Below are 123542 nucleotides of genomic sequence, written 5' to 3'. Positions count from 1 at the left end.
TGCTCAGAGCTACAAGCTGAAGAGGAGTCAGGTAGAATGAGAATTATGAAAAAGCCATTGGATTTAGCAGCCAGTAACCTCTAAAAGAGCCTTTTCAGTCAGTGGTAGGGTTGTAATCCAGTTTACAAAAGATTCCTGGGGGCAGCAGAGGGAGGGTTCTAACCTGGGCTCTGAAAGGAAATTCTCTGGGGGATTATCTTCACTGTACCTGGAGGTTAGATAGCAGGAAGGACTTTTTTCTTCTCTGTGCCTTAAGAGACAGGTATTAGCTTTACCTTGCCTACATGGCCCTGAAGTAGGCCAAGGAAGTAATTGAAACAACTTGCTTCCTAGGCAGCCTCCTTATCAAGTTGCCACGGAGTCCCTTGGTCAACCCTTTTCACCATGGGTACTCGTATGAGGGCTCTACCCAACTTCTGTAATGGAGGGAACAGAAGGTTGTCGTGGTTGCCATGGTGACACAGGGTTGTTATATGACTGAGGAGGCCTAGATGTGAGGAGTGTGTTATCCAACTCTGGGGGGAGAGAGGCAACCTACATAGGCCTGGGAGGAGGAGTGGGTCAATCAATAAGCATTTGTTAAGCACTTAGTCTGTCTTAGGAAGAAAGAAAAGACCAAGGGACCATAGTGATTCATGCAAACAATGAAATACTGATATGGAGATGAAGACCCAGATTTGTGGTCACAGAGACAGAAACATGGAGAGGTAGAGAGATAGGGACAGTGTGATATACATACAAAATCAGTAATTCTCATTAATGATAATGATCGAAGAGGAAGTGTGGTGTGGTGGAAAGAGCACATTTCTGAATCTCAGTTTTCTCATCTATAACCTGGAGATGGTAATATTTGTACTACCTCCCTCACAGAAGTATTGTGGGTAAAATGCTTTATGCCATGGTAGGCACTTAATAAAAGGCTTATGGAATTTAATTAAATCTTTCAAAGATATAGAGATATATTATATCATTTATCATAATAATGACTCATGTTTACTTAGACAAAAAATAGTCACATAGAGTAAAGTAGGAGTACTGGACCTGGAGTCAAAGGAAATGGCTTACAGTCCTGCTTCTGGTGCTCACTACCTGTATGACCTTGGAGAAAGAAATGGCAAACCACTTCAGTATCTTTGCCAAGAAAACCCCAAATGAAGCCATAAAGAGTCAGATGTGACTGGAAAATGACTGCACAATAATCTATATGACCTTAGACCAGTCACTTAACATCCTTGATCTTTAGTTTTATCACCTGTAAAACTATGGGGTTGGAGTGGATGGCCTTTGAGGTCACTTCCAGCTAGGACCCTAGGATCCAATATAGAGCAGACATAGAGTCATAGATAGCTTTAGAGAGCCTTAAGCTTCTGTAGAAAATGGTTTGGCTTAATATGGTTTGGCAGCGAGGTTGGGCCTTGGAGGAGAAGGCCGGTTTGAGACCAGGCCAGGTCCCCCATTGTCCTATTCTCTGGGAGGCAGCATGGGACCTGAGGGGTTAAAAAGTAGCTTTGGGTTTCACACTTAAGCCTATTTTAGGGGTTTGTTCCCACACATTCCTAGTTAGTGGCTGTGGCTCCTGTAATAGTTCTGGCCTCACTCTACTGCTGCTGCTACTGCTGCTGCTGCTAATGCTGCAGGGGGAAGATGTTTTGGGGTTGCTAGGCAACAACCAGCTTGAGTACCAGCGGGGAGTGGGGGAAGAATCCTGAGTTTGGGCTAGAGGGCCTGAAACAGTCAGTAGAGGAAGGGATAAGGTTTCAGGTCGCTCTTTCTTACCTAATCCTTTGGGATCAGATAGTGGTGGTTAAGGGAAATATGAGAGAACTACTCAGATATGTTACTAGGTATAATACCGTGTGATCGTGTTGTGTACACATGATGTTATATGTTATGGTATATCACTAAGATTTGGCAGAATAAGAGGCATTATTGGAATACATCAATGGTAGTACATACTTTGTTCAACAGAAACAAATTTAATAAAGAGTTAGGGGCAGGGGTGGTTGTGGAATAGTTTAGTATGTCTGAAGTGAAATTCATGAACCTGGGAAGACAGTGGCAACATTTGATGAAAAACTTCTGAATAAAGAGAAACAAAAGTCATATTTTTGTGAGAGGCTACTACAGACCACCCAGGCAGACAGAGGATGTGTAAGCTAGTATGCTAATTCAGATCATAGAACTGGCACTGAAGCAAAATAAAGAAGGGGGAAAAATTCCAAGTAGGTATTTATCTGCCAGAAGTCTCATTCAACTAAAAGCAGAGGATCTGAACTTTTGCCTTACCTTGCTTATATCACACATGACCCAGTGTGCCCAAGCTCTGAATTTACATGGATCAAGTCTAGTCTTGGAGGAAGCATCTCGAATCACTAATTCTTTGACTTTTTTGTCTCCCCAGAGTTTATTCTGGTAAAATCTCTGAATATAGCTTGTGTTTAGATTTCCTCAGTTGTAGGTAAAAATATTCCCCCCCACCAAGATCCCACACAAAGTCTCCACAGATGTAAATAAAAGGTCTCTTCAAGATCCAATAACAACATCATGAACAACTCAGGGTTACAATTAACTTATTAGGTATAGGACAGCATGTATTTTACCATAAAGAAAATACTAAGAATGCAAAGAACTCCCAAGAGCCCATATACAAATACAGAAAACACACAAAGAATTCATAATAACCCATAAACAATCAACAAACTCTTCTCTTTTCAGTGAGTTCCACTTTTGACAGTGTCCTAAAGTGCTCAAGATGTATAGCATTTCACTGTCCTTTGGGCTATTCTGGAAGGAAGGAAGGAACGAACGAACGAACGAACGAACAAAGGAAGGACTACATGAATGAAAAAGCATTTATTATGTGACAAGCACTATGCTAAGAGAGAGGAATACAAATAGAAAAGCAAGACAGCCCCTGCTCTAAAGGAACTTCTCATTCTAATGGAGGACACAGCATCCATAGAAGCGGTCAGCTGCAGGACACATGGACCGGCCTGGTAGTCTGGAGGTTGCAGCAGCAAGTCACATTGTAAGGCCCAGTTTAGGGCATAGTGACAGGGCAGTGAAGAAGGGAAGAGGAGGGAATAAGCATTTATTAAGCATCCACTATGTGCCAAACACTTTACAAATATTAGAAGGGAAACCACGGTGGTCCAGAAACCTCAGCAACAAGGTGGATGATAAGGCTGCAAGTTCATCCCTTTGCCCATAAGGCAGTGTCCATTGTTCAATATATTATTATTGAAGAGGATAGCAAAGTGTTGCTTCACAGTAGGTTTTGTTTTCTCACAGTGTAGGAGCAGCCCCCAGTGCAGCTGTTACCCATTTTCCCCCCACTTCATCCCCCGTCCTCACTGTCCATAGTCCTAGGAAAGGATGGGGTCAAAGATATTCCATCTTCAGCTTCTCCTATGCCTCCTCCTGCTGGGGAAGAGGAAGAAGCATGATGGAAATTGATGAAGTGGTTGCCATGTTCCCTGGAGCTGAGCCCACAGACACCATAGTTCAATGGCAGCAGGCCTGGGCAGAGCCCACTGCTGTAGATTTTGCTGTAGTTATTCCCTACCCTACCTCCCATCTCAACAATGACGTGTCAATAATACCCAGGTAATATCTATCTTCCTAGATTGAAGGGACAGGCACTTGGTACCCCTAGACAGACAACACCCAACATTTTAATGAGTCCTACTTTCATCCTACAGAGACTCTATTACAGCTTGTATTCTGCTAGAAGGGAAACATATTTGGTGCTAATAGACAAGGAATCCCCATTCAATGAGGACCTACATCATCTGAATACTTAACAGTAATAAGGGGGTACAAAGTCCAGGCCCCTGTTCTCCCATATTGTGGTTTTAGTCCCTTGCTGATCTTCCTCTCAACACCATGAATAACATGGGCAATCATCTTCTCACAACAAGAGCCATGCTATTTATGAAATTCCCCTTTTCCATAGAAGACTGGATGTCTAAACTTTCAAACTTAAGACTACCTATGGGACAACCCCCAAGTCTAGTACTGCCTTGTAAATCTCACTTCTCTTGCTAAAAGACCAGATACTAGAACTCAGATTTGGGGCTACTAAAGAGCCAGTCCTGAGGAATTCTCACTTCTTGGCTATGTGGTTCCCTTCTTCATGGCTGCCATGTGGTTGAGAAGTTATGATGTTGACTTTCCAACACTGGGAGTTCACATTGTCAGGACATTTTCCTCTTAGCCTGTATGAGCCGGTACAGGACATCCCTGCTATGAGCCTATACTCTTAAGACAGCCGTTAATGTTTGCTAGGGAGAGAACCTCCCAGGACCTGTGCTCTCAAGATCTCTTAAAAGAAAAAAGGTAAAAGGTGAAGAGAGTCCAATAACTATATTGTAGATCTATAGACTCCCTTTTATAAGTCAGCACAAAGGTGTGGGTCCTCTCCAAACAATCTATCCCTTAACAGTGGGAGTCAACCAGTTCATCTTGGAAGCAGCCTTCATCAGCGATACCTATTTCCCAGGAGTTGCAAAGGGCATGTCAGTACTCTCCATAGGAAGATACACTCAAAGTCCTGTATAGAATCGCCACCCTGTAAACTCATCAAACTGATCAGGAAACTCCCTTGATCAACCCAATTCCAACTCTTGAAATTGTCTGAGTCATATAATTGCCTAAGGAGGTCAATGCTAGGAAAAAAGTGCCCCTACATATAAAAATGTTTATAGCAGCACTTTGTGGTAGTAAAGAACTGGAAATAAGGTAGATGCCCACAGATTGAGGAGCAGTTATACAAATTATGATGTTATGGAATATCAATTTACCGTAAGGAAAGGGAAATGAAAGTGATGAAAAAAAGCAAAATATGTCAATACATGAAAAAGGAAAGAAATTGCTTGAGATAACAGTGAAAAGAGGTACTTCCTTGGCCTTAATTCTAGGTGAAGAAGAAGAACTAACCAGGGAGGCTTAAGTGACAGAAACCCTGAGAGAAAGCAACTATGTCATCTCTATAATTGTGAAGAGGAAAATACATTGGGCATAATCAGATGCATGCTCTAGACCAGTGGTTTTCAAAATGGGACCTGGGGCCTGCTAAGAAGCCATTGCCTGACCTTAGAGACTATGTGATCAGTCAATAGAAGGTGGGGAAATGGGTCCCATCCCATCCTCCCCACAATAGCCAATCGTGGGGCTTGTCTCCAACACAACTGTACCCACTGTTAACTAGGCAGCTAGGTGGCACAGTGAGTACAATGCTGGACCTGGAGTCAGGAAACCTGAGTTAAATCTGACTTAGATATTTCCTAGCTGTGTGACTCTGGGTAATTAATTCATTTAACTTCTCTCTGGCTAACTCATAGAATTGTTGTGAGGATAAAATGAGAAAATACTTGTAAAGTGCTTTGCAAACCTTAAAGCACTATGTAAATGTTAATTATTATTATCATCTCCCAATACTCCCTAACTCTGCCTCCTCTCTCAGCTTTGTAAATGTCCAGTTTCTCCCTTTCTGAGCTGGGCTTTGGCCTCTTAACACATTCATAACAGAATCATTATTCAGGTATCCACATCAGCAGCTGTACAGGTGCCACTGAGGAAATCCTTCCCCACCACCACCCCAGGACACCTACCCTGTTATCACTCAGATCACTTGGTGGCTATAGCAGGTACCCATAAGGGGGTGGGCTCTATGCTCTGTATCAGTGAATAGTGAGTAAGAGACCTCTCTCATTTTCATTTTGAGTGGAACAGAATGAGTGTCCCAGGCTGAATAAGAATGGATGGATTGTGATATGCATATCAGATCTCTACATTATCTCCCTCCCCACCAAAAAAAAATCAAGCCTCTTTTGAATGTCTCAATTTCTGTTCAGGGCAGAAACTTACTGTACTAACAATTATTTTTATAATCTGTAATATTTTATTATAAATACATTATAATAGATGATGTGATATGATATGATATAATAAAATAATATAATATATTAAATAATTATTTCCTAAAAATGTTATTTTCCTACAGGGCACCACTAACCTTCCAGTCACCTACATTCACAACCTGAGTATCATCCTTAACTCCTCACTTTCACTCATTCCTCACATCTAATAGGTTACCATATCTTTTTGTTTCTCCTGCCAAACATCCTACATCTGGTGCCTTCTCTTCACTTATAGAGCCACCATCCCAGTTTTGGCGCTCCTTGCCTCTTGCCTGGACTATTTCAATAACCTTTTGTTGGTCTCCCTTCCTTGTATTTCTCCCTTCTCTGATCCATCTTCTATACAACTGCCAAAGTGGTTTTCCTAAAGCACAGGCCTGACTATGGAACTCCCCTACTCAATAAACTCCAGGGGCTCCTTATTGGTTTTAGGAGCAAATATTTTATCCTTATCTCATCTTTTTAAAATACCTATTTTGTGTAAGTTTGATAATGTAAATGATTATTAGTATAGTAAGTTTCTAGATACAATTTATAAATAAATAAATACATACATACATATGGGGGGGGTGTTCAAAATGTTTTTTACTGAGAGTACCTGTTTGAAAATGTTTGGAGACCACCATTCTAGGCATTAGGAGAACAGATTTTTAAAAAAATCAAAGAACAGATAAACATCCCTGCATTATCAGAGACAATAAAAAGGAATTACTTCTAGAATAAAGAGAATCTTATAGTTGGGAAGGACCTCGGGGACCATCTAGTCCAACCCATACCTGCAGAAGTATCTCCCCTAGAATCTTCCTTTTTTTTTTTTTTTAGGCAATCAGGGTATACTGAGTTGCCCAAGGTCACACAGCTATTAAGTGTCTGAGGCAGGATTTGAACTCAAGTCCTCTTGTCACCAGGGTCAGTGCTTTATCCCTAGCTGCCCCTAGAACCTTCCTGACAAGTGGTCATACAACCTTTGCTTGAAGATCTCTATCAAAGAGAATATCACCCCTTCCTGAGGCAGCCCATTCTACACTAAGATGGTTCAAATGGTGAGGAAGCTTTTCTTTACATCAAGTTGAAATTTGCCTCCACGCCATTTCTATCCATTGCTTCTAGTGATAAACTGAGGGCCAAGCAAAACAAATTGAATCCCTCTTGCACACAACAGCCCTTTAAATACTTGAAGAACATGTCATTGTAAACACTCTCTTCTCCAAAGTAGACATCCCTGGGTCCTTCAAGGGATTCTATAGCATGTCAAACTCTCCTGATATTTCTTAGATGAAGAGGTGCCACGCCATGTTGTCACCATCTTGTACTTGTATGCAGGGAAGTGGCTCAGTGGATGGAGCGCTGGGCCTGGAATCAGGAAGACCTGAAGTCAAATCCAGCACCAGACTCCTACTGACTGTACAAATCACTTAATATCTCTCTGCCTCAGCTTCCCTAACTCTAAAATAGCAGCAATGATGGCACCTACCTTGCATAGTTGTTTCAAAGATCAGACAAGTGTTTGTAAAGCAAGCAGGGCAATGCCTGGAATACAGTAAGTGCTGCATAAATGCTTATTCCCCCCCCCTTCCAAAGTTGATTTTTAGGAAGCCAAGTATAAAACATTATGTTTATCTCTATTAAATTTCATCTTATTAGAATCAGCCTTATGTTTTAGCTCTCTTGGGATCCCATCTCTGTCATGCAATGCTCTTCCCAGATTTTTGCTAACTACAAATTTAATGAGCATGCCGTATATACTTTTTTTAAATAAAAACATCAAAATAATTTTGATAAAATATTTTGATAACTTTTTAATAAAAATATTCAATGATACATGGTCAAGCTCTGAGCCTGAGAAATTCACTGCTTTTCAGCTCTTTTAAGGTAAACTACTCTTCCTGGCTTAAGGTTTAATCCTCTTTGATTCAGCCCCCTCCCCCTGTTGCTCTCACAAGGACCATGGTATTGCTACAACAAACTAAAGCCCTTCAGCATTGATCAACTGTCTTCAGAAATAGCCAGGGAAGCTCAGTTCCTAGTACACACCATGGGATGTGTTCTAATCCAACTCGCCTCCCTGTCCTCCATTCCTTTGGAAAATTGATTTTTGCAGGGTTTTTTTCAGTCACAGAAACTCATAAATATCTTCTGAGGCATATCTGGTTATGACCTGCAGTGGTAGGAGTATAGACATTGACAAGGTTAGGGATCATTGAAGTACGGTTGTATACTCAACTACTAGATAAGAGGGGCCGTGCTGTGGTCATTGTGTTTCTAGATGATAGTGGTACATTTGACAGTATATAATGGTTGGTTGGTTGTTGGCCTTTGTCCTCACAGAGGACCAAATGGCATCACTATGTCAGGATCAAGGTACAGTGTGTCCTACTGTGGCTGATCAGACCAATACGAGCTCAGAAGGCTCTACCACGGGTCAGGCACAAATAGTCCATGTGAACATTTGGAGAAGAGATGTCTCTAAATTTGTGCATCTCATGTTTCTTTTGAGCTACTGCAATTCTGCTCTGCTCATAGAATTCAGCACCTTCCTTACCGAGGGCACACCAGGTGAGGCGGTTCTAGGCCAGTATCTCCCATGTTTCTCACAACAGATTCCAAAGTTCTTCAGCAAAACCTTGAAAGTGTCCTTGTATTGTTTCTTCTGACCTCCATGTAAATGCTTGCCTTATGTGAGTTCTCTGCAAAACAGTCTTTTAGGCAAACATACTTTTGGCATTCAAACCACATGGCCTGCCCATTGGAGTTGTGCTCTCTGCAGGGGAGTCTGAATGCTTGGCAGTTCAGCTTGAGAGAGGACCTCAGTGTCAGGGACCTTATCTTGCCAGGTGATCTTCAGAATTTTCCCAAGACAATTCAAATGGAAATGATTCAGTTTCCTGGCATGGCGCTGGTATACTGTCCTGGCTTCACAGGCATACAGCGATGAGGTCAGCAAATGGCTCTGTAGACATTCAGGCTGATAGGCAGCATAATACCTTTACTCTCCCACACTTTCCTTCGGAGCCTCCCAAACACTGTGCTAGCTCTGGCAATGAGTGCATCAACCTCATCATCTATGTGGACATCCCTGGAAAATATACTGTCAAGGTAAATGAACTTATCCACAGCATCCAAATTTAATGGCATCCATGTGGACGAGGTAAAGATCTGAGGAATGAGAGATAGCTGGATGAACAACTCTAACCAAAGAGTAAGTGACAAATTCAGATTACCCTTTCCCTGCCTCTCCTCCTACTTCTCGTATTTCTATTTATGGTTCCACCAGTCTCTGAGTCATCTCAGTTGGAAACCTCAGTTATCCTCAACTCTTCCCTCTCCATCCACCACAGCTGATCAGTTGCCAGGTCCTATTGAATCTCCCTCACGTTGTAGCTCACATCTACCTCCTCCTTTCCATGTTTACTGCTAACATCCTAGTTCAGGCCTTTGTTATCTTTCATCTGGACAATTGCCATAGTCTCCCAATGGAATTTTCTGTCCCCAGATTATCCTCTCTCCAAACTTACTTCTCATTGCTGGAGTAATCTTCCCAGTCCATCTTGGCCCTTACCCTGCTTGAAAAACCTTCAGTGGTAAACATGAGAACATAACACATTAAAAAAGCAATATTTGTATGAACTGATGTAGATTGAAGTTAAATAGAACCAAGAAAACAATATACATAATGACTACAACAATGTAAACAGAAAGAATGTTAAAACGAAAATGACTAAGCAAGAGTTGAGAAAACGCAACTCCCTACTTTCATTGCTAGAGATTACATATATTGGTAAAGAGTATAGCATATACTGTTAAATTCACTCAATATATTGGTGGATTTTGCTGAACTGTCCTTTGTCCATTTTAAATCTTTGTTATAACAAACTGTTCTCATCATCAAGGACGACGGAGTCACCACATTTGGACTCTACATTACAGTTTTAGACTTGCTTAGAGATGGGAGCAATGAAACTAAAAAGAAAAGAGATTGGGAAAATAGAATTAGACCTAGTGTACACAGAGGAGATCCTTGCTGGATGAAACACAACCGTGAGAGTGTTGAAGGACTTATTCCCAAGTTATCTAAGAAGTGGAAAAATACCATAGATATAGATTAAAAAAATCTTTTATCTTATTTCTGGGGGGTGGGGCGGGAAGCCAAGAAAATAGCAACCACTGACCTATAGATCAACAATATAAATTTTTTTATGAGAATCAACTACACATTCATTGAGGGGATATTCAATGAGAGTATAAGTAGGGAATAGGTAGGTCTTCATGAGCAATATTCCACAGTAGAACGCTTCTTTGCTATCACACAATTAGCAGAAAGATTTAGAAGCCATGAGATCCCCCTCTGCTTATTGGTGGTTTTTTTTTAATATGAAAAGCATTTGATTCCATAGAGCAAAAATACTACCTTAATTTTCTCTTCCAAAAAAACCGTCTCACATCTGTACATCAAAATTATTGATTCTTGGAAACATATGACAACTTTGTTTGACAGCCATCAATATTAGAAGAGGTATGAAACCTGGGGGTGTGTACTTGATAAACATGTTTAGCATTGCAAAGGAGCTGCCTTATTGAGTTCAGGTTGAAAAGTGATGATCCTGTTTTCAGTCCATATTATGCTGATTACATGAAACTCTGGGATGTTGCAGAACTTCCTGAGAGAGATCTAGAACCACTCAAAAGAGTTTGTTAGAACCATCCACCCACAAAAAGTCAAGTGGATGAGAAACAGAAGGCCCATTTTATGATATGGAGTTAAGTGAACCGTGAATTGGGCCCAGCATTAAAAAGGAGGAGGAAAGTGAACTGAATTACCTTCAGGCGATGACAAGTTTCCTTTAGTAACACCAAACTTCTTTCATAATAAAAGGCCTGTCTTTGAAATACCAATATGCTACCAGTGTTTTTATATGACTACAAATAATGGAATGCAACAGTCTCCAAGGAATTAAATGTAACCAATGTCCAGAATGTAACTAGTGCTTATACATTGTCTTCTTTTCTTTTTATAGATTGATATATTTTGTTCTTATGTCACTTTTTGTTGTTGTTCAGTCATGACCCCATTTGGGGTTTTCTTGGTAAAGATGCTGGAGTAGTTTGCTACTTCTTTCTCCAGCTCATTTTATAGATGAGGAAACTGAGGCAAAGAGAACTAAGTGACTTGTCCAGGGTCACACAGCTACTAATTTCTGAGGCCAGATTTGAACTCCAAGCCCAGTACTCTATCCACTGCATCACCTAGCTGCCCATTTTTACATCACCTAACTTTCCTAATGTATCCCTTCCCCTCTCTTTACCCCTCCCTGAGAGACATCCCTTATAACAAAGAATAAAAAAAGAGGGGAAAAAAGACAATTTGGCAAAACTAAACAACATATTCAAAAATTCTGTTACATACAATGTTAATACCCATAGTCCCCCACCTCTTTAAAGATAGAGGATGTCTTTTTAATATCTCCTTTGGAAAGAAGTAAACCTACTCTATCTATTATCTTTCCTTATTAGAATGTGACTTCTCTGAGAGCTGGAGTTAGCTTAATCTTTTCATTTGTAGCCTCCGAACCTGGCACAATGCTTTGTATATAGAAAGACTTTAATAAATTTACTTTTTCATTCATTTATACGTTTATTGGCAACAAGCTTGGTTGTTTTAAATCTTGCAACATTCAGTTTTGATTGTTTTATAATTGTTGTCTTTTACATTTACGTTGTTATAGTCATTGTATTTATCATTTTCCTGGTTCTGCTCCCTTCACTTTGCCTCAGTTCATATAGTCTTCTGATACTTCTCTGTATCTCCATGTTCATATTTGTTTCATGGTAGAGTGATATTTTATTACATTCACATGCCACCCTAAATTATGGACATCTATTTTGTTTCTTTGCTACTACAAAAAATACTACTATAAAAATTTTTGCATATATGAGGCATTTCTTTTAATCATTATTTCCTTTGGATATATGCTTAGGAATGAGACATCTGGCGTTGCCCTTTTGTCTATTTGAGCTATTGTTACTAATACTGAGGATTCCCCTTTGCTCCCTCTCAAGAGTAAAGTAATCCTGTCATTTTTGTTTGTTTGGTTTTTTCCCAGGAGTTGGGGGGACTCTGCACTCTTTCTGACCCAATCCAAGTATAAAGACTGTGGAGAGGCAGAGAGATTTAAGGGCTGACACACAGGCTGAGTAAGATGGCAGAGGCATAACAAAGCACATGGGCATACTGGATAGAATGCTCACCCCTTCCTACTGTTTGCCCAGGGTTGAGATTTGGGCTGCATTTCCTTTCTCCTCATGCCAGGTTATGCTCATTCCCGGCTGCTGTTGGGCAATGGGCTTGTCACAATTGACTTTGGGACTGAGGCACTGTAGCCACAGCCTAAGAGAGTCTTTCTAGTCACCATTAAGTCCAGGGGACTGGGAAAGTTCTGGCAGTTATCAGGGAAAAACGTTGATAAGCTGGGGAGATGGGGAGTGAGCAGTTTCAGGAGAGATGGGTCAGAGTAGGAGCCAGAGCAGCCCATCTGTAATGACCATTCTGAGAACTGAGTCCAGAATTGCCTGCGAGCCAGAGAAGCTTCTGAAAATCTCAGCAATTTTGGCAGGTGGGAAAATATTTCAAACCCCAAGCATTCCTTTCCAGCTTCCCCTACTTTCCAGTGTTAATCATCTCTACCCAAGAGAAACCTCACACATGCAACTACTTCCTTCTTCCCTATCTATGTCTTATGGGAGCAGGTGATTCAGGACTCTGTCCCCTATATACCCCAAAGATGTGGAAGGAAAAGCAGGAAGAGGTTTGGAGAAGATTGGGCAAAGATGTTGACAGTTTCTTTGCAGTTTTACCATACTGTATTCAATAAAACAAATGATCATTTAAAAAAGTCAATTTCCTATGTCACAGGAATATACAGGGCCAAACTGAATGAGTGAATTTCCCAGATACTTTAGCATTTAGCAAATTATACTTTTTTTGTAATTCTCCAATAATTCGTAGGCATAATTAGTATTACCTCCTAGATCAGGGGTTCTTAATCTGAGATCTGTGAACTTTTAAATATACAAGAACCAAATTGTATTAAAATGCAGTTATATATCTATCCATCTATCTATCTAATGCAGTTATCTATATTATATATGTTATATGTGCATGTAATATATACTTATATAACTGCATTTTAATACAGTTTGGTTCCTTTGTAACCTTGTGTATTTTATTAATTTTTGATATTATTTTGCGAATAGTTAAATTGATTTCATCAGCCTGTCGAAGGGGTCTATAACACAAGCAGTTATTAACTACATCAACACTGAACCCAGGTTAGTGAGGGTTTCCTTCTGGCCCAGCAGTGTGGTTTGTTGGGACAGGAAGTTGACATAGGTGTGCTAGAGAGGATTTTCTCAGAGGTCTATAAGGAGGGTCTTTTTCATTGGCTAATTAATTAACAAAGTGACCAACTGCTTTTCTGTGGGCTTCAGGGCTGGATGGGAGCTGCACTGATACTACCATATCTTACCTAAGCTGCTCCAAGTTTGTCACATAAAAATAAGAGTCCTAAATGGGGTTATTGCCCTTAAGAGTCACATGCTGGGTGTGACCAGGCTGCAATATACAATAGCAAATAAGGAACTGTGAAAAAAGAGTCAGAGTAAAGAATGTCATTAAGGAAATAGATTTTCAAAAAAAGAAGATAGGAGGGATATGCAGTGAGAGCAAAAGATGACAGGTGGACAATCCATGTGCTTCACTAGTGTTCCTTCTATTGCAGTAGAAAACAAGGCAAGGCCCCAACAGGCTGATAGATCCTCTTTGGTGAATTGATGGGAGGACATCAATTTGTCTTCCCACCCTTCTCCAAGGAGGAGGAAGAGAGTCACACAGAGTAGGCAAACAGGCAGGGTTGGCTTATCATCTGTATCCCTGAAGGGAGCATACAGAGAGATGAGATCACAGCCCCATTTGAATCTTTTGAGAATCTTGAGAATTTCATTCTTGAGACTTTCCCATTTTTCCTCAGATGCCTTCCTTTGTAGAATTTTAGTCTATCGGATTCTATCCATCCTTCCACTGAAGTCTTGGAAATCTGCTCTCTGGAAATCAAGGGTGCATGTCCTAGAGACCTTTGTGGATTTGCTAGGACTAGAAGACCATCATGCTAGAAGTTCTCTGATGGCATACCTAGTTGTATCCCTTCCCTCATTCTTCTGTGTGAGGTAAATAAATGAAATGTGAAGATTTCACAGGGGAGGATGTGTATAATATTCATATCTATATACAGGAGTGTTTTAAAAAATCAAGATATAGGGAAGGGGAAGATTCTGAGGCCACGAGAGCCTGATGGCTCAGCCTCTGGGAAAGTTTACCCTGAAACTTTTTGTTCTTTCTTCTGGTTCTGGTTTAAAGATTTGCTCAGTAAGAACAGGGTCATAATGATCTGTTTTTCTCTACTGTAAAGAATGGAGAGGGTCTCCCTCTCCTCTTATCCAATTCTCCTTCTTTAGATTTATAGACGTCACTTCAGTTGTAATCATTAACTAAGGGAATGGGAATTGGAGTTTCTGTGCCTCAATTTCCTGGTTCTTTGTTTAGCTTTCATGCTCAGATTGTAAGCCCACCTCCCAGCCAATGGTGAGAAGGGTCAGAGGTGGGCAGGAATTCTCTTGTGTTAGGTATAATTATGGGTGCCTTGCCCCTTGTAAAGCGACTCCCTTGCTGGATTTTTTCTAGTGGGGGATGCCCAATTCTTGAGAATTGAATAAAATTTATTTCTGTTCCCATCCTGAGATATCTCCTTATTAACTTTTAATTGGTGAGGGTCTTTCATCCCACACACTTTCCATTCTAGATTTGAAGGGATCAGTCTAAACCACATTGTGAAGGGCTCACTGGGCTGCCCTGGCCTTTCCATGCTGTCTCTGGGTATGTTCAGGTCCTTTGGGTATCTCTTGTTAAGTGTTCCCCTTTGAGTCTTCCCTTTAACCCTCTAAATAAAAAGGCCTCTTGTTTTTGGCACTGACTAGCTCTTCCAGTTCTGTGGTTCCCTGTTGGTCCTAGCATTGGATTCTTACAAGTACTGATATTGACGTTGTAATTGACCAGAGTCTTTCGTTGATTATCGGCAGCTGACCTCTGTTGCAGTCCTTACATATATCTTGTTCTCCCAGTTTTGTTTTTTCACAATGCATCTTTTCGTTTGTGTCTTACTCATATTTCTCTGAATTCTTTTAGAGCTGACATTCTTTATGGTGCATGATATTCTATTGCATTCATATGCCTTACTTTGTTGTCATCCTATAGTTGTTGGGCACATGTTTTGTTTCTAGTTTTTTTGTTGCTGTTACCACAAATCAGATTGCTCTGAGTATTTCTGTACATAGGGCACTTTTATTTTTCTTGATATTAACAGCTTTCATGGAGTATATTCCCACCTATTAGTGAGATCTTTGGATCAAAGGGTATGAATAATGGCCCTGGGGGAGTTTTAGCTCTAGAGAATGGTTTAAGAAGGTTAAGCACAGCCCAGGCTGGGACTGGGTAGCTTACTTTTTTAATACACTTCTAAATATCTTACCCTAATAAATCCTTTCCAAGGTTGTATATTTGCTTTTCTCATGTCTACAAGTCCCAGGAAGCCTACTTTTTCTGTTCTGGAGCATATATAGAGAGAAAATACAAAGAAAAGAGAAGCAAAAGTGAGACTAGTTATGGGGGCAGCAGTAACATAAGTGAGAAAGGTCATTAAAAATGGAGTATGAGGGATCTGTGAATCTAGAAACCAAAACCAGCTGGGGTATTGTGAAGGAAGAGCTGTGTCCAGTTGTGACTCAGTGATTAAGGAAATTGAGAAAGTAGTGAACAGTGGCCACGGAGCCAAAGAGAAAAGTCTCCAGAATCCATTCCCAGGAAGCAGTGAGGCCTAAGACCCAGGGCTGGTGGCTTCACACTCCTTAGTTAGAAGTGATTTTTTTTCTTTCTCAAAGTGATAGTGCCATTCTAGAAATGGAAAGTCATGTGAAAAGATAGAATTTATGGAAGGGAGTGTTAGAAGACTTTAAGGGTTGCTAGGGACCAGGTTGTGAAGAGCCTTAAGTGCCAAAAGAAGACTTTATATTTGATTCTGGAGGACATTGAAAGGCAGTGGAATATACTGAGCAGGGCAGTGACATGGTCAGACCTATGCTCTAGGAAAATATGTTTGGTAGATAGATATGTGTGGAAGATGGATTGGAGTAGGAAAACATAAGGCAGGCAGACCAATTAGAAGATTGCTATACTAGTCCAGGAGAAAAGTTATGACAGACAAATATAGGATGTTGGTTGTGTAAGTAGAATGAACAGGATATATAAGAAAAATGTTTTGAAGGAAGAAACAACAAAACTTGAGTGAGTGAATGAGAGTGAGAGTGAAAAGTCAAGTAGGATGCCAGAGTTATGAACCTGAGAGACTGGGAGAGTGGTGGTGACTTCAATGGTAATAGGGAAGTCTCCTAATGGGTACATGACTTAGCTATAAAGAGTGACATCATAAACAAATTAGAAGAGCAAGGAAGACTTGTACATTGTTGGTGGAGCTATGAATCGGTACAACCATTTGTGAAAGTGATTTGGAATTATGTAAATGAACTAAAATGTCCATAACTTTGACACAGAGATTCTACTACTATGCTTAAACCCCAGGAGGTTATTGATAAGAAGAAAATCTTCACATACACCAAAATAGTTATGGCAGAATGTTTTGTGAAGGTAAAAAATCAGAAACAAAGTAGGTGCTTGGGTAATAGCTAAACAAATTGTGGCACATGAATGTGATGGAATATTATTGTGCTCTAAGAAATGATGACTACAGAGAAATGTAGACAGGTCTACATGAACTGATGCAAAGTAAAATAAGCCAAGCCAAGAAACAATATACACAATGACTACAACAATAAAAATACAAAGAACAACTGCCAAAAAAAAAATCAAAAGTGAATGTTACAAAATTACAAAGAATGAGCCTGACTCAAAAACAGAGATATGGGAAGGTATCCCAATGCCACCCCTTTGAAGAGGTAGGAGGCTCATAAGTGCTGCAGATTTCACATATTTTCAAACTTTTTCTATGTATCAGTTCTGCTAATTTTTTTCTCTTCTTTTTTGTCTTTTAAAATATTGTTTGTAGTATGGGATGGCACTCTGGAATGGGAGGAGGAAAGATGCTGGGGAAAATTATGGTGATGTTAAAAAAAAAACCAAAGATGTCAAAAATGAAAGAAGAGCAAGGAAGAAATTAGCTTCGTAGGAATGTAGGAATGTAGGAATAGAGGAAGAGTTCGTGGCTAAAGAAGTAATAGAGAGAATCACACAAGTTAGAATGGATACTTTTGATTATTTAAATTAAAGAGTGTTTAGACATGCAAAATCAACACTTCTAAAATTAGAAGGGAAACAGATAACTTGGGAGGAAATCTTTGAAGTGAGTTTTTCTGATAAGGGTCTCATTTCCAAGATATGTAGAGAATTGGTTCAAATTTATAAGGATAAGAGCTGTTCTTTAATTTATATAAATGATCAGAGGATATGAATAGGCTGTTTTCAGATGAAAAAAGTCCATCTATCAAGAGCCATAAGGAAAAAAATGTTTCAATTCTGATGATTAAAGAAATTCAAATTAGAGCAACTCTGAGGTTTCACCTTATACTTATTGGATTGGCAGAGTTGACCAAACAGGACAATGACAAATGCTGGAGAGACTGTGAGAAAACAGGTTGTTGGTGGAACTGTGAACTGGCCCAGCCGGTCTGGAAGCAATCTGGAACTATATCCCCAAAATTACTAAACTGTTCATATTCTTTGACCCAATGATACCACTACTATGTCTATGCCCCAAAGAGAAAAAGAAACAAGAAAAGGATCCATATGTACAAAAAGACATAGAGTAGCTCCTTTTGTGGCTGGCAAAGAACTGGAAACTAAGGAGATACCTGCCGATTGGGGAATGGCTCAACATATTATGAAATATGAATAAAATGGAATACTATTTTGCTGCAAGAAATTATGATAGTTTCAAAGAAACCTGGGAACAGTTCTATGAACTTATGTGGAACTTATGCAGAACTTATCCAGGTGAGCAGCACCTGGAAAAAAATTTATAGAATAATACCAATATCGTAAAGATAAAAAACTTTGAAAGACTTTAGAACTCCGATCAAAAACCATGATTCCAGAGCACTAATAATGAAACATGCTACCCATCTCCTGACAGAGAGGTGATGGCTTTATATTGCAGAAGAAGACATATTTTTTGGGACATGGCCAATGTGGGAATTTATTTTGTATGATTATGCATATTTATTAATTTTTTTCCTTTTTTGTTTTAGCTGGGGGGAGGAGGTGAGAGAGAAAATAGATTTCTGTTAATTGAAAAAATAAAATAATTTTTTAATTTAAAGAAAAAATAGTATTAGGGAAATTCAAAGGAGGGGAAGTTGGGCAGGGGAAAAGATGAGTTATTTTGGATATGTTGGGTTTAAGATGTCAGCACCCAATGTGATGGGTCAGGTAGAGATGTGGGATTGTAGCTCAGAAAAGAGAGACTAAGGCTGGATATTTTGATCTGGGAGTCATCTGCTTAGAGATGATAACTGAATTCATGAGAGCAGATGAAATTACCAAACCAAACAGTATAGAGAGAAAATAGAAGAGGGCCCAGGACAGTACATCGAGGGAACATGACAATGATGAAGGTACAGCAAAGTAAACTAAGAAGGAGAGGTCAAAGAAATAGGAAGAGAGCCAAAAGAAAGCAAAGCCAAGAAAACTCAGAGAGGGGAAAATGTGCACTAGGAAAAGGTCATCAACAGTATCAAATGTTTCAGAGAAGTCAAGAAGGACTAGGAGTGAGAAAGGGCCATTAGGGTTAGCAATTAAAGAAACACTGGTAACTTTGGAGAAAGCAGTTTGAGTTGAACCATGAGATCAGAAATCAGTAGGTTTATGAGAGAGTGAAAAGAGGAAGGAGAGGCACCAAGTATAGATTACTTTTTCCAGGAGTTTAGTAGAGAAAAGAGAGGTAGAGGATAATCACTAGGAGGAATGACAGAATCAAATGAGGGTTTGGGGTAAGTGAAGGAGACACAGGCACATTTGTAGCCATCATATCCATCAGGGAAGGAGATAGGGAGGGACTGATGATTGTGAAGTGGTGAGGTGGGGAGAAAGGGGGGAGGGAGGAAGGGGGGGGAGAGAGAGAGAGAGAGAGAGAGAGAGAGAGAGAGAGAGAGAGAGAGAGAGACAGAGAGAGAGAGAGACAGAGAGACAGAGAGACAGAGACAGAGACAGAGAGACAGAGAGATAGACAGAGACAGAGAGATAGACAGAGACAGAAAGACAGAGACAGAGAGAGAAACAATAAGAATAATCAGCTGGAGGAGAAAGGGATAGAACTAAATATATGTATTAAAGGCTCTAGGCTCATTTTCCCAACTCCCATTTTGTTAGGCTGTTTGCCCACACGGCAGCTACTTCTCTCCTGCAGGTTCTGGGGGTAGCCCTGAGGGGCTTTGGTTTTTAATATTATCATCTCTTATGAGCCCCCATCTGGTGTGTTCCTCCCAGTGTCTTTGACAGGTTAAAATCTCCCCAATGTCAATTAAACAATTAACAGAGGGACATGAGTTGAAAAAGGGAATTCTAGGTGAATGACTTTAATTTTTTCAATTGAGGTCCTCAGCTGAGAGGGTGGGGAGGAGGATCAATGGTAGGCTTAAGGAGAAATGAGAAGGTTCAATAAGTTAAAAAAAATGAATCAATCTAATCATGGATCCAGATGAAGATGTAGACATTCATGGCTCATCTATTGAGTATGCAGATGATGCAAAGCTAGGAGGGATAGCCTTAGTTTTCCCATCTGTAAAATGTGGACAATAATACTTGTGCTACTGGGCCTACCTATGTCCACGGGACTATTGTGGGGAAATTCTTTCCCAAACGTTAAAACACTTAAGTAAATGTGAGTTATTACTATCAGCCTTTTTTATTACCTATACTTGAATTCCTATCTTGGCTTTCTTCCCAGTACTTTAGTTCTTCTAGACCTAGAGTCCTATTTTGCTCTCCATCTACCCACCCAATCCTCAATTCAATTCAGTTCAACAAATGTTTATTAAATGCCTACTATATTCAAGTCACTGTTTGTGGGGACTGGTATGTTGATAATGAGTCAGTCCTCTTGAATGCTGGGTCCTTGAGCCTATCTATGAGTCTCCCTGATACTGCCTGCTTGGATCTCTGCCTACCCTCACCTGTCTCTTGAGATATCCTCCTGTCATCCAGTGTCAGAGATTTCTTATACTAACTCCCCACCTGTCTCAGTTTCATCTCTTTGCCTGGCTGCTGGAACCTTTCCTGATCTCCTAATCCACCTTGGGTCTGTTTGGTCTTCTGGTGCCAGCCATCCCCGGGGTGAGCCATCATACTGCCAACTAAACTCCAGTTCCAACAGAATAAGCCAACAGTGTGATGTGGCCACTGGGGGAAGAAAACAAACCTGGGTGCCTCTTAGACTGCATTAAGAATTATCCAGAGCAGAAGAGGTGTTGCTGTTTTCTTCCCTGGCCAGACATGTGAAGTACGTGTCAGTTCTCTGGTGCCACATTCAAGGAAGGACTTTGATAGTCTGGAGTACAAGATGATGCCTCTGTCTGGGTAAGAAATGATTGAAGGAGCTGAGGGATATTTGTTTTAGAGGAGAGATTTTGAAGGGATGTGATTTCTGTCTTCAACTGTTTGAAGGGAAGAAAAGGTCACTGAAGCATCACTTTTTTTTTTTGAAGCATCACTTTTTTAATCCACAGAAGAGAACAGCAGTCCAGAAAGAATCACAGACAAGTAGAGCATAGCTGAATTTATTAAATTTTATCAAATAATATGTTTATATGATATATAATAAACAGATTTATATAATAAAAATAATAGTATTTACATAGTACTTTAAGGTTTGTGAAGTGCTTTACATGTGAATTTATTGAGCCTCACAACAACCCAGTGAAACAGATGCCATTCTCACCCTGATTTTGCAGATAAGGAAAGCAAGGCTGAGAGAGGTCATGTGACTTGCCTGAGGTCACACAGCTAGTAAATGTCTGGGGCAAGATTAGAAGGACTACAAGTCCTGAGCTGCTTTTCCACTTAGCTGCCTCTTATTTAAAGAAAAAGCACAAGGAAATGCTCATTTTATTTAGTGTTTGCTAAGTTCAGATTTAAAAAGTTAGGGAAAAAAAGGAATCATACATATAAAGTGTTTGAAGTGCTCTCAAGTGAAGGAGAGATTAAATTTATTTTCTTTAGCTCCAGAGGAATTAGAATGTATACTCCTTGTGAGTAAGAATGTTTTGCCTGTGTTTGTATCCACAGCCCTTAACACAGTGCCAGGCACATAGCAACACTTAATGTTTTTATTTATTTCTACGTTCGGGTGAATGAAGTCAGTGTTGGAGAAGCTATGGGAAGACACGCACACTAAAATATACTGCTAGTGGAGCTGTGAATTGGACCAACCATTTTAGAAAACAATTTGGTATTGTGAGAGAAAAGTCACTAAACTGTTTTTACACAGACCTAGTGGCCCTATGTAACGGCAACCATACTGTCATACCCAGGATGGCTGCTAGTGCAGGTTCTTTTATCTGCTTTACTAGGAAAGCGACTTAAAAGGGGTCAATGATCTTTTTTAATTAAACAGAAAAGATAGAAGAGAAATAAAGACCAACAGATGGGGCTCTACTGCCTGAATCAAAGCTTTACATCCACCACTGAATCAAGAGAGCCTTTACTTCTGAGGAGTAAGGGAGCTCTGAACCTACGGTCACTCAGAGTCTAGAGCAGGGAATCAAAACGTCTTTCTCATAAGCAAACCCCCAAAACAAAAGCTCACCTCTCAGAATATGTACTCTTTAGGCTCAGTGCCTAATTAGAAATTAACAAAAGGTGTGTAAGCCTTCCTACAAACAAGCAAGCTTCCCTTAATGTGCTACACACACACACACACACACACACACACACACACACACACACACGGCCTATTGATGGGTGGTGAAGATCTTATTCCCCATTGACCTTATACTCTAATACCTGGCATTAGTCATCAAGAAAGAAAGGTCCCTTACATACCAATGCAACACTGGACAGGCTGTGGGTACACTTGTTGGTTTTCCAAGATGACCCCAGATGTGCTACAGTAGTAATAGCAACCCACACTGGCTCAAGTCCTGTCTTCTTTAAACACACAGGAAAAATGAGTGTTACATTAAAATTAATAAGCCAGCAAGAGAGTATAAATTCACTACAAGATGGTAGGTAATCTACACATGCCACCAGTGCAGTGGTCTCATCAAGGTCTCTCTGATGCATTCATAGAAGGATTCCTTTCCCCCACTGCTATATGTTACTTCTTCTCAGCTGGGCAAGTTTAGAAAATCCCTTACTGGCCAGATTCAAAATTTATGCTAAGGGATAAAAATTCAATATCACTTCAAAATAATTTTTTAAATTGTGGGAAGACTATGGTTCTGCCCTTCACCTACATCTGGAATTTGTCCAGCCCAACCGACCCTCTATATTTATATCACACTGTCAACTTTCTGTGATCACAAGTTTTATTAAAAATAGAAAAGTTGCAAATAAAGCACATTAATAAAATAATAATAATCAAGAAAGCTAACATTTATATAGCACTTTAAGTGTTTATAGAAATATATATATATATATATATATTTATATACACATAATCTCATTTTATTATCACATCAACCTTGGGAGGTAGGTACTATTATTATCCTTATTTTACAGATGAGAAAACTGAGGCAAATAGTGTTTAAGTGATTTGCCCAGGTAGTATAGCAGGTAGGTAATGAAGTGCGTAGAGCACTGGGCCTGAACTCAGGAAGACCCAAATTGAGCCCCAAACACCTACTAATGTGTGACCCTGGGCAAGACACTTAACCCTGTTTGCCTCAGTTTTCTCATTTGTAAAATGATCTGGAGAAGGAAATGGCAAACCACCCCAGTATGTTTGCCAAGAAAACTCCGAATGGGGTCACAGTCACACACAACTGAACAACGACATATAGATAGTAAATGTTTAAGATGAGATTCAAACTCGGGTTTTTCTGACCCCAGGTCCAGAACTCTAGATTTACTATGTCACCTAGCAGTTGCCCCAAACCTCCTCCTGCTTTTCTTCACCCATAACTTGTCAGAGGGTCAATTCCAAAACACTTGCCCCACCCCATACCCAGCAAGACATGGGAAAGATCAAGGGAAGGCACTCTATGTCTGGTGAGAAATCAGAAGAGGCACCCGGATTTGGATGGGAATCCCAGCCTTCTCATCAGCCACTTAGTTTTTTGGAAGCTCCTCTGTCCAACTACCTGGTCCAGACCCGCTTCAACACATGCTGATCCCTGACTGGCTCCTGGTCTGATCTTAGCTCTCCTGCCAGAGCTCAGCAGGAACACCAACAGTGGGCCTTGGAGGCAGCTATGACAGCAGCAGCAGCAGCAGCAGTTTTGGGAGCTCTCAGCCCAGAGACAGCAAGGGGGTCAGACAACTGGTCAGAAAGAGATTACGGGGGGCTTTTTGCTGGCACTGGGTACAGCTGGCACTGACTGGCAGCTCTATTACCCATGAGTAGTTCTGGGTTGTGGCTCCAGGACACAAAGGAGCTCTTGTGATTGGTCTAAAGGGAACAGGAGACCTGGTCACAGTTCCAGGGTCAAGATGAGTACTAGTACTTGTGGTGGCAGGTGAGAGGAGACCCTTCTTGGGTAAAGACCAGGAGAGCACTGATTACATCTCTCCCAGCATAACACTACCTTGGTGTTTCAACAATCTGGCTAGCAGCTGCTGTGGGGGTGTAAATCCAACAACACCCAGCATACAGAATACTGCAAGCCTAGGTTCTTTTGATCTGCTTTACTAAGGAAAGCAATGGTTAACAATCTTACTTTAATCCAGCATACAAACATTATTCACTTAGTTCAGGGGAAAAAGCTAGCACCCTGAACTTCAGAGCAAATACAAACAAATTACAAACATCAACAGACAGACCTTGTCTGATTCAACTCTCAATGCATAGTTACCAGAGTTTAACAAAGTTTACAAGCTGGGTTTACAAGCTGGAGGGCTCTTAACTACAGCTGCCTGGAGTCTCCACATCAGCACACCACCAAGACTGAGAACTCTAAGCAAATAGCTCTATCTTCTCTTTTTATGCACTCTTTAGCCATCATCAAACGTCGTCTGAGCAACCAGAACTTAAGTTCTTACTATTGGCTCTGGTCTTAGCAACTCCCCTTAGGACCCTGGAGGCTTCAGGGCCACCTTGGCTTAGTGCCTAGTAGCTAGGGGTTTTGGGCCTACTTGGGAGCGAAGATATAATCAGACCTCCCTTCATGGGCCCCACCTGGAGCCCCACCTTAGTTACCAATGCACTTGGAAACACTGGAAACCTGCAGACCCCCTAGAACTAACTCTGAAACAGCAGCACAAAAAATCCTGAAGCTTGGCACAGTGCCCCCCCACTATGAGGTGAGCAGAGCCCAACTTTACCATTAAGTTGAAAGTGAAGAAATAGGCTGGAAATATAAGCAAACAATGACAAAAAAAAAGAACTTGGCCATAAAAAGCTACCATGGTGGAGGGGAAGACAAAGACATACACTTAGAAGAAGAGAGCAATGTGAAAATAGCGACAAGCAAAGCCTCAAAGAAAAATATTAATTGGACCCAAGGCCAGCAAGAATTCCTGGAAGCGTTAAAGAGGTAAGAGTGGTAGAAGAAAGACTGGGAAAAGAAATGAGAGTGATGCAAGAAAATTATGAAAAGAGAATAATTAGCTTGGTAAAAGAACACAAAAAATACTGAAGAAAATATCACCTTAAAAATTGAATTGATCTAATGGTAAAAGAGGCGCAAAAGTTCACTGAAGAACTCCTTTAAAAATAAAATAGGCTAAATGGAAAAAAATGTATAAAAATTCACTAAAGAAAATAATTCCTTAAAAATTAGAATGAGGCAAGTTGAAGCTAATGACTTCATGAAACGTCAAGGAACAATTAAACAAAGTCAAAAGAATGAAAAAAATAGAAGAAAATGTGAAATGTCTCATTGGAAGAACAACTGACCTGGAAAAGAGATTGAGCAGAGATAATTTAAGAATTATTGTGCTACTTGAGAATCATGATTAAAAAAAAAGAGCCTAGGAATCATATTTCAAGAAATTGTAATGGTGAATACCTCAGAAAGATCAAAGAAAAAGGAAAAGGACCTACACATACAAAAATATTTATAGCAGCTTTTTTTGTGATGGCAAAGAATTGGAAATTGAGGGGGTGCTCATCAATTCAGGAATGGCTGAATGATTTGTGGCATATGATTGTGATGGAATAGTATTGTGCTATAAGAAATGATGAGGGGAGTGGTTTCAGAAAAAAAAATGGCAAGACTTATATGAACTGATGCAAAGCGAAGTGAGAACTGAGAGATCATTGTGCATAGTAACAGCCATGTTGTAATGACTATCGACTGTGAAAGACTTGGCTACTCTGATCAATACAGTGATCTAAGACAATTGCAAAGGACTTATGATGAAAAAAATGTCATCCACCTTCAGAGAGAGAACTGATGAACTCTGAGTGGAAATTGGGATGCTGAACTACAGGGGGGACCGCATGGGTGAAGAGAAAGGGGCAGGTGCAAAAGATGTTGTGGAGATAGAAATTAGATTTGAAAACAACCTCTATCTTTGGTGCTGATATTTCTTCCGAGTGCTAGACCCATACGTAGTGCAGCGGCACTTTGATTTGGATATCTCGGGGCATCTCAAATTCAACAAGTTCAAAACTGAGTTCATTATCTTTCCTTCTAAAATGGTTCTTCCTTGTGACTTCACTTTTGTTCCGTGGCTCTGATATTTAACCGTTCTATCATGTTCAAAACTTTGGTTATTTTTTGCTTCTCCCCACCTCCACCCCCACCCTGTCCCATCCATTTTTCTTCTTGTCGTTGTTCTGTTGTGTCCCAACTCTTCATCACCCCTTTTTGGGATTTTCCCACCAAAGATACTGGAGTGGTTTGCCATTTCCTTCTCCAGCTCATTTTACAGATGAGGAAGCTGAGGCAAATGGGGCTAAGTGACTTTTCCAGGGTCACTCAGCTAGTGTCTGAGGCCAGATGAGTCTTCCTGACTCCAAAGTCAGCGCTTTATCCACTGTACCACCTGGCCGCCTTGTCTACTCCACCTCTGCAATATTCCTCAAAGCTATTATTTACTTTTTACTTCCTCCACCAAAACCTTAGAACAAGGCCTTATACCCCCTATCCTTCCCCACTTCCAAATGTTGCAATAACCTTCTTTTTGTTTTGGGAGGCAATTGGGGTTAAGTGACTTGCCAAGGGTCATGAAGCTAGTAAGTGTCTGAGACTAGATTTGAACTCAGGTCCTCCTGACTCTAGGGCCCATGCTCTAGCTGCCCCTTCAATAGCCTTCTAAGTGGTATCCCCATCTCCATTCTCTCTCCCTTCCAATCCATCTATCATTTGGTTACCAGATTAATAAAAGCTAACATTTATACAATGCTTACTGTGTGCCAGGCACTATGTTAAGGGCTTTCCAATTATTATCTCACTTGATCCTCAGAAAAGGAAACAGAGGCAGAGGTTAAATGACTTGCCCAGGGTCAAACAACTAGTGGGTGTCTGAGGCTGGATTTGAACTCAAGTCTTCCTGACTTCAGGCCAGAAGCTTTATCTACTGCACCCCCTAGCTGCCCTAGTAAACCTTATGCGAAGATCCAGTTGTGTCCATAGCACACTGGGCCTGGAGGATGTCAATGGACTGCTCTGCTCTTCCATTTGCTGTCCTAGAGAAACACCCTTCCAGCTCCACCACTCCCCAGTCTTTACTAGACCCTAAGCTCTAGGAGGGCAGGGACCCAGTCTGATCAGCAAGTATTTCTCAGGCTACAACTACTACGTGCCAGACTCTGAGGATATACAGGGTGTCCCTAACATCTGGACACATAGGAAATCTCATTAACCGTTTCACTCTGTATTGTTCAGCGACTTCTTTTTCTGGGGTATGCTAAAGGAGAAGGTGTACTCAATGGAAATCACAGATGTGGGGCAGCTACGTGGCACAGTGAGTAAAACACCGGCCCTGGAGTCAGGAGGATCTGAGTTCAAATCCGGCCTCAGACACTTGACACATTTACTAGCTGTGACCTTGGGCAAGTCACTTAACCCCAATTGCCCTACCTTCCCCCTTGCAAAAAAAAAAAGAAAAAGAAAATCACAGATCCAACACACTTGATTGAATGTATAAACGCATAAAGAGTGAATGTGCTAGAATTGATGGCAATGTGGAGTGATTGCATCGAGTTCACGTGAATCTTTGGGTCACAAATGATGAAATCATATTGAAGATGTTATTTGTTAATATTCCAATTAAATAAAATGTTGTTGAAATTTTCATTCATTTCATTTCTTGAAATTATACATTTTTGCCAATGTGTCCAGACTTTAGGAACACCCTGTGCATGCAGTACTCTGAAGTTTATATTCTAACCAGGGAGATGAGGACTTTGGATAGAACACCAATCCTGGAGTCAGGAAGACCTGAGTTCAAATCTGACCTCAGGCACTTTCTGGCTGTGTGACCCTGGGCCCATCACTTGTTTGCCTCAGTTTCTTCACCTGTAAATGGGAATAATAAAAGCACCTACATCCCAGAGTTGTTGTAAGGATAAAATGAGATATTTGTAAAGCACTTAGCAGTTTCCAGCACACAGAAAGCACTACATAAATATTTGCTATTAATAGAAAGTAATTTAAAATACAAGGTTATGGGGCAGCTAGGTGGCGCAGTGAGCAGAACACCAGCCCTGGAGTCAGGAGGACCTGAGTTCAAATATGACCTTGGACAGTTGACACACTTACTGGCTGTGTGACCTTGGACAAGTCACTTAACCCCAATTGCACTGCCTTCCCCCATGTAAAAAAAAACAAAAAAAAATATAAGGTTGTTTTGAAAGGGAGAATACCACACACACACAAAGGGAAGGCACTAGCAGCTAATACATGTGGTATTCATCTCCTAGGGCCTAGCAAGCTCTCTGAACATTATAGCTCAGCGTTTGTGCACATCTTTCACCCCTAAATTGTAGGCTATTTAGGACCCCCCTTTTGTGTATTCCCACCACCTGGCGCATAGTGTTTTACATGTTTAAGTATTTCACTGAATATGGAAGAGAAAGAATCAGACTTTCTTCCAGTTGAGAACACTGTTAGCTCATAGGAAAACTAAGGATTTAGGGCTTAGAGGAAGGTAGTAGCACCCAAGTCCCAAGAATAGGCTGGACAGCAAGCAAAATGTGTGGGAAGGGGGTGTGAACTTGGATGCCTTCTCTTTTTTGTTCAGATGTTCATAAAACCAGAAATGAAACCTAACTACCCCTTCCTTCTCTCTGTTCTAAGGGATGTGAAGAATCAACTTCATCTCATTAAAGCTTTTTAGGAGCTCAGATTGGCTGAAAAGGACCCCATAATACAGAGGGAGGGATTGAAGGTAGGCAGTAGGAGTGATTTCCTAACCCACCAGTAACTGGAGAGTGGGAGGGGGGAGGGAGGGCCTTATTCCCGGGGTTCTGGGAAGAGGATGGATGCTCTGGAAGCTGGGTATAGGCTGACTCAAGAGTGGAGTGATGAGTGATCCTGAAGGTGAGTGGGGAATAAGTTAACAACAGATGTGGTTACAACAGATTTTATTCAAAACAAAGCCAGAAGGGTAATGGGACAGAAATTGTGTGGACAGGGAAAGGGGAGGAGGAACAGATGGACAGGAAGAAATACAGTGACAGGCCAACAGATCTGGAGGCCAAAAGGATAAATTACAGGACAAAAATTGAGGAACTAGGAGTGAAGAGAAAAGGGGGGAAAAGGGAAAATCATATATACTGTATCAAACTGAATATAAAAAGTTTAAGAGAACCTTATTGTCCCAAATAAGTAATTTTTAAATATAAAGATAACATTATGAGCTTTCTACTAGTATTGATATAAGGCAATTTTGAATAAAGAATCCTTTTGGGCCACATATAAGATGAGCTCAAATATACAGAAGACAAGGAACACTAAGGCTAGGAATATACAATCGTTCTGAGTAACAGTGGTGGGGAAATAAATACCCTATTGATCCAAGAATAATTTTAACGAGGGTAGATTGTAGGAGCATTGAGATTACAGGTTAAAATGGGACAAGCTTTATCTACCATAATGAGGAGAAAGAGCTTCCACTGGTACCAAGTAGTAATTCCACACTACCTCTGCTTTTTCAACCCCTTAAAGGCTAAGCTTCTTGAGGGCAGGAACCATCCTTTGCTTCTTTTTGTATTCCCAGCACAGTGCCTGGCACATGTTAGGTGCTTAATGTTTATCGATTGGACTGTTGTGAAAAATAGTTCAGAATGGAGGGGCGCTTTGGAGCTGGGGCTTAGGTGGTTCCAATTGCTGGGCAACTTTCCCTAGGAAACTGAGGTGCTAGGTTTGGGCTCTCTGGATCTATAATCACAAGGCCTGGATTCAGACTGGGCTCTGCCACTTACTATGTGACCATCACAAGTCACTTCATCTGTGGGCCTTAGCGTCTTCATCTGTGAAATGCTGGGGTTGGGTTGGACGACCTCTAAGGCCCAGCCTAGTTCTAAATCTCTACTTGACTCGGGGACAGGGATTGTGCTTGCAATACTAAAGTCAGCCACTGGAGTGCAGCAGGGGCCATCCCCTTAACCTCCCACCCCCCCAATTAGTCCAAATACACAGTCCCACGCCTATGGTGTTTTGACTCAAGAGCAAAGGGCTAAAATCAACAATTGTCCCTGGATTCCTCTTTTTGTAGGTCAGGCTCTGGCCAGCAGAGGCGTCCGGTCCGAGGAGGTACAGTCCTGCTGTCCCTCTGCCATGGACAAGATACATCAGGAGGCCTGTATTCAGTTCAGGCTGGAGTGTGCCCAAGGAGGGGGTGACCAGGATTGTGAGGGGGCCGAGGACCCGATGCCACCAGAAGATCCGGCAAAGGCCATCTGGTTCAGGCCTACACACAGAAGACAGGCTACCCTTACTGCACGTGGGTGGAAAGCGTGGAGAGGCAGATTTAGGCTTGATGTCAATGGACAGCCTTGGGGAGACAGGAAGTTCCCCACTGGTGTGGAGTTCTTTGGGCAGAAGCTGGAATAGTGTGCGTGCGTGTGCGCACGTGTGTGCACGTGCTGGGTTGGAGTAGATGACCTGCATTTCCTTCCCAACTCAGGATCTCTGTGATTCTGGAGCAGAGGAGGAAGAAACGAAAAGCAACGAAAGTTGCCCCACCCCCAGCCCCCACCACTAACCCCAAAGTACCAGCTCCTGCCGAGGGGAGAGAAGGATGAGCCAGGATGCCAGGTGTTGGGGTCTTTGCAGTTCGGCACTTTAGTTGGCGTGTGTTTGGTTCAAACAGCTGGAATGGGGTAAAGGGGTGTTTCATGCTTCTCCCCCCACCCATCATTTCAGGAATAACTTCTTATTGAGAAGAAAGATGAGGAGGTTGACGTTGACTTTGGCCTTGTTGAAGAGTTTCATGATGGCCACGCCTTCGTACTGGAGCTGGAGCAGGTCCTGGGGAAGAAGGGGGGAAAACTGCTGAAGACCTTCCTTTGAGTCCTGCCTCCCAGAGACCTTATGACCATAGGCGAGCCACAGTCCCTCTGAGCCTCAGTGATAATAATGCTTCTTCCCCTCTTCCCCTCAGAGTCGTTGGGAAGCTCATCTGGCAAACCACTTTGCAAACTTTAAAGCCCTGTATAAATATCAGCTTCCTTCACCCCATCCCACCTTTCCCCCACCTCTGCCTCTGACACTCCCTACACATAGGGTGGAAGGTAAAGCGCTTCACTTCTGGCCTATTTGCTCTGAGATTGCCTCCAGCTTTCTACCCTTGTATACATCTCATATTGTACATATTTGTTTGCCTGTTGCTTTTCCCATTAGACTGTAAACCCCCGAGGGCAGGGACTGCTTATGCCTTTCTTTATATATCCCCAGCACTTTAGCACAGTACCCGGCAAACAGTAAGAGCTTAATAAATGCTTGCTGACTCTTAGATATTTTAGAGAGATGTGAGGAAAAGGCTACGTTCTCAGAAAACAGGCCCAGATGATTTGGAGGCTCAGGGAGGGTCTGCACTGAACCAGGCCTCTCCTTTTGAAGATCCTGTTATGAGTCAGGGGAGTCAAGGGGAAAGGAGGAGGAGGAGGGAGCAGAGCTAATATCCTTTTCTCTAGGGTGCTCCAGGAGCAAAGCAGATGATCTCTGAAGAGGTAGAGTGGAGGTCTACACTGCCCAAGTCCACATTGCCAGTGACACACACAAAACTGAGTGAGAATCAGGGTAGAAGTCAGTTAGAATCCCCGTTCCGTTGCTGGTCAGGCCCTCCCTAAGGGAAGGATTCCCCTACCTCTTACCCAGCCCAGGAGGAGTTACAACACGGCTGAAGCTTTGGGTTTCACGTCCCCTCATGTCTCCCCTCTCCATGTCAAGCTGGAGGAAGCACCCTGTGTCCCTTCTCTCTTTAGACTGGAGAGTCACCTTGGAGTTTCAGGGACAAGCCACTCACCATACTCAGACCAGTTTTCCCTCACCTGATAGTGAACCTGAAATCTCTCCATGTCCACGCCCATGAATTTGGCATTCACCTCAAACTTTCCTGCCTCTTCCCCGGGAATGATGTCAAAGATGACATTGCGAAAACTGTCAGAGAAATAGGATGAAAAAAGGGAGTGATCGACTTTGTCCCTCCAGAGACCTATCTCCATATTTACAGAGGGAAGAATGTTCCAGTCTTCCCCTTCTCAGTGGAACAAGGGCAATGATAAAACTTGTTCAGATCTCTGGCTTTCCCTCTTGCCTTCTCTCCCATTAGAAGAAAGTCCTGACCACATGCATTTTAGCCCCAATTCCCCATCATAGGCTCACAATCCCCCCTACCATGTCTCCCAGGGCCCCCTGGATTGGTCTGTTCTACACTCTAATGGGGAAAACATGCCCCCATTTTCCCCCCATCCCACCTCTAGCCTCACACAGACCATCATCCTCTCTGCTGGAGGCACACTCCCATTTTATACAAACCTCATCCCTCCCTTTCTTTCCACCTCTGCTCAGCCTGGAAGCCTTCCCAGAGGGACAGCTCTCAATTTTAACTCTACGGAAATTACTCCCCATCCTCCAGTTTCAAAGTCTTGTCCTTTTGTCCCTGGGCACGAGCTCTGTCTCCTCCATCAGACTGGAGCCCCTCAAGGGCAGGGGAGGCAGGGAGAAGTGATTGATTGACTTGGTTGGAAATTCCCACATGTCCCACCCTGGGGAATATACTCACTGAGTGACCGGCAAGTCCTCAATTTCCACCAAGACTCCCTTTTCGAACAGCTGGGCAGCAGTATAGCGCAGAGATGGCTGTTTCTTCCCCCTTTTGTCATTCCTGTTTTAAAATTTAAAAAAGACCCAAGAATCCACTCAAAGTTCTCTTCCTGGGAAAAGGGACTTCCTGTTACTATAGTAGAAGGGATGGAAGTATGACTATCAGGAGGACACCCCACTGGCTAAAGTTAAAAAATAATCCATTTATTTGGGAGGGGTAGTGTTCCACTCGATCTTGGGGATCACTTAGAGCAGGGGTGGAGAACCTGAAGCCTAGAGGGCCACACGTACAGCCCTTCAGTCAAAGGGCCAAAAGGGTCACACTTGAGGACCTAGAGGGCCACATGTGGCCTTGAGGCCTCAGGTTCCCCACCCTGATAGTGTTTAAATAACTGAACAAAAGTTTTTTAAAAGATAGTTGCTCTTTCAGTTAACTGTTGCCACGGAGAATGATAGAGGGGAATGAAGGCAGAAGAATAGTTAAGGGGTTGGACTTAAAGACCGATCCTTCTTGAAGGAAGGCGTGGAAAAGATGGTGCCATGGCCTGACCCTTTCGCTGTGCTGGGACCCAGTGCCTTACTTGTTGCCGCAGGCCAGGTTGTCCAGACAGGTGCGAATATATTGGTTGTAATAGTCGCCCTGCTCCTCGTAGAAGGCCGTCTTGGCCTGTAGGCCCTGGAAGGTGGCCCGAAGCTTCACCAGCTCTATTCTTCTCCTCTGCCGGTAACGGCGCTGGTTTCGAATATCCTGGAGGGAAGAGAAGGAACAAGGACAAGGAGGAGAAGAGAGGGGACAGTGTCAGGACTTCCCCAGGGGAGGAAAGACCTTTAGGATTTGTCCAGTTCACACCTTAGTCTCTACCCCAGGGGAATTTTGAAGATGCCCAGTTGTTAACAAACTTTCCCTATTTGGGGAAGTGCTAGTGGGGCTTAGCACCATTCTAATGAACTTATTACGTATGATCTATTACAGCTACCCCCGATTCACCATCCTCCTAATAGACCCCATGAGGGTCTTTGTCTTACCTAACCTTGGTGTTTACCCTCAGGGCTCTAAACAGCAGTAATTATTTGTGGAATGAAGGAATAAGGAGAGATAAGTTTCAAGGGTATCCCTAAGACAGGAAGAGAGCTATGATTTCAAATCTCTTTTCTTTCTAGAAAAAGGATGGTTTGAAGTACCTGTCCCCTCCCCCATTCAGAGGAGGATTGTTTTGAGGTCTCCTCCCTTCTGGGAGAAAAGGGGATATTTCAACAACTTTCCTCCTCAGGACAGTTTTAAGTGTCTCTCCCTAAGAAGACCAATTTTGGCGGGTCTCCACATTCCCAGAAGAGTGGGACACGACCATGTTCTTGGCTTTTGGTGCCAGAGTAATGAGGTACAGAACTGGGTAGGGCATCTGGCTACCTGGGCTATTTCATCCACCAGCCCCTGGTAGCTGTCAGCAGAAGTCACAAGTCCCAGACTCTCAAGGTGACGCAGGTTCTTCAGGACTCTCCGTTGCTTTTCTCTTATCGACAAGAGGGACTGGGCAGCCAGGGATCGACGGCGTTTCAGTGGCTCTGGGGTCTGGGCCTCAAAGGCTTGGCGTCGGGACATCAGTAAGCGATGGGCAGTTTCCTGAAGGAAAGATTCTTGCATCATCTCCACCATTCCCTCTGCCAGGGCACCCCCCAGATGAAGGAAAGGAGACTGCTTGGGGAGACGTCTTGACTCCAGGTGAGAAGAGAAGATAGAAGATCCAAGGTCCAATCTCTATTGTGGAAGCCAGGTAAGGGGCCGAGTCCTCTTTTGCTGTGGGGATTTGGAAAGGTGGTTTAAACTGTCTGGGCCTTCCCCTCACATATAGGGCAGCTAGGTGACACAGGGGATGGAGCATGCTGGGCATGAAGTCAGACTTCAAATCCAGCCTCAGATACTTCCTAGCTGTGTGACCCTGAGCAAGTCACTTAACCCTGTTTGCCTCAGTTTCCTCATCTGTAAAATGAGCTGGAGAAGGAAATGGCAAACCACTCCAGTATCTTTGCCAAGAGAACCCCAAATAGGGTCATGGAGAATCAGACAGGGCTGAAAATGACTAAACATTCCCCACATCAATATATCAGGGAGAAACATGACTAAGATGGTAAAGTACAAGGGACCATTGGATTCAGAAAAGGAATTCTCCCAAACTAAGCCAAGGTCCCAACAGGCTTGTCTATTCAGAGCAAGGCAGAAGAGGACAGAATCTACAGCATGAGAGATTTCTGTTACATGTGAAGGAGGTCTTTCAAACTAGGATTCTTTAGGGATGGAAAGGGGTGGACAGTAACCCTTCTCATTGTGTCTTGCCTCTCAGGACAAGCTCTGAGGACTCTCCTCCCTTGCCTGCCATCTTCTCCTTATCCCTGGTTTTGTTTCCCTTCTAGCCAGCTCCACCTGCTGCTCACTCCTACCCACGCCCCCTTCTTCTGGTTCCAAATATGCCATTCCCTCCCCAGAGGATGCCCATCTCCACACACCCTGCCCCACCTTGTCCCACACTCCCCTACTCCCTTTTGTTGTTGTTCATGACCCTGTGGGCCCTAGCACTCCAGAGCAGTGGGTAGCGTTTTCCTGGCAAAGATACTGGAGTGGTTTGCAATTTCCTTCTTCAATGCATTAAGGCAAACAAAGGTTAAGTGACTTGCCCAGGGTCATACAGCTAGTGCGTGTCTGAGGTCAGATTTGAACTCAGCTCTTCCTGATTCCAGGCCCAGCCTCAATCCACTGAGTCATTTAGCTGTCCTTCCTCCCTAGGCTTCCCCTAAGCACTATCTTCTTTCCTCCTACCCATCTGGTACAGAAAGCATTTGTTTCTCTCTTTTTCCTATAGGTGTATGCTTTATCTCACCCATCAGAGGTGGGGGGAACACCCCCAGGGCTCCTCCTTCCACTGCTTTTCCCTGTAATGGGTAGCACCAGACTCTGGGTAATCAGGTCGGGGTAGGATACAGATGAAAGATGGTTGACTGAGATGCCTCCCCACCCTCCCCCCAACTCAATCTTACCTGTTCTCCTGATGGTGAAAGAGACAGGATTTCCTGAAGGGAATCTCCTGCCTGGAACTGGAGGATATCAACCAACATCTGCTTGGTGCTGCAGAGGAGAGTAAAGTGGATCCACTTGAGGTGAGGGAAAGAGGGGAGGAGGCAGGGGGAGGTCACTGCCCTGCCTCAGTGGTGTTTGGTGGAGGATGGGAGATTTAGTCATTGGGATGATGGGGCAAAGAGGTGAACATATAGGGTTGAACATTTAAAAAAAAATCTGTCCTCAGTCCAATCCCTTCACATAGCCTGTCCCAGAGACTCCAAAGACAGAATCACAGAACCTTAGATTGGAAGGAACCCTATAAGCCTGTTCTATAATCACAGGGGCATCCTGTGTTTTTGCCAAGTGATCATCCGGCTTTCCTTCATGTGCCAGGAAAGGGGGACCCACTACATCTTGAGGCAGTCAGCCTCTTCCATTTCTGGACTGCTCTATTTACAAGTTTTCCTATACAATGAGCCTAATCTACAAATCTTTTTTATATTAAGGTGACAGAGAAGCCTTTCAGCTCATTCTTCACCACCATCCCCCTAGTTTCAGCTACAGAGAACAGCAGAGGAGGCGGGTAGAGTTTGGTCTTCAGTTCATTGAATGAGGACAAGAAACCGATGCAGCAGAAATTGGAGCAAGGGGGAAGCCAATTAGAACTTTCTCATGGATGGGTCAACGTGGGAAGGCAGACAAATAGCCAGATGAGGGTGTCACCTGTTTGAGGGTGGGGAGCTCAGGGGCGGTGGGGAGGACCCAGGCACCACTCACCTCAGCAAGAGGGTCTTGACGGTAGTGTCCTCAGGGTCAGTCTCCAGGCCCTCAAATTTGTTGGTGAGCGTCAGGGATATTTCCAGCTGGCTCATGTCCGGGTTCCCATCCGAAGCCAAATTCTCTCCTGGAAACGGGGCAGGGTGGGCAGTCAGGGACACAGAGAGCTCTTGGGTGTCCTTCCAGCCCCTCAAGTATTCCTGTCCTTCCCCCCCACTAGCTCCTGGAAGTCAGCTTCCTCTGGGAAGACTTCCATAGGGGCGATTTGCTCTGGCCCCATCTAAAATAGTAAAACTGAAAAGACGAAGGAGGCAGGGCCTGTTCACAGAACTTATCTCCACTCTCATTCTGCCTTTGATCCGTCCATGTCTATATGTCTGTCCTCCTCCCAGGGGAGGCAGTGATGGACAGATCATAAATAGCAAACTAGCTGATGTCTCCGGTGATCTAAGGATTTTCCTTTGGATAACTCTTGTAAGGTAGGGCATATGAACATAATTATTTTCACTTTACAGATGAAGAAACAAAGGGTGCCAGAAGTGATCACACAGTTAGTAAGAATCAGAGCCAAGATGGGAACTTAGATCTGAGTTGGGAAAATGCCACTCCCTTCCCTTTCTGCCACACTTGCTGTCAGGCATGATTGCTGTGCTGTTCGGCTTTCCCTAACCCTTTCTTTCTTTTTTAAAGTTTTTGCGGCAGGGGATGGTTCAAATGGGTGGGCAATATATGTAGAAATAAAATGTAAAGACAGAAGGCACCAATAAAAATGAGATGTATGAATAAAACAAAATAGAAACACTAAGCCTTCTGCCCACAACTGCAGAGTGTCCTATTATTCTGTACTGACCCAAAACAAAGGGCAAACATTCACTCAGTGCTTTACAGTTTACCATGATGGCCAAGGTGGAAATTTGATTTGCATTCCTTGCCCTCTCAATGGGTAGGAGAAGGCAGAGAATTTGGAACTGAGAATAAAGTTGGATTAAAAAACAAAATAAAAATACAGTTTACAATGTACTTAAAAGCACCTTACTACTATCTGATGCTCACTTCAGCCTTGTGACTTAGAGAGTATAAGTATGGTTCTCTTCATTGTATAGATGAAGAGACAGAGGCTCAGTGGGGTTTAGGGACCCTCCAGAGGCTACATGGAGCCAAGGCTTCTAGCTCCCAGCCCAGTCCCCACTTTCCCCTACCCTGTGGGGTCCTGGCTGTGTCCTTTGCTCTGTGTGACAACCAGGGGCATCCAGGTGATTATAATGAGGCTGGGTGCCTTTTGTTATACCAGCACCTGGAGTCAGGGGACCCAGGTTCAGATCCCAAGTCAGACCATGGCTAACTATGGTTAGCCATAGTCCCATGGTCTGGGACAAGTCACTAGACCTCAGTTGGGAGTTTGTGTGCCTGTATTTGCAGGGTGGAGGGAAAGGTGACCCATCTGTGGGAGCAAATGAGATCATATTTGTAAAAAGCGCTTAACACATAGCAACTACTATAGAAATGCTTGTTCTTTTCCGTCTCCCATTGGTGGCTGATGATAGGCTGATCACCTATCAGGGCTAGGATGGTAGGCAGCTCCCCCAGATCTTCCAAGAGCTCGTGCAGAGGGTCCCGGTGATCTGGTGCAATTGAGTCCTGATGTTCCAGTAACAGCTGAGGAGGAAGAGATGGGGGAGGTCAGGGCTGGGGCCCAGACTCGGCTTTGGATGGTCCTCTCACTCTCCCCAGTTATCTCAGTCCCCACCACCTATCCCACAAAGCCCAGGGCACCCCAGATGGCAGGGTGGGCACCGAGTCCTCTCCCCATTCCCTCCTCACCCTGTGAGTGTTAATGAGCTCTCCCACAGTGATGTAGACCATAGGTTTGGCCACAGCCACCATATCTGAGTACTGGTCCATGGTGAAGCGTTCCTCAGGCTCTGGTACCCGGCAGGCTTTGCAGATAAACTTCCTGTCTCAGAGAGGGAGGAGAGAGGTGTGGAGTGAGGGAATAGGAAAGCTCTCCAGCCTCAGTATCTCCATTAGTCATGGTTGGCTACTCCAACATGTTCGCTCACATACTCTCTCTGCCACCCGCCAAGACTTGTAGTGGGTTCTAAGTCAAGGCCTGGCCTGGGCTCCCAGATTCCTCCTCCCCTTCGGCCTATTCCACTCTCCTTGGCTGCCTGGAGACTCTATAACCAGAGGGTGACCTTGGAGATCAATAGTCCAAATTGATCATTTTATAGAGTATAGTAAAAAAAAAAAAAAAAAGGTCAGAATCTGAAGTCAAGAGACTTGGGTTCAAATCCTGACACAAACAATGGCCAGATTGTGTGGCCTGGGATAGATTACTTAACTCTCTCAGACTTAGCTTTCTCCTCTGTAAAATGGGAACCATAATACCCAAACAACTTCCTTCACAGGATTATTTTTGTGAAGAAAGCATTCTATCAACTTTAACATGATAGAGAAGTGTAAGTTTTTAAAGACTTTTTCAAAAGACTTTTTTTCAAAGTCATACAGCCAATGAAGAATTGCTCTCCACTGAACATTCTTTCCACTGGCCACCCAGAATTCTTCTGTAAGAGGATTCTGCTTGGGCCAACAATGGGGGAGGGAGAAGATTCCCACAGGGGCCAAGCACAGGTTGGGGCATGACCCACAGACCTGAACTTGAGGTGTGTCTCCTCCAGGTAGGAGTTCAGAACCCGAAGGTGCCCATTCTCCCCAGAGAAGGGCTTGCCGGCTGCAGCATGCTGGAGGAGCTGGGCTACAGCCCCCAAGACGTGGCGCTGGGAGGATGTTAGGGCCCCACCTGCCGCCAGGTCCACGATGTCGAAGGCATCAGGGGCTACCACAGCTGGGTTCAGGAATCGGTAGTATAAGAGGTTCCCTACTACCTGAGGGTGTAGAGGAGAGGAGAGAATCACAAGCCAGCCCCCACCAAGTGTTAGAGCCCTCCAGGACCTTTGGGGTGCAGTCCAAGGCCCTCAAGGGGACTTGCCCAACATCCCACAGTAAAGTGAGGCAGAGCCAGGCCTGCCTCCACCAGCAGACTCCTGGAAGAGGAGGAAAATCCAGTTCTTTTTGCCTCAAGGCTTGGGTCAGTTTTGTCCTCCTTCCTCAGAGTTCCATTGCATTTTCCTTTCTTCCTTCCTTTTCTTCTGGGGAGAGCTCTGGGACCAAGAAGGCTTAGAGGCCATCCTGTTTGGAGACAAGGGGATGACCAGGGTGACCCTAACCACCCTAGGCACTCACCTTACAGATCTCACTTTCTGTAGCACTGGGAAACTTCTCAGCCAGGGAAGTCTTCAGGACCTTTGCAACATAACGCATCCCATACCTGAAAGAACAAAACACGGGACTTACGTCACTGTCCTTGTTCCTCTCCCCACCCCCAATCCAACTGCATCAAGCGAGAGAACTTCTCTCTTCGTTGTTGAGGCTTATGCCTTTTGATGTCACCTCCGAAAATGAAGACTGAGGGACTCCTGCTAAGCTTCCAACCGTGCCCCCCTCAGATCCTTCACATACGCTTCTTGCCTCTGCCCCTTCTTCTGCATACCCACTGACACCACCCTGGTACAGTTCTCGATGCCCCATGCTGGTCTCTTTCTGCTTCTGGCTTCTCCCTTTCTCCAATCTGTTCTGCATAGACGCCACCAAATTTACCTTCCTAGAGCATCATGTTCCTTCCCTGCTCAAGCACCTCCCATAGCTCCCTATGACCACACGTCCAACGTCCACATAACATATGTGATCCTGGAAGTTCATCAAACCCAGAATTCTGAGTGGTCTCTAAACGTGGCACTGAGAAACATGCCATGGAAGCATGCAGATGCCTGCCATGGTGTTTGTTAATTGGCCTCCAAGGTCGAGGACTGCCTTCACGGAGCACAGAGTATGTGCCTGGTCCCACCTCCAACACTCTCGGCGCTCCCGGAATGTTAACAGTAGTTTGCGTAACTAGCATTTACATGGAGCTTTAGGTTTGCAAAGTGCTTTGGACACAACAATAATAATAACCAAAATATACAGTGCCAGGCGCTGTGCTAAGCCCAACAATTATTATATCGTCTGAGTCTCACAACAACCCTGGAGGGAGGGGCTGTCATTATGCAAATTATACAGATGAGGAAACTGAGGTAAACAGGGGTTAAGTGACTTGGTCAAGGTCCCACAGCTAATGTGTCTGAGGCTGGATTTGAACTCAGGTTTCAAGTCCAACACCCCATCCACTGTGCCACCTTGCTGCCCTCATGGTTTTAGTTGCAAAACACTTCACCTGAATGATCTCATTTGACCCTCACAAAAGCACCTCTCCAAAGGCCTACTGTGGTGCATTGTCATGGTTTGGGTTTCTGAAGGCAGGGTCGACCGTGCTTGAAAAACTTCAATCAGTCAACGACTAACAAACATAATATTTTATTAACATTATGAGCATCTATCTGCCCGATCAATGCTGCAGATATAAAGAGGTCTCCAGGAGCTCACATTCCAGGCGGGGAGACAGTACACATAACCGTGTAATACAAGTTATATAAATGGGAGGTAACCTCAACAGAAAGGCACCGGAGCAGCCTGGGAAAGGCCTCCTGCAAAGGATGGGGTTTGAGGTGACTCTTGAAGACAGCTAAGAGCATTCCAGGCAAATTCCAGCCAGTGAAAAGGCACCACAAAGCAGTAACTATAAGAAGACTGGACAGGCAGGAAGGCACCAGGCTTGTGGAGGGCTCTAAAAACCAGTTAGTCAACAAGCATTTATTAAGCACTTGCTGTGTACAAGACACTAAAGGTTGTGCAGGGTTCTAAAAAGCAGTTAATCGACAAGCATTTATTAAGCATTTATGGCACACCAGGCGCTGTGCCAAGGCCTGGGGATATAACGAATGGTAAAAGATAGTTCCTGCTTTCAAGGAGCTCCCAGTCTAATGGGGGGGATGAGAGACACCGGAGTCTATTGAACAGGGAGTGACGGGGTCAGACTTGTGTTTTAGTGTCTGTATGGAAGATGGATAGAGTTGGGAGGGAGCCACCCCAGGTCACTGCAACAGTCCAGGTATGAGGTGAGGAGGGCCTGCACCACAGTGGCCACAGTGTCTCAGAGGAGAAGGGGTCAGATGCTGTGAAGGTAGAAATAACAAGGCTGGCCATAGACTGATCTGAGTATGAGAGAGGAGTTAGTGGCACGGAGTTAGAGAGCCTGGGTGTTACAACATCAGACCATGTCTTCTTTACAAGAGTCTGCCTCGCTAAGCCAGGAGAGGCTTCCCCTATCCCTCACCAACAGGCTGGCCACTTGGTGATGAGTCCTTTGGCCAGAGCAAGTCATAAAATAAAGAAAAAGTATAAACGACCCTCAGTCTCATTCAGCCCCTTTCCTCTCCTACAGGGACAAGATCAGAATGACCGAGAAGGAAGCAGAGGGTGTTAAGAATCAGTTTTTAGACCATCCATAAACATGAATTTGGTTGTTGATACTCTAAGTAGGAAGTCCTTGTCTGGTAGACATCTTCATGGAAGAAATGAACTGGATGCTGGGTGACCACTCGTTGGGCATGTTATAATGGGGGTTTCATTTGCGTATGGGTCAGACTAGACAGCCACTCTCAAATTCTATGATTCTGACATTCTTACTGTGTATAAATGCAACCATAGCCCAAGAGGAAGTTGTAGCTGAACGAAAGGATGGCTCACAACTTCTCCTTGGAGAAGCAGATGGAGGAGCTGATGAGATTTGGTTTTATTGCAGTCCATGGGCAACAAGAAAACAGCGTTTCACAGGATCTTTGTTTTGCTGTGTTGATAATAAGAGCTGGGAGAAAAGATCATCATGAAAATAATTGCAACTTACACGTCAACAATTGTTGCTGGGGAAATGGAGGTCGGGAAATTCTCCAAAGAATCTGATAAGACATTCCAGATTTACACATTTACGTCAAGTCAAAGACGGCCGTGGGGGAGAATGACAGAGAAAAATGTTGGAATGGAAAACCTGGTTCAGGATTAAGAAATAAGAGAGAACAAAGGCTCAGAGGCTGAGTAGAAGCCTCACGCCTACGTAGAGTGACTACTTTCTTTAATGAGAGGGGAGGTTCTGGACGCTGGGAACACTGAATAAAAAAAATCACAAAAAACCCCGAAACGGATTATATTCTAACTGACAGGAAATGACTGGTTACAGATGTGGGAGTCACTTCCAAATCAGCTGTCTATGTGGGACATTTAGATCGTCAACTTGTTAGAGTGAAGACCAAAATCAAAACCAAATTAAAATGAGAAGATAAGCTATTAAAAAAACTTCCACCTAGAGATAAAAAGGAAAATCCACACAGACTTTGCTACAACAGAAACTGAAAGAGCTTTAAACCCACCTCGGCCAGCAAACACTTGACATCCTTGACAAGTGAAGAGAGATAAGATGGTTTAGAATGTAAATTTGTTTGGTACGAGATTATAAACGATATCATCTCGTAAAAGAGTGAGAGCAGTGGGAAGAGCAACAGGTCTGCGGAGCACCTGGCAAGTGCCCAACTAGCCAGACGATCCCAAAGGCATTTAAAAATGTTAATGGAATAATAGTGACAATAATAGCTGGCATTTATAGAACACTTATTAAGAGCCAGGCGCTATACTAAGAACTTCACAAACATTATCTCATTGGATCCTCACAACAACCCTGCTATCCCGATCCCCATTTTACAGCTAGAGAAACTGAGGTACACGGTGGTGACTTGCCCAAGGTCATGCTGCTAGTAAGTGTATGAGGTTGGATTTCAATTCAGATCTTCCTGACTTCAGGCTCAGCGCTCTTTTCACTGAGTCACCCAGCTGGCTGAAAGGAAGACGAAGGACAAGGAACTAACCAGGAAGAAAAAGATATTTTAAGATTTCTCTAATCCTTCTCTCCATCGGTGACGACGGAGCCGCAACAACTGAACTCTAATATATCAGAGCCTACAGTATACGACAGGAAGAGACAGAAAAGGTGAAGGTGGGATGAGTAGTGGCATAGCAAGTACAGATGCTGAGGGGGGCACCATTTTTTGCTATCTTCAGATGGATGTCTGAAAGAAGAGAGGATATGCCAAATGCTCGAGGGAAAACCATCAACCTTATTGATGCCAAGAAAAGGTGGCTGAGAGAATATCAAGAACCAGAGACCCAAATACCTACTTCCTCATTTCTAAAATAATCTTTACGAGAATGGTTTATGCAAGTATTGAGGGTATCTTTGATGAAGGTTGGAGGAAGAAGACTCACAAATGGTAATCTACAGCAGAGTGGGTCATTACAGTCACACAATTCCTGGCGAGAATTAGAAGGAAGACAAGATCTCAAAGTGCTTGTGGTTTGTTGACATATTGTCCGGACTATAATTGGTTTAGTAAAGTAAAATCCCATCTTAAAGGCTCCTTCTCTTCCAACAAGGTGTCGCCCACACATATGTCAAAGTCACTGATGATTCCTTGAAAAGGTGTGACAACAGAGATCCATCCCTTTGTTCAATGACCTTCTGATTATTGACATCAAGAGATGGACACTGGACTTGTGATTTCACTAATAAGGAAACTCCCTCTACCAATGCCAACTCCCTGTAGGAAGATCAGATCCTTCTCTCCAATTTATAGTCTTAGAGACCTGCCTAGAGCACTAAGAGGTTAAGTGACTTACCCAGGGTCACACAGCCAGGATGTGTCAGAAGCAGGACTTGAACCCAGGTCCTCCTGGCCTTGAGTCCAGCTCTCTATCCATTATATACCTCTATAAATATCAAACAAAGAAGTCATGCTTGTCAAAGATGTTTGCCACTATCATAAAGAATGTTCAGGGCAGAGTCCAGATTCTCTATAGGTAGTGAGATCTTCTGGATGCTTCTGTTTGTAGACAATGTTGTGCTGATCATATGAAGTCCTAGAACACTGAAGAGCCCCCTAAACAACATACATTATCACTCAAAAGAGTTTGGCTGAACTATGCACACAGGAAAAACCAAGTGGATGAGGAATGACTATTAGTCTGGACTATGATATGTAGTTAGATGGACAACCCCAAGAGTTGGTCCATTCAGTATTTATATTCTGAACAGAGACTGAGGAGAAACAATGACCTGGGCCCAGGACTGAATAGAAGAGTGAGTTGGGTTACTTTTGGGAAATTTTGCAATGCTTTTAATGATCCCAAGACTCCTCTTGAGACAAAGTTACCTTAAAAAAAACTCATTTATTCTCCCAGCGATGACAGATGGTTTAAAGTCAAAGAAGATGATAGTCTCCAAAGAATAAAGTTGTGGGTCTCCCAGAGGACAATAGAGTGGTGCATGGTAGATGCAGGGAGATTGTGACGTATCACCAATAAAGAAATGCAAAGAAAAAAAGAACATAAAGGATACCATTCTATGGAGGATTTATGGGAGAGTCTGGACAAGAACTGCATAGTATGAGGAGTGGATAGGTACATCACAGAAGGAAGCACTCACATGGATGAGACCACAGATCCTATAGAATGTAAACTCCTTGAGGGTAGCTACTGATTTGTTTTCATCTTGGTATTTCCAGCTGCCAAACACAGTGTCTAACATATACAGTAGTAGGTGTTTAATGAATACTTGTTAAATGGACCAATTCATCCAAATAAAACAACACCTGAGGTACAGATACTATTGTCCCATTTTACAGATGCAGAGACTGAAGCTAAGTTCAATCTTAACTGTTTTGAGGTCAAACAGCTAATAAACAGTGGAGCTAGAACCAAGAAACAACCCTGTCTTCTGACTCCAGGCGCAGCTTTCTTCCCAGGATAATGTTGTTCAGTCGTTTCAATAGCGTTTGACTCTATTTGGGGTTTTCTTGGCAAAGACACTGGAGTGGTTTGACATTTCCTTCTCTAGCTCATTTTACAGATGAGAAAACTGAGGCAAACAGGGTCAAATGACTTGCCCAGGGTCACACAGCCAATACGTCTGAGGCAAGATCTGAACTCAAGCTTGGCGCTCTATCCACACTGTGCCACCTAGATGCCCTTCCGTAACACATTGTCCTTAATAGCTCATTTTGAGCTATTCATGATCTTATTTCTATGGACCCTTCCTGAGCCCATTTTTAGGCTCTACCCTCACTTCTGGGGATAGGAGTATGTAGTGTGCACTTCTTGTCTCTTCCACACTTTAAGAGGAGGAGGCCCCTGGTCTTCTATCCCAAGGTTTATTCTACTCACCCACGTAACATGTATATTCTGACTTCCCAACTCAACTAGAACTTCCTCAAGGGTGGGGATTGTTTTATGTTTCACCTGTGACATTTTCCACCCAGCACACGGCATCAGGCATAGCGCTGGATAAACGTCCACTGGACAAATGGATAGACAGAAGGATGGCTGAGTGGAGTTGAGTGCTCACCTTACCCATACACGCCATGAGAGACAGCAGTTCAAAGAGGATTGGGCGGGGAATCAGGAAGACCTAGGTTCAAGCCCCAGCCTAGCCACTCACTAGCTGGGCAGCCATTCGCTTCATCTCTCTGGGTCTCAGTTTCCTCATTTGTAAAATGGGGATAGTAATCTACCCCCTACCTCACAGGGTGGTTATGAGGAAAGTGCTTTGTAAACCTTAAAGCACTCTAGGAACCTGGACTACTATTGTTACTGTTATCCCCTTCCAAACCTTTGTCTTTCCAGGCTGAAGAGTCCTGCTGTTTTCAGTCCATCCTCATGTGGCAAATCCACCTATCTCCTCCTTTCCCCTACCCCTACTGCCACCATGAAATTTAAGCATTCTTCTCTAATGCTTCTTTGCTACCATCGGTCTTTTTTTTTTCCCCTTAAGTGCAATGACCAAAACCACAAGGTTTCCCAGGTCTGACTCCTCAGGAAGGACCTTTAAGGCACACCTGCCTCATCCTGGGACTCCTCTACCCCTACCCAAAACTCTCCTGGCCCAAACTGCCCCTTTCCAGCTGCTCACAGCCTCCCTTCCTTCCCAATTCTACTCGACTCTTTCCTCCTCCAGGATCCTTCCAGGTTGACATCACCCAGCTCTTCCCTTCCAAGCTGCCCCTCCCTGCCCTGACTACCGTACCTCACACCTGCTAGAGTTTTCACCAATTTAATTCTCTGCCTGGGCTAAGAGCCTACATACGGGATCTGGTCCACGGATGAGGTGATAGCCGCAAGAAACTTCTCTGTCACAGAAAGAAGGCTTCGTAGGGAGATGTCCATCCGTCTCTGGACCTCAGGATGACTCAGGGCCTGCTCAGGGGTGACATCATAGGGGAGGTAGCTGTGGACAGAGAGAGTCAAGGGGTTGGTTCACTGAGCTACCTCCATGGTCTAAAATTACATTGTAGAAAATGCCACCAATCCCAAGGAAATCCCAGTCCTCAAACAAATCCACGTAATGACCTGAAATTTTAAGACCTTGCTCAGGGCAACCCTATCAGAGGGGATCAGGCAACAGCAAAGAAAAGAGGCTAGGGAAGACAGGAGAGATTCTAATGGGGGAAAGGTTTCAGGGAAAGGAAGACAGAAGGGGGATGGAAGAACTTATGGATCTGAGGAATGAGCCCCAAAAGGGATGAAGAAAAAGAGCAGACAAAGCAGGCAGGCCTGGAAACCGAGGCTAAAAGGAAAAGTGTTTTTATACCAGAATAGCTGGAAGTCCCTGAGTCTGCACTGGAGCAGACCTGAGGGAGGGGGAAGGGGATAGACTAGGCCAGAACAGATTTACCTCCCACCTCCTTCAGTTTGAGAAATATCTTCACCCTGTATACATGGCCCTATTGAGCCGCCCACTCCCATGAGGTTACCTTACTTCCCTCACTAAGCTATACATCTGGTAAACATCTGTTTACCTAGATTCCCACAATAAAACCCCAATTCTGATAGGCCGCCATGTTGGATGGGGCATTTGGCTACATTTGCCTATTAGGTTGCAAAGGGCTGCACACAAGCCTCCATACTCCCAACCCAGGAATCCTGCCCGGTCATTTGTTTGCACAAGTGAGCACATTTGCATATGATCTCATTTGCATAAATCCCATGAAAATCACCATAAAGAGATATCTCATTTCTACCTTTCCTATTCACCCCCCCACCCCCTTTATTCTTCCATCAAAGCTGACACTTAAGTTACACCAACTAGCACTGTCATTTGGTCACCACCTGTCAAAGGTGTTCCACCCCACCTGTGTAGCCTAAGACCAAGGTGACAAAAGACAATCCACATCAGCTCCCTACTTCTCCTGGCCTCCTCACCTCCGCTGCCCAGTCTGGGCTTCCATCTGGTTGATCCAGGTCTTATAGAGGTGAATGGGGTCCATGTGGACACTGAGCGTCCTGTCCTCCAGGACACTCTGGATCACCCCGCCCAGGATCTCCCGAAGCGCGCTCTGTCCCCGGCCATTTCGGTAGAAGCTAACCACTAGCTTGACTACCGTCGGGTTGCCCATTGCCACATCTTGGGGCTGTTCAACCTTGGATCTAGGATACAAGAGGACATTCTTTTCCACTCTCCAGATTCCGCACAGTGCCATACTCCCTGCTGAACCAGTGGGGAATACGGTGCCACGAACTGACCACTTAACAGCTTGTGGGAGAGACATTATATGGGGCAGCGGCAAGGGCACTGGTTTTGGCATCAGGAGACCTAGAACTCCGTTGATTATGACTTTGCTACTTTCTACCTGTGCATCCTAGGGCAAGTCATTTCTCCCTGAGGGCTTCAGACTTTTCATCTATAATATGAGAGGAGGTTGGGCTAGATGACTTCTAAGATTCCTTCCAGCTCAAAACCCCATCATCCCTTTTGCCCCTTGCTTAAGGCCTCAGTCCCTTAGGAACTTGCTCTTAGAGTTTCCAAGGCTTAGGGGAAGCTCCTTTGTTTAGCCAACATCCTTTCTGCTAATGTGTTCACATAGGGTGTCACGTCTTGTCCTTGCCAAATGGCCACCACAAAATCGTGAGGCCACTCCACCCCTGACCCAGAGTAAGAAGACGAGGAAGGCGTCACCCAGGCCCAATTCTCTATGCTCACACCTGAAGAAATGGTCATTTTGGTTGTTCAAGACTCCTAGAAATAAAGACTCCCTTGGGAAGTGGTTCTGATATCTTCCAACACTAAGTCCTTCCTCACGTTGGTCTCAAGTTATTCTTGGTGTTTTCCCTCCCATACCCACCTGCCTGTCACACTTACTTGATTTCCTCCTGGAGGGCAGTCTTAAAGAGCTGGAGAAGGAGGTAGGCTTCTCGGCGATTAGAGGCATAATTGTACAGGGTGAAAATGACTGACTCCATAAATTTTGTGGTCTTGTTCTGCGGCATCTGGAAGATCAGTTTGGCCAGGTAGATGGGCTGTGTCTGCAGGAGAGAGGAACAGTAATGGTTGTAAATAGCAGCAAGAGGCCTATAGATGAGACCCATAAAAGGAATATCTCTTAGGTGGTAGAGAGATCACTGCCACCTGGGGCAGGTGAGAGGCAGTGGCTTATCAGGAAGAGGGACAGATGTGATAACCTCAGGTCACTGAAGATGTCAAGGGAGAGGTCACAAGGGTCCTACGTTACCAGTGAGGCTGACTCATACAGATGCAGGAAGATGGCCATGACCTTGAGAGGGAGCTGGGGGAGTGGGAGGGCAGGGCTTCTTTCTCCTTCTAGCGTCCTCTATTCACCTGGAGCAGGTAGAAGAGGTGTTGGTAGGCCTCCAATTTCTGCCGTTTCTCTTTGCTCAGTGACTTTAATCCTTTCCGCCTGTCCGGCACCATCATGTCTGACAGATGCTCCTTGTTCTTCTTGGTCAGCTTCTTGCTGTGTGAAACAACCTCCTGGGGGTGAGAGGAAGAGAAGGAAGCCTCAAGATCCAACCCAGAACATATGGTCTGACGCTGGCGCTGGGGCAGAGGCAGAGCCTCACCTTTTAGCAGCCAAGAGTTGCAGTTTAAGGCATGGATGTGAACCTGGGGGCAATTGATAAGTGGAGGGAGAGTGGGGGAGAAGTGATCATAACAACAGCAGCTAGCATTTGTGGAGTACCTACTATGTGCAGGCACTTAACAATCATCTCATTTAATAACAATGATAGGTAACATTTACAAAGTACCTACTATGTGCTAGGCACTAAGTGCTTTACAATGATCTCTAATATTAATAATAAGCATCTATATAGCACTTACTATGTGCTAGGCATTAAGCTAAGCCCTTTTAATTATTATCTCATTTGACCCTCACAACAATCCTGGGAGGTAGGGGATATTATTATCCCTATTTTATATCTGGGGAGACTGAGACAGATGGAGATTAAGTGACTTGCCCAGAGTCACAAGGTAAGAGTCTGAGCCAAATGTGAACTCAGGTCTTCCTGACTCCAGGCCCAGTGCTCTATCCACTGAGCCACCCAGGTGCCTCATCAGCAAGATGAGTTGGGGGATAGAATTAAGGGCCACGATCAGGGTGAGGGGGTGACTTTTCACTGAGAACAGCACACTCCCTTTCTACCCCGAGGGAAGGGAGGGCAGAAAATACAGTTTATGCTACAGGAGGCAAGGAAGGGGGAGAGTAGGCAAGAAGAGGGAAAATGATATTGTATGAAAAGGGATTCTCTTTGGGGTCTGTCTGCCGGACTCCATCTCCACTGAGGATAGACGGGGACAAAGTAGCAAGTGAGGGCTTTGACTAGAATGTTCTTGCTGCAAAGAAGTCTTCAAAGTAGAATGAAGAACGGGGAAGATTTATGAAATCCAGAAGTTTTAAAGAAAGAAGATGGCAATGATCTGCTCGGGGACTTCTCCTGGGATGCAAGGCAAGGGAATGGCCAAGAACACACCTCAAGGGCACACCAGTCTAAGCTGGAGCCTATGCTATGGAGAATAATGATGGTAATTCATGTGCATGTAGCAATGTGGTTTACAACCCACTTTCCCCACAACAACCTGTGAGGACGGTAAGTTTAAGTATCATTATGGCCAATTTTACAAATGGAGGGAAATGGCTCCTCCATTTGAGGAGTCTAGATTTGAACCTAGGTCTCCTGACTGTACGTCCAGGGCTATGCCATGATGGGAGGCAGGATGGGAGCAAGTTATACAGATCAATATGATCTATCTACTGCAGCAGCTAGGTGGCGCCATAGTGCACAGAGCCAAAATTGGGCAAGTCACTTAACCGCTGTTTGCCTCAGTTTCTCTAACTGTAAAATGAGGATTGTAATAGGACCTCCCTCCCAGGGTTGTTGTAAAGATTAAATGAGGTAATATTTGTAAGATGACACTTAGCATGGTACCCGGCACATAGTAGGCTCTCTCTTTATGATGATGGACTGGAACATGAGGGTCTGGTATGGGCTCTGATGCATCACCTGCAGTGTGATTCTGTTCTTCACCAGCAGACCGATCTTGATGTCCATCAGGTTGAGGTCTTGCTCCAGTTGCTGGTTGGACCGGATTTTCCTGACCACCTCCTCCTGTAGCTTCAGCAGCTCAGCCTCTTCCCAGAAATCCTGCTGCCTCTGGTCCAGGAGGTGGGCGAATCGACACACCACACTGAGAGGGGGGTGCTGATCGTGGACTGGAGGGAGACAAGGTAAGCAGGGGGATGGAGGCTAGGAGAACCCTCCTCGATGGTCTCGCCAGGCCCCATCTCTTACCCCCTCATTCCCTTCTGTCCCTTGTGGAGATGGAGTCTGGGAGCTCTGTGCCTCTAAAAAGAAACCCCTTTCATAAAATGTGATCCTCACCCTCCACCCTGACTATACCATTAACCTGTTTCTTCTCTTCTTTCTGTCGTTGAAAGAACATACATGCATACATGCACACATACACATTTAAAACACACGCGCACACACACATATATATATATGCACATATATATTAGTTTTTTTGCACTTAATAGAGATAGTTCTCAACATTCATTTTTGTAAGATTCTGAGTTCCAAATTTGTCTCTTTCTCTCTCCCCCCTCCCCAAGACGGCAAGCAATCTGATATAGGTTATACATGTACGATCATGTTAAACATATTTCCACATTAGTCATGTTATGAAAGAAGAACCAGAACAAAAGAGAAAAACCACGAGAAAGAAAAAACCAAGTGAAAGAGTATGCTTTGATCTGCATTCAGATTCAGGTGTGGTTAGCACTTTCCCTCAGGACTCTTTTGGAAGTGTCTTGGATCATTGTATTGCTGAGGAGAGTTAAGTCCATCATAGCTGATCATCGCACAGTGTTGCTGTTACGGTGTAGGATGCAGAACTTATATTTCTGCAGCTATCTGTGCTACCCTACCCCCTAGCCCCCGCAGCGTTTTAGTCACATCTTCCTACCTCTAATACACACTGTCCACTCCCAAGTTCCCTGACCTCCTAAGTCACAGCTCGGTGCCCTTCTTTCTCTCCAGACCTCCTCAGATTTGGGTGACAAGAACCTCCTATCCAGCCTTTCCCCAAAGGTGCCCGTATCAAACCCAGATGCCTGAAGTGGCTTTTTAAGGAATTTAGTCCCATTCGTTGTCTTGTCCCCTAACCTACAGTTCTTTCCAATGATCTTTCCCACCCAATTCCAATTCCCTGGCCTGGGCTACTCACAGGGTCATAGACTTAGACCTGAAAGGAATCTTAGAAGCCACTTAGCACCCAGACGCCTAATTTTAGAGATGAGGAGACTGAGGCAGAGAGAGGTCATGGGACTTGTCCAGGGACACACAGCTAGTAAGCGTCTGAGGCTAGATTTGAACTCAGGTGGTTCCAGACTCCAGGCCCATCACCTTATGTTTTCAATGCACCACCTAGTGGCCTTAAAAAAAATAAGAGAGCAGGGGATGGTCTTGGTGCATTTATATGAATGAAAAAATTCACCCCCTGATCACCCTCTGGTGATACAGGGCTCTCCAAAGCTGGCTGGGCTGGATCTCAGACAACAGACACAGTCTGCTCATTAATGAATTATGATAAAATCTATTAATTTTTTACACAGTTTGGCTATTAGTCTAAACCCATTGCTGTGACAGCTGATAATAGCCAGAATCTATTGTTGCAGGAGCAGGAGCTTCCCAAGAGTTGGGATTGTGCCTCCTTTTGCCTAAAGATCTCCCCTTAAACCAAGAGAAACGCTCAGGAATGGGGGAGGTTGACTGGTAACTGTCAGATGAGGGAAATCAGGCCCAGAGAGGTAAAGCACCTTGCTTAAAATCACACAGCAGTCTCACTACTGAAAACAATAAACACCTTCCACTGAGGTGCAAACCAACTCACCCAGCATCCTGTAGTCATCCCGGGCTCTCCTGGCTCGGAAAAATGCCTGGATCTTCACAACTGAATTAATCTGTTAGTGGGCAGAGAAAGAAAAAGAAAGCAACCACCTTTCTTCCTCTTCTCTTGCTTGCATGGGTTGGAAGATGACATACAGGGAGCACGAGGGGCCAGCACTTACATTCTCTTGGAAAAAATTTAGTCTTTCTCGATATCTCTTCCGAGCCACCCACATCCGGGCACAGGCCTGGATCTTTGGGAGGGAGAGACAGCATTAGAGACACATTGTTCCCATCAGCACTACAAGCAGACCCTTGCTCTCAGACCCCAGGCTGCTGTCCCCCATCCAGAATTCAGATAAAACAATAACAGCTTAAAAGGAGATCTAACAGGTGTTTAGAGAGCCTGGTTTCCCCCCTTAGTCTCAGTTATGTCTCCATCCACAAGTTATTTTTTGTATCGCCAGGGCTCAACACAGGGCACATGTTGTTGTTGAGTCATTTTTAAATCGTGTCCAACTCTTTGTGACCCTATTTGGGATTTTCTTGGCAAAGATACTGGAGTGGTTTGCCATTTCCTTCTCCAGCTCATTTTACAGGTGAGGAAACTGAGGCAAACAGGGTGAAGTGACTTGCCCAGGGTCACACAGCTTGTAAGTGTCTGAGGCTGGATGTGAACACACAAAGATGAGTCTTCCTAACTCCAGGCCTGGCTCTCTATCCACTGTACCATCTAGCTGCCCTGGCACATAGTAGGTGATTAATAAACGTTATGGAATTGAATTTCCTTCAGTAACCTAGGGAGGATAATGTAAGAGCCCCTTCCTATAACAGTGGGATACAACAAGGGCAGAGAAACATAGATATGCTTAGAAATAGCTAGAAGAAGTGCTGGTCATAAGCTGCATCGCTACCCACTCTGGGGGAGGGGCAGGAGCAAGAGCAAATAACTGGGAATTAGCTGTCTGGGTTCAGTCCCCCGGTTCCATCAATGGATGTGCTGAGTCACTGAACGAGTCACTTACCCTTCCTAGGACCCCTGGCTCACCAGCCTTGAAGGGATATGGAGCATTTTATAGTATCCCATGATTTAGAGCCAGAATGGACATTTGAGGTCCAACTCCCTCATTCTATAAATGAGGAAACTCAGGTCCAGAAAGGGAGGATTCACCTGAGGTCTCCTGATTAGGAGTAGCAGAGAGGAAGGAGAAAAAAGAGGGTGAGGGAGTGACAGATTTAACAGAGGTTAAACAACTTATTCGGGGCAGCTAGGTGGCGCAGTGAGTAGAGCACTGGCCCTGGAGTCGGGAGGACCCGAGTTCAAATGCAGCCTCAGACACTTGACACTTGGGCAAGTCACTTAACCTTAATTGCCCTGCCTTCTCCCCTTGGAAAAAACAAACAAAAAAACCCAACTTATCCACAGTCATTTGCTAGGGTCAGTTCCTCTTCACTCTCAGTCTAGGGCTCAGACCTTAAGGTCATTTCCTCTAGGCATCTCAAAAAGGGCAGATTAAGAAATTGCTTCTAATGGGTCCTTTGTGGGGAGAGAGTCCCCAGAAGCCCAACCATGAGTACCTTCATCACAGAAGCCACATTTGCCTTTAAGAACCTCATCCGTTCTTGGTAGATCTTTCTCTGCTGGTAACCTCTCCAATGAGCCTACAAATTGGGAGAAAAAAGAAATCATCTCATCTGTCTGCACTCCTCCCCCCCTCCCCAAGCCTGAACCACCCCATGAAATCAGATCCTATCTTAGATGCTCAGGAGTGAAGGTGCAGACTACAGAAGACTAAATCATCTCATCTGTCTGCACTCCTCCCCCCCTCCCCAAGCCTGAACCACCCCATGAAATCAGATCCTATCTTAGATGCTCAGGAGTGAAGGTGCAGACTAGAGAAGACTGAGAATCTTCATGTTTCCAAATTGAAATTCAACATTTATTAAGTGACCTAGTATGTGCCTAGTGCTACGTTAGGCATGGGGATAAGGGTAAAAATGACAGTCCATGGTCCCAAGGAACTTACATTCTACTGAGACAGATAGAGGAGATGGGGTGCCCAGGGTTTGCGTATACCGCTGTGAGACCTGGTCCAATCCTACCCTATGTGTCCCAATCACCCACCAGTGTAACAGAGACACACACCAATACCCAAAAGAAAAAGGTTCAACAGTTGCATAGATGCTGAAAGGGGCCAACACCCTAATTTTATATATGAGAAGATGAGGCCAAGAAAGGTTAAATAAGTTGTGTCACAAACAGCGGGGTCAACATCAAGGTCTCTTGATGCCCAAACTGGCAATCTTTCCACCACACTGCTCTTCCTCACACAAACACCACACATTCTTACAAATCCTTACATATGCACCAAGAGAAACCACTCATCCAAACACATTCAGGCACGTGGTATACTCACAGGGTGTTATCTATTCCCCCACCCACATGCACACATGCATGCGGTATACACACAGAGACTATCTATTCACTCACATGACAATATCCATATTGTACACACACACAAAAATATCCGTTCATATACACAACAAACATAAATGTGTGTATATGTATATATACGCACCTGTATATATGTGCGCGCGCACGCACACACACACACACGCGCACATCGGTATAGATTACCAGACAGCTTGAACAGGATGCCCAGTAGATACTCAATATGTCTAAAACTGAATCGTTCTCTTTTCCCCTAAATCTTTCCCATTTCCTACCTTCTCTGTTACTATAGAGGACAAAACCATCCTCCCAAACCCTGAGGCTCACAACCCAGGAGTCACCCATGGCTCCTCACTATCTCGCACTCCACGCCGCCTTCAATATCCACTCTGTTGCCAAGGCCTGTTGATTTCACCTTTGCAACATCTCTCGAATATGCCCCCTTCTCTCCTCTGCCACTGCCACCGCTCTGGTGCAGACCTCATCACCCCACATCTGGATTATGTCTGGATAGCCTGCTGGTGGGTCTGCCTGCCTTAAGTCTCTGTCATCTCTAATCCAGTCTCCACTAAAGTGACTTTCCTGAAATATGTCACTCTCCTATTCAATAAACTCCAGTGGCTTCCTATTGCCTCCAGGAGAAAATTCAAAATGCTCTGTTTGGTATTCAAAGCCTTTTCAAAACCTAGTCCCCTCCTACCTTTCCAGTTTTCTTACACCATACTCCCTGGCATGTCCTCTTCTATCCAGGGACACTGACTTTTGGGCTGTTCCACAAATAAGACACTTCATCTTTGGCTTCGGGCATTTTCTCTGTCTGTTCCCTGTGCCTAGAATACTTTCCCTCCTCCACCCCAACTACTGACCTCCCTGTATTTAAATTCCAACTAAAACCCCACCTTCTACAGGAAGCCTTCCCCAACCCCTCTTAATTCCAGTGCCTTCCTTCTGTTCATTATTTCTTATTTAGCTGGTGCATAGTTTGTTTACACTTGTCTGTATGTTGCCTTTAGACTGTAATTTCCTTGAGGTCAGGGACTGTCTTTTGCCTCTTTTTTTATCCCTAGGGCTTGGCGCATAGTAGGCACTTAATCACGCATTACCTGTACAGTACTCGTACCTTCACACATGTCAACTCAAACGATCATACACATAAGCACATAATCATCACCATGCATTTACACACATACTTCCCTCTCTCCCTTTGCCCCTCCTCCCCCCATCAATCCATATACTGAGCCAAGACCCAAATTGTATTTTGCTATAGAACAGATCACATGTAGGAAAGCAGCAGGGAAGAGGGCTGGAAAAGCAGGTTAGGTCCAGACTACGTGAAGCCTTGAATGTGAAGCTGAGCCTGGGACCTCGTTCAGCAGGCAATGGGGAATTGTAGTTATTCAGTCATGTCCGACTCTTTGTGAACAAACCCATTTGGGGTTTTTTTGACAAAGATACTGGGGTGGTTTTGCCATTTCCTTTTCCAGCTCATTTTGCAGATGAGGAAACTGAGGCAAACAGGATTAAGCGACTTGCCCAGGGTCACAGAGCTAGTCAGAGTCTGAGGATAGATCTGAACTCAGATCTTCCTGACTCCAGGCCCAGTGCTCTATCCACTGGACTACCCAGCTGCCCTTTAGGCAACGGGAACGTACATGCGCACGCGCGCGCGCGCGCGCGCGCACACACACACACTCACACACACACACATGCACAGCCAACAAATCTATAAGGTGAAGCCCAAAGTGCTTGGCCCAAGGGGAATGTAGAATGATAAAGGAGAGGAAGAGGACAATGGATGGAGGAAAGATGACACGTGTAGTGACATTGGTCCCACCAAAGTAACTTGCCCAAGACATCCACCGAGAAGGCTTTTGGAAGAGCAATCTCAAGCACGTTTTGGTTTTGGGAAAAGGCAGAAGACACTTCTGTACTTCTGAGAAATTTCATCTGCCTTTCTCACTTCACCCCCTCCACGATCCTGTTGGGCAATTTCAGTTTCTTCTACAATTTCCTTTCACTTTGTCCTTGGCACAGACAAAGAGGATTTCTATTTTCTGTGCAACAACTCTTTGAGGACCCAAAGACAGCTTAGCTTTCTCTCAGTATAGAAGATGGGGTGAAGACGTTTAAAGTCTGGGAAACCAAGAGTCTGGAAGACCGCTCTACCTGAATCTTGATAATGGCTGGGAGCCGGGTCTTTAGGAAGTGGGAATGCTTGGCAAACTCCTGCCGAACAAGGAAGCCCCGCATTCGGGCCTGGAGCTGGACGATAAAACCAACATTGGCACTCCAAAGCTGGTGTCGGTCATGGGCGGCAGTAACTGTTGTGATTGCTGCCTGTGGAAAAAGAATGGATAGTGGGGAGAGTTATACTGACCTGGCAGGTAGATGGGATGATCATGGTCAGGGAAGGGTGAAGGAAGTTTTCTCTCCAGCTCCCACCTCAATGTCATGCTTTCTTCCACCTATCACTTTGACCATTCGCTCTGCCTATCTCCCTCCCTCATGTTCCTACAGTACTTTCTTCATTACATGAGAACTCATTGGATCATTGCCTTTAGAGCTGGAATGAAAATTAAGATTATCTAGACCATTTTTCAGATTAAGAAACTGGAGGCCTAGGTTAGGTGAAGTGACTTGCCCAAGGTCATACAGCTAATACGTGATGGAGCTATGGTTGGAATATTGCTTTGCAAGGGTATAACTTCAGAAGGTGAGCAGAAAGAAGAACTGGAGAAAAGGTCTGGGAAATAGATCACAAGTCTGGCATAGACACATATGATAGTGATGGGGGACTTCAGTTATTTGGGCACCTATTAGCACTCTATCTGCCCAGAGAAGAGAAGCTATTAACTTTTAAAATAAATTTTTATTTATTTTGTTAAATATTTCCCAATTATAATGAACAATTTCGATTTCCAAATTCTCTCCCTCCCTCCTGCCCCTCTGCCACCCCTTGAGAAGGCAAGTGATACATTGATTATACATGTGAAGTCATGTAAAACATTTCCATAAGCTAATCACTTTTGAGCTTGCCTTTCTGACCATTCCATCCTTCCAAAGGTGGATGAAACAATGAGGGGGAACATCTGTTCTAGATATGAACCTCACCAACAAGGAAGAGCTAGTTTCTAGGGGTGGAAATGGTGGGAACGTGAGCATTTCATCTTAGAATTGCTGACAGAGAAGAAGAAAACAAGGCATAGTTTGTCATCAGATTTTGAGACAGAAGATTTCAAAGGGTACAGTAGAAGAAGAGACAGGAGGCCAGGGACTAAAATCCCATAGAGAGAGCAAGCTCAAGAGGGATGGTAAATTCTCCAGAGTGAAATTCCAAATTCCAAGAAGCAATTTTGATGACGAAAGGAGGGAGCTGTCTAAAGAGCCTGATATAGACACACACAGGGAACACAATGACCAACTTGGGTTTTTAAAAGACACTCACAGAATGTGAGAAGGCAAGTAATGGAGGAAGATGACAAAATCGTTACCTGAAGATCGTCAGAGGTGCTAATGCTTAGAATGTACTTAGGCTGGTAAAGAAGTCTAAGGACGAAATGGCAGGGATTTTAGTTGTGTTAGGAAAAAAGAAGGGGCTCCAAAAGGAAGAGGACCAGTGCTCAGAATAGATGGGCCAATCATAAGAGAAGATGGAGAGGTGGCAGAACTACTCCATTCTTAATCTACTTCTGTTTTCTCTGCCAAGGAGAATGACCTTTGGACTGAAAATGAGAAAATAAATACAACAGAGAGGGAGTTGATACCCAAGATAAGGAGGTAAATAATAAGGGAATGCCTCACCACCCTAGATGGATTCAAGCCACCAGGCCCCCAGTCATCTAAAACTGAGGATACTAAAAGAACTGGCAGATGTGATTGCTGAACCTATGTTAGTGATCTTCGAAAGAAGTGAATGGGAGTCATCGCAGAACTGGAGAAGGGCAAGGGTTACTCCTATTTTCAAAAAAGGGAAGAGAATGGAATCCACAGCCCCATGGAGGCTAATGAGATGGACTTCAATTCCTGGCAAGATTTGACAATGTATTTAAAGGGATGGTCAGTGAACATCTAGAAAAGGAAGCAGCAATCACAAAGAGCCAGCCAGCTTCATCAAGGACAAGTCATGCCAGACTAACCTCGTATCCTCTTTTGACAGGGTTACTAGACTAGTCAGTCAGGAAAATGTTACGGTTTACTTGGATTTTAAAAATAAAGCATGACAAAAATCCCTCGTGATGTTTTAATGGAAAAGGTCAAGGCTGGAGATTATAATATGCTTAGGTAGATTTGAAAGTGGTTGAATGACTGGGCCCAGAGAGTAGTTTTTAATGTTTCCATGTAAATTTGGAAGATCTCTAGCAGAGTATTTCAGGGATCTGTACTTGGACCTGTATATTATTTAACAGACTTATTTATGACTCAGTCACAGAGGAGATGCTTATTAAATCTGCAGATGACCCAATGTTGGTAGGTACAAGCTAGCATGTTAAATGAGAAGACAGGATTCAAAAAGTTCTTTATAGATTAGAACCCTGGGCTCAATCTTTTTTATTTGGACTTGTGATTTCATCTGCACAAGGGACTCCCAGTTTGTAAACTCTCTACCAAAGAAACTCCTTGGTAACATAGTCATAGAGTTTCCTGGTACTGAGAGGTTAAGAGACTTGACTGTAGTTACAGTTAATATGTGTCTAGAGGCAGGATTTGAACCCAGGTCTTCCTGATAAATATTGACTATCTGACCCTCTATTCATTCTATCATACTACCAAATCTAAGAAGATTAAATTAAATAGGAATAAATGCAAAGTATTTCACTTGTTAAAAAAAATTAACTTTACAAGTACAAGATGGAAGAAGTGGGTAGGATTAGACAGAAGTTCTTCAGAAAAAAATTCTGAGTTTTTAGAGACTGTAAGCTCAAAATGAAATACAAAAATATTTATAGCAGCATTTTTTTGTAGTAGCAAAGAATTGGAAACAAAGTAGGTGCCCAATAATTGGGGAATGACTACACAAACTATGACATGAATGCAACAGAATATTATTGTGCTATGTGAAATAATGAATATGAAAAATAACTCCCACCTCACCTGTGAAGAAATCCAGGTCAGTTATGCCCTGGAGGCTTCAGGAGAGGACTGGAGGGGAGGGAGTGGGAGGAGAGGCTAAAACCTAACGTGGGCACCCCATTTTAGGAAAGATATTGCTAATCTGGAAAGCATCCAGAAGACAGCAATCAGGACATGGCCAAGGGCCTTAAGATCAAGTTGTATGAAGATCAGTCGACAGACACAGGGATGTCAGGCTAAAGAGAGGGGGAAGACTCAAGGGGAACAGGAGAGCTGTCTTCGAGGGTCTGAAGGGCCACCATGTGGAAGGAGAATTGGGCTGACTCTGCTTAGTCTCAGAGGGCAGTGCTTGATAGATAGAAGCTACAAAGAGACAAATTTAGGCTTGGTGTGAATGAGTTTGCCTGCCGGCAGTCAGCTCTATCCCGAAGTACAAGGGGCTGCTTCAGAGGGGGAGCGGCCTCTTTCTCCCTTGAGTTCTTCAGACCATCTCTTCTTGTTTAGATGAGGGTCAGACTGGACAATTCTACAATTCAGAGCCCAAGGCTCCCCACTACAGGACTCTTTCGACTTCTTTAGCCAGCCCACTTGAGTCTAAAATTCTTGGATGTTTCCCTGGGGACCCACCTCCAGTTTCCATGCTGCCTGATGTTAGGGCAGTGGGGACAACTATAGAGGCCTTGGTGAATTCCTGATCCTTAAAAGCAGACAGGAATGACATTGGGAACCTCACTAGGAGTGGCTTATTGCGACTGTGACCAAGTCAGGAGGTTTTAGCCTCCCTTGCCACTAACCTGGATCTCTTCACGAGTGAGGTGGGAAGTATTTAGGATACAATCAAGAGGGCGTTCCCAGGTCCCCTGGAAAGTCTGCAGGTGGAAGTAGTAGGCAATGCCGTCCTTCATCAGGTGCTGGACCCAGAAGAGCTTGTTTTCTATAAAGAAGTTGTGGAAAAAGTGATCAGGGATAGAGAGATTTGAAGAGGTAGGGAGGTAGGAGGTAGGAAGGATAAGAAGGAAGAATGGAAATAGGGGCAGGGAGAAGGACTGATACCTGGTTGTTTCTTCCTTTCCATGGTTTCCTGCAATGCCTTCTGGTAGTCACGGGCACATTCTGTGACCACCCCATAGAGGGCCACGGCTGGGTTACGTAATACCCGTTCTGTCTGGGCTGACTTCCCCTCCTTGATGGCTTGGTTGATGGCAGCCACTCCAAGGGCCACTAGGGTGGCAGGATAAGAGAGATGAGTCAATTAGTTCTTAGGGAACTTCCCCCAAGGAGCATGCTCTTCTGGGCTGTGGGAGAGGTGAGAGGGAAGAGATACAGCGTGATAGGGAAGAGGAAACAGCTAACTGAAAATGGGGAGGGTCAAGAGAAGGGACACTATCAGTCTTGCATGGATCCCTGGAGGAAGATTATGTTGAACTCAATTAGGAAGGAGGGCAGAAATGGAAGTGGATGCATAAAGGAGAACCGGCACCTCAAGAAGAAAGAATGGCCATAGGCATTTGATGGGGTTACAAGGCAAGGCATGGGCAGGGAACATGGGGCTGGTTTCCCTGAATGGAGTGGGGAATCCCAGTTGGAGAGCTGGCAGGAAACAAAGTGGAGAGGTCATGTAGCAGAGAAGCCTCGATTCATCGGGCTGCTCAGGCTCTGCCCTCAAGGAGCTGAACAAATGGACAGACAGTGGATGCAAAGGACATACTCCAAGAGAAAACATGCATCAGGTTTTGTACCAGCTTTACCTTAGTCTTACCTCATATACTTTCATACAGTCTATACTCCTGCCAAACTGGACTAATACCCTGTCCCCCAAACAGGCCCTGTGTTCTCACTTCCTCGGGCTTCAGCTCACAAGCCCAGACACTCTCCCCCTCTACCTTTTCGGCCACTGAATAGAGCAGTCAGTCAATTAACATTTATTAAGCACCTACTATGTGCCAGGAACTGTGAGAAGCACTGAATCCCCACCCACCCTCCCTTTAAAAACCTGCTTAGATATCACTTCTGTGATAAAGCCTTCATTTATGCCCCCGATGGTAACATTTCTGTGGTTTAGCACAGCACTTCTAGACAGTTATGAGCTTCCTGAGAGCAAAGACTGGTTATGACTGCCCCACCCCCCCATACTTAACCCTGTCTTCTGAACACAGCAGATGCTTAATGAATATTTGTTAACTGAACGCCCTCTCCCCTCTCCTCCCCATCTCACTCGGCTGAACTCTGAAACACATTCTGGGGGCAGAGTCCCACCAGAATCCAACCTAAAGGCTAAAGAAGAAAAAAAAAAGGAGGGGGGGAGATATTTTTTGGCCTATGGCATGATTTCTTATATGCTCTTGGCATGTGCCAGTGTTTGGAATGACAGATGAGGAGGTTGGGGGAGGGCATGTGAGGCAGTAGAGGGGCTGAGTACAAAAATGATTCTCTCATCCCTCTGACCATCAAATAGTCTCTTCTATAGTTTAGTCAAGAGGTTTTCTGCTGTGGCAGTCTGCCTCCTCTCAGGAGGTGGTTAACAAAGAGGGAAGGACGGGATGAGATAGGAATGGGCATAATTCGCTTAGCTTTCTTACTCTTCTGAGCTGCTTCTGTCTCCTGATTAGCTTTGGCCACTCCCTGGCGGATCTCCTCCAACCACAGCACAGCTCCAGGGTCCTTTGTTACCTATAGTAGAGGTAGAGAGGAAGGGACATTAGGGGTCAATCTGAACTCCCAATTTTACAAGAGTTCCCCCCCACCCCATGAGGTTAACTGGCTACTCTGACCTGACCAGACCTTCTAACAGGTATCCCTACTGCTCTCACCCACCCTACCCACAGCCGGCAGAAGCCATGTTCTCTTAAAGGGTCCAAGGATTTAACTAGCAATTCGCCAAAGAGGAAGCAGAAATTATGAGCAAATGCTTGAAAAAGCTAAAACCTCACATAAATCAAAACAGCAAAAATAATAACAATGATAAAAGGCTTTGTTAGCTGGTGGTTTGGGGAGAAAGGTGACCTTGGACATTGCTAGTGACTATGCAAATGAACATGCTTTCTGGAGAGCAATGGGAAAGCCTATTAGTACTGGAAGGTGTGCTGGGCTTAGAACTGGGTCAGCTGGGTCCAAGTTCCAGCACTGCTACCTACTAAGTGATCTTGGGTCAGTCACTGTTTTCCCAGATGTAGGATGGGAACGATACTTGCACTTCCACTTTACAGGTTATTATGAGGAAAACTAGAATCCATCAATCAACAAGCACATAGGCAACGATACTCTGCACCAGGCGTGGTGCTAGGTGCTAGGGATAAAGATAGAAATGAAACAGTCCCTGCCCTCACGGAGCTTACAATCCACAGGGGAAGATGATAAGTACATATATAGGGATATAAAAAACAGATACAAGATGATTGGGTGGAGGAGGAAGTTAGCAGTTGGGGGGATGATCAGGAAAGGCCTCAGGAAGAGGGTGCTCATTGAGCCGAATCTTACTAGAGGTTCTAAGAGCTGGAAGTGAGGCGGGGTTATGGTACAAAGGTGCTGGGACAGGGAAACGGGATGACGAGTACAAATCCCAGTAAGAAGGCTGACTAACATCTAACAAGGCTACAAGGGGAGTCTGAGGCCAGGTTATGAATGGCTTCGAGTGCCAAAGGGAAGGGTTTATATGGATCCCAGAGGTCATGAGAAGCCATTAGACTTTATTGAAAAGAGGAATGACATGGTCAGAAGTACCCTTTAGGAAAATCACTTTGGCATCTGTGTGGAAGAGGCAGGGAGACTGACAAGAAGGCTATTGCTATAGTCTAGGTGACAGGGGATAAAGGCCTTAATTAGAATGGTGACTGGGTGGGTAGGGAGAAGGGAACGCCTGTAAGAGCTGTGGAGGTAGAAATGAAGGCAACCCCGACAACCTCTATGGGATGAGGGGTCAAGGATGATCCAAGGTGGGAACCTGGGAGACTGGAAGAGGATGGGAGTGCCCTGAGCAGACATTCGAGAAGTTCAAAAGAAGGGCGAATATTTAGGACAAAAGATAATGAGGTCTGTTTTAGACGTTGAAATGAAAGTAATAATACTTCTAAAGGTTTATTATTAAATCCCTGTGGGTATCCTTTCCACACCAAAGATCAAGACCTTATCCATACCGTACTGGAAAATTCTAAGAATCGTTGTGGCCAAAATATAAATTCATGCCTTGGTGATGATCCTTCTGGTGGTGAGAATAACCACTGATCTTTTCACACAAAAGGAAGATGAGCAACTGACTATCCCTTTGGGATAATACTCTAATCATTTAACAAAAATTTATTAAACACCTTCTATAGGCCAGGCACCGTGCTGAATGCTGGAGATACAAAGACAGAAAGGAAATTGTCCCTGTCCTCAAGCAGTTTACATTTTATCATGGAAGACAACAAGGACACATCTAAACACATGCAAAATAAATTTTAGAAACAACTTTACTGGGAATGGCGGGTGGGGTGCTAGTAGCTGGGCAGATCAGGAAAAGGGGTGATGGCCAGACTTGTGCTTTCATTAGGACAACAGAGCAGAAACCCCCTCAATTGATTCAGAACCTAATTAGTCTATAACTCAGTCTTAAGGATTTTTCCCAAGGTCATACAACTAATAGGCAGTGAGGTAGCACAGTGGTTAGAGAACTGGAGCAGAAGTCAGAAAGACCTAAGTTCAAATCCAGCCTCAGACTAGCTGTATGACCCTCGGAAAGTTACTCCGTCTGCCTCAGTTTCTTCAACTATAAGATGGAGATAATGATAGCACCTACCTCCCAGGGATGTTACCGGGATCAAAAGAGAGAATATGCACCGTGAAAACCTTAAAGCACACCATAAATACTAACCCTTACTAGCATTTTTAAAACATTTTTTTATTATGTATCAGAGGTGAATCTCAAACTCGATCTTAAAGACTCGCAAGATTCTCTCCACGTGCTATCTACTACTTCAAGGTCTCTTCTCTATAAAGATTTTTATAGCGATGTTACCTGTAATGTGGGAAAAACTGGGAACTGAGTAAATAATCAACAGCTGGGGAAGAATGCCTCAATAGAACATGTCACCGTAAGGAATGTCACACAAGAAGAAGGGAAGATCTACACACCTACACCACCTATGCTGCAGCACTGCCTCTAGAGTCAGAGGAGCTGGGTTCAAATATTTCTGACACTATCTGTGTGAGCTTGGGAAAGTCCTTTAACTTCCTCAGGCCTCAGTTTCCTCATCTGTAAAGTGAAGGAACGGGACGAGATGGCCACTGCAGCCCCTTCTAGGTCTAAATCAGCAATTGCTGTGTAATTTCTATAAATAAAACATTTAAAAGTAAAACCTTTCTAGAACTAGGAATACATTTACTGATATTCAAACATAGAATCAATAAGGACTGAGATGTTTCAAAGCAGGGAATCTGTGGACATGGCTGAGAAAAAAATGACCTCTAATGAACATTTAGCATCTTCTTCAATTATGAATTTAACAAACAAACCTTATTCTAAGAAGGGATCCATAGGCTTTACCAGACTGCCAAAGGGGTCCAAGAAACCAAAAAGGGTAAGAACTCCTACTTTAGAGTGAGCTATTGTGGGGGTAGAATTTGGAACACACAGTAGACTAGCTTCAGAAGACCTGGATTCAAAATGTTTACTGGGTATGTGACCTCAGACAAATCACTTAAGGTCCCTCAAGACTCAAGTTTCCGCAGTTGTGAAGTGGTGATAATAGTACCACAGAACTGCGGTGAAGAAAGCTTTTTGTATACCTTAAACACTGTACAGGTATGAGTTATCCTTACTTGAATGTTTAAAAATTTTTAAGTTATAGTGGTTCAATATTCACTGGATTCTTTTCTTTTTAAGTAAAGCTCATAAGGAAAAAAGAAATTGTGTTCTTCAATACAACAAAAAAAATTCCCTCCTCCTTCAGGAACCTATAATGACTATTTATTGCCTGTTGGATCAGGTCCTAACTCTTGAGTTTGGCTTCAGGATTTCTACCCTGCATCACCTCCTCTGGGCCCCAACCATCCTGCTGGAGAGGGAACACTCTGGAGTCTTCTGGAGATGCTTCCCCCAATTTCTAAGCCATTCCCTCTGCCCATCATGCTCTCTAACTCCTACCTTCTGCTTAGCTCCTTTTCCTTCCCCACCCTGCTCTTTCTATATCCTCCACCTCCTCTGGGAAGCCATTCCAGATTGCTTCCAATGGCTCCACTCCTTCCTCTGGGATTATAGAACATAGAGACTTTAAGAGACTGTTTATTCTAAGCTTTTCATTTCCCAGATGAGAAAACAGGTGGGAAGAGAGACGATAAGTGAGTGGTTAAGGTGAGATACAGTTAGGTAGCAAAGCCAGTATTTGAATGCATGGCACCATGCTGCTTTCCTGTCTCTGTGTCTTTTGAGTACCTTTTTCTCCCTTTTTATTCTCCCAGTGCCTAGCATGAGGCACTGTCCACAATGAGTGCTCAGTCTTTGCTGTAAACTAGATCATTCCTTTTTTAAAATATATTTTTATTAATTTCCCAGTTACCTTAAAAATTTTTTAATATTTGTTTTTTAAGACAGTTCCAAATTCTCACCCTCCAGCCCATCCCACCTCCTTGAGAAGGCAAGCAGTTTGTTATTGGTTGTACATGTGAAGTCATGCAAAACATATTTCTATATTAGCCATGTTGCAAAAGAAAACACAAACAAAAAAATAAAATAAAGTTTGTTTTTAAAGTATGCTTCAACTCTGAGGTACCACATCATACCTATCAGATTGGCTAACATGACAAAACAGGAAAATGATAAATGTTGGAGAAGATGTGGGAAAATTGGAACACTAATGCATTGTTGGTGGAATTGTGAACTGATCCTACCATTCTAGAAAGCAATTTGGAACTATACCCAAAGGGCTATAAAACTGTGCATACCCTTTGATCTAGCAATACCACTAGTAGATCTGTATCCCAAAGATATCATGAAAAGGGGAAAAGGACCCACACATACAAATATTTATAGTAGCTCTTTTTGTGGTGGCAAAGAATTGGAAATTGAGGGAATGCCCATTAATTGGGGAATGGATGAACAAACTATAAATGTAATGGAATATTACTGTTCCATAAGAAATGATGAGCAGGTGGATGTCAGAAAAACCTGGAAAGATTTACATGAACTGATGCTGAGTGAAGTGAGCAGAACCAGGAGAACATCATACACAGTAACAGTAACAATGTGCAACCCAACTTTGTTAGACTAAGCTCTTCTGAGCAATGCAATGATCTAAGACAACTTCAAAAGACTCATGATGGAAAATGCTGTCCACATCCAGAGAAAGAACTATGGAGTCTGAGTGCAGATTGAAATACACTATTTTCCCTTTTTTTTCCCTTTCCCATGGTTTTTCCTTTTTGTTCTGATTCTTCTTTCACAATGTGACTAGTGTGGAAATACGTTTAACATGATCATACATGTATAGTCTATATGAGATTGCATGTCATCTTGGAAGGGGGGAGGGAGGAAAAATTTAGAACTCCAAATCTTATAAAGGTGAATGCTGTTCTAAAACTTGCTAGATGTGGTAATGGACTAGAAGTACACAATGAGATGTCTTTTTTTTCAGTAATAGCATTGTGTAATTTCTTTTGCTTAACTGTACTTGCTATGAGGAGGGCTTTATTGGCAGGGATAGACGTAAGAGGGATTGGGTGATGCAAAAAAAAAAGATTAAAAAGAAAATCAGAAAAGAGCAAAAGAGGGGCAGCTAGGTGGCGCAGTGAGTAGAGCACTAGCCCTAGAGTCAGGATGACCTGAGTTCAAATGCGGTCCCAGACACTTGACACACTAGCTGTGTGACCTTGGGCAAGTCACTTAACCCCAATTGCCCTACCTTCCCCCCTCCAAAAAAAAAAAAAGAGAGAGCAAAAGAACATTCAAAAGGGGACATAGATATACATAGCGGAGGTGGTACTATCCAGTTATATTAAATACATGCTTTTTTTTAAAAGCTGTGCATAATAAAGATTCATGGTTTCATATATGATCCTCTTTCTGATTTTTGTATATTAAAATGCCAGTGTTTGTTGTCGATGTTAAGTTCATAATAAAAAATTGAATTCCTAAAAAAAAAAGTTGAAAACTAAAAATTAATTAATTAATTTTTAAAAAGAAATTATTTTGTTACGTTGAAGAGAATGGAAACGTAAACTTCATTTTAAAAAGCCATACTAGCCACAAGAACTCAAAAAAAATTAAGTATTTTTAATATTAATATTAAATTCTGACTTTATCAAGACTTAAAAAAATAAGTCTCATATATATATACTTTTAAAATGATCTGGTCACATCATTGCAGAATTGTGTTATGTTGCATTTTGTTTTTTAATACAGAATTATTTTGCAAACAAGAGGGGAAAGTATGCTTCAACCTGCTTTCTGAATGCGTCGGTTCTCTCTGTGGAGGTGGATAGCATTTTTCATCATGTGAGCTGGATAATTCTCAAGCCTACCTGGGCCTTCTTTCTCTTAGCAGAGGTCAGGATATGGTGGTACAGGGGGCCAACAGGGGGAGTGATATTATCCAGGCCGGCGGAGGGCAACAGTAGGGCAGTCAAGGTCTTCTCTGGTTTTCTCTGATCCAGGGCTTCATTGATGAGACTGACTGCGAGGATCTCTGGTGGAACATCAAGAATCTACTAAGGAAGGGGAGCCCAAGGCTGCATTCTAGGGCTAGAATGCATAGTCCTAGAATGGGGGTTGTGAGTCTCACCCCTGACATGATCCATCCCTTCCCAGGCCCCACTCACGCTCTGTCTCCTCCTGGACCTGACCATTGACTTGGCTCACAGCGGCCTGCAAGTCATTCCAGCTCAGGAAGGCCCCGGCCCCATTCCGTTCCTGCCACAGCCTTCCCAGGACATCAAAATAACTGAGGATTAAGGAAAGACAAGGTAAGCTGGGAGGTTTGGGATCTCACAGCACTCAGGAGAGACCGAGGATTTTACCTCCCAACGAGAAACTAAGGCTCAAAGAAGAGACTAAGAATAGTAACAGCTTAAATTTTATCTAAGTGCTTTAAAGGTTACAAAGTGATTTCTCCACAGCAACCCCACCAGGCAGAGAGTGCAAGTGTTGGTATCTTCATTTCGCAGAGGAGCAGAGAGGTTCAGAGGTGAAAAGATTTCATAGGGACTGAATCTCAGAGCCAGGGCTTGAATCCAGGATCCAGTCATCTTCCCACTATCCACCACCTTTCCACCAGCCTCACAGTCAAGGGGACAATCAAATACATTTCCTTCTCTTTTCCACAAGATCAGGACCATCTTCCAGGCTCTTGAGGGGAAGCACAGGTAGTGACTTCACGTTGGAGCAGAGATAAGCCTAACAAAGGAGTTCATTTCCAAAGTCGAAGACCATGGACTTGCTCCTAGGACATGGACTATTCAGAACCTTGTTTTCTCAGTGCTAAGGATCAGCAAACTTAACAAAGTCCAAAAGGATCATACTTGTAAGTCCCTTCCTCCCCTTTCCACACTCTGACAGTCCAGCCAGACTGGCCTCCTTAACACCACCTAGCTCCCTTCTATTCACTGCTAGGCATTTAATAAATGCTTTTCGATGGACGGATCATCTGCAAAATGGGTCTAATAATATTTGCATTATGTACCTCACAAAGCTGTGAGGAAAGCACTTTGTAACTCCTAAAAGTACCACGGAAATCCGCTGTTTTCATTCCAGCTTCCTGTTTCTCTCCCGTCCATGAGGTTTTAAAGGTCCTATGCCTTGCTTACCGTTGGGCATTCTCTCCATCCACTTCAGCCAGGCCCAAAGCTGGGCTCACCAGACTGTTCCAGAAGCCCCCAGCATCCCCTGCCTCCAGGTACCGATTAATCAGGGCAACAGCAGAGAGCATCTCCAAAGCCACAAAGAGTTCCTCCTGAGCCAGTTCCTAGAAGAGACGTGTGAAAGTCCGCCGACAAATTTGGAGCCTTAAGGCAGCCTCCCCCCACCCTAAACTGATGGGAGTCAGAAAGACATGAGTTAAAATCCTGCTTCAGGCGATCACCAGCTGTGTAACCCTAGGTAAAATCACTTAACCACTCTCAGACTCAGTTTCCTCATCTGTAAAATGAGGATAATAAATGCACCCAACCTCCCAGGATTTTTGTGGGGATCCAATGAGATAACATGTATTAAATGCCTTGCAAACCTTAAAGTGTTATATCTAAGTGACAGTTAGTATACAATCTCATATCTCACTAGCCCCCATTCCCATTGCAAATATATATAATGCACACTGGCTCTTTCTTCCTAGTAGGATGTGTCCGTCCCCCCTCTCCACCCCCCAACCTGCTCCCACCCTCCCCCAACCTTCCGGCCTTCCATTAGAATCCACTGGACTTCCTGAATCCTAGTCTTCCCCAGTCAAACCCTCCCCCACCCTGCTCTTCTATAAGAAGGCTTCTGAGGCTTATCCACCTCTGCCCAAGTCCCCTCCCCTCTGGGCTTTTCCATCCCCCACCACAGGTACTGAGAACTTTGGCCCACTGGATCTTGTTCCTGCATCTGTGCTCTGGAGGTGTGGAAGCTCCCCCAAGGGCTAGGGCTGTCTTTTTTTCTTCCCCTCAGATCTCTCCTTATGGCTTAAAGCGAGGTACTGGTATAAGATCAGGGGTTAGAGAGCAGCAAGATTTCTGTTCTAGTAATGGGTAGAGGGCCAGGGGAAAGAGACAGTGCCCCACGACTATCCATAATCTCTCTAGTTGTCAGGAGACCCTGTGGCCCCTTCTTGTGACTCACCCCTTCTTGTTGCCGCTGAATCAAACTTAGTTCCTGCTGGTACATGGATTCAGCAAAGGGGTACACCTCAGGCAGCTGGGCTTCAGGGCACATGAGCTCCCTCACTGTATCTGCGGCCAGCCCTCTCCGGATGGCTCTATTGATCCGTCTCACAGCCTGGAGCACTGGTAGGGGTAGAGAAAAGTTGGTTCAGCTGGTCACTTAAGCAAAGTATCTGCCCCCAATCCAGCTCTACCCCCCAATGGGGCAGTATTAACTAGTTTAAACAACTACTCCTCATACCAAATGACCCAACAATGCCACTTCTAGGACCACGCCCTGAGGATGCTGTTAAATAGGGAAAAGGGACTTTCAGGACAAAAACAAACCTAGTTGCATTATTTGTAAGGGCGGGAAGCTGGAAACAATCTCTATGTCTTCCCACTGGGAAATGGACAAATAATTATGTTATATCATTGCAGTGGTATATTATTATGAAATGACAGATGTGATGACTATAAAGAAACAAGAAATGGGTTATACCAAGTGACACAAGCAGAAGATAGTAGAATTAAAAAAAACCCACCAAAGGCACTGACGGCAGCTTATTTTAAAACAAAGCCACTGCCACCATAGCAACACTGTGGCTTAATACAAAGAGCATTAGAGCTAGACTTGACATTCAAATCCCAGTTCTAGCACTTGTTTGCTATGTGACTTACGTGAACAAGCCACTTTCGCCTCCTAAACAGTGTCTTCCTCTGTTAAATGGGGACAACACATGCTGTCTACCTTATAGGAATGTTAGCTTGACAATACTTTGTAAACCTTAAAATACTGCAGAAACGTACGTTATTGTAATTGTTTAAAAAAAAACACAACAGAACCTTATTTTAAGTACAGAGACAGAAAAGAGAGCAGAAAAGAATAGATTGTAAATAAACTTCTAGGCTCCTCACCATGTAGATGAATTTTTAGAACAAACCTGCATGGTGTGTGGGCAAAAGAGGGAGAAGGCAAAGAGGGTGCCCTCAGGTAGCCAGGTACCATAGCAGTGGTGGGAAGGTGTGGGGTGGAATGGGGTCAGATAATTTAGAATTGAGTATGGCGGGTCTCTGAACTCAGAAAGCCTTAATGATTTTCAAAAAAAGGTCAGGCTCTTGTTCTTAGCACCACAAATTGACTTCCATTCCACCACAAGAACCAAGCTGAAACCTAAGAGGAGAAAGAAGAGGCAGGGCTGTGCCAGTCCCCGAGGCCTCAAGAGCAGAGATAGGCCTCTGGCAGGAGCCTTCACCCTGAGGACTATATAGTTCTGATGTAGGACTCTTAGTTTTACCATGTGATAAAGGACTTTTGCCACCATCTGATGCCTCCCTGACAAGGGACGTTCCATTGTTTAATGCAAGGTCTACCTGGCCTGAAATCAATTCCCCTGATTGCGTGACATGGATCCCTTGTCACACTGGGCTGATTTTGTCTTCTTGGTGGATAAGTTTAACAACTGTATCTCTGCATTTTTTTAGTTGGGAGGAAAGAAAAAGAAAAAGGCCCGGACTTGCTATCTTAGGCCAGACATAAATTATCAGCAAGGTTAATATTACAAGAGAAATTCCTAGGCCAAATGCTCAAGATTTCCGTGGGTGAATTCCATGAAGAATCTGATTCCATGGAAGTTCCAGCAAGGCCTCCCAGCCTAAGGCGGTCCTATAGCAAACTTAGGCAGAAGTGTTGCCCTGTCAAGATAAGCAATCCAACAATCAAAAAGCATTTATTAAGCACCTAGTACATGCCAGCTACTGTGCTTGGCACTGGAGATACGAAGGTAAAAACAAAATTATCCCTTGAGACAACATGTATAATAGAACATATACAAAATAAATTTAACATAATTTGGAGAGGGAGAGCTGGGGACAGGGGAAATCTCTATGTAGAAGGTGGTACTTGAGTCTTGAAGCAATAAAGGTGTCTCAGAAGTGGAGGGGAAGAAACACATTTCTGGCAGAGATGAGGGTACTGAGTGTGTGTGTCTGGAACAGCAAGAAAGCCAATTTAGCTAGACCAGATAGAGTGTGGGAAAAGGGAATGATGTCTAATGAGGACAGAAAGGTAGGCAGGGCCAAGTGGTGAGGACTCTTTAAAAGCCAAGCAAAGGGGTTTATATTTGATCCTAGGAGAAGTCAGGAAGTACTGTAGTTACCTGAATAGGGGAATGACAGGATCAGCCCTACACTTTGAGAAAACAATTCCAGCGCTGGGCAAAGTATGGTTTAAAGAAAGAGAATATTGAGGCTGAGAAACCAGTTAAGAGGCTATTGTAATAATCTAGGTAAGAGGTGATAGGGGGAGGGGCCTGAACTAGGGTGGTGGTTGTATGAGTGGAGAGGAGATGGATTTGAGATGCAGGGACTGAAACAAGATTTGACAGCTGAATGGATATGTGGGGTTGATGGAGAATTACAAGTGTGACAATGAGGTTACAGAATGTGGAAAAATGGAAGCATGGTGATGCCCTTTAACAAAAATAGGGAAGTCTGGAAAGGGGGAGAGATTGGGGAAAAGATAACGAGGTATTTTCTTGTTTTTGTTTTTAGATATGGGAAGACTATAGGACATCTAGTTTAAAATGTGCAATGAGCAAGAGTAATCTGGGTGCTCTTAATATTCAGGGCCTGGAAACTGTGGAGGTGAGGCAAAGTAAAAGATTCTTAAGAGAATAATTACCACAAGATTGAGTTGAGCAGAAATCGTTAACCAGTAGAATGTAAAGCATCATTTCTCATCTGCTGGTCTACAGCAAATTTTTACCAGTGCACAAAACTTTTTACCACCAAACATTCTTAGTTCTTAAGCTCTATAAGCTTTAAAAACTGGCTTCTCTCTCCTTTCTACCCTTGCCCCCAGATCTTATGCCCTGAACCACTGAAAGCCACTGGCCTAAGGCTTTAGAATGAAGAATGATCCAAGAAAAGAATGTAGGATTTTACTGATCCACAGTATAATTTGAGTTAGGAGACAACTGCTTTTTAGAATCAGGAGGGTATCATAATGTTTTTAGGCATTCTATTTCTTTTAAATCTTGCTACAGATTACATCTCTATGTTTATTCATTTCTTTAAAAAAAGGAATCTTCTTATTCAACCTCTTATAAAAAGGGTAAAAGGTATTTTAACAAGTATATAGTAAATAAATATAATAAATTATACTATAATGTTATATATAAAATTTATACATAATTATAACATTATAGATATTTATATAATAGCCAGAGCAATAAGAAAAGTCTCTTGCTAAGCAGTGGGAAATTGTACTGAGCAAAGACACTGAAACGGGAAAGGAGCTCCCCACAGATAAGCAATCAAAATGTACCTTCTCCTAGGCATATTAGTAACTTCTTGGAAGGCAAATAACCTTTGAAATTTGGACTGGACATCGTACTTTAACTAGCTGCTCAGATAGGCAGCAGCTACTGTGAAAAAGAAAAATATAATGCTCAGGAGAAAATAACCCGTCACTAAGGAGCATACAAGCTTTACAAATCCAAACCTGTTTTAGTAACAAGCAAATAGCACGATCGCAAATCCTTTAAAAACAATCTGAAATTGTCTTCTAAGCACTATCAAGCAGTCCAGGAATGAAGTAGGTTCTGTGTAGGAGAGTTGCCATGTCCTTGAGACAGCTGACAACCAGTCTAGGTCAATCCTCCATCACAGGGCAGATGACTTACTGGCAAGTTCCTGATCGCCTTTAGCATTGGCTGCAGCCACACCAGCCTGGACCTCCTCCTTCTCCAGGAGCTCTACCAAGCCCAGCTCCTTTAAGAGGCAAAAGATTTCCCTGAGAGTTATGATAGTTATTTGTGTACATGTGATGCCCACCCCCATTAGACTGTAAGCTACTCCCAGCGATGGTCATTTTTAACCTTTGTATCCTCAGAACCCAGCATATTGTTTTGTATACAGTAGGTGCTTAATAATTGTTTGTTGAATGGAACACAGATGGTCTATCCTAGCTTTAGGGTGGAAGAGGCAGAAAGCAGAGAAGGGGTCTCTAAGAGGGGAGCTCCCTTGAGGCAGAATTTCCTCCCTTCTCCCTCTCTCCTCAGACTTACCAGCGCTTTCTGTTCTCTGTCTGAACTCAGTTGTTCCAGGTACCAGTCACCAAAATCCCTCCTCACTCCTCGAAGGGCCAAAGCTGAGTCACAGAGGGCTTCGAGCAAGGCCCCAGAGTTCTGTCTTTCCAGAGATTCATCAACAGCCTCCAGAGCTCCATGAACTAAAAGAAACCCAGGCTTAGGTCTGGGCAATTTGAGAGGGACCAGAGGCCTTAGAATGCTCTCAATCTGCCCCTACCTCCTGTCATCAGTAACCAGAACCATCTTAAGCCAGTAGCATTCTTACTACTCTTCCCTACTCCCAAACCTATAAAGATTTCTTATTGTTTTATCCATCCCAAACTTTGGGGACCTTCTTTTCCATCATCCTCCCTCTCTCAATGATTGCATCTTAATACTCTCTCAGCTCAGCCTCTGCTCCAACCAGGCAAACCTATGCCTCTTCCCCGACCTGACCCTTTGAATGAGCTGTTCCCCCCAAATACTTCTCTTTCTCAATCTCATCTCTTCCCCAAACCTTCCTTCCCAACTTTTTCATATTTCCCCCCTTCCAGAAAGCCATGTTTCCTTTTATTTTGGTCTGCAGTATTTGTCTCTCAAATGGCAACTCATTAAGGACAAGGATCAATCTTTCTACAGGCATACAGTTTGCATTTGCCACAGGAAAGAAAAAAACTATGAAGGCTTCATTCTGATCCGGTCTAGATGAGGGAGGTGGGAGTAAGGGGAAAGGGAAGGAATGGATTAAAAAAAGATGTGTCAAACACACAGGCCACCCAAACCAGATTAAAAGTATCATTGGGAAATAGTAAATAAGTAAAAATACAACATATATAGATAACATTTAATTTTAAAACTAAGTCGATATGAGGCCCACAAGGATCCTTATTGGTGGCCTGCATTTCTACCCGAGTTTGACACCACTAGGTCAAAGATGCTAACAAGGGATTCTAGGTGACACCTGCTACAAAATTTCATCAGTAGTGGAGTCTGAGACAGCCATACTCTGAGATATGCAAGATAGGCAATGGTCTGGGATACAAGGGACCCTTTATATAAATGCACAAATCTCAAACACCAGCAAACCCCACTCTCCTTTTTACAATAAGTCAATTAGCATGTGCTACAATGAAGGGATCGGCAGCATGTGGTGTAGTAGAAGGAATGCTGGATTTGGAATCAAACCACCTGAGTTTAAATCTCAGTTTCCCTACTTACCTGTGTGACCTTGAATCATTTCATTTCTCAGGGACCCCAGTACCACTGGGGCTGAGCATGGGGGTGTTGGACCAGATGATGTCTAAATGTTCCTCCAGTTCTAAATTCTTTGATCCCACGATTTCAAGCAGGGGTCAAAATTTTCCGACTTTGACTAGGACAGGCAAATGCTTTGTCCAGGCTCTGGCTACACATCCTGCTCTGGATTTATCTGTGAAGCTTCAGATTCTTTTGTCCCCTCTTACCGTTGACTTGGTTGATATTGCCCTGTATTTCCGCCTGAGTCAGATATCGGTCGTAGATGTCGTGGCTCTCTCCATCATCCTGGAGATACTAAGAAGAGGGTGAAAATGCTAGCGGGAGGAGGTACCCTTGAGATACGGCGTCTCTTTACTTCTCTCCCTCACCCATTCCATCAGATTTCAGTCAGCTCTTCTGGGTTCAGCTCCCTCTATTCCAGGGGTCTAACCTAGTCCAGAAGCAAAGCTAAATTTCCATGCCCCTTCCAGCACATCTAAGCTGGCCTTAAGAATCTCTAAAGACAAAGTCTCATCCGGTAACATCCCAGGGTCTCTGCTCTTCATAGAGATTGAACCCAGGAATCCTCCTCCATAGATCCCTGGCCTTTTAGAACCCAAAACACTAATTCTCATCCTCCTCTTAGATCCCTACCTCTGAGCCAATGAGGTAGCAGAGTGGGCCTGGAATCAGGAAGACCTGAATTCAAATCCAGTCTCAGGCACTAGCTACGTGACCTTGGGCAAGTCATTTAGCTTCTGTCTGCCTCAGTTTCCTTAACTGTAATATGGGGATAATAACAGCATCTACCTCCCAAGGGTTGTTGTGACAATTAAATGAGATAATATTTGTAAAGCTCTTGGCACATAGTAGGCATTATATAAATGCTTATTTCCTTCCCTTTTAGTTTGATTCAACTCAACAATTTTCCAATGCCTGCTGTGGGCTGAGTGCTATGTGAGGCTATAACGAATTTTTATTATTACAATAACTGACATATTTAAAGTTTGCCAAACACTTTAGATACAGCATCTCATTTGGGTCTCACAACGACCGTGGGAAGGGGGTACTTCTGGTAGTATTATCCTAATTTTACAGAAAGGGAAAGTGAAGCTCATAAAGATTAAGTATATAGCTTACGGTCACATGGCTATTGTCAGAGGTAGGATTTGAACAGAGGTCTTCCTGATTCCAAATCAAGCCACTATGCCACAGTACCCTCATCTAGCCCTTCTCATTGCTCTGCCCTGGCTCCTTTCCCCTGTCCCTGAACTACCCATAAATTGGGTATTTCTTGAACTCTTCTGGCACAGTATCTCAGAGTGTGCGTGCTCCCTCTCTTTCTTGTAAAGCAGGGAAGATTCCCCACTTCCTTTCAGAGTGTGAAATTAAGGTCTTGAGATGGAGTTGGGTGGCTTTTCCCTAAGTCAGCCAACCCAGCCCATGGGAACCCAAGCCCCAGGACTTGTTACCCAGTTCCTGGAGTTGGCGATTTTTTCCATCTTCACTTGGGCTAGCAGCTCCTGGTAAACAGCAGCCAAGGGCTCCCGGAGGTTCCCCAACATGGCATTGGGGTTCTTCAGTGCAGCAAGAGTGTCTTCCACCACCCCCTTCTCCACTGCTTCATTGATGGCAAGGACGGCAGCATGGACTAGAAGGCAGGGAGTAAGGATGTTGGGGTGGGAAGGGGGGTGAGACATGGAAACAAGATCAAGGGGAAAGAAGCAAACTGCAGGTTGAGGTCACCTTTGATTAACTTTAATTCCAATTCCATGTTGACATCATAACTTCCTCAAGCTCTCATATGCTAGGCAGGCTGGAAGGCCCATATATAAGTGGGAGATGAGGAGAACGTCCTTTTCAGGATGTGTTCTCTGCCCTTGAATCTGGAGTTTCCCACCCATCCAAAGCACCACTCCTGGCATTCATCATGCAGAGGTCAGGGGCTACCTACCAGAAGCCTCATCCACAGAGAGCTCACTAGCCAGGATGCCCCCAATCTTGCTGAATGCTGGCAGCTGCAGCCCATACTTAGCCAGCTCTGAGGTCATGTTGTTGAGCTCCTCCTCTGCAAAGACATCACAGGTAAATTTATGGCACTGAAATCTCAAAGCACCAGCCCCTCCTGCCACATTCCCGTCTCTTCTTCCTTTCATAATCAAATTTTTGGAGAGACACGTCCCCACTCTTTGCTTCCATTCCCCCCCCCCTCACTTCTCAGCCCCTAGTAATATGACTTCCAAAGCTACCCTGCAACTGAGACTACCCTCCCAAGGTCATCAGCCATCCTTTAACTGCTGAACAGGATGGCTTTTTTCCATTTCTCCTTCTTGACTTCTTTGTAGCTTTTGATGTCATCAGGCATGCTCTTCTCCTAGGTATCTCTTGGCTTTTGTGCCAATATTCCCTCTTGGTTCTTCCTCTGACTGTCTAATCACTCTTTCTAAATCACTAATCCCCCCAATGTAATCATTAGACCCCCTTTGCTGGATTATCACCCACTCCACATCCCTCAAGCATAGGCCTTTCCCAGAGCTCAGTCCTGGACCCCTTCTTTTCTCTTTATAACCTCATCAAGTCCCATGGGTTGAATTATCCATCAGAGGTGACTCCCAGATCTATATATCCGGCCCTACCTCTCTTCTGAACTCTAGTCCCCAGTTCCACACAATCAACTTAACCGCCTGCTGGACATCTCCACCTCAAACTCAACATGTCTAAAGCAGAGCTCATACTCCCCTCTTTTCCTCCCCTTCTAAAACTTCCCTATCTCCATTAAGCACATCACTTTCTCAGCCATTCAGATTCACAAACTCAGAGTCACACATATCTTTTCCTTCTCCCTTGTACCCTATATCCAATCAGTTGCCAAGCTTTACTTCTAACTCCACAACTTCTCTCTTATTTATCCCCCCTCTCTCCACTCACATGACCACTACCCTAGCTCAGGCCCTCATCACCTTTCACTTAGACTACTGCGGTTGTTTAATTGTTTCAGTCGTGTCCGACTCTCTGTGACCCCATTTGGGGTTTTCTTGGCAAAGATACTGGAGTGATCTGCTATTTCCTTCTCCAGTTCATTTTATAGATGAGGAAACTGAGGCAAACAGGGTTAAGTGACTTGCCCAGGATCACACAGCTACTAAGGGTCTGAGGCCAGATTTGAATTCACAAAGATGATTCTTGCTGATTCCAAGCCCAGTGTTCCATCCACTGGACCACCTAGCTACCCCCCGGGACTATTGTAGTAAGCCTCCTAATGGATTTTCCTACCTACCATTTCTCCTCTCTCCAACCATCTTCTACACACCTTCCAAATTAAGATTCCTAAAACACAGTTATGAACATGTGGCTCCTCTGCTCAAAAATTGTCAGTAACCCCCTCTTGCATGTAGGATAAAATACAAACTCTTCAGCCTGCCATCTAAAGCCTCATGACATTGTGCTCCTCTTAATTTTCTAGACTTACTTCATAATGCTTCCTTTCCTTTACTCTCCATTCCAGCCTACCTGGCCCACTAGCTTTTCCTCAAACTTGACATTCACCTGTTCCCCAGCCCTGGAATGTATTGCTACCCTCATATCTGCCTCCTAGAATCTCTAACTTCTCCCAAGGCTTAGGTCAGGTAAAATCTTTCTTCATACTACCTGGTATTATTTTCTCTCCTGCCTCATTATCTTATATTTGCTGATCGGTATAGATACTGTAATCCAGTCCCCCCAGTATGCCTTAAGGTCACCCAGGGCAGGCATTGTTTAGTTGTCCTCTTTGCATGGCCAGTGCCCAGAGAGGAGGAACTTTAAAAATGCTAGCTGAATGGAACTGAATTGAATTGCTGGGTAGAGAAGAAAGTGAACCCACCTGTAAATTTTACTTTACCGTACAGGTCATGGATCTGAGGTGCCAATCCCAATCGGAAGAGGAAGAGACTAGGAAAAAACAGAAAGCAAAATTGTGAAGGAAACTTCTTCCTTACATCATCTTAAGGAACTAAGCTTAGGATGTTTTCAAGGAATCTTTCTCTCTCTGTAAACGGTGACTCATATTCATCTGAAATGAGGGGCATTAAAAATTTATCCACCATTCATCCAAGGTTGACCTTACCTGAAGGTCCTGGCTTGGGTCCCACTCCCGTGGGAACCTCACTCTTCAATCACAAACCAGGAACATCTCCATCTCAGCCTCTACCCATGGTTATATCCATAGAAGGATATTCACTCACTCAGCATTGCAGACACACACAACTATACAGATCTATGCTCTCACATCTAATGATTTTCCTTTGGGCCCTTTCTCCATCCCCCCTAGCATAGCGCCAGTTGTAGGGGATATTCTATTGTACCTAGGAACCTAGGTGATAGGAGTTTTGCTCACCTCAGGGCATGGATACAGTAAACCACCCGTGGCATGTTCTTCTTGTCATAGATGTCTGTAGTCTCAGGAAGAAAAGTCTGTAAGAGGAGCCAACCTATTAGTAGCCTAGTAGATGCACCCAGTTTGAGGAAGGAAGAAACTCAGGGCACCATTTTTTAACCTTTCTAAATGTGGGTGGCATTTAGAGAGTCAATATGGCATAGTACAGGTTCCCCACCCTTGCCATAGTGAACAGAGAGCTAGTTTCAGAGCCAAGACCTGGGTTTGAGTGCTGCCTCTGACAAATCCTGGCTGTATGGCCCTAGGGAAATCATTTAACCTCTCATTGCTTTAGGGAACCTTCAAGTCTATAGATTTCAGAGGCTGCTTGGTGGCACAGTGGATAGAGCACCACCTCTGGAGTCAGGAGAACCTGAGTTCAAATCTGGCATCAGACATTTACTAGCTGTGTAACCCTGGGCAAGTCACTTAACCCCTATTGCCTCAAAAAAAAAAAAAAAGACTATAGGCTACAGAGAATGTAGATAATCTGCATTGGTAAAGGGAGTTTTCTCATTTGTGAGTCCTTTATAGGAATGAAATCACAGTGGGCACAGCTGACCTCAATGATCCAGCCTTATCTATGGCCCAGTTGCCTTTATTCCTGTTCCCTACTAGGTGGGGAAAAGAGTGAAAAGTCAACATTGATATAAATTCATGCCACATTAAAGGGCAAACATATGAAACAATGGCAAATTTACACTATAAGCTTTTTATGCTCTAATTTCTTAGTTCCCACATGCTCCCAAAGCAGGAGAAAAATAAAGGGAAATGTACATTATTTTGGCAGCTAATAGTCTGATATTTTACTATTGCTTCTGCCAGTTTTTGAAAGAAGTTCCTCTATATATTATTAGTGCCAGAATCTGTACTTTTGTACTGTCTTTTTTCTGAAAATATACATGTCACATTTAGATAGATATTTTAGAAAGATAATGCACTCACTGAGTGTTTGCTACATGCCAGGCACTGTGCCATATTTGTATAAGGCTTGAAGATTTGCAAAGTGTTTTACATGCTATATACATGGAAAAGTGTTTTATATACATTATATACACAGAAAATCTCTCTTACTACACAGATACTTTACAACTCCGAGGGACTCAGAAGGGAAGTGTAGAGGGGAATTCTCTTCCTTGTACAGTTACAGAAAGAGGGCATGCTCATGTGAAGTTTTACCGGTTCCAAGGCTGTTTTTATCAGCTTTAGCTAGTCAGTGAGGAACGTGAGAACCATGGGGCAAAGGTGCTGATGGAGACAAAGGTGTGGCACAGAGGAACAGGAAGGCGCAAGTGACAGGTTCCAATTCTGATGTCCAATATAGACAGGTCCAAGGTTACCTTAGGTAGGCCAATGTGAGATGCTGCAGTCAGCCAGAAGTTGATGTTATCAGTGTGACGGAAATGCAGGCCATTTGCCTAAAGAGGAAGAAAAGAAAAGTCAGTCCCTGAGTAGTACTGAGAGTCCCTTATGGACAGAGGCTGTTCTGACACAGGAGGGAAGATGCAGAGGGAGGATCCTCTCTGATGGGGAGACAGAACACTGCCCCAGGCCATAGACAGACTCTGAGATAGATAAGGAAAGATGATAGAGCAGGATAAAGATCTAGACACCAGTGCTGGCGGGAAAATTGAAAGAGTAAAGGTCTGGTCCAGGAAGTTTCCAAAAGGAAGGGATGTCTATTGCTAAGATAGGAAAAAAGAGAGACACAGGGGCAGGTGGGGCGTAGCACCACGGTATCTTAGATAACAGTTTGTGCACTGATTCAGGGGTCAGGGACCACTTAATTTCTTAAAGCCTACTATGGAAGTGTCCCTTACAGCTGAAAGAAGCACAATTCACTTTTTAGGAAGCTCATCCATGGTTAGAGGAAGAAGATGACCCCATAATGAGCCCCTTTTGTAGGTAAAAGCGAGGGAACAAGGAAAGAAAGCTGGGCCTTTGGGTGGCCCCTCACCTTATACCGCATTTGCTCCAAATCATAGATCTTTTTGAAAGGAACCACATCGGGGGCAAAATAGTGTCCTAATTTGGCCAAAATAACCCCATTTCGAAGGCTCTCCTCCAGCTCCACCGGAGAAGGCAGCTCTTCCTTCAGGCAGGCCTCCATCCAACTGTGGGCAAAGTCAAAGGAGTAGGTAGGTTGTAGCCCCTCTAGCTGGGCTCCCAGGAGCCCAGGCAGGCTGCAGTCACACTGAATTCATGTCAGTTCATTTGAATATTGCTCTCTGAACCCTAGGTCCTCTGGTCTCTAGATCAGAACTGAATGCCTACTCCCCTGGCTTAGCAATCTCTCCCTTTCTACTCTCTCTCTGCCCCTTGTCTGTTCTCACCCTATCTTCTCTCAAATTGCCCACACACACCTGGAAATGTAAAATTATAGATTCAGAGATAAGAGAAATCAGCTAGTAGAATGAAACATCCTGGACACTATGGTGGGAGCTTGGCTAGAGTGTGTGCAGTTTTGGAGGCAACCACAGTTTTGGGAGCTCTCAGCTGAGAGACAACTTGTCATAAAAATTACATGAGTCCCTTTGCTGGCCCTGGATGCAGGATTTGGTGCTATTTGGCAACTCTATTGCTCATATACAGCTCTGGGTCACAGTTCCAAAGTAGAGCGAAATGCTTCTGGTTGGGTTGCAAAAAAGCAGGGAACCTAGTCACAATTGGACCAAGAGGAGCAGGGACCTGCCCTTCCTGGATAAAGACCAGAGCGTAGACCAAAGAGCAGTGACCACTTCTCTCCCTGAATCATATGACGCTGGAAGCAATGAAAACTTGCAGACCCTCAGAACTAGCTCTGAAAATAGCAGCATGAAAAAGCCTGAAGCTTGACACAGTGCCTCCCTGCCATGAGGTGAGGAGAGCTCAACTTTAATATAAAGTTCAAAGTGAAGAAGTAGGCTGGGAAAATGAGCCAACAACAACAAAAAAAGAATTTGACCATAAAAAGCTACTGTGAGAGAAGACCAAGATAAAAACTCAGAAACAAAAATGTAAAAAGTTACAAGCAAAGCCTCAAAGAAAAATGCTAATTGGACCCAAGCCCAACAAGAATGCCTGGAAGAATTAAAGAAAGATATAAGAGTGGTAGAGGAAAAATTGGCAAAAGGAAATGAGAGCGATGCAAGAAATTATAAAAAGAGAATTATTAGCTTGGTTTAAAAAAAAAAGCACAAAAAATATTGAAGAAAATACCACCTTAAAAAAAAGAAAATTGGCCAAATGGAAAAAAGAGGTACACAAGCTCACTGAAGAAAATAATTCCTTAAAAATTAGAATTGGGCAAGTGGAAGCTAACAACTCCATGAAACTTCAAGCAACAATTAAACAAAGTCAAAAGAATGAAAAAAATTGAAGAAAATGTGAAATATCTCATTGGAAAAACAATTGACCTGGAAAAGAGATTGAGGAGAGATAATTTAAGAATTATTGGATTACCTAGAGGACCTAGGGTTCAGGGAGCAATATGATATGATATGATAAAAAAAGAACCTACACATCATATTTCAAGAAATTATCAAGGAAAACTGCCCTGATATATTAGAACCAAAGGGCAAAATAGAAATTAAAAGAATCCACTGATCACTGCTTGAAAGAGGTCCTAAAATGAAAACTCCCAGGAATATCGTAGGAATATCCCAGGAATATTGTAGACAAATTCCAGTGCTCCCAGGTCAAGAAGAAAATATAGCAAGCAGCCAGAAAGAAACAATTCAAATTTCAAGGAGTGACAGTAAAGATCACACAAAATTTAATGGCTTCCACGTTAAACGAATAGATGATTTGGAATATGATATTCAAGAGGGCAAAGGAACTAAGATTATAACCAAGCATAATCTACCCAGCAAAGTATAATCCTTTAGGGGGAAAAATGGACATGTAATGAAATAGAGAACTTCCAAGCATTCCTGATGAAAATGCCAGAGCTGAATAGAAAATTAGACATTCAAACAGAAGACTTAAGAGAAGCATAAAAAAGTCAACATGAAAGAGTAATCCAAGAGACTCGATAAAATTAAACTATTTACATTCCTCTATGGGAAGATGATACATGTAACTCCTAAGAACTCTTTCATTAGTAAGGCAGTTAGACAGAAGGCATGAGTAGGAATTAATTATATTGGGAGGATTTCCTCCCTTCCCAAAAAAGGGAAGAGATGAGAAAGAGGGATACAGTGGAAGAAGGGAGAAGGGAGAGGTAGAATGTAGAAAATATTCTCACATAAAAGAGATACACAAGGAACAGTTTTTATAGTGGAGGGTAAACTTGAGGGGTGGCAGGCAATGTTGAACCTCACTCTTATCAGAACTGGTTCAAAGAGGGAAGAATATATGTATATGTATATGTATATGTATATGTATATGTATATGTATATATATACACATATATGTATATACACACACATTCAGATGGGTATAGAAATCTATCTTATCCAACAGGGAAAGAGGAGGAAAAGGGGATAAAAAAGATGGGGCGGGGAGGCAGGGCAGGGAGAAAGAAACTGATAAAAGGGAGGAAGGATTAAAGGAGGCAATGGTCAAAAGCACAGTAGACTTTTGAAGAGGGACAGGATAAAAAGGAAGAGAAGGATAAATAGAAGAAAATAGGATGGAAGGAAATGCACAATTAGTAATCATAACTGTAAATGTAAATGGGATGAGCTTACTCCTACCCCAGCAACCCCTAGCCCCACCTCCCTCCCCAATACAAGCCACCAGAGAGGCCTTGATCCCATTGCTGACCAGTAGTGAAGCCTTGCCCTAGGGCTGGCCAATAGTGAGACCCTGTTTCCATAGTAACTGAGCATCAGGGCCCCACCATTGGGGCAGGCCAGCAGCTAACCCCGACACCCAGGGGAGGCCAAAAGGGAGGCCCTCCTGCCAGTACAAGCCAGAAGGAAAGCCTACCCTCCAGTGAAAGCAAGCAACTAAGCCTTGATGCCCAGTGAAAGTCAGCAGTAAGACCCTGAGCCCCAGCACAAACAACTTGGGACAGCACAGGACCAGAGCCCAACTCTCATATAAAAACACTAAGTTGCAAAAAATGCAGAAAAAATGAGCAAAAAAAAAAAAAGAAGTTGATTATAAAAAGTTACTGTGCTGACTGGGAGGATCAAGGTATAAACTTAGAAGAAGACAATAGTTACTATATGTGAAGCCTCAAAGAAAAATGTAATTTGGTTTCAGGCTCAAAAAGAATTCCTAAAAGAGCTTAAAAAGGATAATTAGAGAAGTAGAAGAAAAAAATAGGAAAAGAAATGAGTAATGCAAAAGAATCATGAAAAAAGAGTCAATAGCTGGGAAAAGATATACAAAAATTTACTGAGGAAAATAACTCCCTAAAAAAAAACCAGAATTGGTCAAATAGAAAAAGAAGTTCAAAAATAATTCCTTAAAAGTTAGAACCAAGCAAGTGGAAGCTAATGACTCTGTAAGACAACAAGATACAATAAAAACAAAATCAAAGAAGTAAAAAAAACCAGAAGAATATGTGAAATTTCTAATTGGAAAAACAAATGACCTAGAAAATAGATCCAGGTGAGATAATATAAGAGTTATTAGACTATCTGAAAGCCATGATCAAAAAAAAAAAATCCTGGACAACATCTTTCAAGAAATTATCAAAGAAAACTGCCCTGATATATTAGAACTAGAGGGCAAAATAGAAATTAAAAGAATCCACTGATCACCGCTTGAAAGAGGTCCTAAAATGAAAACTCCCAGGAACATCGTAGCCAAATTCCAGAGCTCACAGATTAAGCTCAGTACTGTAAGGATCCAAAAAGAAACAATGAAAATATCATGGAGCTACAGTCAGGATTACACAGGATTTGGCAGTTTCCACATTAAAGAACCAGAGGGTTTGGAATATGATATACTGGAAGGCAAAGGAGTTAGGATTACAAACAAGAATCACCTAGCCAACAAAATTAAATATAATCTTTCAGGGGGAAAAATGGATATTAATGAAATAGAGGACTTTCAAGCATTCTTAATTAATTAAAATTTGACCTCTAAATATAAGACTCAAGGGAAACACAAAAAGGTAAAAAAGAAACAGGAAAGAGAAAACATAAGAAATTTAATAAGGATAATTGTTTATATTTCTACATGGTAAGATAATATTTGTAACTCTTAAGAACTTTATTACTATAAGAGCAATTAGAAAGTGTATATAGAGAGAGAAGGTGACTTTGATGGGATGATACCCAAAAAGACAAAACAAAGGAGAAAGAAAATTGCACTGGAAGGGGAACACTGTATAGTTAACAGCAACATTGTTTCATGAATAATACAATGGTCCAAGACAATCCCAAAGGACTAATGATGAAGCATACTATCCTCCTCCAGAGAAAGAACTGATATTGTTTGAATACAGAGTGAGGCATGCTATTTTTCACTTTCTTCCATTTTTTTTTCTTTTATTCAAGTCTTCTTGTACAAAACGACTAATATGGAAATGTTTTACATGACTGCACATACCTGTATATGATTGCTTACCATCTCAGGGAAAGAGGAAGGGAAGGAGGGATAGAATTTGGAACTCAAAACTTTAAATAAAAATGTTTAGAGAGAGACAAAGAGAGAGAGAGAGAGAGAATGAATACGAAATACTTCTCTTATAGAAAATAGTTTAGTGGGTTGGTTCTGAGGCCTATTCATTATCCCTCAAATGGGAGGATGAGAGTGGGGAAGATGCTACGGCATGACTACAAGGTCAGAATATCATATACATTGTCAGACAAGGTTTCTGCATCAGTTTTTTTGTTTTGCTTTGTCAGGAGGGAGGTTCAATTTAGGGGAGGTGGGGAAAATAACAGCAATGTAATGATGAAAGAAATCAGGGCAATGTTTTTTGTTTTTTTTTTTAAAGAGATAAGCTAGTCTAACCTCTCATTTTATAGAATAACAGTAAACTGTCATCCAAAGGGGTGAAATAATTTGCCCAAGATCACACAAGCAAGAAACAGCAGAGCGAGGAGTCACATACATGTCTTGATTTCAAATCCAATGCTTTTGCTGCTGCTACTGTCTCCCCCCCTTTTGGGGGAGGCAACTGGGGCTAAGTGACTTGCCCAGGGTCACACAGCTAGCAAGTGTCTGAGGCTGGATTTGTACTCAGGTCCTCCTGACTCCGAGGCCGGGCTCTTTCCATGGCACCACCTAGCTGCTGCTGCTGCTACTAATGAGAATTTATTTACATAGCTTCTTAAGGTTTTCAAAGAACTTTATATTATCTCATTTGCTCCTCATACTATCACCCCCATTTTACAGATGAGGAAACTGAGGCAGACAGAGGTTAAGTGACTTGCCCAGGGTCACACAGCTAGTAAGTGTCTGAGACCAGATTTGAATCTTGACCCCAGGCCCAGTCCTCTATTCACTGTGCCACCTAACTGGCTCTATTTACCATGCACTTACTGTAACTTCAATGTCTTCAAGTCATGTAGAAGACCCCCTTCTCCTGCGTCTTCTTTCCCTGCTCCAACCTCCCTCTCTTCCATCTTAATTATCCTCCCCTCTAGAAAATCTTTCCAAATTGACCTAAAGAAAAAAGAAGGAAATCTACCAGTTCTTCCCTGTTTTGAACATCACTCAAACAGGCCTTAACCAAGACCTTTCCTGTTTCGTTATGCAGAGAAACTGTTCGCCATTCTCCCCATGTGTCTCTTACTGTCTGTGTCCATCCTCGTCAGCACGTCTGCCCTGGACAGCACTCCTGGAGGGCAGAGGCTGTGCCTGCCTACCAGATCTCTACAGTCCAGAGCCCTTCTCCACATTTGGATGATGATGGGAGTGACAGGTAATCTTCAGGGCATAGAACAGGGACAGCAGGAAGAAGACTCGCACACCCAGGCGGCTTGGGCAATCCAGCCCTGCTCCTATTACTAAAGAGCAGTGTGAGCTTGAGAAAATCATCCCGAGCTTCAGCTCCTGGGGTTAAAACCAGTAACGACATCTTCAGTGTGAGTATCCCTTGTATCTGAGGGAAATCTGCCCTCAAAGAATGGGGAAAATGACCCAATCAAGCCCCTCATAGCCACAGAGAGAAACAGAAGGAACAAGCCCTTCCTACGTCACAGTTACTGTGAGGATCAACCAAAATGACAAAGGGGGAAGTATTTCTATAAAACCTAAACTGCTACATGACTGGAAAGACATAAATTTTTATTTCTAGACCTGTGATTTTATTGACTCTCTTCATGAGGCCAATTTCCACAGATCTGCAAATGTCTTTCAATTACAGTCTGAAGAAACTTGTCTGGAGGCATTGAGTGGTTCAGTGACTTGTCTGGAGTTACACAGCCAGTGCGTGTCAGAGAAGGGACTGGAATGCAGGTCCTGGCTCCCTATCCCTCATGCTGCTCTTTTCATCTCTGAGATATGATTACGGTTGTTATTTAAACTGAGAGGCTAAGCGTGACAGGCTGGATAGAGAACCAGGAAGACCCAAGTTCCAGTCCCTTCTCTGATCCATACTGGTTACATGACTGACATCTCAGAGCTTTAGGCAACTTCCTTAAGACAGAGAAAATCTTTGCCTGCATTGGTAGGAGTTTCCTCATCTAGTAATTCCCTTTATTGATAACATCATCATAGGTCTAGTACCCATCCCTAACCTTATTTAAAATAAAAGATTAGGGTTTTCATGAAATCATAGGATCTTGGAGTTGGAAAAGGACCTCAACCCCTCCTTGAACAAGAATTCTCTTTTCAATACCCCCAACAAGCGGTCATTCTGTCATTCAGTCTTTGCTTGGAGACTTGCTGTGTGAGGCGCCTAGGTGGCACAGTGAATAGGATGCCAGGTCTAGAGTCAGGAAGACCCAAGTTCAAATATAATCTCAGATATTTTCTAGCTATGTGACCCTGGGCAAGTCACATAACCTCTGCCTCAGTTTCCTCAACTGTAAAAAGCTCTCAGGGTTGTTGTGAGGCTCAAATGAGACAATAATTGTAAAGTATTATATAAACACTAGGTATTCTTACTATTACTATTGCTTTCAGAGGCAGCCTATCCAAGTTTTGTATTTGTAATTGGGCCTTACATCAAACCAAAATCTGCCTCTACCCAACTTCCAAGGATTGCTCTCAGTTCTGCCATTTGGGGCCGAGCAGAGTACGATTAATTTCCTTTCACATGGAAGATCTTTAGAGGCCAGAAGACAGCCTTCAGGCCCTCTACATCTCATCTTCAGTCCTGTCCTACCCACTGAGGGATACCAGGGAAGTCTCTGAAAGGGACTGAGAACTGAGCCAAGACCATGACCACTGCGTATTACCCCAACATCGCCATGTCTCCAACCTACCCCTTTTTTCTCTCTTTTCATCTCCTGGGGGATGCTGCTGTGGTATCAACCCAGATAATTTAGCTGGGATTGGGCTAGAGGGAGTAGGATGAAGGACAGGCATACTTGTGATCTTGGAAATTCCACTGACCACATGGCCATCCCTAGTCCATTGCCCACTCACAATTTGGTTTCCCCACTCCCCACTCCCACCCTGCCTACCTCCCCTCAGCCCTTGGCCTCCCTTCTACCCACCTCTCTTTGTCCCTTGGCTTCCCTACCCACCTCCCCTCATTCCACAGCTTCCTTCTGCCCACTTCCCTTTATCCCTTAGCCCCTTCCTGCCTATCTCTACTCACCGTTTGGCCTCTTCCAGGCGGCAGAGATACTGATAGGCAACATTCTGCCGCCTCTGTTCATCCATCTCCTCTGCAGTGAGGCGCTCATCTGGAAGGGGGGAGGTACGACATGGTCAGCTGTGGATCAAAAGGGGGTCAGGATGGCTAATTCCTACCCTTCACTGTCTTCCTCAAATGCAATCCCTTCCCTGCCTGAAAACCTCAAAAAATTCCCATTTGACATACCCACTCTGCCCCAGTTCTCTAGACTAGAGTCTTCCCAGGTTAGCTGTTATTCCCTGTGCAGATGGGAAAAAAATACTTTGTCCAGGCCCAATGTTCTATACCCTCTTAGACTTCAGAGGCCATTCCCTTTTGTCATTTTCTCACTTTTCCAATTATCATTAGTTCCTTCTCTGCTTTTTCCACAGTTTCCTCCTTTAGGAAACCTCAGACTCTTCCTTCCAACCCTCCACTCACTTCCTGCCTACCTCCCTACCTGTCACTCTCTTCCCATCTCTCCTCCACCCTCCAGGAGAGATGTCTTTATCTCTGGTCACCTAAATCCTTAGCTCTATTTAACTAAGAGTTCCCCAAGAGTCTATTTCTGGCTCTTTCTTCAAAAGTCAGATCAAGTTGGTAAATGATATTTGCTTTTGCTAAAGCTAGATGACTGCCTGTTGGGTATATATCTGCTAGAATTAGATTAAATGCCCTCTAAGGTTACATCTCAATTCAATTAAAAAACCATTAATCAAATGCCTTATATCTTCAGGATGCAACGATTGTTGGCACTGGAGATACAGAGATTTTTTTTTTTAAAAATCCACATTTATTAGGCATCTTCTACATGCCAAGCATTGTGCTAGGGATAGAAAAACAAAAAATGAAAGTTTCTGCCCTCAAGGACTATATATCCTATAGGAGGGTGATAACTTATTCACATATATACACTAAATTATATATAAATAAATACGAGGTAACTTTTTTGGGGAAATCAGAAAAGGCTTCATGTAGGACGTGGTATTTGGCTGAGATTTTGAAAGAAACAAGGTATCCTTAAGAGTCAGAGGTGAGGAAGGAGAGCATTGGATCCATTGGGGACAGCCTGTAAAAAGGCACAAAGAAAGAAGATGGAGGAATGTGCATGACCAGTTTAGCTGGACTAGAGTATGTGAAGGGGAATGACATAGGGAGCCAGGCTGTGAATGTGTGTCACTTCAAATGCCAAACACAGAAGTTTGTATTTGATCTTAAGGGGAATAGGGAGACGCTGGAGTTGATAGAGGAGGGGAGGAACAGGGTCAGACTTGTCATTTAGGAATATCCTTTGAGAAACTGTGGAGAAAAATTAAGGAGACAACCCTGTCAGCTGGAGGGGTTCAGGGAAGGCTTCATGGAGGAGGCGAGCTCCCAAGCTGAACACAGACATAAGAAAGATTTTGATAGAGATGAGGTAGGAGTGCATTTTATTTGGCACAGGGAGTGTATTATATTTGAACTCTAAGATTCTATGATTTTACAAATTCAAGATCCAAGCAATCTTCAAAAAAAAATCCTCCAAATAGTCAAAATAGAAAACCACTCACCAAATCTTCACTGACAAAAGCCATATTTCTCAAGGCCCCTTTGGATGCCAACCCATCATTCTGCTAGTCCCCAAGAAGCATCTACTTTAGGGGAGACACAGTTAAGACACTGCCCTACCCCCAAGCTCCCACCCAAAAGATTCCAAAGAAAAATGAACTCAAGAGTGAACTAAACGTAGACACAGAGTTCAGTCGATTTATTTTTGACCCAGTACTTAATTTCTATGGCTAATTATTTTTAGCTGACTGTCAAATTTCTCTTTGAGGAATTTAATTTGAATTGGCAGTGAAGTGAGGTTTTTAAAAATACACTCTCAGGACCATATTCTAAATGACAGGCCAATGGCAAGAAATCCATCAGTTACTCCAAGGGAGGAGCAAAAAGAAAGAGTTGGCAGTTAAGCCTGGAAAGTAAGCTGGTAAATGACTTCACCCCAGAGGTATGAATTGAAAACTGGGCAGGACTCTGTGTGGGTGTGAGTGTGTACAAACGGCACTCTTTCTTCCAGACTTCCTAAAGTCTAAAGCCACCCTCACAAGCTTAAACTTCCCCTCCTTCTACAGATTCATGGACTTTACTTTTTGGACCCCCCCCCCCCCAAAAAAATAAACTCACATTGGTTTGAGAGAAGAGGGGGAAGCAAGGGGAGGGGTTTTCTTTCCACCCAGGAGGCCAGATTGAAACCCTAGAATTCTCAGGAGGCAGTGAATTGTAAAGATCTCTAAGTTAAGAGTCCAGAAACTTGGCTTCAGTCCCGTCTCAGGCCTGGCACAACTGTGACTGCGGCAATTAACATCTCCCAACCTCAGCTTTCACATGGAAGATCTTTAGAGGCCAGAAGACAGCCTTCAGGCCCTCTACATCTACATCTACATCTGTAAAATGCCTGTCTCACAGCCTTTTGGTCCGGATAGCATTTTATAAACTTTAAGGCACTAAATGTTATTTTTTACCCCCAGCATTTAGCACAGTTCTCTGCATAACCACTTAAGTTCTTGTCTAATTTAAATTGATTGACTTGGCTTGAGGACCTCGGACCCCACTCCTCCCTAAAGGACGCCCTAGGACAGCCCGGCCCAGATGGGAAGCAGATAAATATCCAGGGGCTCCGACAATCCTTCAGACTAAACCCTGCTCTTTTCCTCTGGCCCGATTTTCCAGATAAGGAAGCTAAGGCCTCCTGGGTTAGTGACCTGCCCAAACCCACCCAGCAGGTAAACAGCAGAGTCGGGGACTCTAACCCCTAGGGCTCGAACCCAGGTCTCCGAGCGCTCTTAGCATTGCACAACAGCGCTTAGGGCAGGGCCGGGCATATAGTAGGCATTCAATAAATGCTTGTTGACTTCCCCGTGCTGCCAACCCCATACGGCTCGAGACCCCAGCCCCAGCTCCTCTCCCCGTCTTCGGACACAGCCTGGTCCCTTCTCGACCCTAACACTCGATCCGTCACTCACAGGCCGCCCCGCCGGGCCTTGCTCTGCTCCCCTCCATCCTCCTCGCCCTCTTGCTCCTGCTCCTGCTCCTGCTCCCAGGTTTGAATCTCCCGCCGCCACCGCCCCTCGCAGCTGCAACAGTCCGGTCAGGACACTTCCGGCCCGCCACGCGGGGCCTGCTGGGATTTGTAGTTCCCAGCCACATTGGACTCTCCCGCACCCCGGCATCGTTGTACCCCTTGCCATTTCCCTCCTCTCATTCTCTCCAGCCCTCTCCTCACTATACCCCTAGCCTCTGCTTCTCGCCTTCCTCACTGTACCCCTTGCCATTCCCGCCCTCTCCTCACTCCAGCCCCCTCCTCACTATAGACTCCTAGTCCCTACACCTCCTTGCTTTTGCCTCCCCAGGCCTTCTGCCCTTAATATAACCCCAGCTCTCACACAGCATCCCTAATTCCCTGATTCCCTTCTGCATCACCCCAGTCCCACTCTTCACCATAGCATCCTGCCCCCTGCCTCAGTCCCCATCCCCAAGTGTCTGCTGCCTTCTGAGCTAGCTGCTTTCAGAGAAGGGGGTCACTAGATTAGCTCTATTCTTCAGACCTTGGGCAAGTCATTCTTCAGGCCTTGGTTTCCTCAACTGTGAAGTGAAGAGTTTGGACTGGATAATTACAAAGGTCCTTTCCATCTCTAAACCTATCTCTGTTATGAAAGTATTGAGGTTTAGGGGTGCTCGGGACCTCAAAATACTGACATGCTGGATCCTGCCAGAATGAATTCAGCCCAAGCCTTCTTTCAGCCAAAGAGAAAAACAAAGTTTATTAAAGATTCCCCATATTGGCCAGACCCTTAAGAAATCTCATCATTGGCTAGACTCATAAGGAATCTGAGCACCTTCATGAATATACAGAAACACTATGGGAGGGATCTAGGGGTGGCCAAGTAGTCTGGGGTGACTAGAGAAGGGGTTTAGGGAGGGTCTTGAGGAAGAGTCTAAAGAGGCTGGGTTGACTTTGATTTGAGTGAGGGAAGGCTATGCAAGGTCACCAGCCTCACTTTCTGCTTCAAAGCCATCTGGGTCCAGTGGCCAGATATTCACTAGGATGACTGGAGACAGCCCAGGATGCATTGGGAGACCCTGGCCCTTTTAGGCTAAGGTCTTTTCAGGTTCTCACTTTGAGTGAGGTAATGCCCATTCAGTGAAAAGGCCTCTTTAAGAAGTTAATCAAGGGATGGCCCCTTTAATCAAAAACTCAAAAAAAAAGAAAGAAAGAAAGAAAAGAAACTGGGAGGGGAAGATCCTCAGAGTTCCTGGCCAAAAGAGAAACAGTTACTATTTAGTATTTCTATTCTCTCTGTGCTAGGAGGGCAGGGACCTATTGTCCAATCTATGAGTTCCAGAGTGAGTTGGGTTTAAGGCTTGGTTTTTGAAAAAGAAATCCAGTCAATAAACCTGAAGTTCGGCCATGGAACTGTACCTTCCTTTGGGCAGAGCACCCTCAGGTGAGGAGAGGAGAGAAGGGGAGAGGAGGCTACTCACAGGTATGTTTGTCCTTCTTTCTGGAAGAGGACCTTGACATCAGAGAAATGACAACATGACTTTGATTTGATTTAACCTTAGCCTAAAAGGACCAGGGTCTCCCATTGCTGGGCCATCTCCAGTTGTCCTGGTAAATATCAGGCCACTGGACCTGGAGGAGAAAGTAAGGCTGGTGACCTTGCTCCTCCCTCCCTCCCTCAAATCAAAGTCAACTGCAAGGCCGGTCATCATTTCCCTGATGTCATGGTCCTCTTTGAAAAGGAAGGACAAACACAAGGAGGGTGGGGTGACCAGAGGTCTGATTCCAGGAATGGAATTAAGGGTGGGAAATAGTTGAAGGCTACAATGGAGGGCTAGGCTAGGTTAAGGATATCAAGGGTAGGAAGTGACTGGAGGCAATCTGGAGGTAACAGACAATGGAGGGCTAGGCTAGGTTAAGGATATCAAGGGTAGGAAGTGACTGGAGGCAATGTGGAGGTAACAGACAATGGAGGGCTAGGCTAGGTTAAGGATATCAAGGGTAGGAAGTGGCTGGAGGCAATCTGGAGGTAACAGACAATGGAGGGCTAGGTTAGGTTAAGGGTAACAGATTTGGGCATGGAAAGCTTATGGCCTCAAGCAAATGCCTGATCAAGTGGGAAGATTCAAGGTGAGGTTCAAGGGGATTCCCAGAGCCTATACCCCATCAAAGGGATAAAGTCAGAACCAGGAAGACCACATACACAATAACTACAATATTGTAACCTAAAAAGAATAATAAAACGAGGTCATCAGAATGCTCATGAGGTCTTGACCCCACTGGTGAAGAAATGCACCCCCCTCTTTTCATTGGAAATTTAGGAGACCATCAATCAAGACGCTGAATGATGTGGGGTCAGAGAGCCCTCCTCCAGCCAGGAAGAGCTGAGTTCAAGTCCCACCACGGATATATTTCCAGCTGGGACTGGAACTTTTCAGGTAAGGCAACTTGCTAAGAGCTATAAATGACAAAGAAAGTACAGAATTTCATTTGTAGAAGGAGTTCCCTATGCCAGTGAAAGCCCAGATCCAGGGCCTATTCTCATCCCTATGTGCCAGGCACTGTAGAGTTTACATTCTATTATCAGCTTCTGGGAGTGGAGGCCTGGGAAGGAAATTTCTATTCTAGAAAGATGGAGCATTGTGAGTAGAGCCTCTGGGCAGTAGTTTGTCCAGTCTTTTCCTATAGCATAATAATGATAGGTGTGGAGTTCAGTAGTTCCCCTGGATTCCTAGCTTTTACTAAACTATTGGGGGAATGACTGAAGTAAAAGCTGTGATGCCTGAGCAGCCAGCTATTGCTAGAAAAGCCCTGACTCCAGCCCCTAACTCAAAACCCCAGTTTGCATAAGTTCAGCAAGTGTCCCTGGGCCCCCAAGACTTTTCTAAAGAATGTAAGCTAATTAACTAGAGGAAAAAGCCTGATGCCTAACAGTCTTCCTTGGTCTAACTGAGTGGACTCAGGGATGTCTCTATCTTGTGTCAACAGACTAAGCTGGAGCATCCCTTGGTCTGTCTATGGCCATTAAGGATGAAAGCCTCAGCCCTAGACATTATCTTGAATTATATGACTTCTGCCTTATCTTGAGCCTACCATGTTGTGGGAGGTTATGGCAAGTTGGACACAGAGATCCTGGGTTGTAATTTCAGTTGACATTTTGTCAGCTATCTGATCTGTTGTATTTACAATCTATTCAGGAGGTTCCTTTTATTTTATCATGGTCATAAAAAGTGAAGTAACACAGGCTTGCCAAGTCTGCAAAATAACATATGTAAACTTCAAGAGATAATTAACCACTGTATCCTTTTTTTCTGTGTAAATACTATTTCTTCACCCCAGCTCCTGGCCGTTTTGATTTGGGCTGTCAATTGCCCCTAAACGGACGCTGGCTAATAAACTTCTCCATTTAAAACTTATACTCTGTGGCATGTCTTGCTTGCTGTTGGTATAACAAAGCAAAATGGCATTCGAAAAATTTTAAAAATAATTTTATTTCAGCCACAGCAATTCTCTAAGAACATCTCCTAAGTCAAGGAGGCGTTGGATCTGTGGGTTTTGGTTGGAGGGATCACCCACACCCCCAAAGTCACCGGTCCCTGAAATATTGAGCTGTGACTGTTAATACCCATTTACATAGGGCCCCACCTGGAAACTCTAAACTACTACGTCCATTAGAAAGAAACCGAGGCCGGGAGAAAAGACAATAGAATCCATGTAGGACTGGGGAGGTAAGGAGGGAGGAACTACAATTTTAATGAGAATCCAGATATCCCATGACTTTGCAAAAAGCACCACCTCAAAGGATTAGAACTCAGATAGGACACCTGAGCTGTCAATCAAGGAATCCCTTAGGAGAGGGGAGGGTGTTACTGGGTTGTCACAGTGACTCCCGAGCTCTGAGCAGAGGTAACCCAAGTCTTCAGAGCCATCCCAGAGAGGCGGCAGCACCAAGGCAGATGCAGCAAGAGGTAGGGAGGTACCTGCTGTGTGAAGGGGTTAAGGGACGACCCCGGGATGGGCAGTCATTTGGGGCAGGAGGCAGGATGGCCATGTTCCCAAGCCCATTCATCACAGAAGCAAGAAATTGTGTGTGTTTGTGTGTGTGTGTGTGTGTGTGTGTGTGTGTGTGTGTGAATAAATAGAATACCCTGGTCCCCTCTTCAGATCTTTCTCATGAGGAAGGGGAAATGGGAAGGGGCTGGGAGTCACAATTGTGTCACTGAATTGTCTCTACCTCATTTTTCATCTTTTGAATGTAGGCAGGGTGAAGTCAGTGGCTTTGAGATCCTCAGAGAGGTGCTAAGGACATCTGTGATTATGATGTGTTCTATACTTGGGTTCTTAGGCATACTTGGGCAACTAGGTGGCACAGTGGGGGCCTGGGGTCAAGAAGACTAATCTGATATATTTACTGTGACCCTGGGCAAGTCACTTAACCCTGGTTGCCTCAGTTTCCTCATCTGTAAAATGAGCTGGAGAAGGAAATGGCAAACCGCTCCAGGATCTTTGCCAAGAAAATGCCAAAAGGAGTCACAAAGAGTTGGACACAACTGAAAATGACTGAACGATATTTGGATTCCAGGATATAAGGGAAGCTGAAAGTAGCGTGAGCAGGAGGCAGGATGAAGTAGAATGGAAAGAGTCAGAGGACCTGGGTTTGAATCCCGACAGTGTAGTGGGGGAATCCTTTCCAGAAGCAGAGGCATGGTCCGTGTGAGCCTCACCTTGAAGTACCTCGTAGTCCTAAGATTATTGGATAAGGTCGTGGGGGGTTGGGATGGTAAGGGAAGATCAGCTCTTTGTTCCTGGGTAATCTTGGGAAATTTACTTAACTTCTGTGTCTCATTTTTCTCATCTATAACTTGAGGGGACTGAACAAGGTCATCTTTAAGGTTCCTTCCAGCTCTAACATTCCGTGACTGTTATAGGCCAGGGTGGAGCCAAGGACAGAGATTGAGGAGCATTGAGAAGACAAAGGGAAAGGAGGAGGAGAAGTAGCATCTGGGGTTCTGAAGAGAGATTCTTGAGGAAAAGGAGACTTCAGCATCACTGGTCTTCATCTTCTAGCTGATACTGCAGCAGGAGAGATAATGATTAGACATCAGACAGTACTTGGGTGGGGAGGAGTGACTACTGATTGAGAAACTAAGGTTAATTATGGTGAAGAGGGTCCATCTGGGAGACTAGCCTAGATAACTGGGGTGCAGAAGGAAGGGAAAGGAATAAACATTTATATAGCACTTGAACTGTGGTAAACACTTTACAAATATTTCATTTAATCTTCACAACAACCCTAAGAAGTAGGAGATGAGTACTATTATCATCCCCATTACAGTTGGGGAAACTGAGGCAAACAGCAGTCCAGTGACTTGCTCAAGGTCACACAGCTATTAAGTATCTAAGGCTAGATTTGAACTTAGTTCTTTCTGACTCCAGGCCCAATGTTCCATCCACTGAACTACCTAGTTGCCTAAAGTTTCTTCTAGATTTAGATTCTATCATCTAATAATAACAAAAGCTCAAACTTCTATGATGTTTTGAAGTTGACAAAGACCTTTTCTCAAAGCAAGCCATTGTACAGGTGGGGGAAAAATATAAGATTTTAAGAGGTTAAGTAAATTCCTCACCCTGGCATGGAGCTAATTAGTTCTGAAACTGGGATTTGAACCTAGGACTTCCGATGCCAAGACCACTATTCTTTCCACCCTTTATACCACTACTCTCTGGGCTCTCCCTACCAGATAAACAATGAAAGACAATTCACTACTGCAGTTGGGGAGGACAATTTAGACCATGGGAGGGTCATAGCTGCCCAGGGACAGAACTGAGCTCAAGGGATCCTTCTTTGAAATTGTGGTTGGTTAACCAACTCCTTTTGCCATCTTGTCAGTTCTATGTCTTCTCCTGCCTCTGAGGACAGTTCCCTGGGACCAGGGACTGAGGCATGGCCAGCCAAGAAGAAGAAGAGAAAGAAGAAATATCTGGAAGCCAGTATCCAGAACCTCACCCAAGCTGGGCATGGGGCTCTGAAGGATGGCCGGAATGATGAGGCCTTGGCTAGTTTTCATCGAGCCTTTCTTCTGGCCTTGGAGGCCCAGGGAGGCAGGGGCACCAGGGTCCTCCGGGCCTGTGCCTTCAACCTTGGAGCAGCCTATGTGGAGACTGGGGACCCTGCACGTGGTCTCCGGCTGTTCCTCTGGGCCAAGCCAGAGGAAAAGGCCAAGGGCTCTTGCCATGGCGACCAGTGTTTCAATGTGGCCTTGGCCTACCATGCCTTGGGTGATTTGCCTCAAGCCTTGGTATGGTACCACAAGGCCTTGGGCCACTATCAGCCCCGGGGAGACCAAGGGGGAACCCAGGAGAAGATGGCGGCCTGCTACCAGGCCCTGGGGCACCCAGGGCAAGCAGCCCACTGCCTTCGGGAAGCTGGCCAAGCTTATGCCTGGGCAGGGAGACCTTGGGCTGCAGCCCTGGCATTGGTAGCCGCCGGTGGATGCATGCTAAAGAGCAGGCATCACAAGGTGGGAGAAGTGGTCCAGGTGCTAGAGGAGAGCCGGAGGCTGGCAGAGAAGAGTACCAGTCGGGAGCTTCTGGGTAAGACCTGAGGGCAAAAGGCAGCACTCTCATCAATGTTGCAACTGAGGCAAAAACATAGAATGGTGCCCACCATTCTCCTGGTTTGCTGTGTGTGAGATAATAACGTATATTTTGTATATCATTTTATACCCCTCAATTTTGTATGCCTAAGGCAAGTACCTCACACCCATGGTACAAGAGTCAAAGGAACTGAGTTTGGGTCCTGGCTGAACACTACTGTGTGACCTTGGGCCAGTCACAGAAATTCTATGGGCCTTAGTTTCCTTATCTGTAAAATGAAGGTGTTGGTCTAAATGGTGCCTTCCAGCTCAGATTTCATGATACTGTAAACCTATGAAACTTGCTTCACACTTAGTAAGGCTATGGGGATAAACTGAGGGGGAAGAGGAGAGAGGGCAGGGGCTACGATGTGCACTATGCATGCTGCTTCTGTGACATAGCTGTCAATCACTCGATAGAGCAGTTGTGTCCCAACCTGACTCCCACTGACCATGTCTGTCCCTGACTCCCCAGGAAAGCTCTACAACGACCTCGGCCTGAGCTATTCCCAACTTCATCTGTTCCCACTGGCGGCTGAGAGCTTCCTTCAGGCTCTACCTCTGTGTCAGGAGCCAGAGGCCAAGGCCATTGTGCTACGGAATCTCGGTGCTGCCCACAATGCCCTGGGGAACTTCCAGGAGGCACAGGAGCTCCACCAGAAAGCCGCTGCCCTGTACGGTGGGTGCCAGGAGGCTCAAGCCCAGGCTGGCTGCATGGGGGCTGGCAGGTGGGAGGAGGGGAAGGGCATAGGGATGGGATTGGATTGGGTTAGCGTGCTGGAGGAGGAGGAGGTAGGCAAGATATAACAGGGTATTATAGGCCCCTAGGTGCAGGTCAAAGAGTCTGAGGATACAGAATTTTGAGCATGGGACCCATGGGCTAAAGACACAGTATGTGAAGGACCTGAGTTCGAATCCCAGCTTTGCTACTTGTTTGACCTTCGACAAGGTGCTCTCCCTTCTCTGGGCCTCTGTTTTCTCATCTCTAAAATGATTAAAACAAACTAATAATTACCAAATTAAACTAACATTTATATAAGTGCCTACTGCGTACCAAGCACTTCACAAATATTATTTCATTCGATCCTGGGAGGTAGGGGTTATTATGATTTCCACTCTACAGTTGAGAAAACTGAGGCAGTGACTTGTCTAAGGTCACACAGCTGGTAAGTGTCCGAAGCTGGATTTAAACTCTGGTCTAGGCCTCCTGCCCTATTCACTACACCACACAGCTTGTGCCCAAATGAGGGGACTGACCTCAAAGGCTCCTTGTAGCTCTAAATCCTGTGGGTATTCATCGAACGTTAGAGCTTTCAAGGACATTAGAAGTCATGCGCATCAACGTGCTTATTTTATAGTTAAGGAAACCGATGCGCAGAAAGGGGGAGAGGCTCGAGGCTGCGCAGCTAGTGAGAGTGTCACAACCAAAGCCAGGTTCTTCTGACTTCGAGGCTCTCGACCTTTGCTCAGCATCACTCTGCTTCCTCTGTAGACTTGGAGCCGGGGGCAGGATGATGACACCACGTTGGGGGAGCAGGAGGGGGTGGTGGAGAAGTCCTCTCCCTGGGCTTTAAGGGAGGGAGGAGAGGAATCCAGGTACTCCTGCCAGCCAGCACTCCACCCTGTGACTGGCGATCTGTTGGCAGGCTCCGCTGGGCAGCGGCAGGAGCAGGGCGAGTGTTTTGGGGGCCTGGCATTTGCCCTGAGTCAATTGGGGGAACATGAGGCTGCCAGGGACAACTACCTTCATGCCCTCCAGGCCGCACAGGATGCTGGTAAGGAGGTTTCCCTTGTGATGGTGCTTGGGATGGACTTCCTTTTGCTGCAGGAGGGGACTTTACAGCCTTACTGATGGGGGTGGGGAGTACCGAAGGTTTGGGGAACCTCCTGGTTGAGGCAGGGTGGAATCACTTGGCTGGCAGGAAGGCTGATGACAGTACCAGAGGCCAAGTATTTTACCCTTTCTCCCAAATGCTGGAGTCAGGGTAGGTGAAGAATGGGGAAGGGTCCATGGAGCTAGGTGTGGAAGGTAGAGTTTCCCCTTCCTGAAGTTTCATCCCCACAAAGTGGGAAACATGTTGAGGAAGTACATGTGTAGAGGGGTGGGAATCTCCTTAAGCTTTCCTTTCCCAGGGGATGTGAAAGGCCAATGGCAAGCTCTGGAGGGGCTGGGGGCTGCAGCTGCCTGTCTGGGGCAGCCTGACCAGGCTGTGAGGCGCTATAAGGAAGCCCTGGCTTTACTGGTCCAGTGCCAGGTAAGAACACCCAACCTATATCCTAACCTTTCCTATCCTCCTGCTTCACATTTCCTTCTACTGGGAAGCCTGCTTTGAAACCACAGCTAACTTCAATTCCCCAATTCCCCAGGGCTGATGTCCAGATCTCTCTCTCTCTCTCTCTCTCTCTCTCTCTCTCTCTGTCTCTCTGTCTCTCTGTCTCTGTCTCTCTCTCTCTCTGTCTCTGTCTCTCTCTCTCTCTCTGTCTCTCTGTCTCTCTCTCTCTCTCCCTCTGTCTCTCTCTCTCTCTCTCTCTCTCTCTCTCTCTCCTCTCTCTCTCTCTCCTCTCTCTCTCTGTCTCTCTCTCTCTCTCTCTGTGTCTCTCTCTCTCCTCTCTCTCTCTGTCTCTCTCTCTCTCTCTCTCTCTCCCTTCCTTCTCCCTCTCCTGGTGTATGGGTGCTTGGAGCTTGAGGTTAGGAGAAAGGCATCCTGTCTCTCAAATATGTTCCAAGACTGGAATCATATCTCCTCTTCCTTTTCCTCCTCCTATAGCTAGGATTGGGAATGTGTCCACTATGGGAGGAGAAATGAGAAAGACTGACCACTAGACCCCCCTCCCTCTTTAAACCATCTGTTTCCTACCACCTTCCTGTCCTCTACTAACCCTCTCCTAAGGCAGGAGAGAGGCCAAGTAATTGTCTTCATCATCCATACCAGAAAGAGCCCCCCTCAGTTCGAGAGAGACTGGTGGCCAAGCTGGCAGATTCTATGAGGAATCACTTGACCCTGAGAGGACTGGATCCTGATCCCTGCCTGGTGAGAAGAATCCTAAAATATGGAGCCCTAGGGTGGGAGGTGGAAGGACCATTTGTGGTAAAGGAGAATTGATGTTCCCTTGAACCCCTGACCTTGACTGTCTAATTCGATTCATTTGCATTCTTGTTTGCAATAAGTAATATTGTTCTCTGCTCTTCTCTTGCCCTGGGGCCCTGGCAGGGAAGCCTCCAATCTGAAACAGATTGGGCCCTTGGTTTAGGCAGAGCATGTACACAGAGTGTGAGCCTCATTTATGGGGGTATCCATCAGAGCTTCAAACGTCTCTGAGAGCAATTTCAAAAAAGGCCACAAGATGGCGATGTTATTCAAAGAATTCAGAGTTTGGGTTAGAGAGGGGGGCAAAAAAATCTCTTGCTTGCCTTCTCTATGTGCCTTTTTCTCACCCACTCTTTGTGCCTCTGTCTCCTCCCTTTATTTCTCTTTCTCCCTTCCTCCTCGTCCACCGTAACTGGCCGCACTCTAGAACAAAAGTAACATTTCAGAATCTCAGCAGATCGATGATTTTGTCCATGGGCACGATGACCACTCGGGAACATAGCTTGTTCTAGGCAAAAGCAAGTAGGAGGGTACCCAGCTCTGCTCTGCCCGGCCTCCTTCACCAGGCTTTGGTGGGGCAGTGGATGGAGCCTGGGCCCAGAGCCAAGAAGACCCCAATGCAAACGTGTCTTTAGACACTTACTGGCTATGTGACCCCGAGCATCGCTTTACCTCTCCTCAGTTTCTTCATTTGTAAAACGAGGCTAATAATAGCATGACCCCCAGGGTTGTTGTGAGGACCAAATGAGATAATTTCTGTAAAGTGCTTAGCTCCGTACCTGTCAAACAGCCAAACTATATAAATGTTAGCTATTATTCAAATCCAGCCTCAGACATTTACCAGCCATATGACCCTGGGCAAGTCACTTATCTCTGTGTGCCCGAGTTTCCTCAGCTATAAAATGGAATCATAACAGCTCCCAGGACTGTCGAGGATCAAGTGGGGCAATATCTGTAAAGCCCCTAGCACAGTGCCCAGCACACTGTAGGCACTTAATAATTGCTTATTCTCTTCCCTTCCCCCCGCCCCCTTAATCTGGTGAGAGAATCGGACTGAAGCACAGCCACGCTATGTGGGAAAGTGGAAAGGGCTGGGGATTTAGGGGTTAAAGGACTCAGGTTCAAATCGTGACTTTGTCACTTAACACTGGTGCTACCTCCTGTTTCCTCATCTATAATGGGGTGGATTTGTTGGAAAGCTTGAGCAGACTTAATGAATGAATGAATAAAAAAGCACTTATTACATACTTACTGTATGCCAAGCATGGGGCTAAGTGCTGGGAATACAAATACAAAAGTGAAAGTAGTCTCTGCCCTCTAAGTACTTATATTCTAATAAGGTGAAACCACACATATAAAGGAGTGGTATCAGGGAGTGGTATTTTGGTTTGCTAAGTTACAGTATGACTCTATAGTGGGTTCCTTCTTCCTTCCTAGAGGTATTCAAGTGAAGACTAGATCACTTGTCAAGAATTAACTGCAGGGATGGGGCAGCTAGGTGGTACAGTGAGTGGAGCACTGGCCCTGGAGTCAGGAGGACCTGAGTTCAAATCTGACCTCAGAGGCTTCATACATTTACTAGCTGTGTGACCTTGGGCAAGTCACTTAACCCCAATTGCCCTGCCTTTCCCCCTCCAAAAAAAAAAAAAAGAATTAACTGCAGAAGAGACTCTTAGCTAGGTATGGGTTGGACCATCAGAGGTGGGGAACCTGCAGCCTCAAGGCCATGTGTGGCCTTTTGACCAACTCCAAGTTTTACAGAATGAATCCTTTTATTAAGGGGATTTGTTCTGTGAAGTTTGGATTCAGTCAAAGGGCCACACCTGAGGACCTAGAAGGCCACATGTAGCCTCGAGGCAGCAGGTTCCCCACTAGATGGACTCTGAGGACCCTTTCAACTCCCAATGTTCTGTGAGTCTGTGGGAACGCTTCCGAATGGAAGTGGCATCTGAGTCATGCCCTGAGAGGAGGAAAGGTCTTCAACTGATAGGAGATAGGTGACCCCATGGATAGAGCACTAGCCCTGGAGTCAGGAAGACCCGAGTTCAAATGCAGCCTCAGACATCTAGCTGTGTGATCCTGCACAAGTCACTCAGCCTCTGTTTGCCTCAGTCTCCTTATCTGAAAAGTGGGAATAATGATAGCACCTACCCCTCGGGGCTGTCCAAAATGCATGTCTCCATGGCTTCTGTGTCAGGTAGCATAGTTCATTATCAGTCCCCTGGATACTGAAGGCTTCTGGGTAGAGGAATGAGATATGATCATGGCAGTCCATTAAGAAGACAACTTGGCCAGAGTGGGGAGGCTGGATTAGAGCCAGGGATATGCTAGGAAATATTTAACAACTGGCTCTCCAGGAAAAATGTCCACCCGCCACACTTTTAAGTTTAATCTGTAGTGTTCACATTTTCTCCATCACTTTCTTAAGTCTAGACAATCCACAAAACAAGAAATCAAGCTTTCATTTGAAGTTTTGCCAATTTCCAAGGTGTAAGTGCCCAATGAAAATTTAACAATCAGCTGATTAGAATGGTCTCAAGCACAATCCTGAGATGTGGTCACAAAAGCATTGATTTAGAGACTTAGAGGTCAGCTAATCCAACACCTTCATTTTTCAGACAAGAAAAATGTGGCTCAGAGAGGTCACTTGCCCAACGTCATAGGTAGAGTCATGGCAGAGTCAGAATTTGAACCCAGGTCCTCTGACTCCAAATCCGCTGGTCTTCCCACTCTGCAACAGCGACAGACTAGAGGCAGGACAACTAGTTAGGAGGGTGTTACAATATTCTAGGGAAGGAGAAATGAGGACCTGAGCTAGGATTATTTTAGTGGGAGCAGAGAGGAGCTAGAAACATCCAGGATTTGTTAATGGATAAGGTGTCTAGGATGAGAATGAGGTAATAGGAAGGATGACAGCGCCATTAACAGAGACAGAGGCATCACCTGGAAGGGCAGGTTTGGCAAACGGTTATAATAATCACTAGCATTTACGTAGCATCCACTGTTCACCAGTCTCTGTTGCTTTACAAATATGATCTCTTTCCATCGTCACAATAACCCTGAGAGGGAGGTGCTATTATCCCCATTTTACAGTCGTGGTAACTGAGGCAAACAGAGTCCCATAGCTAGTGAGGGTCTGAGGCTGAATTTGAACTCTGGTCTTCCTGACTCTAGGCTCAGTGTGCAATCTTCTGCGCCACCCAGCTGCCCCTAGGAGAGCTTGATTTTAGACTTGTGCTACCGGACCGTCTGTTTCTAGAGTCCCCATTAGTAAAAATGCCTATCTAGCCCTGTTATGACTTCTGTGACCCTTGATTGCTTCATTCTTCTGTGGGTCCACGGGCCTCAATGGAACAAAGGTTTCTCCGTCATTGGTTTTGGAATGAATCACATCTCTCGGTTGTTTCCAGATGTTGTCTTTCTTCAGTTCAGAGGCAGCTCGTCACTATGGGTCTCTCTGTTTTCTCTGGATCTTCTGTCTGTCTGTCTTTCTCTCCCTCTCTGTATCTCTGTTTCTTTCTGTGTGTGTGTGTGTGTGTGTCTCTCTCTCTGTCTGTCTGTCTCTGTCCCTCCCCCTCCTCCCTCTCTCCATCCCTCCATTGATCCAGAAAGGGGACGGTCAATGCCTCTGTGCATCAGACAATTGAATAGTTGGAGGGAACATGACTTTGACCACGGCCACAGCTCCTACAACCACCCATTCTCCCTTCTCCCCCTCCAGCCACTGCCCCGGCTCAGGCCACAGTCTACTAGCGGAGCCTCTTCCTCTAAGCCCTCCTGCCAGCTCCTGGTGGGTCAGGCAGAGGGCCCAACACAATCCAGGTGAGATAGAGTGGGCGGGTCGGGGGACTGGGAGGGAGGGACGGGGAGCTTTACAGACTGGAGAACTCGTAGGGGAATACGTGGCCACAATAACTTTGGTTCATAGGACTGTGGATTTAGAGGTAGAAGGAACCATTTCAATCTCATCACTTAACGAATGAAGAAACCAAACCCCAAAGAGGTGGATGATTTACCTACGGCCTCAGAGCAGGAGGCGGCAGAGCCAAGATTTGAACCTAGGTTTTCTTACTCTAAATTAATTTCTCATTCCATTGTGCCCGTGCTTCCCAAAAGAGGCTACGGGTGTGGTTATGAGTAGGCATGGCTGTTGAACAGAAGGGTTATTGGGAATGTTTTTGCCTTGCAATGGGTGAAGGGAAGGGACTCCCCTCCCAGTCTATCTCCCTCCTCCTTTGCCCTGGCAGATCAGCTGCTGTGTGGGAGGAAGAGGAGGAGGTGACAGTCAATCTTCCCATGACATCACCCAAATGGAGCCTGGATCGTGAGTCTGAGTAGTCATGTGCTTCCCCCTCCTCCCCAACTTTACCCCAATGATCATTTCCCCACATAAGCAAAGTTCACCTGAGGTCATTTTATCCTTTCTCCTGTCTCTTCCACCTAATCCAGTCTGAGGTGGGGTGCCTTTCCCCATGCCTCCATCTTAATGTTCCCTGCCCCTGGCAACCTGGAAAGCTTTCCTCTAACCTCCAATCAATTAATCAACAGATATTCCAGGCACTTTGCTAAAAGGTAGCACTTATATTTCCTACCCCACGTTGCTGTTGTGAGGAAAGTAAACATTACAGTAATTTTTAAAAATTGGAACTTATCGAAGGAAGGAAATTAGTATATGTTAAGTACCTTACTTTTTAGAGTTGTGGCCCTGGGCAAGTCATGTAACCCCGTTTGCCTCAATTCCTCTTCTGTTAAAATAAAAAATGAACTGGAGAATGAAATGGCAAACCACTCCTGTATCTTTCCCTACGAAACCTCAAATAGAGTCACAGAGAGTAGGACACGACAATAAAATGACTGAACAACAAAACAAAGCACTTATATGTGCTGAGAATTTGACAAATGTCACTTCATTTTAACCTCACAGTAACCCTGGGAGGTAGATGCTACTATGATAATCTCCATTTTATGGATGAAGAACATGAGGGGAGACAGAAGTCAAGTGACTTGTCCACAGTCACACAGCTAGAAAGCATCTGAAGCTGGATTTGAATCCAGGTGTTCCTGACTTCAGGCCCAGTGATATTATCTGCTGCACCACCTAGCTAGCATTTCATGATACATTGTCCATTCACCTGCCTGCCCCTTGTTCTACTCCCTGATTTTTTCCAAACTATGGGTCTGGATGAACAGAGGCTTATATTTGTTTTTTTTCACTAGGTCTGAGGCCTCTCTCTTTCCATCAATCAGGTGTCCTCAAAGATGGGGAGCCCAGCATCCTGGCCTCTGATGGTCCCCAAGCCAATAGGTAGGCTTCCTGCTTGGGGAGAGATAGAGGGCTTGGAGTATGAATGGAAAGAGGAGTTGGAAACTGGTGTACTTTGGAATGGCTCGGAGTTCCACTCTCAGGTGACCCCTGAGTTGTCAGTGACTGTGCCACCTGGGGGCAAATTCTGGCAGGACCAACCAAACCAGGAAGGCTCTGAATAGTCTTCGTGATAGACTCTGGCTCTGTCATCTGAGAACCAGCCTTTGCTAAGTTCCTAAAAGCTTATCATCAGAATATGGGGGCTTGGGATGGGCAAGATGATGTTTTCTGACACAATCACAACTCATGAAGACCATGTGCTGAGGTAGAGAGGGGTGCAATCTATACGTGTGAAGACAAAGCTCACAGTAATGAAATTATGAATTTTTGTTAGCGTTTCAACTTAAACATATGTTAAGAGCCTTCTATGTGCAAGGCTGGGAGGTACCAACCTCCCCGCCTCCCAAAAAAAACCACCTTCAGGGTTTACATTCTGAGGAAAGTGGGTACTGAAGTATTATGGAAAATTACAACTTTTATGAAGGGGGTGGGGGTGGGCAAGGCTGAGGATTGTGTGCTAAAAGGAACAAAAGAAAAGGCCCCCAAGTGCAAGATGACCTGAGCCACTGATAAAGGGATACAGGGCCATCTTTGTTTTTGTCCCTCAGCAACTGTAATAACCCACGGCCAGCCATGGTGCGCCATGAATCAGTTTGCCCGCTTCATCACCGGCCCCCAGGGGAGAGAGGGAAAAAAGACCCTGTAGAATCTGGGGACCGGAACCTCCAAACCACCTATCCGAGGCGGCATCATGCAATGGGGAGGTAAGGAGGTAGGACAGTGAGAGCTCCAGGAAACAGCCAGCCCCCAGCCGCCCCTCTCTTCGTTCCTCGGTACCCAGCATTTTCTCCCCGGCTCTGTCCCGGGTGTAAGGACTCCTCCTCTTCCTATTTTCTTCAGATCGCCTGAAAGACCCCCGACCACTCTCAGCAGGAATGCCCTCAGGAGGCCAACCAAGTCCAGTTTCTGCATGCTCATGTGACCCTCTCCCCTAAGTCACCTCCTCTCGGGGGGGAGTCCTTGGAGCCCTGGCCTTTTCTCCTGGTCCAGTCCTTGAATGGAGAGGATCCGGGGCACAGCACTGCGGAGGTGGACCACAGTCCAGACTGCCCTCAGTGTTAGGGTCAGATAAGGCCTTTGAGATCCCCGACGTCACCTCCTGCTCCATTTTTGGTGCGACTGGAAGAGAAAATAAAACTGGCAATGAATCTTGTTTCTCTTCCCGTCCGGCCTGCTTTTGTCAGTTTCACCGGGCATGGCTGGGGCGGGGAGGGTGCGCGGCACAGCCACTCTTTCCGGCATCGCAATCCCCGATGACAGAGTGCTGGAGTAGGTTACGGCCCAGACAGCAGGGGGCGCCGTAATTGCATGCGCCTCTGTTCGTGCCCCAGCCGGGCTCGGAAGCGGCGCACGCGCACTAGGATTCTCGTCCCCGACCTCTCCCTTCACCCGAGGCTGAAGCAGAAGAGGCGGTGCCGGCGCATGCTCCAAGGCTGGCAGACAGTGCCTGGGGAGAGAGAGGGAGGTCAGCTCGTTGGGGCCTGAATGTCCGGGCTGCGGGCGCTGCTGGGTGTCGGGCTGCTGGTCGCCGGCTCGCGCCTCCCGCGGGTCTTGACTCGAGGTGGGCCCCACTGCCCGGGGCCCGCCTGGTGGGGAGCAAGACAGATGCACCCAGGGGACTCCACCATGGCGGACAAAACCTTTAAGTACTTGAGGTGAGACGAAGCCCCAGGGGCGTCCCACTTCCGCATTTTGCGCAGTGAGCGTACACTGACCTGGACCCCGGGCGCCCCCGAAGTGAGGGGGTGCACTAACCTGGACCGGGGGCGCCCCCAAGCCTGGGGCTAGGTAGGGTCTGCACTGATCTGGGCCCAGGGGCCCCCCGAAGCCTTGGGGGCAGGAGGTGCACTGATCCGGACCAAGGGGCACCCGCCCGAGCCTGGTGGGCAGAGGATGCACTGACCTGGACCAGAGGCGCCCACCCGAACCTGGGGGTGGGGCGGTGCGGTAGGGGCTGCACGGGTCTGGACCGAGGAGCGCCTACCCGAGCCTGGGAGGGCAAAGGGCGCCCCCCCCCCGAGCCTGGGAGGCGGGGCAGGACCAGGGGTTGCAGGCGTACGAGGGATTCACTTAACTGGAGCAAGGGGCGCCCGCCTGAGCCTGGGAAAAGGGCCGGGGTCGGGAACTGAGTCTCTGGAGGGTCTGGGTTTTCTCCCAGCCAGGAGGAGGCCCAGGCTGTAGATGAGGAGCTGTTCAACGAGTACAAGTTTAGCGTCGATCAACTCATGGAGCTGGCTGGGCTCAGCTGTGCCACTGCCATTGCCAAGGTCAGTGCCAGGGCTGGGGGAGGACCTGGCACTACCTGACCCCTAAAGAGCAATGCAGAACGATGAAAGCCAGTGGGAGGGGATGGGAAATGGGCCACAAGGAACCTGTTACAGCTACCCATGGGAACCAGGGCCTTTCTGCAAGAAGATCCTTTTAATCCCCATGCATATTCTCCCTTCAGGCATACCCACCCAGCTCTTTTGGCAGCAGTCCCCCGGCCGTCCTGGTCATCTGTGGCCCTGGAAACAATGGGGGTGATGGCCTTGTCTGTGCCAGGCACCTCAAACTCTTTGTGAGTATGGGGAGGTGCCACCAAGGGAGGGGAGGCTGACAGGATGGGAAGGGGCTCTTTCCATTCAGTCATCTGAATCACATCACCCCCTCCTTCCCAGGGCTACGAGCCAAAGATCCATTATCCCAAGAAGCCAAGCAAGCCACTCTTTGATGCTCTGGTGACACAGTGTCAGAAGATGGACATTCCTTTCCTGCCTGAGATGCCACCTGAGGTAGAAGGCATTAGACCCTCTCAATTCACTTAAAACTCTTACCCTAACACATAGCCACTGGCTTCTTTGCTTCCTTTTCCTTGGTATGAAAACTTTCCTGCCCCAAACAGTGAAGCCCAAATACTTTCTTCTGGGCTCCTCTGCAGCCCTACTATGCCCTCCGTCCCTATCTTTTAGTCCCTGGGAGCCAGGGTTTTAATCTAGATGCAACTTACTACTTCTGTGAACTTGGGAAATTAGCCTCTCTGGGCCTCTGAGACCACCAGTTTTATTTTTAAGATCCTTTTTTTTTTTTTGGAGGGGGGAAGGCAGGGCAGTTGGGGTTAAGTGACTTGCCCAAGGTCACACAACTAGTGTGTCAAGTTATCTGAGGCAAGATTTGAACTCAGGGCCTCCTGACTCCAGGGCTGGTACTCTACTCACTGTGTCACCTAGCTGCCCTGATCCTTTCCTCATTCTCCTGTGATCCTATGACTTCTCTCCTAGTCCCTGGTACTTGAACTTCTTCTGAAAACAAGTAGCTGCCCCTTAGCACAAAGCACTGATAGGGCTATTAACCACCACTGCCCATATCTGTATAATCTTGGTTTTTTCTATACCCGTTCTAGCCTTTTCCCTTACTTAGAACAGAGGAATATTGGGAAATGGGTTACCAACCCGCTTTTCCTCGCCCTCCTTCCTAGCCGATGCTGATCGATGAACTGTACGAATTGGTGGTGGATGCCATCTTCGGCTTCAGCTTTAAGGGTACTGTGCGGGAGCCATTTGGAGCCATCCTGAGTGTACTGAATGGGCTCACGGTGCCTATTGCCAGCATTGACATCCCCTCAGGTACCTTGGGGAAGAGAGGAGGGTATAGAGTGGGATGATACATGAGTGATCTCTGAGTACTCCCAGGGAGGCCTTTGTGCCCAGGTTGGGCAGGAAGAGAAGGCTACCTGAATCCTAGACTGTTGGAGCTGGGAAGTTCTTGGAGGCAAGGACCTGAAAGTCCTGCCTTTCAGCTCAGCATCCTCTCTGGCTGGTGTCACAGAGTGCTTTCACTTCCTCCATATGAAGAAACTCCAAAGTACAGAGGTGCCTGGAAAGCCTAGGACAGGGCCTAGGGTTCCTGCTTTCCTCTTTTCCTTTCCCAAGAGCTGAGCTGACACCAAATTCAGAAGGGATGGAGGGGAAGGTAAGATGAGAAAGGACGGATTCCTGTAGTCACATGCTCCTTGCACCCATAGGGTGGGATGTGGAGAAGGGGAACCCAGATGGCATCCAGCCTGACTTACTCATCTCACTGACAGCCCCCAAAAAGGCAGCTACTCTCTTCAAGGGTCGACATCACTACTTGGGGGGACGCTTTGTGCCACCTGCCTTACAGAAGAAATACCAGCTGAACCTACCCCCTTACCCAGCAACTGATTGTGTCCTGCGGCTACCATGAAGAAAGGCTGGTGTGCCCCCAATAAAGACTCATTATTTTTGGTTTGGATCTGTAAAATGCTTTGAGATCTTCTGGGTGGGCTGGAGCCATTTTTGTGGGCCAGAGGGGGCACAGCATGGTATAATGGAAAGAATACTGCCCTTGGAATCAGAGGACCCAAGTATGAATCCGAGCTGTGTGACCTTGGGCAAATCAAAAATGTCTCTGGCCTCAGTTTCATCATCTGAGAAGCAGAAGGAATCCTCTAAGGTCCTTTCCATTTGAAATTCTAAAAACATGCCCAAGATGGGCTGATACTGCAGTAGGGTAGATGGGAAGAAGGACTTCCTGCTAGTAAGGACTGCTAAACGTTGAAATGGGCATCCATGGGACCTTGTGTAATGTCTTTGAATACAAGTAATTCCTATCCATCTGGACTGGGGCAAACTTGCCTGTAGGCAGGGAAGGGGATGAGGTACCTTCAAAGTTAACCCTCCTTTAGTTGGGTGATACTCCTGCAAAAGTTTGAAAGGAGCCAGAAGGGGATCTCCTGTTCAACAGAGCATGGTGACTCTGGTGCCTCCTTCCCAGCTCCAGGTCATAGGAAAGAAGCCCTGAGCTTGGGGGTGGAGGGGTGAGGGGCGAGTGAAGAGCCTGAGCAGAACTGAAGGGCAGGGCCCTGGGGAGTGTTTATTGATCCCCCTGTGTGGAAGAACTGGAGGATGAGAGGGGGCCACACCACCTCGATCTCCTGGGGCATTGGCACCTATAGGTGAATACTCTGTTTTCCCCTCTGCCCCCCACCCCCTGCAATGGGCAAAGGACCCAGAGGCCCCAGCCTCTAGAGTCCTGGCCTCCGACAAACGAATGCAGGTGGTTACTGCAACAGTCCTTGCTAGGCCTCTGGTAGTTCCTTTTTTCTTCTCTTCTTTTTGGTTTTCTGGGTCCTGCTTTCTTCCTCTTCCCTCTCTACTTGAACGCCTACCTCATCTTCTGTTTCCTTTTCCCATTGTCTCCTCCTCTTCTTCTTCCTATTGTTCTCATAGGGCTGTTCTATGATCTCCACATGCTCACCGCTATCTGTTACTGATGCCTCTTCCTGGCTTTTCTTTTTCCTCTTCCTCCTGTTGTTCTCATCAGGCTGTTCTATGATCTGCACATGCTCATTCCTATCTGTTACTGATGCCTCTTCCTGACTTTTCTTCTTCTTCTTCCTCCTGTTGTTCTCATCAGGCTGTTCTATGATCTGCATGTGCTCACTGCTGTCTGTTACTGATGCTTCTTCCTGGCTTTTCTTCTTCCTCTTCCTCCTATTGTTCTCATAGGGCTGTTCTATGATCTGCACATGCTCATTCCTATCTGTTACTGATGCCTCTTCCTGACTTTTCTTCTTCTTCTTCCTCCTGTTGTTCTCATCAGGCTGTTCTATGATCTGCATGTGCTCATTCCTATCTGTTACTGATGCCTCTTCCTGACTTTTCTTCTTCTTCTTCCTCCTGTTGTTCTCATCAGGCTGTTCTATGATCTGCATGTGCTCATTCCTATCTGTTACTGATGCCTCTTCCTGACTTTTCTTTTTCTTCTTCTTTGTCTTCTGGGGTATTTCCTCAGCGGGGGAGTCAGGTACATCTGCGGTCTGGCCTTTATACTGTGCCAGGAAGGCCCGCTCCTGCTCTTCCAGCCTTGCCAGCTTGGCCTTCATGGTAAGCCCATGGCGGGCACCCCTGAGGCAGACAGGTATCCAATCAGAGGAACAGCAAGAAAACCAGAGAAAGTATTCCCTCCCTCTATGGTCTTGCTCTCCATCTCTGGGCAGCAGTAAGGCATTGAGGTAAAAGGCGCTAGAGACAATGATGGAAGCTCCACCTTGGAGAGTGAGCCCAGAGATGGGGAGGCTAGAGAAGGGTAGGAAAAGGGAGAGCAGAGCTTTCAGGGAAGCTTGCAGATTGCCTTACTTGTGTGCGGTACGTCCCTCGCAGGCTCGAATCAACTCCTCATCTGTCAGGCTGGGTTTCAAGGGAGGGAAGAGTGTGTTAGGGAGGCACAGCCTAGGGAAGAAACTTGTCTCCCCTCCACGCTATCCCAGGTGCAGAGTCCAACCCTCTTAAAGAAAATTTGCCCACACTCATGTAGCACATGGAATACTGGAGCAAGGCCTTCATAGCACCCTCCAATTCTAAGGGAATTCTCACATCTTTGCTGGTGGAGGTGCCTCATCCTCGCTGCTGTGTTCACTCTGCTTCTCTGCTTTCTCCCCTCCTGAAGTGAGAGTGGCAGTCTGGCAGGAGAGTGAACATTTACAAGGTCAGCAAGTATTTATGAAGCACCTACTATGTGCAAAGCACTAAAGGAAATGCAAAGTTTAGACAAAGCATGGTCCCTGTTCCCACAGGCCTCATGTTCTGGTAAGGAGATATCACTCATATACAAATAACTAGAATATAAAATAGTACAGGCAAATCTAAGACGGTAAGCTGCAGATCAGTCACCGGTCTGTATTGTTAGAAGGAATTGCCTTTGTTGTTCAGTCATGCCTGACTTCATGACCCCATTTGGAATTTTGTTGGCACAGATACTGGAGTGGTTTGCCATTTCCTTCCCCAGCTCATTTTACAGACGAGAAAACGGGCGAACGAGGTTGTTACTTGCCCAGGGTCACACTGCTAATAAGCATCTGAGGCCAGATTTGAACTGAGGAAGATGAGTCTTTCTCACTCCAGGCCTAGCACTCTATCCACTTTGCCACCTAGATGCCCCAAATAATAGTAATACTGATATTTTGTTTAGTCGATTCGTCACACCCAATTCTTTGTGACTCCATTTGGGGTTTTCTTGGCAGAGATACTGGAGTGGTTTGCCATTTCCTTCTCTGGATCATTTTACAAATGAAGAAACTGAGGCAAATGGGGTTAAGTGACTTTCCCAGGGTCATACAGCTAGTGTCTGAAGCCGAATTTGAACTCAGGTCCTCCTGATTCCAGGGGTAGTGCTCTATCCACTTTGCCACCTAGCTTCTCAATTTCCTTACCACTTAACTCAATCACAGGCACAGGCACAGGCCCAAGCCACCAAAAAAGCCTTTGAGGTATCAAGTTCCCCTGAGGGTGGGGGTGAAGCTCATTACTAATGGAGGAATTGGGGCTAGTTTCTAGGAGGGCATTAAGCTAGGCTCTAAAGGACAGGTAGGATTTCAACAGTTTTAAAGATGAAGGAGGACATTTTAGGTTTAAATAACATAGCCAAAAGATGGTCTTGTAGAGGAGTTAGGAAATAGCTCAGTTTAGCTAAAGCACAGGATACTTGGAGGGGAGGAGTTGTGAGTTAAGTGTGGAAGTGTCCGGTAATACTAGATCAGAGGGACCTTTGAATGCTGGGCTAAGGAGGAAAGACCTCTACTAGGTAAGGAAGAAGCCATTAAGGGTTTTGAGCAGAGGAGAGACAAGACCAATCCTTTTATCACCATTCTCGTCCCTCTCCATTCAATCTGCTCCAATGTCACAATCCTCAGTCCTAGCTAGCCAATCACCACACGTCCATTTCACATGTAGTTCCACATTTCAGGCTGCTAACTCACACAGGTGCTGCATCTACAATGCTGCAGTAACCAGCCTGGCCTCCCCCCCATCTCCCACAGAGACAGTGGAAAGAACACCGGATGATCTAGATGTTTACACCCCTCACTCCTGGGACCTTGGGCTACTTGCCTCATCTGTACAATGAGGGCTTTTGGCCAGAAGACCTCCCAGATTTAGATCTCCGATTCTATGATCAGAATGTGGGAAGAAAACAGATGGGAAAGTGCTTTAATTACTACTCCCCAAAGTCAAGATGACAACACTTCTATTATCATTTTGGTTACACTGCCCATGGGGAACCTCAGCTAAAAGGGAGAGAACTTAACAGACTGCTGAGTTCCCTGAGGGGCTGTATGGCATCCATGGATAGACAAATGGACTTGGAGTTAGGAAACCCAAGTCTGAATCTTCCTTCAAACACCAAAAATGGAATGATCATGATTAAGTCACTTAACTTGGGCAGCTAGGTGGCAAAGTAGAGACAGCGCCAGGCCTGGAGTCAGGAAGACCAAGTTTGAATGTGGCCTCAGATGTGTACTAGTTGTGTGACCCTGGGCAAGTCACTTAATGACTGTCTGCCTCGGTTTCCCCAACTTTAAAATGGGGATAATAACAGCATTTACCTCACAGGATTGTTGTGAGAATCAAATGAGACAGTAATTGTAAATGTCTTAGCAAAGTCCCTGGCACACAGTAAGCAGTATGTAAACGTTAACTGCTATTATTTATTATTATTATTAACTGATTTCTCAAAGCCTTTTCCTCATCTGTAAGATGAGAATAATACTTTAACTACCAAGCTTCCAGGCTAATTGTAAAGAAAACCCTTTGTAAATTACAAAGTACCACATAAATATGAGTTCTTACTAAAAGTGCATTTTCTGCATCCTTTCCATGGTCTTTCCTTATAATGCCTGCCCCTTTCTTCCTCACTAGAATTCCCATAATTCTGGATACTTGCTAAAAAACAGAAGGATTCATCTGGAGAATGGGAAAGTTGGCAAAGAACCCTGGAATGCCAGCCCAAAGCGACCTTGGGTAGCCAGCTCAACCTCCTTATTTTGCAGATGAAGAAACTGAGAAACAGCAAATACCTTAGAGTGGGAATGGATTTGCTTAAGAACCCACAAACCCAGGTCTGATTCCATTTATGGCTGTGTGTTCATTATATGACCTTATAGCGCACCCCATCTCTTACTGTCCAGGCTCATGGTTCAGATATAGCCTTAGTTCTGTCCCACTGCCTAATTTATAGAGGGCTGTAAGACAGCTAATGATGACTTATCTTTTAGAATACACTGTCTAGTTCTTCCTCTTGCAAATGCAAGTGTGCCTAGTGTTTCCTAATAGTAAAGGCAATAGAGAGTAAGAAGCCCCACTTGGACTAGCAGGGGGTGGAGGGTCTCCTTCATCCCTAGCCTCTAGTACCTTTATGAAGTGTCCATACAGTAGGCTAGACTTTGAGCCCCCAGATCGTTTCTGCTTGCTGGTGTCCTTGGCCTGGGTCTTCATTTTTACTCCATCCTGTTGGGGAAGTGGGGGTTGAACTGAGTCTGCTGCCCCATGCTGGGTTCTCACACTCCCACAGAGACCACGCACTTGTGTGTTCTATGGTCATCCCTCCCCTCCAGTACCTTCCCAGTCTCCACCACCAAGCTGGCAGCTGTCTTGTTGAAGAGTTGGCTCCACCAGTGGTCAGTGAACTCCTTGGAAGGGTCATGTCCTACCTGCTCAAAGGGAAAGAGACCCAATCCTGCAAATGCCAGCCTTCATTCTGATGGGTCCCCAGGTCCCAGACCTGTATGGAGTTCCTTACCCCAGCATTGTCCTGCTTCAGCTTCACCTTGATGGCCTGGGCTATACCATCTTCCTTCTTGCCCAGGCCCTTGCCTGGAGGGAGTAGAGACCAGGCTCATGCAGCTTATCTGTCTGCACTGAACCTTTACAACAAAATCCTGGCCCATGACCCAACACTACCTTCAGACACTAATGAACCCCGTCCTTCCCTCTTCCCCAGTTCAGTTCCACAGTCTCCGCCGGAAAACTTCAGAAGCTCCTGAATCCACTCTAGCCAAATTTCCTGCACTGATGTCTAGAACCCAAAAGCTGAGTTCGAATCCTGTCTCTGACACTCAGATATGTGATCCTGGACAAATCACTTAACCTCTCTCAGTTTCCTCGGCTGTAAAATGGGCATAATATTATAGGCACCTATCTCACAGGGTTGTTGTGAGGATTGAATGTGATGTCATGTTAAGCACTCTGCAAAGCTTAAACGCATTGTATAAATGCTAGCTCTTATGTTTCCTTTCAGATGTCCCTTTCCCATCTCCTCAGTCTCTTACCCTACCTTCATTTCCCATTCAGAATAGTTCTTCCTCTTCCAATTCTACCTAGGAACTAAGGTGGGTGTGCAGTTGGAACTTTCTTTCATAGCTCTGGAGAACTAGAAAGCAGGACTGGGGGTCTGGGGCTCTTCCTAGGGAGAAATGGAGTAGGGTCAGTAGGTATTACCTTGAATCCATCCATGCTTCTGCAGCTGCTCCTCAGCAAACTTCATCCCTCGACTCTTTGGCACTGAGGTGATGCTCATGTTGAGAAAAGGGTTGGTCTCTATCCTCAATGTCTCGCTAGTTCACAAGTGGTTACTACCGTCCCTCTGAAAGAAAAAAAAAGGGTGAAAACCTACCACTCCCAGTCTGGTTCTACTGTGAGCAGAACACTGGCCTGGTTTCTGGACTGATTTAGGCACAGTAGCAGATTAGGTTCCAGTTCATTAAAATAATTTGAGAAATGTTTTAAATAACAGGGGCATTGCTGGACTAAGCATAAAGCCTCCAAAAGGGACCAGTGTCAAACGCCCTTCACCTGGACCTACCAGTTCTGAGGTGCTTTAACAAGAAAACATTGCCTTAGTCACACCTGATGTGACACGACAGCCCCGGAGCTGCACCCCACTGGGTCTCTCTTCTCTGGAGAGGAACTGCCTCTACTTCAAAGAGGACACTCCATCTCTAGTCTGTATCTTTGCCCTCGCCGTCCCCAATACCTGGGGTGTTCTACCCTGTCCCTTCTTCTGCCTCTTCGTTTCTCTGGCTTCCTTCAAGTCAGCTCAAATCCAGCCTTCCGCAAGAAGCCTTTCCTGGTCTCCTTAGCGAATGCCTTCTCCCCTTTTCCGACTACCTCCCGAATATAGATTTTCTAAGTGCCGAGATATTTACAAATGATCAGCCTCATCAGAGCTCCTTGAGGGCAAAGGCTGTCTCAGGCATTTTTTTGTATCCCCAGCCCTGGGCACGGTGCCTGGCACTTAGTAGGCACTTGATAAGTATTGATTCCTTGAAAGTACAAATGTTTTCGCCCTTCTTTGTATCCCCAGCGCGTAGTGCAGCGCCTGGCATATAATAAGTACTTAATATTTATTGACTGATTATTCCCTCGAAAGTGCAGACATTTGCTTTTCTTTATATCCCAGCACTTAGCACGATGCCTGGCACGGGGTAAGCGCTTAATAAGCGTTTATTGATGGATTCCTTGGGAGTAGAGTCGGCGTCTGCCTTTCTCTGTCTCCCGGGCGATCAGCACCGTGCCAGGCACGAACGCCTGCTCACTGACACACGCAGTTGTCCCTTAGAGCCCGCTCCATCCGGCTTCCCTCCCCCCCGCCGGCGTCGCCCAGGCTTTCGGCGATCTAATTCCCATCCCTCTGGCTGCAGATCCGGAAGAACAGTCTCCAGCCCCTACATTTATCTGCGCCTCTTGGCACCTCTTCCTCCCTCCCGGTGTGCAGCCAGCTTCTCTCTACTGAAGGGAGCCGCTCACAGTCCCGTCAGGATCCTCTTAGCAGAAACACGCGGAATCCACCACCTGCACGCCGCCATGTTTCCGGAAGTGCCGCCTTCGGGCCCTTCTACACCGCCAAGACCATAGAATGGAACCCGGGGAGACCATAGAGTTCCGGTCCTCCGAGGGGAGGAAGTTCCAAATCTCTCCCGGAAGCGGGCTGGCGCTCAGGTTGCTATGGAAACGCGAACTCTTTCAGGCTCAGTTTCGAAGCTGGTTTAGTGTGTGCGGTGCGACTTATGAAGGGCGAGGGGTCCTCCAAGCTCTTGCCGCCCTCCCCGCAGCCTCTTTAGAGTAATAAGAACAATATGGAGCTCACTCCATAATATGAAGTACTTTCCGCAGGCCTAAGTCATCCACTATTATCAGCATCATTTTCACCATTTTACAAGTGGCCGCTATAAGGCATAGCGGTGTCAGAAAGGCCTGAGTTCGAATTCTGCTTCAACTCATCCTTAGCTGTATGGCCCTGGGCAAGCCACTTAATGCTGTTTTGCCTCAGTTTCCTACTCTGTAAAATGAGCTGGAGAAGGAAATGGCCAGCCACTCCAGTATCTTTGCCAAAAAAACCCCAGATAGGGTCACAAAGTGTCAGCCGTGACTGAAACCATTCAACAACCACAAGCATCTCCAGCAACATATAGTAAGTGAACAAGCTGTAGTCAAGGCCTTTGTAGCTTAGTGACCGTAACAACTCATATTTATTTAACACTTTGAAGTTTGCAAAGTATTTTATATCTATGATCTCCTTTGAGCCTCACAAGCCTACAAAGATGGGTGGTAGTACCATTTTGCAGATGAAGAAACCAAGGCATTGAGAGATTAAGTGACTTATGTGTGACAAGTCACACCTCGAGTAATCGTTAGAGGAAAGCCTCGAATCCAAGTGTTACTGACTCCCAAGTCCAGCACGCACCTACTCCGGGTGGGTCGAACTTTGGAACAGATTGTGTGACATGGGAGACGCTGGCAATGGACCTCCTGTGCATGGCGTGCCCTCGTCAGAGAAGGTGCTATGCTCTATGAGCAAAGCAGAATTGAAGTACCTCAAAGGAAGCGCCGGATGCGCCCATTTGGAAAATTCACTTCCAATGTTCACAAGGACCATTTGTGCCGACTTGTGGTAGAACATTTCTGAGCTCATATTGGTCTGATCAGCCACAGTCTGACACGCTATAACTTGACTCTAGCATAGTGATGTCATTTTGGTCCTCTGGGAGAACAAAGGACAACGACCAACCAACCAATTCTCGAGTAGATTATATGCCACTGGCATAGTCTCGAAGAACCCAAGGCTCACTCCATACCACAGTGAGGCCCTGGAGGAGTATTTTAGTTGAGATGCATAATAACTCAAATTTATAAAGGGCAATTATATATCCTATTTTGCAGATGAAAAAATTGGGTCTTGAAGAGATTGCTGTTTGTTACGTGAACATTGCTCTGAGGCGACAGGTTTCCTGTTCGTGAACAGAAAGTTCTTATACACCTTTAAGATTTCCATCAACATCCATCTACAGAAATTTGGCATTTATATAGCACCTACTCTGCGCCAGGTATTGTGCTAAACACTTTTCACAAATATTATCTAACTTAATATAGAATTGGGATGAAGGCTTTTATATCTTCAAGCTTCCCCCTATACAGTGGTTTCCACTATCACTGTTATCATTACCAACAAAATGTGTTGAGTACCTACTATGTGCAAGGCATCTTTGATTGGTTCTAGGGACACCAAGATGGTCTCTTTACCCCCAAGGAATTTGCAAAATATTTGGGATTTCCCGCTAGTATTTCTCCAGTTCAAGGGATCCTGGCTCAGAGTACACATTGTCATCCTAGTCATTAGGAAGTTAAGAAAGGTAGAACTATCTAGTATTTCCTTCCCTAGCATTATTTGTTTCTCCTCTGTGAGAGATGAGAGTAACACCTCTATCATTCCTTGGATTTGGAGTTTCACAATGGCTAAAAATTCCCTCCTTCTCCCCCACCTCCACCCTTTCTCTCTGGGTTAAGTGACTTGCCCAGGGTCACACACATACTAAGTGTCTGAGGCTAGATTTGAACTCAGGTCCTCCTGACTCCAGAGCTGGTGCTCTGTCTACTACTCTAGCAGCATCTAGCTACTCCCTTTTTGGCTTTTTTCTTTCTTTTTTTTTTTTTCTAGTTCCCTTCTCTTCCTCCTTTCCTCCCATGAAGTCAGTGAGAATGTGAGACCTGGGATTAGAGAGTCAATAAACTAAAATAAACTAAAAAAAACAACAAAATAAACAAAGTTTGTCTGATTATAGCCTGGCAGAGCAACTGAACATTAACATTAACATTAACAGAGGAACCAGTCTGAAAATCAAGAAAAGCTTTGAGGCCTGGAAGAGTAAGAGATCAAATAGGGATCATTGAATTGCAGGGAGTTTCAGGTTGGTCTTGGGAGGTAAAAGCTCCAGGTATTACAATGGTTAAAATATTCATAAATTTGTAGCACCCCTCTGGATTCATTTCCCCAATTCCTACCTGCAATGGCAGGCTAGGTCCCCTGGCAGACAGTCGACTACTGCCCCCTTGAGGGTCCTAGGAGTAACCAAGCTTCTAATACTGTTGCTCATAAGACTCTATCTGGTTTGCTCCCCTAATATCAATTAACCAATTTATGTCAAGCAGCTTTTACAAAGGGATATTTACTAAGAAGTTATAGAAAGAACAAGAGCTATAAAAACATCCCTCAAACTAGAGGTACACTCTTCCCTCTATGCACACTTGGGCTCTAACTTGAAGCTCAAGATTCTGAGGCCCACATTTTAGGGAACATGTGGGGCTAAAAGGGATCTTGAGACTCCCAGCCCTGGGGAGCCTTTTTGGGGTCCCTACCACGTTCACTTCTGGGTGTGCTGTTACTGATAGATGCAATTGCTCCTTTGCCCAACTGGCCTGACTCTTTGTAGGAGGCAGGGTCTTTGGCTCACATGTCAATCCACTGCTGGGCTGTGTCAAGCAGGGTGGCCTCCTCACTGGCAAGCAGGGTGGGCTCCTCACTGGATGCCTCTTAGGATGGGCTCCTCACTGGACACAGCTACTGCCACTAGCAGCTCATGTGGTCTCTGCTACTGACTGATTGCTGAGGGAACCTCTGATGGTCATTTAGACCTTTGGAAGCTCACAAGGTCATAATACAGTCCATTCCTTTTCCCAATGCTCATTCACGTAAGAACAGGAAAAAATAAACACAACAGAGGCGAGTAACATGTGTTTGAGGACACGTAGCCACTGGGTGGGGAGGTAAGGCAGCCATAGCTATTACTTCTCTCTCCCCCAGAGGCCCACAGCTATTCTTCCTCACTCAGAAACGTGGGGTAGAAAGAAACTTAATTCTAGCTCTGTCATCAGTTTTTCTGACTATGAGATTCAAAACTCACCACACAACTCTCACCCCTCCATCACCAGGGGCTGAAGAAGAACTCCTCCTGCTCCTGAGTTCCGTGAGTTGGATTGAAACAAGGCAGGGACATTTTTCACATGCTTTTAGGACCAAGTTCTTGTTGGCCAGTTTCCCATTATAAAGAGAATAGAATGATTGATT

General features: G+C 44.8%; 4 protein-coding genes across 6 annotated transcripts; 2 read left to right on the top strand and 2 right to left on the bottom strand.

The window, feature by feature from the left end:
• Positions 1-30500: 30500 nt before the first annotated feature.
• IQGAP3 (IQ motif containing GTPase activating protein 3) lies at positions 30501-93215 on the bottom strand. Its single transcript, XM_036755365.1, has 38 exons — positions 93179-93215; positions 90156-90243; positions 82461-82617; positions 81844-81921; positions 80465-80541; positions 79952-80019; positions 78044-78157; positions 77562-77740; positions 76317-76395; positions 74851-75014; positions 74467-74554; positions 70761-70924; positions 69752-69909; positions 68768-68889; positions 68471-68634; positions 62557-62647; positions 61031-61198; positions 60772-60911; positions 57074-57244; positions 54034-54117; positions 52638-52709; positions 52460-52529; positions 50572-50780; positions 48890-49042; positions 48413-48576; positions 47476-47700; positions 46361-46501; positions 39484-39568; positions 38893-39125; positions 38062-38194; positions 37794-37896; positions 36241-36367; positions 35442-35529; positions 33820-34032; positions 32993-33159; positions 32371-32472; positions 31637-31745; positions 30501-30614 (listed from the first exon to the last, which is right to left on the bottom strand). The coding sequence occupies exons 1-38, from the start codon at positions 93213-93215 to the stop codon at positions 30501-30503; spliced, it is 4899 nt and encodes a 1632-aa protein (XP_036611260.1).
• A 5895-nt stretch (positions 93216-99110) lies between these two features.
• Positions 99111-109287, top strand: TTC24 (tetratricopeptide repeat domain 24). The gene is made up of 9 exons (XM_036753801.1): positions 99111-99810; positions 100327-100530; positions 101498-101626; positions 101985-102106; positions 102785-102883; positions 106662-106762; positions 107188-107264; positions 108158-108245; positions 109206-109287. Exons 1-9 carry the CDS (start codon positions 99111-99113, stop codon positions 109285-109287), a joined length of 1602 nt encoding a protein of 533 aa, XP_036609696.1.
• Positions 109288-109745: 458 nt separating this feature from the next.
• Positions 109746-112628, top strand: NAXE (NAD(P)HX epimerase). The gene is made up of 6 exons (XM_036756968.1): positions 109746-110020; positions 110524-110632; positions 110815-110925; positions 111026-111139; positions 111823-111970; positions 112369-112628. Exons 1-6 carry the CDS (start codon positions 109851-109853, stop codon positions 112569-112571), a joined length of 855 nt encoding a protein of 284 aa, XP_036612863.1. The 5' UTR covers positions 109746-109850; the 3' UTR covers positions 112572-112628.
• Positions 112629-113244: 616 nt separating this feature from the next.
• On the bottom strand, positions 113245-120010 carry GPATCH4 (G-patch domain containing 4). Of its 3 annotated transcripts, XM_036756966.1 has the most exons (9): positions 119870-120010; positions 118640-118784; positions 117942-118015; positions 117760-117852; positions 117554-117649; positions 114743-114828; positions 114506-114556; positions 114096-114274; positions 113245-114002 (listed from the first exon to the last, which is right to left on the bottom strand). In XM_036756966.1, the coding sequence occupies exons 2-9, from the start codon at positions 118716-118718 to the stop codon at positions 113446-113448; spliced, it is 1215 nt and encodes a 404-aa protein (XP_036612861.1). In that variant the 5' UTR covers positions 118719-118784; positions 119870-120010; the 3' UTR covers positions 113245-113445. The 3 variants fall into 3 exon arrangements, with proteins under 3 accessions (XP_036612861.1, XP_036612858.1, XP_036612862.1); XM_036756963.1 differs by having other exon boundaries at positions 113245-114274; XM_036756967.1 differs by lacking the exons at positions 117942-118015; positions 119870-120010 and having other exon boundaries at positions 113245-114274; positions 118640-118748.
• Positions 120011-123542: the final 3532 nt, after the last annotated feature.

The sequence above is a fragment of the Trichosurus vulpecula genome, chromosome 4, assembly GCF_011100635.1.
Source record: "Trichosurus vulpecula isolate mTriVul1 chromosome 4, mTriVul1.pri, whole genome shotgun sequence".
Classification (NCBI taxonomy): domain Eukaryota; kingdom Metazoa; phylum Chordata; class Mammalia; order Diprotodontia; family Phalangeridae; genus Trichosurus; species Trichosurus vulpecula.
Note: the sequence above shows the minus strand (reverse complement) of the source record. Positions and strands in the feature narration are given on the sequence as shown.

Coding starts and splice junctions, on each gene's coding strand:
- IQGAP3 (XM_036755365.1), bottom strand. CDS start 93,215: ATGGAGGGGAGCAGAGCAAGGCCCGGCGGGGCGGCCT. Junction 46,502..47,475: donor GCCCAGACTGGGCAGCGGAG/GTGAGGAGGCCA, acceptor CTCTGTCCACAG/CTACCTCCCCTATGATGTCA. Junction 36,368..37,793: donor TACCATCCTAGCCCTGATAG/GTGATCAGCCTA, acceptor CCCCGTTTCCAG/GAGAGAATTTGGCTTCGGAT.
- NAXE (XM_036756968.1), top strand. CDS start 109,851: ATGTCCGGGCTGCGGGCGCTGCTGGGTGTCGGGCTGCTGGTCGCCGGC. Junction 111,140..111,822: donor TGCCTGAGATGCCACCTGAG/GTAGAAGGCATT, acceptor CCTCCTTCCTAG/CCGATGCTGATCGATGAACT. Junction 111,971..112,368: donor CAGCATTGACATCCCCTCAG/GTACCTTGGGGA, acceptor TTGCACCCATAG/GGTGGGATGTGGAGAAGGGG.
- TTC24 (XM_036753801.1), top strand. CDS start 99,111: ATGTCTTCTCCTGCCTCTGAGGACAGTTCCCTGGGACCAGGGACTGAG. Junction 106,763..107,187: donor GAGGGCCCAACACAATCCAG/GTGAGATAGAGT, acceptor TTGCCCTGGCAG/ATCAGCTGCTGTGTGGGAGG. Junction 108,246..109,205: donor GATGGTCCCCAAGCCAATAG/GTAGGCTTCCTG, acceptor TATTTTCTTCAG/ATCGCCTGAAAGACCCCCGA.
- GPATCH4 (XM_036756963.1), bottom strand. CDS start 118,718: ATGAGCATCACCTCAGTGCCAAAGAGTCGAGGGATGAAGTTTGCTGAG. Junction 117,853..117,941: donor TGAAGCAGGACAATGCTGGG/GTAAGGAACTCC, acceptor CCCTTTGAGCAG/GTAGGACATGACCCTTCCAA. Junction 117,650..117,759: donor TGGTGGTGGAGACTGGGAAG/GTACTGGAGGGG, acceptor CTTCCCCAACAG/GATGGAGTAAAAATGAAGAC.